Source organism: Pristis pectinata, chromosome 4 (assembly GCF_009764475.1).
Source record: "Pristis pectinata isolate sPriPec2 chromosome 4, sPriPec2.1.pri, whole genome shotgun sequence".
Taxonomy (NCBI): Eukaryota; Metazoa; Chordata; class Chondrichthyes; order Rhinopristiformes; family Pristidae; genus Pristis; species Pristis pectinata.
In genome coordinates, this window is record NC_067408.1 from 48581526 (window position 1) to 48725704 (window position 144179).

General features: G+C 41.0%; 1 protein-coding gene across 3 annotated transcripts; it reads left to right on the top strand.

Annotated features, from left to right (window-relative positions):
* Positions 1-3609: 3609 nt before the first annotated feature.
* LOC127569401 (protein FAM53A-like) lies at positions 3610-113090 on the top strand. 3 transcript variants are annotated; one of them, XM_052014012.1, is made up of 7 exons: positions 3610-3654; positions 4859-4957; positions 6256-6336; positions 7226-7384; positions 8200-8349; positions 10009-10120; positions 11195-12922. In XM_052014012.1, the coding sequence occupies exons 1-7, from the start codon at positions 3614-3616 to the stop codon at positions 11318-11320; spliced, it is 768 nt and encodes a 255-aa protein (XP_051869972.1). In that variant the 5' UTR covers positions 3610-3613; the 3' UTR covers positions 11321-12922. The 3 variants fall into 3 exon arrangements, with proteins under 3 accessions (XP_051869972.1, XP_051869970.1, XP_051869971.1); XM_052014011.1 differs by lacking the exons at positions 3610-3654; positions 4859-4957; positions 6256-6336; ... (2 more) ...; positions 10009-10120; positions 11195-12922 and adding exons at positions 26974-27000; positions 49611-49688; positions 58645-58898; ... (1 more) ...; positions 73312-74132; positions 111723-113090; XM_052014010.1 differs by lacking the exons at positions 3610-3654; positions 4859-4957; positions 6256-6336; ... (2 more) ...; positions 10009-10120; positions 11195-12922 and adding exons at positions 26908-27000; positions 58645-58898; positions 66113-66170; positions 73312-74132; positions 111723-113090.
* Positions 113091-144179: the final 31089 nt, after the last annotated feature.

Here is a 144179-nt window from a genome sequence, read left to right on the forward strand (position 1 = left end):
TGGGTCTGGGTCTGGTCTGTTGAATAGGTAAAGTGCTGGGATGCTGTTCTGGGAATGAGATCATGGTACTTCATTCGGGCAGAGCAAAGTCAACATTACTCTGAACTTGGCCGTGTAATACCTGACCTGGGAGCAGGATTGCCAACTTCATTTGGCATGTTCAGAATTCAGAACAGTAGGTTATTTACTCTATCAACCCAGCATTCAATGAAATCAACACAATCTTGTGTGTGAAAATGCTGGAGAAACTCAACAGGTCAGGCAGCATCTATAGAGGGAAATAAACAGGCGACATTTTGGGTCGCGACCCTTCATCAGGACTGGAAAGGAGGAAGGCAGAAACCAAACTAAAAGGGTGGTGGAGGGGGAAGAGCACAGGCTGGCAGGTGATAGGTGAGTCTAGGTGAGAGGGGGAAGGAATTGGGTGGGGAAGGGGGATTGAAAGGGAACGATGTGAGAAGCTGAGAGGTGAGAGGTGGAAGAGGCAAAGGGCTGAAGAAGAAGGAATCCGATAGGAGATGACAGTAGACATGGAATAAAGGGAGGAGGTGGGGGACCAGAAGGAGTGATGGCCAGGTCATGAGGGCAGGGGAGGGGTGAGGGGGCCACAGGAATAAGGGAAAATAAAGGGGGGATAAAAAGGGAAAACGGAGGGGAGGAGTTACCAGAAGTTAGAGAAATCGATGTTGAGGCCATCAGGTTGGAGACTACCAAGACAGAATATGAGGTGTTGCTCCTCCAACCTGCACCTGGCCTCAAAGTGGCAGTACAGGAGGCCATGGATAGACAGTTCAGTCTGAAGTGCTGGCCACCAGGAGATCTTAGCTGTTGTAGCGGACGGAGCGAAGATGATTGACAAAGTGGCCACTCAATCTGTGTTGGGTCTCACTGACGTAGAGAAGGCCACACCAGGAACACTGCATGCAATAAATGACACCCTTGGATTCACAGGTGAAGCGCTGCCTCACCTGGAAGGACTCTCTAGGGCCCTGAATGATGGTGAGGGAGGAGGTGTAGGGGCAGGCGTAACACTTTGCGCGGTTGCAGGGATAAGTGCCTGGAGGGTCATCTGTGGACAAGGGAGTCACGGAGAGAGCGATCCCTGCGGAAAGTGGAGAGGAGGGGAGGGGAAGATGTGCCTGGTGGGTGGATCCGTTGGAGATGGCGGAAGTTGCGGAGAATGATATGTTGGATGCGGAGGCTCGTTGGTAGTAAGTGAGGACGAGGGGAACCCTGTCCCTGTTACGTCGGAGTGGGGTATAGGATGAGGGCAGACGTGCGGAAAATGGAGGAGATGCAGATGAGGCTGCATTTATGGTGGTGGAAGGGAAACCCCATTTCCTGAAAAAAGAGGACATCTCGGATGTCCTGGAGTGGAAAACCTCATTATGGGAACAGATGCGGCGGAGGTGGTGGAACTGGGAGAAGGGATGCATCCTTGCAAGTGACTGGGTGGGAAAGAGGTGTAGTCAAGGTAACTATGGGAGTCAGTGGGTTTGTAAAAGATGTCTGTGGTTAATCGTCTCCGGAGATGGAGACAGAGATATCAAGAAAGACGAGCGAAGTGTCAGAGACAGACCAGTGAATCTGAGGGCAGGGTAGAAGTTGGAGGCAAAGTTGATGAAATTGACAAGCTCAGCATGGGTGCAAGAAGCAGCCCCAATGCAGTTGCCAATGTAGTGGAGAATGAGTTGGGGAACGTAACTGGTGTAGGCTTGAATATGGGCTGTTCCACGTAGCCAACAAAAAGACAGGCATAGCTGGGGCCCATGTGAGAGCCCATGGCTACACCTTTGGTTTTGAGAAAGTGGGAGGAGCAGAAAGAGAAGTTTTGAGGGTGAGTACCAGTTCTCCCAGGCAAAGTACACTGGCAGTGGAGGGGAACTGGTTGGGGTCTGTTGTCAAGAAAGAAGCAGAGAGCCTTAAGGCCTTCTGATGGCAGATGGACGTGTACAGGGACTTGATGTCCATGGTGAAAATGAGGCAGTCAGGACTGGGAACTGAAAGTTGTTGAACTGATGGAGAGCATGCGAAGTGTCACGGACATAGGTGGGAAGGGACTGAACCAAGGGGGACAAAATGGAGTCAAAATATGAGGACATGAGTTCTGTAGGGCAGGAGCAGGCAGAAACAATGGGCCTACCAGGGCAGTTAGGTTTGTGGATCTTGAGTAGGAGGTAGAAATGGACACTATGAGGTAGTGGAACTATGAGGTTGGTGGCTGTAGATGGGAGATCCCTGGAGGTGATGAGGTCAGTGATGGTGCAGGAGACAATGCCCTGATGCTTCTTGATGGGGTCCTGGTTGAGGGGTAAGTAAGAGGAGGTGTCTGAGAGCTGACGTCTGGCCATATGATTTAATGAGATCATATGATCTAACTCCACATACCTGCCTTTTTCATTTTCATAAGTTTGGTTGACAAAAAAACACATTGGGCTGGATTGTGTTGACCCAGTCTCCCCATCCAGGATCAATGCCCATCATCCAGTTACTTGGGTCAGATACAGAATGTCTAGCTCACTGGCCCTCTGCATACTGCTCTAAACCAGAGAGTTCATCAAGGTTTTCTCATTAGTTGTATACTTCAACTAAATCCCTATCAGATCATAGGAAAATAGACCAAATAAGAGAAAAGGTTAGCGACCCGCTACCTTACAAGTATACAATAACTGAGCTAGTGAAGCTTAGTATTGATTAGTTTCGCGTAATCCAGTACGAACTACAGTGTCTTGAGAAAATACAGGTATGTCTTAAAAGATCCACATCTATATCATGCCACAATCCTGAAAATAATTTGTATTATGTGGCATTTCTAAATTACTAAAACATAACAAGGTGCTTCGCAAGGACACAATCAGATAAAGGGGCTGACATAAATCAAAGAAGAAGAGAACGAGGTAGATCTTAAAGACTCTTAAAAGAAAGAGGAGAAGAAGATGATGTTTATGTAATTCCAGAGTTTAAGATGAAGTTTTGTGTTGAGATGAAGTTACAAGATCGCAATTAATATATTATGTATAAATGCCTTTGTTCTTAACAAATAATTCCTTGGAGGGATAAAACAAACCTAACTAGCTCTCAGTTTGGATGTGGTTTGGCAGTTAGGATTGCAGACTGAGGATATCCCAGCATGCATTAGTGTAGCTCAGATGTAACCTGCAGAATTTTTCCATGTAATATTCACAGATAATTTACAAACTTTCTTTAAAAACTGTAAAATAAATACAAAGTCAGAGTATAAATCACTGTTAGAGTTTTTAAATGTAAGTAAAGCATCCAAATTTCTTAAGTGTGGGGAAGGGTTAAACATCTAACGAGATATAATTGAATCTCAATATTGTACATTTTATAAGTTCACTTTAAAAGATCAGTCACCGAATTGATATGATCTTAGTGAGTAGGATACACTTAACATTTTAATATCTCATCAGATCTTTATGATAAATTTCAGTGAAGAGAAATAAAAATTCATGACCCTTAGCTTTTATTGTGAAGCAGTCCAATAGGTTGAATTGTGAGACAAAGCCCACCCCTTGGAGATGGTGTGGTATTTAAAGGCTGCAGCTGTCATTTAATAAAATAGTGAAGGAAATAGAGGGAAAGAAAAATAATAATGCAGTCTAACCTTTTTGGTCATGATCCACAAGCAGACAGGTTATGATGACTTAGAACTTAGTAGTTAGCAATATTTCTAATTTTTTAAAAAACTGTTTAATTAGCATTACCTCTTATTGATAAGCCACTTTGGAAGTGAAGTTATTAAGCTTATATTTGAAGATTGAGGACAAATGTAGAACAGGATAAGTCTATGAACAAAATAAACCTAGTTTTATTGGGAATGTTCTGTATGGAAAGTGACCAGCTTGATGTTTCTTGATAACTAACTACAGGAGTTAAGGGATAACTAATGAAACTTCACTTGTTTATTTATGTTTAAATGTCTCTGAGAGATTGAAATGGTGCAAATTGTGTTAATTCTGTTATTGAGTGTGGGCTGATTACTCTCTCCTCTTTGATATGTTATCCTAGTCCTACATCTTGTCCTATGTGTATCTTTGTTGCTGACAGTTCTAAAGTTGAGTTATGGGTTGACTGGAGCTATGCACACACACACACTTCAAAGTTCTTGTGTTTTTGGATAAATGCTGATCTGTAGGAACCTTGTAATTTTCTAGCAATACTACCACCCAATGGGTAGTTTTGATTCAATTGTTGCTTTGCTATTGAAATGTGCTTTAGAACTAGAAAAGATTAAGATTAGCTGGATTTTAATTTGATTTAACATTAATTAATTTCCAAAATCTAATTTTGTGACCACACTGAAGTGATTTGAAACCTCCACTTTGCCATTCATTATTTTACAGGTGGACAAATTTGGCATATTAATGTTGGCAAGAGAGACTTGTGAAACAAGCTGATGACTAAGTAGTTTCTTGCTGTGTTGCTTGTATTATGTGAAACCTACCTCAAATGCATTAAGTGGAATAGTGGTGTTCTGTTCTTTCATCTCCTTTGGGTATAGGTTCAATGGTTAGATTTCTTAAAAAAAAATGACCATTTCCTTGCTGGCTGTGAAACTTCCAGATGACATGAGTTCAAAGAATTGTTAGCCATTCCTGGTATATGACTCAACCATAAAACTTGACTGACTCTAGGTGAAATACTGGATAAGTTGGGGAAATAGCAGTGTTCAGTAGTGCCAATTATGAATAGTTTGCATTGTCATCTCATTTGTCTTCCACCAAGAATCTTCAGTTGTTGACCAAAAAGGAAGCTTCAGAATTTTTAATCCTTTTAACATTTAAGTTCACATCTATTCTTTACAATTTTACTCAATGTATAAAGTTTATCTTTGCAGCCTTCCTATTAGAAATGCCCACAATCCATGGCTGGACTTTGAAAGCATTGGTGCAGCAGCAATGCCAGATATTGCCCCTGTTGATTGGGCAGTGAAGAGGTATTAAAATAATACTATGTATCAATGTGCTTGAATTTTCAGTATATGATTGATTCTGGTAATTACCAGTGAAATCCAGGGATTTTTTGCTTAAAGATCAACACTGACAAATAGTTTTTTAAATTTCACTCCATGCTCACTATCACACCATAAGGCAGAGTGCACCACAGATATCAGCCAGCAGACATCCAGAATTTTAGGTTTTTGAATATAAAACAGTATTGTAGAAGACAAATGCTTTTCATTCCTCAATTTTCTTTTAGCTGGAACTTTCACCCTCTTTCTAGAGTAGTCTTGTAAATACTAGCTGTCATTGTGAAACTTTGGTTTGACTTCATTGGTGGGCTGTCTGACTGGAGAATGACAGTGCCGTCACCTAGCCTTTATTTAGCCTGTGCTCCTGTCAGCAAAAATTCCAGTGGATTTTTCTTTATTTCAAAGATGCTGTGGTCAATGGTTGTAATGATTTCTTCACTTTAGATTGGTAAAATGTATAGCCTAGGAGCTGAGATTTGGACTTTTTTTTAAACTAAGATGGTGACTCCCACCCCATCTTCTCTCACTAAGTATCAATCGTGCGGGGATGTGGTCTTTGTATATCTGATTACTCTTGGTGAGACTAACAGGTGAATGTTCACTTTAGGAATGTGACCTTCAGTGGTGCCAACATGAAGTCCTTTTGAGGGACTGCTCAGCAGTCACTACAGTATCTTTCACTCTAATTCCAGTCTGATCAAACAAAGTAAACTTTATTTTTATGGATGGTGATAGCTTAGCTTAACAGGTTATTTGTTTTGGAATAGGACTGCTTGGCCACAAAATGCCCACTGTTTGGCTACAAACATGATTGAGGCAAATCCAATGCATAACCTTTTTTGGGCTATCCTGAGCAGGCAATTACTTTTGGGCAGATCGATCTCATGAATAGGATTCCTTTTTATGAGCTCTTCTACTGTTTATCTTTTAAAACAAACTTAATGTGTTCTGATCTTACAGATAATTTGGGTGGGGGAAGAATCTGTGGCAGTGTTAGATAACTCCAATGGCTAATAGCAATTGAAAACTTGTTTTATTCATTCATCTGGCATGTAATAGCAACAGAACTACTTGGAGATCCTTGCCTTACCTGGATATCAATGACCACTAAGCTCCTTTCCTTTTTTCAAAAAAAAAGGGAGGGAGAATTAGAACCTGTAACTTTTTTGTGAAATGTTCCATTGTATATGTTCATAATTTATTCAATGAATTTGATCTATTGTCTGGTAGGGAATTAACTTGTGACTTCTGTTGTCCATTAGGCCAAATGCTTATACACCACAAACAGCCAGCATTGGAGTGGGTACGGAAACAGAACCCAAAGAATGGAGCTGGGAGAATAAGTTAGTATTCCTCAAACCAAAGCTGTTGCATTTATAGACATTCCTATAGTGTTTCTGAATTTTAAGCAGAGGGCATCAGTAAGGGAAGATGGATCATGTTTTACAGCAATTGACATCTTTAATTAAAGAGCATTGATGGAGTAGAATTGGTCTTCACCTAGCAATTGAACTTGGTTGGAGCCAATTTTTTAAAAATCCTCTGCTAGTGCTTTCATTTTTGTCCTTTTCATACCTGGTGCTTTCCCATAATTAACAGGACATTTTTGTCAAAATGACTTGACTTTATATGGCGATGCTCTTGCACCTGAGCTAAAACCTAGATTAAAATTCCTGGATACCTGGGGGGGGGGGGGTGGCTTCTCAGGTTATTTGGTAGAAGATGTATTGACCTCAGTTACCAAACTGAGAATGATTTAACTGTATTGTCTCCATAATGGGGAAGTGGTAAGGCTCCCTTTGGTCATGACATCTAGCTAGCATGGCTGACACACTACTTCAAACATGAACAAATGTTCACACCAAATTGGAGTGCTAGTACTTTAAAATTGTCCCTTGCTTCCTAATAAACTAATATAAGCTGCAAATACACTTTGGAGTTTCATATTGGTAAAAACCAGGGGCAGTATATCATCAGTTGTATGAAATAATTTAGCACAGAATACTTGAGGCACAATAACAATAGCATGATTTGATCTATAGTGTAATACCATCACTTGGGCAAAATAACATCCTGCTCTACCTTTTGCAGAACATGCATTTAGATCCCACACCAAAGCCTATTTTACTGGTGTCAACTAATGAGATGGTATCAGGCTGTACAAAACTGACAAACATTGCTTAAAATCTGAGCTCATTTGAAGTGGTTTCCTCCTCCACCCCAAATTTACAGCTCTTGGAGTTTTGCCTCTCAAGCCTGTGCTTCTTCAACTGAAGGATGTAAGCCAACAGAAACTGAAACTGATGAAACGGTGCTGAAGCGGCGACAGAAGCAGATAGATTATGGAAAAAACACTCCTGCCTATCCAAGATATCAGCAGGAAGTTCCAAAGCAAGTATTTTTTTAATAGTTTTTGGGCAAGGGAGATCCTGTTACATGATACGAACTCTACCATAATGAACATCTTGGAAATTGATTACTGAAACTGATATGGGAAGTACTGGTCAGGATGGTAATGAGCATGTGCTACCATTAATAGAATGTTGGTTCATCCAGATGCAATTCAATAGTCCCTTGAGCTGTTTGTTATCAAATGGGACTAGCTTAGATGGGCATCTTGGTTGGTCTGGATGAGCTGGGCCAAAGGGCCTGCTTTCACGCTGTATTACTGACTCCATCTACATAGAGTACATTGCTTTTGCAGCAGAAAAGAATTAAACTAGATTCCTCATGTTTGTCAACTTTGCTTAATCATGATCTAAATGGGTTAATTCACCATATGATTCTTTACACAATTTTGAAATCTTTATAACCCTAGTTCTGTCTGCAACTGAAGAGGACAACCTCTCCCACATGCCTAAGGAGCAACTATTTGCATTTAACTTGTAACAAATAATAGGGAAAATTGAATAATGTGTCTACCTAAATTACCAAACCAGCCTTGATATCTTCCCTCTCCCACAAACCACAAGCAGGATTCCTCAACTAATCTATAATGATGCCTCTTGCACATTGTCAGTTGCTCACAAAGCCTGAATGACAAGCCTCAAGGCACATCCATCTGGATACCATTGACACAGTCTGCTCAGGTATATGTTGTGGTCTTCAGTTGCAGTAAAGATGAGACAACATTGCAGATACACTTAAGTGCTGGATTTGCACTTGTAACAAACGGAGTTGCAAATGTTTTTCCTTTTTTTTGAAAGGAGACTAAGAGTGCCAGGAATACACCCACAGACTCCTAATAAGTACAAGAAGTACAGCCGCCGCTCCTGGGATAAGCAGATCAGGCTATGGAGGAAGGCACTTCATGCTTGGGACCCACCACTTGAGCAGGGGGACAGCCTGAAGTCAGTGTACGTAGAAAAAAAAATACTGTAGTTAAATGAGATGGCTGTTTGTTAATCTGTGGAGGTGATCAGAAGGGAGTAAACTAATTGGAATGAATGTCTTGGAATAATAGGTATTTTAACCACATTTAACTGGCTTCATTCCATAATCATCTACCATTAGCAAACAGACCTTCTGGAAGTAGGTGTGGGGTGGGATTGAGATCTAATTTTCTACTATCCTCTAAGCACTTCCTCAACATTTTGCTACTGAATGCCTAGATCTAAATTTTAAGGTGGTTCTTTTGTTCTGCACTCCATTTTAAGCAACCTTTTCTGTAAACTACTTTAAAGGCCAAAATTGCTACTTGGGTGACTCCTCCCACTGAATTGTGTTCCGGTAAAGCTATCAGGTGGGTGAGAACTGGGGGTTGCCAAACCTAACAAAATTTAGATTGGGTACATAATCAGAAATTCCTCTGAAATGAACGTTTGTCTCTGCTACCTATGGTTCTATCTGTGACCTTCGCTCCTTGATACTTTCCAATAAGCAAGAAAGCTATTTTATTCTCCTGGGTTCTGGGTGTCACTGGAAATTCCATTTATTGCCCATCCTTAGTTGCCATGAGATGGTGTTGAGATGCTGCCTTAAACTGCTGAGGTCCTTCTGGTGAAGGTTCCCACTTTTGAATCAATGATGTTGAACAGCCTGGGATTTATTTCCAAGTCAGGATGGTGCATGACTTGGATGGCAATGTGCAAGTGGTTTTCCTATGCATTTGCTACTCTTGTCCTTGGGGACAAGAGATTGCAGGTTTGGAAGATGCTGCTGGCATAGCCTAGGCAAGTAACTACAGTGCATTTTGCAGATGGTACATGCTACAGGCAGTGTGTGCCAGTGGTAAGTAATGTTAGGTTGTGACTAGGACACCAATCAAGAAAGCTCCATCCTAGATGTTGAGTTGCATTTAGCCAGCCTAGTGGAGAACATTCAATTATCTTGAATAGCCTCATAAGTGATGAAATGACTTTTGGATGTCAGGAAGTGTCACTTGGCACACGTTACCCAGCATCCAACCCGCTATTGTAGCCACAGTATTTACCATTCATTTGGTTCAATGCTGCCTTGATGTCAAGGGCAGTAACCATCTTCTGGAATTTCAAGCTTTGGTCCATGTTTGGACCAAAGTTTTAATGAGGCCTGAAGTAATGGTCTGAGGAAAAACTCTCAATGAATAGATTGAGTGAAGTGATGCTTGATAGTAGTGTCAATATCTTATTTGATTTGAAAGTATTGCCCAGTTGGTCTGATTAGCAGTGATAATTTTCTATTTTGGGTAGATATGATTGTTGTAACTGTTCTGGAATAGGCTGGCTGGAGGCACAGTCAATTCTGGAGATTGGACTTCTAACAGCTACATTAGCTCACTTTTAATTTCTCCTTATTGGTGAAATTCCCTTTTGTTCTACCTATCCCTCCCTCTGTCTGCTAATGAAAACTTGCTTTTGTCTTTCCCAGTTCTGACTAAGGATCAAGGAGCTGAAATATTAACTTTCAACAGATGCTACCTAACTTGCTGAGTGTTTCCAGCACTTTTTTTTTAACTGAAACTTGAAATTTGACCTCATTACTTATTTCAGTTTCTTATCAATTGGATTAAGCTCTGCCACAATTCATTATTTCAGACCTGGCATGGGTATATGGACTCCTCTTCATAGCACGAACACGGCCCAGAGACCATTTGAACAATGGTTTGGTCCCCTGTGCTACACGGGTATGACTACTTCTTCACCATCGGTAAGCTGTTCTGTGATCTTCTTTGCAGATCTGATCCAAGGTCTTGTATGCCTAATATAATAGTACCATTTATACAGTGCCCTTTATAAAGCATTCTGAAGTGCTTTTAGAGATCTTGTCCAAGACAAGGAAGTATTGGGATAAGTAAACAAAGTTGGTTTTATGAAGGACTTCAGAGAACCAGGAAACTAGAACAGTTTAGTGTGTGCCTCAACATAAGGTGTCAATGGGGGTCTAAAGGAGAAGAGTATACAGAGACCATATCTTGCTGGATGATAGAATATTATTCTAGTCTGCATCTTTCCTGTATTTAGTTTTGCCTTCCTTTTCCTCACACCACCAGGTTCAAGAACAGTTACTTCCCTTCAACCATTTGGTTCTTGAACCAAATAGAAAAACCCTAATCACCACTAACCAGTTTAGCAACACCGTGACCACTCTGATCATTTTGCACTAAAATGGATGTTTGTGTTTTTGTTCTAATTTTCTTGTGAATGCTGCTATGTGCCTGTGATGCTGCTGCAAGTAAGTTTTTCATTGCATGTATACATGTACCTGTGCATATGATGAACATGACTTTGACTTCAATGAGCTAGACTTTCTGGGTCAAGGAAAACTTGTTAGTTTGCCTACTTCTGTCAACTTTTTCCTCCAAGTTATCTTCCTTTATCTAGAAAATATGACTGGAGTGAGTGAAGACTAGCAGCTGGATAATGGAAACATTTGGGGTTAAGGAATGAATGGGGAGCAGTCCTGCTCCATTAGCTTGGAATGGCTGGAAGTTCCTATATGGGGGGAAAAAACTAAATACTTTGACTGGTGGAAACCAGTACAGTAAGAAATATTACTAAATTGGATGTGTGCTGATGTCTAGGCTCTGCTCCAGCCTTGAGCACTGGCTGACATACCCAGCACTCATTGCTATAATTGTCCATATTTTCTTTAATTTACCACTCAGATTCCTTTAACTATTTTTGCTGCATGTGCAGCCAAGTGACCAACTTGGTACTTCAGTATTGTAGTCTAATGTTACAAAAACCTTCCATACCATTCACAATGCATTGCATTTTACAGATGCCAGATGATCAAAGTTCCTATCAATCTTCTCCATTTGGCTTGTCCCAAAATGGAGACGAGGATCCCTTTGAACTGCTCAGGTATTTAAGGAAAGGCCGTGGGAATAACTGGACACAATGGTAAAAGTCATCCAACACTTTCCCGACAGAACGGACTTCAGTCCGGAATAAAGGAAGAGTTTGCTATATGCAAAGTGAGAGGATGAGATATGATTTGGTTTGTGAATTTTGTATCTGATTAACTTCATGAATTTTAAAAAAAAGAATTCAGCAGTTTCTCTTGGCTGTTGATCTACAGCTTAGATATTTTTTGTGGGTGAGGTAAAGGGGAGGAAAAGGAAGGAGAATAACCTTTGAGGTATTATACAGGGAAATGCCCAAGTGTTTGTTATAACCTTGCATCTTGATTCAGATGAAGTCTCCCCAGCCCTGCCCAAAAACATCTATGGGTAGTAGCCTTTTGGTTATGAACTTAACTGAAACCATATTCAATAAGGTTTTTAAACTGAAATTGCTGAATTTTTTTCAATTTATTTCTGCAAAATTCATTTTTCCCAGATGTCATTGTGATATCAAAGTTTAATATCTCTGATCCTCATGCACAATAGAAATTAAACACTTTCCCAGGTACTTCACTTTTGTTTAGTGAAGCAACTATGGTCAAGGCCAAACTCCTGGCTCTTTTCCTGTTGCTGAAAATTAGTCACTTCATGGTGTATGGAAGAAGAACAACTGACCCTTAACAGTTAATGAACAGCACTTTGTGCTTGTACCTCTTCATGTATGGAAAAATACAGAAGTAATAGCAGAACAGGAGGCTCTATTTTCTCCTGAACCCCTCCACTGACCCTACCTCCCTTCTCTTCTTCCCCCCCCCCCCATCTACTTAAATTGAATCCAATATCTGACCACCTTGCAACTAATGAGAGGCAGTTTTTCATGTAAAGTACTCCCAAGTTAATGTGAGGATCAAATTAACTTAAATTTGGGACTGAACTACCTCCTAGAGAAATTTTTGCATTAACTTCACATTGTTAACTGAAGTCTAGCCCCTTCTAACTATGTACTGTAAATTCTCAAATGCTGAAATTTTTTTAGTATCTTCCATAACTAATCATCAAGCTTAGGAATGTTCTGGAATTTGACCTCTTGTCACACTTGACTTGTTGGCCAGTACTTGGTCCCTGTGGCAATCACTGCACGTGTGATCACCATGTCTACATAATTTTTGATCACTTGTACTAAGTTTAACAAAACATTAACACAGTATCTTGCATGCCTATACAAATGATTTTCTTTTTCACCCAATGTGGTACTGTCAACCAATTCCTATTGGGCACCAGTTCCCTCAAACACTTGTCCATTTTTCCTTCATTGAAATGTTTGTGGTTTTCCTCACCTCCCACCTGCTTTTAGATAAGTCACTATAGTCAACAGGATCAAATCCTGCATTTGGCTATGGAGTTGAATCTGGGTGAACAAATAATCCTTCTAAAGCTGTTTTTATTGCCAATGAGTCTGTATGTAAGAAGCTTTGCATATTTATTGCCTCAATTCCTCATTCGTTGACATGGTGTACCAAGTGTACATTGTACCTTTTGTAGTCCTTCTATACCTGGGATCAGGATGAGCATGTCACTTCTGGAGCCTGTAAATGTTCTGTTTTAGATGACTTTTGATTCTCTGCTGTAAGGGCAAGTTTCTGTAACTTTAAACAGTAAAAATGATCAGAAGGTTCAAGTGTCCTTGGATCTACTTTGTATTTTTAAAAAATGCTTCTAATGCAAATACATGGGTGAGAAGCTGAGCTTAATTCATTCTATAGTTTCAACAGAGCACTATATGGTTGCAGTAAGACTTTACTCTTTTGAGCATGGATCATTGATCACTGAATGTTTAATGAATTAAAATGGCAGGTAACAATCTTTGAATCCAGCTTGTGAAGACTCCAAGGAAGCTAGCCATGACCATCTAGACTAAAAAATAAAACCATGGATAAGGATTGCAAAAGTGGAGTGGAATTGGATAATATTACGAATGTGCAATGACTAGTAAAGTTAAATTGTTATGGTCATTAATTGATAAGTGGACTGGTACTGAGAATACTGATTGAAAAGAATCTAATTATCTTTTCCACCCAAAATTTAAGGTGCAGGTTTTAACATGCATTGTGAAAGGCAAGTAGTTCAAAAGCAGGGAGCTAGAAAGGACATGCAAATAATGTTTCAGTTATCAGGACTTCAGCAGTATTTGATATAGGTCTTCCTGCATGTAATTACAGGGAAATGTGGCAGCCAAATTTGTATCTTGTAACTGCATACACCAGTAATCTGTGGGTGAGGTTGACTGAAGCAATGTGTGAATTTAATAAAACAGAAGATAAAACCATTGGTCTAGAAATTAACTTGGATTGCACAGGACCTATAACAGATTGTTAGGACAGCAAAATTCTTGAATAAGTAAAAACTAATTTAACTAGAGATTGGGGCTTCTCACAGTTAAATTATCAAATAGCAGCTAGACTGAAAATTGGAAGCAGTTTGGAATGTGGCAGGAGGGAGGGGAGAATTTGGGACTGGGAGGAAGTGTGAGAGCAGGCTCGCAGAGAACATAAACTGATTATAAAAGCTTCTATAAATGTGAAGAGGGAATAGTGAAGGTAAATGTAGATCTTCTGCAATCAGAAGTGGGGGGGAAATGAAGTGGCAGAACAATTAAACCCATACTGTTGCCTTCCCAAAGGAAAATGCCAACTTTCCAGAAATGGAAGGGAACTAGGGCTCCAAGTGGCAGGACATGCAGACATTCACTATTAGTAAAAGTGCTAGGGAAATTACTGGGGCTAAAGGCTAACAAATCCCTGGGGCCTGATAATCTACATCCTAAAGAACTAAGTATTTGGCCTTGGAAATGGTGAAAACATTGGTCACCTTCTTAAAACCTTTAGACTCCGGAGCAGTTTCCATGAAATAGTTACATATGCCACCCTCCACTATTTTTGAGGAAGGGTTGAAAATGGGGGAATTACAGACCTGTGAGCCTAATTAATTCCAGTCATGTGGAAAATACTAGAATCATAAAAGATGCAAGGACAGGACATATAGAAAGCATTAAAAGGGATTGGAAATTGGCATGAATTTATAAAGAATCTTTTTTAAGATCTTGGATGATAAGAGAACCAATGGATGTGATTTACTTGGACTTTCGTAAGGTTAAAGTACCACAGAAGAGGTCAAGTGCAAAATTCAGGACCTGAGATGTGCTGTTGATTTACCTGGACTATCAGTTGGTGTGTTCATCTCCAGAATATCCAACTGGTACTTAGTACATGGACCCAAATTTAATCTGCTAGTTAAACACCAGCTGTATCCTATTATCCTGACTCCGGATTTGCATTGTACCTTAAATCTGTCAGCTGGTGCTTCATGTCTATTATGTAGCCTGGAAGCTGAGTTTCCACCTTAATTCTTCCTGTTTCCACCCTACCAATATCTTTACCTTTTAAACTGGTCCAAAATCCAATCTTCATCTATTGTTCAGGACTTCTGGTCAATCTATTTAGGAACTCAACACAGCACAACTGATTCAGGGAATAGGAAACCTAGGATTCAAATTGTGGTGCAGCATGTGCAAGAACTACAATTGTTAATTAAAACTTTCCAATGGCATTAATTGAAGGATAATGAGGGGCTGGTGGTGATTACCAATTCATTAACTGTTGCAATAAGGACACTAACTTTTAAATGATTTGCAGGCTTCTTTGAGGTTGGAATCAAGACTTCAATTGGAAAATTTATGCTTGGGGTTCCTGGATAAGGGAATGGTCTAAGAGGTGAAATTTTTTTTGTCACAGTGAATTATAGTTCACAACCAGTTGATGATGATTACATTTATAAGTACCATAGAACCATACAGCACAAAACAGGCCCTTCAGCCCACCATGTTGTGCTGTCCATCAAACCACCCTCACACTACCTAACCCCTTCCTCCCGCATATCCCCTCCCATCCCACACTCCATATGCCTATCCAACAAGCTCTTGAACCTGTTCAATGTATTATCTGCCTCCACCACCACCCCAGGCAGTGCATTCCATGCACCAACCACTCTCTGGGTGAAAAACCTCCCCCTGACATCTCCCCTGAACCTCCCACCCATAACCTTAAAGCCATGCCCTCTCGTCATGAGCATTGGTGCCCTGGGAAGGAGGCGCTGACTGTCTACTCTCAGTATTTTATACACCTCTATCATGTCTCCTCTCATCCTCCTCCTTTCCAGTGAATAAAGCCCTAGCACCTTAAGCCTCTCCTCATATTCAATACTCTCTAATCCAGGCAGCATCCTGGTAAATCTCCTCTGCACCCTCTCCAGCACCTCCACGTCCTTCCTATAATGAGGCAACCAGAACTGAACACAGTACTCTAAGTGTGGCCTAACTAGAGTTTTGTAAAGCTGCATCATAACCTCGCGGCTCTTAAACTCAATCCTGCAATTTATGAAAGCCAACATCCCATTGGCCACCTTAACTGCTCTTTCCACCTGTGAGGCAACTTTCAATGAACTGTGAATATGAACCCCCAGATCCCTCTGCTCCTCCACATTGCCAAGTACCTTGCCATTCACCCAGTACTCTGCCCTGGAGTTTGTCCTTCCAAAGTGTACCACCTCACACTTCTCGGGATTGAACTCCATCTGCCACTTGTCAGCCCAGCTCTGCATCCTATCAATATCTCTCTGTAAGTTCCGACAGCCCTCCACACTATCCACAACACCACCTATCTTACTGTCGTCCGCAAACTTACTAACCCAGCCCTCCACCCCCTCATCTAAGTCATCTATAAATATCACAAAAAGTAGAGGTCCCAGAACCGATCCCTGCAGGACACCACTAGTCACTGCCTTCCAATCCGAGGGCACTCCTTCCACCACAACCGTCTGCTTTCTACAGGCAAGCCAATTCCTAATCCACACAGCTAAACTTCCTTGGATCCCTTGGCCTCTGACCTTCTGAAGAAGCCTACCATGAGAAACCTTATCAAATGCCTTACTAAAATCCATATAAACCACATCCACTGCACTACCCTCATCAATCTTCCTGGTCACCTCCTCAAAGAACTCTATCAGGCTTGTGAGGCAAGATCTTCCCTTCACAAAGCCATGCTGGCTGTCCCTAATCAGTCCATGATTCTCTAGGTGTTCATAAATCCTATCCCTTAGAATCCTTTCTAACAGCTTACCCACCACAGACGTGAGACTCACCGGTCTATAATTCCCTGGCCTATCCCTATTACCTTTTTTGGACAAGGGGACAACATTCGCTACCCTCCAATCCTCTGGCAACGTCCCCATGGACAACAAGGACTCAAAGATCCTTACCAGCGGTTCAACAATCTCCTCCCTAGCCTCTCGAAGCAGCCTGGGGAAAATCCCGTCGGGCCCCAGAGATTTATCTGTCTTAATATTATTTAACAACTTCAACACATCCTCTCTCTTGATATCTACAACCTCGAGAACATTACCCCTTCCAGCACTCCCTTCCGCATCATCAAGACCCCTCTCCCTGGTGAATACCAAAGAGAAGTACTCATTGAGAACTTCTCCCATTTCTGCCACCTCCAGGCAAATTCTCCCACCTTTGTCCTTAATCGGACCTACCTTTACCCTAGCCATCCTCCTACCCTTCACGTACTTGAAAAAGGCCTTGGGATTTTCCTTAACCCTACTAGCCAAAGCCTTTTCATGTCCCCTTCTAGCTCTCCTCAGCCCTTTCTTAAGTTCCTTCCTCGCTACCCTATATTCCTCATGGGCCCTGTCTGAACCTTGCTGCTTATACCTCACATATGCTACCTTCTTCTCCCTAACAAGTCGTTCCACCTCTCTCGTCACCCACGGTTCCTTCACCCTGCCATTCCTTCTCTGCATCACCGGGACATATTTATCCCTAACATCCTGCATAAGATCCCTGAACATCGACCACATCTCCATGGTACATTTTCCTTCAAAAAGGACATCCCAATTTACACTCCCAAGTTCTCTCCTTATAGCCTCGTAGTTCGCCCTTCCCCAATTGAAAAAACCTCTTGTCCTCTCTGCACCTGTCCCTGTCCATGACAATTTTAAAGGTTATGGAGCAATGGTCACTGTCCCCCAAATGCTCACCCACCAATAGATCCTTCACCTGTCCCGGTTCATTTCCTAAAACTAGATCTAACATGGCATTCCCTCTAGTCGGCCTGTCAACATACTGCGTCAGGAATCCCTCCTGGACACATTTAACAAATTCCGTCCCATCTAAACCTTTGGCACTAAGCAGGTTCCAGTCTATATTTGGGAAGTTGAAGTCTCCCATTATAACAACCCTGTTATTTTTGCTTCTCTCCAAACACTGCCTGCCAATCTGCTCCTCTATATCTCTACTGCTACTGGGGGGCCTATAGAATACTCCTAGTAGAGTAACTGCTCCTTTCTTGTTCCTTAATTCCACCCATACAGACTCTAGAGATGATCCTTCTATAACATCCATCTTTTCCACAGCCGTAACAGTGTCCCTGACAAGTATCGCCACCCCTTCTCCTCTTCTCCCCCCTTCCCTATCCCTCTTAAAACACCAAAAACCAGGAATATTCAATATCCACTCCTCTCCTGACATCAGCCACGTCTCAGTAATAGCCACGATATCATAGTCCCCCATACTTATCCAAGCCCTCAGTTCATCCCCCTTATTCCTGACACTTCTTGCATTTAAGTAAACACACTTCAGTCCATCTACCTTACTACTTTTATAGCCTGTATTCTGCTTCTCCTTCCCCAAATCCTCTCTACCTGTTTGATCTAACTTTTCCCCATTCCCTTCTTCCTCTGACCTACTCCTCCAGTTCCCTTCCCCCTCACAAACTAGTTTAAACCCTCCCGAACCACCCTAGCAAATCTCGCCACAAGGATATTGGGCCCCTTCTGGTTCGGGTGTAACCCGTCCTCTCTGTACAGGTCCCACCTTCCCGAGAAGAGATCCCAATGATCCAGAAATCTAAAACCCTCCCTCCTGCACCAGCTTCCCAGCCACGCAGGAGGGAGGGTTTTAGATTTCTGGATCTGGAGTACTGGAGATGATGCACAAATTAAAGTGAAGTTGTTTCACTATCTGAGGTGCCAAATTCTGAACATGGCTGAAGCATGGAGTATAATTTGAAACTATGTTATTGTGCCAAGGGAAATCTCCCAAGCTCTACTTTCAGATATCAAAGTTAGCAAGTGCCTAAAAATTACTGTGTTGCTACAACTGGATGTACTGGTATTTTATTCTATTGGGTGCAGTTACAGATGACATGAAGGCTCACTGCTAGATTCATGAGTGTCTTTTAAAATGAAGCTGTACTAGGGTGAACTCCCCTAGATCCAGCTGGGTTTATAGAGGTGCTTGAGTTTCTTTATTAAAGTGCTAATTATTGGTTTGATCAGTGCAATAAGCAATTCAGGGATGTAAGCATGGATTTAAGCTTCCTGTCAAGAACTTGCTTCTGCAAATCCTATGAATGCAAGGACTTGCATTTTACACAAACTTTTACCTCTACACTGAAGGAAATAACTTATTGCCATTCTGTTTTGAACTATTACTAATGTAATATTTCATTACAGAGCCTTGTTATTAGGGAAAAGCTACTGTTGAGAGGACTATGATCTTGGGACCATCACAGCCAATTTTATTATGAATTCCACACTTTCTAGAGATTTTTCATCACTTTGGTCTTGTTACAGATCCATCCCTCTGCAGCCCACTTGCCTTTTAACTTAAGGCTAACTGGGATTCCTCTTGACATTTTGGCTTGGATTTACTGCCACTGCAGAAGCATCAATTAAAACCTGTACACTATCCACCTTAGAACACCATGGGGTGCATTCACCCTCTCAGCCAGGAGATTTTATAATCATTAGACTATAAAATAAATCTAGTCATCAGGACATGTGATTGTACATTCTGTAATGAGTCTCATTGTTAAACAATATCTTTTTTGTCTCATTGCTTAGTTGCACCTTCTTGATTTTCAAAAATTAGTGTTTACAGTGCTTTAAATTCTACTCACTAGTAAAGGATGGTGGCAAATAGAATACTCTTCACAGGTGTTTGGTGTTTCCTTTTGCATGGTAAACCAAGGATAGGTGTAGCTCACATTGCACAGTAAACCATTCCATCCCTACATGACTTTTCAAATGAGTATGATTTTCATAAACATTAAATATTGTTGCATTCAGCATAACTCATCACTTGGATTTGGTTGGTGACATTATTCACATCTTAGCACACAAAGTCACAGCTCTGATCTGGGTATTGCCATCAAAATAAGCAAGTATTTTGCAAGATGCATCTAGCAGATACCTTTGCTTCATCCCAGCAACATCTTGCATTTGCCTTTTAACAACATGTTATGCTTTTGTATTGTTAGGTTTCTGCTGCTCTTGCCACAGTTACCTGCTAATGTGTTGTCCCTCCATTTCGTTTTTTAACCCTCTAAGTAAAAAAAAATTAGAATTTTTTTTCCCCTTTGAAACAATGTAGTTGATGTAAACTTCTTGGCAAACATTCATACCAAAACTTTGAAGTCATGGCCTCATTTAACAAAATATTCCAATCCATTCATATTTAAAAGGATCTATTTGACATTCATAGAAACATTGTGCATGTGGCACTACCAACTTTCAATTTAGATATTCAGCTGTGTACAAACAGCAATTCAAAATAAACATCTTGTCTACATCCAATTTGTATGGAAGTCAAAATCCCTGTTAACTATTGATTTGGAATTTTACTTTAGTCCTATAAAAGCCCATTTGGGGTAGCATTACTGGCCTTGACATTCTGGAAGGAGGAGGGAAAATATTCCATAATTCAAACTCCTGGTATTGGTTTATTATTGCCATATGTATTGAGATACTATGGAAAAATATTGTGTGCCATCCGGGCAGATCATTCCATATTTAAGTGCATTGAGGTAGTAAAAATAAAACAATTCCAAATAGAGTGTTGCAGCTACAGAGAAAGTACAGTGCAGCTAGCCAACTAAAGGGCAAGGGCCACATTAAGGTAGACTGAGAGATCAAGAATTCATCTTTAACATACAACGAGGTCAGTTCAAGAGTCTAATAACAGCAGGATAGAAGCTGTCCTTGAGTCTGGTGGTATGTGCTTTCAAACTTCTGTATCTTCTGCCCAAATGGAGAGGGAAGAATGACTGGGTGGGAGGGGTCCTTGATAATGTCAGTAACTTTCCTGAGGCAGTGGGAAGTGCAGACAGAGTCAATGGAGGGGAGGCTAGTTTGTGTGATGGACTGGGCTGCGTTCATGACTCTCTGCAATTTCTTGCGGTCTTGGGCAGAGCTGTTGCCATACCAAACTGTGTTGCACCTGGATAGGCTGCTTTTAATGGTGCATATGTAAAAATTGGTAAGAGTCATCGGGGATATGCCAAATTTCCTTAGCCTTCTGAGAAAATAGAGGCTTTGGTGTGCTTTCTTGGTCATAATGTCTACGTGTCTAGATGAGGACAAATTGTTGGTGATATTTATACCTGGGAACTTGAAGTCCTCAACCATCTCCACCACAGCACCATTGATACAGACGGGTGTGTACTCCATCCTGCTTCTTGAAGTCAATGACTAGGTCTAGGAATTTGGAGATGAGTTTGTTTGGAATTATGGTGTTGAAGACAGAGCTATTGTCAGTAAATAGAAATTTGACATATCTTTATTATCCAGACGAGTGTAGAGCCAGGGAAATGGCATCTGCCATGAACCTGTTTTGCTGGTAGGTGAGTTGCAATGGGTTGAGGTTGTCTGGGAGGCTGGAGTTGATGTGTACCATGGCCAGCGTCTCGAAGCACTTCATGGTGGTGGATATCATTAAGGCACATTACCTTGTTTTTCTTTGGCACCAGGATGATAATGGTCATCTTATTGTTTTGTAAACTACCTATCCTAGAATTTTAAAAGCTGGCTTTTTTTTGTATTCTTTTTGGAAGAACAAACCATGGATGGAGGAGAATCTGGGGAGACCGGAAGATTAAGGCAGTTAAATCAATTACAAAGTGAAGGGAAGCTTGGTTAGTCTGGAAGCTGTAATAAGAGCAATGGAGAATAATTAGAGATCTGAAGAAGGTTGGAGATTGAAGGTGGCAAGACCAGGGAAATATCTGCACAGACCAGAATTTAGCAGAGACCTAAATAGGTCAATAAGGGGCACTGGATGATCAAGACAATGTGAAATATCGTATAGGGAGCTAAATGTGGTACTAATCCAAAATTTGCTGGGAGGATAAGAAAACAGCTTTGAAATAAAATTCTGGAGATAACAAAAGCTCAGGAGAACTTTGATGACAGATGGGCTTGGGTAGGGGTGATGTTGCAGTGGAGAGGATTTTAGCATGTTCACAGACTGTAGCTTTAGATGAGCTGAACTAGGAGCTTATGGGGTCTGAAGATGATGGAAAACATCCTTGCAGTCAGGTGGACCAAGTTGAAGGGCCATCCAAGATCCTTAAACAGAGTGATCAGAATAAAGGGATATCTGGGTTAGGTGTCAACTTGTTAAATTATATATAATGTTCTTGAGCAATAGAAAGGATGGAGAGAAGGTTGGACCCAATGGGTTATCTTTGGAACCACAGCCAAATGTGTGGTAATATTTTGTCGACACTGGCACTCAAAACTATTCATTGTATTTATTTTTGTCAACTGTGTGTGGTTATGTAGCCTTCCTAACCTGTGACAAGATATTGCAGGCTTGAGTCTCCCTCCAGTTACCCAAGCACACTAATTAAGGTTGATCTGTGAGATTGCCACACTGTTGGTGTTTTTGGGAAGGCCCCTTTTCTTTTCTCAGGCAGGCACAAATGATCCCATAGCACCTTTTCAAAGAGATGGGGAGTTTCTCCTGGGTGACCTGTTCAATGTTTATCCCTCCACCAGTTTAATGACCAAATAATCTGAAGGGTTTTTGATTTCAATTCCATTTAACACATCTTAGAAAATGAAAAGGCCCATACCTCCATGCAGTACATTCTGGTCAATAATTAATGTTGTGATGAATGACATGAATGGGTGGTTACACAAGAAGGACCTGCAGATGCTGGAAACACACAAAGTGCTGAAGGAACTCAGTGGGTCTGGCAGCTTCGATGGAGGGAAATGGGCAGGTGTTTTAGGTCGAGACCCTTCATCAGGATTGGAAAGAAAGAAGGGAGAAGCCAGTATAAAAGGGTGGTGGTGGTTGGGGGGTGGCAGTTGGAGCAAGAGCTGGTGGGGGAGGGGGAGAGTGGGAAGGATGTAAGAGGACGGTGGACCATGGGATAAAGGGAAGGAGGGGAACCAGAGGGAGGAATGTGTGGGTGATGGGCAGATCGAGAGGACGGGGTAGAGGAAAGAGAAGGGGTGATGGGGCCAGAGGGATAAGGGAAAACAAAGGGGGAACAGAGGCAAATGGTTACAGGAAGTTAGAGAAATCAATGTTCATGCTGTCACATTGGAGACTACCAAGGTGGAATGTGAGGTCCTGTTCCTCTAATCTGCAAATGGGTAGTTCTTGTGTTGTGAATTTTCTTGGATTCTGATACCTGTGCCAAGCGACAGCTATTTCCAACAAAAGAATTCAATGACCTGTCTTTGCCATACACTGACATTGTCAACTGTGGCGATGGCAGCAGGTCAGGGGCTGGGTATCCTACAGAGAGTGGGTAACCATCTGAATCTATCCCTAATTCAAAATGGTGCAAATTAGGAGTGTAGTTGCATGCACCTGGATGTGTGCTTCTCCAACAACATTCAGGTACATTTTGGATTGGAACCACAACCACCATCCTAAAATTTCACTCCTTTCAACAGGGCATTGAGGCTGCAGTGTATATTCTCAAAGAACAGCAGTTGTTAGCCAAGCCAATATTGACCATACTTCCTGACATGTAACCTCTACTATGAAGCAGGACAGGAGCAACAGGCACCTGGAAATGCCACCACAGAGTAGTTCCTTCTTTTTATTGTTGGGGATGTTGGTATCACTGGTGAAACCAGCAGTTATTGCGTTCCTAATTTCCCTTCAGAAGGTGGTGATGAGCTGCCTCCTTGAACCACTGCTATCTCAGTGAAGTTATTCTTACAACATAATTGGGGGTGTAATTCCAGGATTTGGTTCCAGTGACAATGAAGGAATGGTGATTATATTTCCAATTCAGGACTGTGTAGAAATTAGAGGAAATTCCTTCCATGCACTTGAAACCCTCGTCCTCTTTGGTGATAGAGTCACGGGTTTGGGAGTGCTGTTGTAGGCACTTAGGCATGTAGCTTCAGTTAATTTTGTAGATCATGCATGCTACACCCACAGGACACAAATGGTGGAAGGAATGAAAGTTTATGATGGTGGACAGGGTGCCAATCAATTGGGCTGTTTTGTCCTAGATAGTGTTGAGCTTGTGAATTGTTGGAGATGCAGTGATCCAGGCAGTGGAGAATATTCCATCACACTTGTGATATATGACTTGTAAAGATTTTGGGGTATCGCTTTCTGCAGGGTTCCTAGCCTTCTCTTGTGGTTGATGCAGTTGAGCTTCCGGTCAACTTCTGGTTGAGCTTCTGGATGGTGAAAGTGCCTTTAAAGATCAAGAGTAGTTGGTTAGATTCTCCCTTGTTGGAGGTGATCATTGCTTGGCATTTTTGTGGCTTATGAGCCCATGCCAGAAAGTTGTTTAGGTCATGATACATGCAGGTATGGACTGCTTCATTTTGTGAGGAGTTGTGAAGGCAATTGAACACTGTACAATAATCAGTGAACATCTCTGCTTCTGTCATATCTTTGACTTGGGAGAACCTTCAGAATTGTTACGGTTGTTCAAGAGGACTGCTCAACACAATCTTAAGGGCAATTGGGGATTTTGTAATAAATCCAGGTCTTCCAGTCATGTCAAAATTCCATAAATAGCAAAATGACTTATTTAGTTCAATTGTGGGAAACAGTGTACAAAATGGCTGCTGTTTCTTGTATTACATATGTGATTTACAATCTGAGGAAATACATTGGTAGCGTAGAGCACTTTGGAACCTGGTTAAAGGTATGTGAAATGTGCTATGCAAATGCCTTTTTCCTGGCACTGTACAATGTAAGGATCAAGTGGGCTCAGGATTTAGCTTCAATGTAGCTTCCTGAACACTTGGAATCACCTGCTTTAGGGTCTAAGTTTAGCTGTAGAGAGTGACAACTTGTGCGAGGTACTAGCAAGCTGGTGCATCCATACTTCCTTAGCCATATGCCTTTTAGGAAAGAAATTAGTACAAAGGTCATTAAATTCTAAATCACTAATCTGATTCCTGCTCACATTGCGTGAGTCACATACCAACTGAAACATTAGCTGTCTCAAGACCTGGATGTTTTCTTAAACAAAAATGGCATTCTTGATTTAATCCCAGTGATAAACGTCATTACAGGTATTGTTCTGCCTTTTTGTACCTGAAAAGATTTGGAAGTGGCTGTGAACAGGAAACTTTTGAAAATGAGCTCACGGCCTTGATGGGCTATTACAGGAAATCCCTGTTCTATGAAGGATATACCATTATATTTATAACTAAAGTGAACTTTTTATCTCAAAATTAAATCATCAACTTCAGGCTTAACTCCCAGGTTTTATTAAATGAGGGTACACCACCATTTTTTCAGATCCTTTATGTGACTTTTTGTAACTGGGGTCATTTTATTTACCTTGAGACTGGTGTCTGAATGTATGTACAAGCAAACTGTGATTTGGTTGGTGACAGGAACAGGCCCTGTAATAATTGCCTTATTTGGAGTGGGTGCCTAACAATCAGACTGCTAATGGACACACAAAAATGGCAGTCAGAACTACAGTTGATAACAAATATAAAAACTTCCTGAGTGGGAATTATTTCTTTAAAGAAGGTTGAGAATCTATCATTCTCTACATAAAGTGTTGTAATTTAAAGGGATATTTATACTTGAATCCAGTGCCTTTTTGTACAGCAGCAGCCATGCATTGCTACTTCCCTTTCTCCTATTTCCCTCCCCCACCCTGTCTTAAAACCAAGTGCTGAGAAATTTCATGTCACGTTGGTCATGTCATTGAGACTGAGTTTTGTTTTTCAAGCTCTGCAACCTTACTCTAGCTGACACTTGGACAGAAACATTTTGAACCAGACATTAATCAATTATCTAAATTCTTGTGATGCTTCCTTTATTGAAACTGAATAGTTGGAACTGCATTTTAATATAAGTTTCAGCCAACGCAGAACAATGGTACTGAATGTTTAAAGTGGCAATGGCCTGGTACCATGTGACCAGCCAGCTGTTTTGCTCTGTGATTTAAGCTCCTTTTTTGTGCCAATGGAACAGAAACTAGCATATTTATTTTTTAAGAAAACACTTACATTAAATTGTTTTCCTGTCCTTTCAAAGACTTTCTGTTTAGATTTCTCCTGAAGGGGAACAAAAGAATCACGTGCTACATAATATATTCTGTTCGATCACAGAAAAGGAAAATAACTCAAAGGAACACGAGGTGATTGATTTCCAAACTGGAGAAATCCAAGCACATACAGCTAGCTCTGTGATCTATTTGCAAACTAAATTACGATCATTCAGATAGGTCAATTAGAAGCTGGGGTTGTTTTATTTTCCTTGTACAATGTATTTGTGCAATTTGTCCCTTGCATTCGCTGGGTTCACATGAAATTAATATTCAACCAGAGGAAATATGGTCAAAGTTTAAATAAAACTTCCACGTGCTGCTAGGTGGAAAACTACCCCTTTGAAATAAAGCAAAACATTTAAGTTGCCCTGCTAGAGATGTTAAAAGCTCCTCGTTGGCATTGCAATAAGGAGATGAAAAGAGCCCCGTTGACAGAGCGCAAACAGGAGGACAGGGTTTGCAGCTCCCGCAGAGCGGAAGCGGCGGCGTGAGATCATCCGGGCAGGACTACAACTCCCGGCAAACTCCGCGCCGGCTCGCCCAAGCAACGGGCAATCGGTGAGGGGGGTTGTCATTTGTTCTTCTTCCCCTTTCCGCCGCTCACGCCTTCGAAAAGTACTTGAGAATTATTCAGTGGGATCCTCTATCATAATTTAGAGGAGATGCACCATTCCTTTGGTACCAGTATGGTTTATTGGAGTTATCAATCTATTTACTTAATTCCATCCTCCCTCCGGTTCTGCGCTGCACTGGCTCGGTCCGCGAGGCTTTCATCGCTCCCTCATGGGCTGAGCCATTCACGCACCAGGGGGAACTCCAAAACCTAATCCCACAACCATCTCCACTAAGAAGAGCCACAATCTTAAAAATATTTATTTAAGATATTAATTCCTAAACTTAATTTTGAGAATGTGAATTAAGAGTGGGAAAGGGCTATCCTGCTAACGGTGGTCACCTCAGCTAAAGCTGACCCCCCTTTTTCCCATCGCTCCTTTCCCCGCCCATTTCCCCAGCTCGCGGCCATTCGGGTTTCTGGAAACCGGCAGGACGAGGGGGGGTTGTCCTCCTGCCTATGTCCGGGAACAGAAATAATTCACTGAGCTCTCATCCCATTTCCACAAGGGCACTGTTATTTAGAATATATAGAGAGATCAGAGAGTGCAAGCGCAGAGTGAAGCCGGTAGGCTTGGACTAAGTGGTGAGCGAAGGCGCCAGTCACCCCCACAGGCTACAGGGCCGTGGCAGTGCCCAGTGGTTATATAAGGCGCCGAGTGGTCCCCGTTGCTCAGTTGCCTGGAGTGCGTTACTAAGGAGACGGCGGCAGGAGGAAGACACTGATGGTGGCGGTGGGTGCATCCGCTTGTCAGCTGCGGGGAGCCCCTTAGCAACCGTGACATAAGTTCTTGGGCTTAGGGCTGGCTGGTTTGGGAGGGTGGGGGAGGCCTGCCGCACCACAGACTGCTACAGCAATGCTTTGCTGGGTAACTTTTCAGTGTGTTTGCCTACGTGCTGTCCATCAGAACGTGAGGGCGACGAGTTTGCTTTAGTTGCTCAGGGAAAGCGCTGCTACCACAGCGGGACCTAGCATGATCCCCTCCCGGCTCCCCAGGCACGCTGGAGCGGGGGGGAGGGGGGGGGGGGAAGGAGGGTGCACGGTGCGGCCGGACAGTGAGGGGATATCTCAGGGCCACTTGTTGCAAGTTTCCCCTTCTTCACCCACGCCTCAGCAGCCCAGCCGGAACTCTTGATAGCTCGCACTAACTGCAGTGTGACCAATGGCCCCAGCAGACCCACCTTTGCCAACCCCAGTCAGAGGGAAAGGGAAAATATATTTATTCCTTGAGCTCCTTTTTTTATTTGCTCCTGCCAAAATTAGCCGGTTGTTATTCTGAAATCGTGCAGGAGCGAATTGGATTTTGCAACAGAATTTCAAATGGGGAAGGGTGGCCTTTTAACGTCCAAATATAGTTCTAGGACAGGAAGATTGTGCAGGCCTCTTCCAATTCTCCCCATCAAAAGCCACTAGGAGGTGCACAAGATGTGTCTGGATCACCCCTTTTCATTTATTCTTGATCCCTCCCCCTCAGAGCCTCACTCCCACTCACTTTATCATGTTACCAGACAGTTGCTTCTCTTCTTCCCCCCCCCCCACCTTTGCCCCCACTTCAGTCCACTGCCTGTTCCTCCCCCCTCTTGTGCCCCCTGGTCATTGCACCCCCTCTGTTGACTCTCCCTCCCCCTCTATTGACCCCCTGCCTCCCCCTTTCTGTTGCCCCCCTCGATTGACCCCTCCACTCCGTTGGCCTCCCCTCCTCCGTTGGCCTCCTCTCACTTCTGTTGACCCTTTGCCTCCTCCCTCCCCCCCATTGCCTCCCGCACTCTCTGTTGCCCCACCTGCTCTCCCAGCCTCTGCCCTTTTCAGTCACATGTTTGCCGTAATGCAAATTATGTATTTTGCACTACTGGAAGTTGTATTCATATAAATCACCACTTCACTTCTGGGCTCTGCATCCTGACTTCAATTTGAGTATTGCTTAACTTTTCTCTTCATTCTAACACTTATTTATTGTAGGATATTTCCCTTCATATTTAAACCTATTTCTTCAGTGCCACTTGTGTTGCCCACCTAGCTAACCTTGTGTCTGGAAACCTTTACTGATAGTGGAGATACTTTCTTCGAACTAATTAGTCATGTAGTTGAGGATCCTATGCAGGTTTGGGGTGGTTGGTAAAAAAAACAATTTGTCAGATAAAATAGTGGCGTGATTTGGAGTTTAAAATTTAATGTGCTTTTGATTGGCAGGAAATGAATGTGTTGTACTTCTAGTCTCACTTTGCTCAAACTGCTTAGGTACAAGGAATAAATAGTTTGGGAGTTTTATTTGCACTGTTTGTTGAAGTCTCCATTTGGTTCCCTTTTTTCTTGCCTTTCCTCAAAGTCATGCCTTTTTCTAGGATGCAGTTCAACAAGATATTGATCCTCCCTTAACTTTCCCTTTTATTGACATGACTCTTAGCAGATATTCCTGCGAGGGAGGGGTATGAGAAGGATACATCTGGGTTTGTTGGTTAGATTTTTTTTAATTGATTTTGAAAGATGAGGCCTTTGATGTCCTAATTGATGAGAAGATGATGGGAAGCTAGCTGCTTTAGCTGCTGCTGCCTGATTAAGGTGCTTCCATGGTGCTGTTGAGTAGGGAGTTCAAGGATTTGGACCTAACGGTGCTTAAAGAATGATGTTACACTTCCAAATCTGGATAGTGTATGACTTGGAGAGAACATGTAAGGGGTGGTGGTCCTATGTACCTGCTGCCATTGTTCTTCCTGGTGGTAGTGGATCATGACTTGTGATATGTACTTACTTGTACAGCAGAAGATGACTAGGTGATTTAGTCTGAAACACTATTTTAATGTGCCTGCAATTTGGTAATTTGTGACATACCAGGATAGAAACTGGAAACTTTATCTGAATCATGTCTCCATGGAATGCCATGCTGACCTGTAGAGTCCTGGCTTCCTTTGATCAAGATCTCAACAACTTTCATTCATTGAAGACTAAATAAAAATGAAAAAGGGAACAAGTCCAGAAGAAAACTGAAGTGCCTTTATATTTGGAGGGGAAGTAATCTTTCTTAATGAATACTTACTGCTACTTTATAACTTGTTCATGTACACTAGTGAAAGTAAAAATTCAAAGATCACTTTTTATGATGTGTTTTTAATATATTAATGTACTTTGATCATTTCATTCCACTAAAGGGTAAAGTGCAATAGTTCAACTACCTTCATATTCTTGATAGTCAGCGGGGATGGCTGGTGGGGGAAGGCACTGGAAATTTGTTAATGGAAGCTCCAATGAAAATTGCCTCTAAGGCATTGCTATGAATGGGAATTTCTGGTGCAGAGAGATTTTGCTAAATGATGCAGGCTCTCTTGTAATCAACCCACTGGTATTTTGACCCGGCAATGTTTCCCTTTACCGCCCAAATTCCTCCTTCAGAAATGATGGACTGCTCTTAATTTGTGTCCTTGGGCTGGTGCTACGTACAACAGCAAGGTCCTCCTTGTGAATGTATGGGAACTTGTTTGCAAACTGCAGGCTTATTGAGTATTTGCCTGACATGGCCTCTTTTGCACAGTCAGAATGTTTAACCAGGATATTTCTGTCAGAATCCCAGAGTATGTCATGTCTCCCAGGCAGGACAGACCCACTGTATATTGCAGCATAGCCAAGAATGGCTGTGGGATTCCTGAACATTTTCTCTGGCATAAGGTCAAACCTGGGCAAGGAAACCTGCTGCTTGCCTTCTGTTTGAGCCGATGAATTAATATTTTACAATATTGAAGATAACTTGGAAGGAGCACTGAATATAGCATTGGCACAGGGTGAGAGACTTCAAAGCCTTCCACAGAGTGCTTTGGTAATGCTACCATGGAGCTGGGCAACTCATGAATGAAACAAATTCAAAAGCAAAATACTACGGATGCTAGAAATCTGTAATTACAGGAACTAGATAACTGCCAATCTGAATACGCAGCAGGTGGTGAGAGAAGAAATGAACAATAAATCTACCACCTTGTTATCATCAATCTACCTTTTACAGATGCATCGTCCATGATATTAATGGGAGGAGTATACACCATGCTGTTGAGTTGTAGAGACAGTCCAATTGTTACACCAAGGACAGTGTCCATTGTGTTTGGCAGTACCACTGTCCTAAAATGGGATAGATTTGGAACTGGGTAACCATGAGGTGCAATGTCCCATAGCAACAGCAGAACTGCATTCCATGAAAATTTGTTAACTTAATGACGTGCTCTAAGAAGTCAAAAGAAACCAATTGTGGTTCAATAAGAAGTCCAGAAAAGCATGGTAGGATCAAGCAACAGGCATATTAAAAATGAGGTCCCTTCTGGGCAAAGCTACAACACAAGATTAAATGCATGTAGAGAGGAAGAACAGAGCTCAGCAATGCCACACAATGAACCAGAGCAAGAAAATTAAAAAGATAACTGCATATGCTAGAAATCTGAAATAGAAAATGCTGGAAACACTCAGCAGGTCAGGCAGCATCTATGAAAAAAGAAACGCTTTGAAAGAGAAATGAGAAACAGAAACTGCAGAACCGATGAAGGGTCCTGCACTGGAAATATTATCAGTTTCACTTTCCACAGATGCAGCCAGACCTGCCAAATGTTTCCAGCATTTTCTGTTTCTGTATCTGGTCAAAGCTCGCCATTCCTGTCTCATCAACTCCTGAATGGTGGGCTATAATTAAGTGCCTAATAAGATCCAAGAACATCCCCATTCTCAATGAATGCATGCTCAGCATCTGAGTGATAAAGATGAGGCTGAAGCATCTGAAATTGTCTTGAGCATGAAGTGCCAAGTGGATGATTACATTACTGCAAAGAAGGAGGCCATTTTGCCCATTGGGTCCATGACGACTTACAGCAGAACCATCCCATCAGTCCCATTCCCCTCCCTATTTCCCTGTAGTCCTCCAGTGTTCTCCCTCACATGTCCATCTATTTGCCTTTGACTCTTTTGCCATTTATCACACTCGGGTAGACTGTAGTCAATTCACTGAGCAGCACATTTTTGGGGTATGGGAGAAAAGCACAGAACCCATCTGAAACCCACATGACCGCAGGTAGATCGTGGGCAAACTCCACAGACGTGACATTCAAGGTCAGGATCGAACCCAGATTCCTGGGATTCTGAGGAGCAGTGCTAACTGTTGAACCACTGTGGCACCATACAGATGCCCTGAGATTCTTGACCTCAGGGCTGAGGTCCTTGCTATTTATAAAATCCAGGTGCCAGCCAATTTGGCTCATTTCATGTAATATCAAGAAACTTCTGAAAACACTGGATATAGCAATCGGTAATGAATTGGACAATATCTGAGCTGAAGACTTGCACTCAGAATTAGCCACACCTTTGACCAAGCTCTTCTAATTCAGACACAACACTGGAATCAACCTGACAATGTGGACAATTGGGCTGAAGCCATTAAAATCAGGACAAATCCATTCTGGCTATTACCACTCCAGTCTACACTCAGACAGCACAATGAAGGAAGGTGTCATTAACAGTGCTATTAAGTGGCACTTGCTCACCAATAGACTGCTCACTATTCAGTTAGAGTTTCGATGGGATATTTCTGCTGGAGACTTCGCTGCAGCCGAGGGAATCTCACGTCCATTCTTTCTACCCTTGTCTAATCTCTTCTCACTTAAAAACCCAACAATTCTGATGCACTCCTCCACAGATGTCCTCTTTCCTTGCACCCCTCTCACTTGGCCTAGTTCAGATAAAAGATCATCATCCTGAATCCTTAATTCTTTTTCTGTGTCGACAAATGCTGCCTGACCCGCTGAGTATACAAAGCATAGTTTTATTTCAGACTTCCAATATCATTATTTCAGACTTCCCCAGGGTTGAAATGTCTAGTACCAGAGGGCATGCATTTAAGGTGATAGGGGGTAAGTTCAAAGGAGATGTGCGGGGCAAGTTTTTTTTACACCGAGTGGTGGGTGCCTGGAATGCGCTGCCTGGTCTGGTGGTGGAGGCAAATATGACAGGGGTGTTCAAGAAGCTCTTAGACAGGGACATGAATGTGAGGGAAATGGTAGGATATGGACATTGTGTAGGCAGAAGGGATTATTTAGTTGGGCATTTTATTACTAATGTAATTGGTTTGGCACAACATTGTGGGCTGAAGGGCCTGTTCCTGTGCTGTACTGTTCTATCTGCAGTTTGTAACTTTTTGAGCAGTGAAGTTTGTAGTTCAACGAAAAGACTGTAGTGGTTCAATATGGTAGCTTGCCAATGGCACCTTCAATCTGTGGCGGGAAAAAATACTTCTTAAAGCAGTGCATTGTAGGTGATGGTATCAAGAATGAATACAAGCTTTAATGTGGATTTTCAGACTGAAATTTATACTGTCCAACAGGAAAAGAAGCTACTTTTGTTTTGAAGATATAATTTACTTGAGTCAACATACATGTATCTGGTGCTTCATTGTGTTAAGAATGACCATTACCTGATTTTTTTTAAAGCAGTATTTCCTTCCCCTTTAGGTTTTCCCCCCAAAATCCTTGAATTTTATGTATTTGGTTCTTCAAGACTCGACCCAAATGAGGGATTTACCAAAGGCTGTAATCTGGGGAAATTTAAACTCTTAGCTCAGTCTGGGGAATTCCTCATTGTGCTCAGCTGCTGACTATAGTGTAAGACTCCATGACTCTAAGCCAGTTGCTTCATTTGAAGGTTGATGAGGTGGTCATAATAGTTATTTTGTTTAGGCTCAATGCATCCTGGTCATTTGATATGTTGACTATTTCGTTAAAGAAATAATCACTGGAAAAGTTATAAGTTAAGTGAGTAGTCACCTTTAGTTGATTAGATGTTGTTTGGAGTACACATAAATGGGAGAATGGTGTTTTGAGCCAGGGGTGGGGTGGGGAGTGGTAGAAGGTTCTGGTATAAACAAAATATTAATGGATTGAAACATGAGCTCCTCCTGTTATAGTCATTAAATCCATCAATATTGCTCTTCACACTTCACATTTAAATTACTAAATGTTGGAAAGAGAAAGGCAAAGACCGGCCAATGTTTTGAGTGGGACTCTTCATCAGAACTAGCATTTTCTATTTCTTCATTGCCAACGTTAATAATTACCCTGTTGTATCTTGAAAAATTGCATTACACTAATTGGGGTTTAAAGATATCTAAAACTTTTATAACCACACACTGCTGGAACCCTGGAGCCTTGTAGGTGTAGCCTTGGTTGTGTTATGACTGAGAATCTGTATTGGTTGATATATTACTGTAAACTTCAACACAATCCCTAAACCCGAGGTTGTTACAAGATTCCACAGAACCATTGGTGATAGATACTGAAGTGCAAGTACTGGCATAACAAGCCAACTCTATAATTGTGAAATACAGCTGTGATGTTTTCAAGATTTTTAATCTTTTCTCCCGGAGTAACTTCAGTTGCAATTGAGCCAACTAATTTCCATGGGAATTGTATTTCTTCCAGCGCTGTCCTAATGACTGTACGAGACAAGCTTGTGAGTGCACAACTTGAGTGTTAGAACTTTTTCACACAGCCTTTGCACTCTGGCAATCAATCTAGATGACTGAAGCACAAAGCTTGGACTTCAGGGCAGGAATGATGTAGGCATAGACTATCCAGTGTGATAGATTAGCAGTAATTACTGTCGTACTGTTGACTGTTGGACCTTGCTTTGTGCTTAACAGGGCTGTGCATGTAGGAGATTGTTGACAGATTTCCTTTTAAGATCGCTTGTTTTATGATCTTTTACTGTACTTGGCAACATGGTCATTGTATGAAGTGCGTACAGTAATCAGTGTTTGTGCAATTTCGACCACAACCCTTGCAATACTTTTAATTTAAAATCTGTTTATTTGTAATATTTGTCTTTTCACCATATTCCCCTTATCTACTGCCCAAGTAAATATTCCCCCGAATCTAAAACTTAACCCTTAAATAGTGTGTATGTTTGTAATTGTTTTTGGGTAAGGATGAAAATGTTGCAATGCTAAAAATTGCCAGTGATGTCCAGAGGCTGTGTATGGTGAATGGCTTAATTATCCAAATTGGATTAGCAGTTGTACTTTTTCTTTTAGCCACATTTCTTTCTCATACACCATCCTTCCCCTCCACCCCCAAACCCATAATCCTAGCTGCACCCATGGAGTCAGGGAACAAAATGCATGGCAAGGTATGATCCATGCAGGAATCAACACATTTTCTATCTTTTTCATGGCATTTGGAAGCAACCTGAGTTGTGTATGTTTAAGGGAATCTCTTGATTAGGTCTGGCAAATCTCAGTGATGTGCTGCAGCTATTGACCTAACTTGATTTGCCGACGGCAAGATAATTGCTTTGTTTCTGACTCCAGGATTTTCTGGCCATTTATCCACGTGTCTAGTCTGCTTTGTAGATGGGAAATTACAGCTTTTTAATGGTCATTTTCCTTTCACTTGTAAAATGCTAAAAATAAGTTGTGCACTTTTAACTTTCAATGTAGAGGGAAGGTGATGAAAAGAAAAATGTCACAATAAACAGATGTTAAAATAAAAATATTGGAAGAATTGTGGCTAAAATTATACAGACTCTTTGGTTATATTATCGGTGCACCTCAGTTGCTGATACAAAAGGATGCTTTATATATTTTTTGGCTTTCCTGTCTATTAACTCCTAGTTCTTTGCATGTTAGCTGGCATGGGGGAATATTTGGTGCCTTGGATAGGAATTCAGTGTGTTAAAAATCATTTAGACCGTAGAATTGGTCCAGCACAGAAGACCATTCAATTCATTGTCTTGCAATGGCTGTCAACAAGACTAATCTAGTCTGTCTCTTCAAAAACAAAACAAAACTGCAGAATCTGGAAATCTGAAATAAGAAAACAGAAAATGGTGGAAATACTCAGCAGATTGGGGAGCATCTTGGGGAGAGAAAAAGTGAATAATTTTGTTTTGGATTATCTTTTCAATAAGATAATTATTGGATTATCAGATCTGGCCTTTTCTGACACAAACAGGAAAGGCTGCTGATCTGAAATGATTGAATTCAGTGTTGAGTTCTGAAGGCTGCAGTGTACTTGGGTAGAAGATGAAGTGCTGTTTCTTGAGCTTACATTAGACTTTGCTGGAATAATATAGGAGACTAAAGACAGAGAGGTCAGTATGGGAGTCTGTCTTTTTCCCACATGCCCTGCAGTTTTTTCTCCCTCCAAGTGTCTATCCTGTTTGCTTTGGAAAGCTCAGACTGAATCTGCTTCCACCATCCTTTAAGGCAATGAGTGAAGATTATGGCCACTCGCCGCATGGAAAAAACATTTTCCTTGAGTCACCTCTGATTCTTCTGCCAATTGCTTAAAATCTGTCTTATGTTCCTTGGCCCATTCTGCCTGAGTATAGTTTCTCTTCATTCATTCTGTCTAGATCTTAATGATTCTGAGTGCTTCTACAAAATTACCTCTCACCCTTCTCTGCTCAAAGAACAATTCTGTAATAAAAACAGAAAATACTGAGAATACTCAGCAGATAGGTGGCATCTGTGGGAAGAGAAACAAAGTCAACATTTCAGGTCAGAGACCCTTAATCTGAGTATTTCCAACATTTTCTGTTTTTGTTTTAGATTTCCAGCATCTGCAGGTTTGCTTTTGATTTTCGTGAGCAATTCTATCTTCAGTTTATCCATGTAAGTGAAGTCCCTTATCCTTGGGATATTTCTACTAAATCTCTCGAGGCTTTTAGAACATTCCTATGGTGCAATGTATAAAGATTCATCAACCCTCCTTGCTGTTGTACCATGCACTGTTTTCGACGTGCACAACCAATGATCCCGTATGCTTTTTTTTTCATTTTCTTCAACTGGAGTTCTTTTGTTCTCAAAAATGTGTATATGTATGCACCTCTGTCTTTGCACTCCCTTTAGAACACTGTCAATCTCTTTTATTTTTTGGACTTCAGTTTTGCTGTCAGGTTATTATATAAGATCATAGTTTCCGCCTGTATGTGAAGGAGGGAAGGAGGTGGGCAGACTGTTGCCAGTTTTCTTTTGGAAATAATCCTGGAACAAGTTTAGACTGTGAAACAGCTTCAACTTGAAGCAGCTGTACCACCTCGAAATGCTTCTTGTGTTCTTAAGCCATTCATCCCATCACGTGGTGACGTTGAAATAAGCACATTGTAGCATCACGCAGTTGCTCAAACTCTATGCTTTAAGTTGCATTTCTTTTGCCTGTCAATATTCTTCAACATGGCAGGATAGGAACAAAGAGGATTTTGTGCATGTAAAACATTCCCGTCAAGTTTCAAGTATCTGCCCCTCTGACAGTAGTTAACCTTTGGATTAATCCTTTTCTTGTGCTGTTTTGTCTTCAGAAATCTTTTTCAAAAACCCATAATCTTACCTGGCCTGGACTGGGGTCCTTCATGTACACCAAGCTACCTTAATTCATGTTAATGTTCTAGTTCTTCCTTTGAGGCCTCTGGTAGGTGGTTCTTCATTTTGCAAGGCTTTCAATCTGGCCTGAAGTAATTGATTAGTAGGGGCCAAACCACTTCAGCGGCCAGTCCTTCTGCGATTGTAACTGAGTCTCGACGAGATTTATGAGGACAGTGGAGTTTTGGCTGGGGTGCGCCTCAAGGGAGATTAGTTTTGATTGGGAATAAACACGCAGTGACCAATAGTTGTAAGCTTGTGTGGGTTGGTGGAAATTTTCCTTTCCAAAATATTCATAAATTCGCTATCAGTACAAATTATTAGAAACAGTTTTTTTGTTTATTTTGTAGCTTAACCGTGAGTTCTATTCTACAAAGAGCAATGGTTTCTTGAAGAATTTAAATGCAACTGTGCCCAGATTAGCCCATTGAGATTTTTTTTTGTTGACTTTACCTGGTTACTAATGTGGCCAATGTAAATGTTAAGACTGTCAGATTCCAATTTATATATTTGAGTTTTGGTGTCCATCACACTAGTCCAGTTGTTTAGTCTTAACAAAATATTAAAAAGAGAGACATATATTACCTTCCCTGCCCCCCCCCAACCTCATTTCGTTTTCAAGTTTTTGAGATATCATGAATATTAGCAGAGCAATTGAAGGCCCAGAGAAAACAAGTTTTATATTCTCTTGCACTGCTCACAGGCTGTGTGGAACACAGTTCTGATACTTAGCTGCTAAATTGACTTATCCTCTTCAGATCTTTGCTTAGGCTCTCTCTTTGCCCTTGGGACTTGTTTTGACCACTTTTGCAGAGGGAGAGTCTATGCAGTGACCTGAAAAGGAGAGGTCGGGTTAGCAGCTTAAACATTACAATTCTGATCCACACTGTCTTTGAGTAATGCTGTAGAATCTGTTGGCATGAATATAAAACTATTAAGTGTTCCACTGTGGAAAAAGCTGTATTTTTTTTAAATTCCTAAAAACAATTGGTGCTACCCAAGTTCTTTTTATGCTTCTAAGTAGTCTGAGAAAGTTTACTCAGTGCAGATTTGGCTGCAGTCCATTCAGTGAAACCACCACTAGTGAGGTTTGCATTTTCAAACTAAGGTCATTCAGTTAAGTGGTAACCAAGGATGGAAAAAGTAGGATCTTTTCATATCAAAGTTTCTAAATGGTCATAGGACATATTTTGTGTACTGATTTTTGTATTTTGTATAACATATTTTGTACTGACCTCCTCCCTGGTTTTAGTCTAAGTTGTTTCATCCCATTTTTCTGCTTTTGTTTATATTACACATTTGGACCAAATCTCCATGTGCTAAGTTGTCCTGGGGCACAATTCCCAAAATATAGTGTCACCTTGTCCAAGGACACTTGTAGTCAAAACCTAACTGTTTAAATATTGGTTTGTTTTGTGATTGTTATTACTAATTAAATTATTATTAACTCTAATTAAGTTCCACAGCTGCCCATGGTAGGCTTAGAATTCTAGCCTCTGGATTGTAGTCTGATCATTTAATTGCTGAACCATCATTGTGCCCCTCTTTCCCACTACCTTGCAGTCCTTTCCTATCTGACCCCACATGTGACAGACAATCTCATCTCTGACCAGCAATTGAAGTTTGTGCCTTCTGGCCAGCATATGATGTGGGGTATGCTGTAGAGTCAGGCACCACCAATGAAATGTCTACTGTTCCAAAATGGAAAGGAATGCCTCAGCAATTCTAGCAAAAACATTGGACCTAGAGAAGATAAAAATGTACGCCATCTTATCAGAGAAGGCCCTGTCAGCCTGTCTTGAGTGTTCAGCAGGAATGAGAAAATCTAAGGGTTGACATCCACAGCACAGCCCTGTGAGTTTGTGACAGGCAGCAAGACTGGACAGGTGACTGGTTTGAGGCTCAAGTCACCTGATCACTTTTGTTAGTGCAAAGCACATCACCTAGAACAACAAGTTAACCCAATCTAGAAAACACCACTACTGCTGAGAACAGTTAGGAACACACTGAAACAGACAGCAAAATGCTGTTCCAACAGCTTATTGGCTGCAGCTATATGAAGTTATCCAAATATCAGCAGATACAGGCAACATCAGAGGCATCTAGAAATGGGGGTAAAAAGGTATTTGGCCCAACAATGAACAAAACAGTTCTCCCCTTCCCACACCAGCCACAGGGGAACCCCACAGAGTACCAGCAATTAGAGCTCAGCAAAACCATTGATGGCCCAGCAAATAGGCCATTTCCTGGGAAGGATAGAATCCAATGTGATGCCATCAAACATCTTTGCTAGAACACTTTGTGAGGCATCTTTACATGTGATGGAAGGAAAATGCAATTCCACAAGGTATGAAGGACACAATTATGGTTACATTTTTAAAAGTACAAAGTTGACAGGAGTGACTGCAATAACTACTGCAGCATGTCCCCTCCTAAGTATCACTGGAAAACCTTTTGCTTGTGCTGTCTTTGTAGCCAGCACCTCCTTTGGAGAGAGCATTTGAGTTGCAGTGTAGCTTCTGAGCAGAACGGTAAACCATTGATGTTTTCTCCTTGAGGTTGTTGCAGGAGAAAAGAAAGCAATGGAGAAAGTCATTATGCGTTGCCTTCATAAATCTTGTTAAGACCTTTGAACTTGCACATAAAAAGAAATTGTGCCCATTGCTGGAAGAGATCAATGTCCTCCAAAGCTCCTCAACATGACCAAGTCTTTCCATGTAGATATGAATGGTACCATTCAATATGATGGCTCAGCCTTTGACCCATTTAAATATATACAACAGAGTCAAACAAAGTTGATCCTCCAACCCTATTTAGGATCTTTCTTGACCTCCTCCTTGAGAATGCCTTTGGGACAGTTACAGAACAAATCTATCCTCACACGGGGTCAAATGGAAAAATATTCAACCCCAGGACTTTGACCCAAAACAAAATGCATGCAGTCCTTATCAGAGATTTGCTCTTTTCCCTTCATATAATAGTGACATGTTTTCCATGTGTTTTGGGTTTTGGCCTCGCTGTTTTCCTGGCAAAGAGCAGTGTGATGGCATCAGATGTTGCTGAACCCCTCCTTCTATTGATAATATCAGCTATGTTTTGGAAGTAGTCACCAGATTTAAAGACTTTGGTTCACCATTATCAATAACATTTTTTTTGATTCAGCTGTCAACTTGCACATTGGGAAGGCTGCCACGTCTCACAGATGAGGTGTGATTAAACAACAGACTGAGCACACAAAAACTGGTGTGTTCAAAGACCTTGACAGCAGCACTCTATGGTTCTGAGCCCTGTACTCTAGTCTCTTGATTGGAGTACAAATGACTTCCGTATGCACTTTAGCATACCCTGACCATATTTTGGAAGAATAGAATTACATTCTGATGTCCTGGATCCTGCACAGATCTCTAGCATGTACAGGCTACTCAAACAATGACTGTTTAATGGTTCAGTCATGTTCACCAAATGAGCAATGGATGAGCTCCCACAGACTTTTTTTCCTCTATTAGAAAATTAGCCTCAGGAAAGGATCAATTGGATGTCTGCACCTGTACTGGATATTAAATGGGACAACCAGGAGGCCACTGCTCAGGATCGATGTCAGTGGAACCATAAACTCTGCAAAGGCCTTCAAAAATAAAGCAAAAGTGAAAAATAAAGTAAAGCAAACTCTAGTCGCAGGGGAGATAAAAGCCTGTAAAAGGAACATATAGTGCATGGACACTGTTAATACCACAAAGGTCGCCATTTGCAGGTGAGACTGTGCAAACATAGAGGCTGCTCTTCAGCAAATGTGAGAGCACTATCTTGGGCACAAGTCTATAGTGTCTTGAGCCTGAAGAATCCTATGATGATGATTCAGGCAGTGTATTTACCGATTGTAACTTGGAAAGGCTCTGATAGCAAACGTGATTTTTAAACAGTACTTTGCAACTTGAAGACTTATCCCTATTATACTGGTCCTTTTTCCTTCGTGTGGCCGAAGTGGGAAAAATATTTTTGCCTAGCATAAATTAAGGTTGGTAATCCTGGGGATTGGAACAATTCTCTTTCACCCTTCTTCCCTACCCAGCTCTCTACATATATTCTAGTAATGGTTTGAGTTTTCAATTTCCTAAAATGGCTCCACTGCCACATATAGGTTGGAATTATTTGGCAGGTAAGGAGGGTAAAGTTCTTTTCGATCTGCTGCTATGTGTGAGGTGTGTCCATGGATAACACTGCCTTGTAATCTTAAGAACCATGATAATTTAATATTGTACTCTGATTTCACTATCGTAACTCCTTTAGTTGGTTCATCTGGTCTCTGGTACTGCAAATAAAATACTTGCTGAGTTGTAGGTGCTTTCCACTTTCCATTTACCCTGAAGAATTATCTTTGACTTGTTCTGTTTTTGTGCAAATATACATTAATCCTAAAATTTTACTGTTATCATCTGCAAATTGCCTTTTTGATAAACTGCATAACCATCATGCATATGGCAAGAACATTATTGCTTTTCAGTACATAGTAGACTGCTGATGACATTCACATTGATTATAGTGCAATAACATAGAATATTTTACAATATATGCAGATCTGCAAAGTTTAAATTGTAGTTGTGAAGTTAGTTTCATTTTTGATTTTTTTCTGTTGATATCTTAGAAATACAAGATGCCACAAAATGGAAACTGGCTGTTTGGCTCATTCTGTTTATAATAGTTCTGTGCTCCCTTTGGTTTTACGTGGAATTAATTTCCTAAGGCTTTGCATGTGAGGGCTTTAATATTATGTAATGTTGCGGTTAAGACAGAGTTTAGAAGGTAACAGATAATTATTAGTGAGCAGTCACAATTCGTATCTAAACTGACTTGTATACAAATTTATTATAGCTATATGAAACAGAGATTTAGGAAGCAACAAAACGTTGGTCAGTGTGTAGGTTTTGTGGGTCAACTCACAGAACTGATACTGAAAACACCTCCATTACTGATTGGAGGGAATAGTAGTGTAATTGGTTTAGGAGTTTGGATTATAAAAGTGGATATAAGAATTTATAATGAGGAAAATGGTGCAAGTGTGCCAAAAGTAATCATAAAAATATTTTGTAAATAAAATGCACATAAATATAACTTTGCAATCCAGGTTATATACTCCCTATTGTTACCAATATTGTACTTGATTGACAATGAAATGCACACATATTGAAATGATGATTGAAATTGCAGCAAAAATCTATGTCCTTATGCTTGTTTGAACATGAATCAAACTTACCTCCTCTAGAGTATTTTCCTATTTAAGTGTTCCGCTGCATTTAAACAATTATCATACAATAATTTCAATTGTGATTTTAAAATAGGAATTAATGTTAAATGCTGGTTCTACTTTTCAAGCAGACTTTTTCACCTGTTAGATGAAGGCAATGTTGGGATTGGGTAGTGTGAAGGATCTGTTGAAATCTAGGTGGTTCCCATATTAATGGGTAAACAGTGTAGGTGATCTACTTTGGTTGTGCAGTTTGTGTACACTATTGTTAATTTATCAGAGACCTGTACTGGGTTGCCCTCTTAAGCCAGGATGTGTAATATATGGCTATCTAACAAGGAACAACATTTTTGATTTTGAAAACTTCAGTATATTGACATAATTTATTGGAGCTTTGTGAAGAAAGGAATAAGGAAAAAAAGAACATTCTGAATTATAGTTGTCGCTTTGTTACTTTAATGACTAGTTTAAGAAACATTGGAGGACATGTGGTGCAGATCTCCAGGTGGCTTCCTGGGTGATCCAGGGCTGGAAGAATTCTTGTTTGGATATTGAGGCAGCAGCAATGTTTATGATATCGGGGTTTTGTCATGACAATGGCTATGCAACCATTACCATGCAAGCTCATTTATGGTTGCCCTCATTAATGTTTCTACAACACCAAAAATTCCACATCATGAGCATCTTCATGAACTAGGCTAGATCAAAAGTAGGATTAACAGTCCTTGCATCTTTTGACAAACAGTTAACAATTTAATTAAGAAGGAAGTTAAGTGGGCCTGGCCCCCATACATCTGAATGTGAATGACTTTTATTTGAATGTCGTGAACCATATTCATCTGATTGACATTTTTGTATCTGCTGGTTTCCTTTAAAGTCCTACATTGTGATGTTGTTTTGCCCTCAGAACCATGTTGTCTATTAAAGCAAACAACTACTTCTGGAGGCTTTTATTTACACTTGTAATACCTCCCCATTATTTCTAGATCAAGTAGAAATACTTTTCAATTAAAATGAATCTACTTAATGTAGATTAACTACATAATGTAGATCTATTTAATGATTCTCTTGGACTTCCAGTAGAATTCGGAGGCTTCCTCGGACATTAACATAATGCTTCATCAACATGTGCTTCCATTTTACCTTCAAAGAATGACTATATTTTTCCTATCCCCATTTTCCTTTTGTCTTTGCAGGACAATGATGCAAATATTATATCATCACCTTCAGTCATGTAGTTGGGCATAACTGAAAGATCATCTTGGAGTTGGGGAAGATTATGAACATCTGTCTGAATTTGAAATGGTAGTCCATCTAGGTTTTGACAGAGTAACGTGTTCATTGTGTCTTTGGCTTCCTTTTTTGGAGGAGAGGAAGGGGAAGAGTGCTGTCGCTGGAGTCAGCTCTGGGTTTCACCACTTTAAAATCTCTTGCTACAGTTGTAGTGATGGTGAAATGTACTTCTGTGTAATATAGTAGGCTTTGACCTTCCTTTGTGAAGGATACCCCCTTTTGACATTGACATACTCTGGGGAGCCCTTGTCCTAGTTTCTATGGGACCAAAGAAAAGTAACATTACAGAAAATACACAAATATTCCATAAGTCATCAAATAAGGATTCTTTTAAAAATCAGAAATGGATGGCCAGACTGACCAAACTCTGGAAGAGTCATGGTTTTTCCCTTTGTGAAACTCCACAGTACACCAGAGTGGCTTTTTGATCATTTTGTGATCCTTTACTGAAGCAATGATCAGCTGTTTTGCTACTAACTCAAAAGCTTGTTTCTTTTGTGAAGTTGTATTGATTTAAATATAAATTCATTCACATTAATATTCTTCCAATATATCTTTAAATATCTCAAATCTTTATTTCTACCAAGCTTAATCTATGTTTTTTAGCCTCATTACTAATTTATTTTGAACTATTCACCAAATCCTTATTGAAAATTTTCAGGAAAGTCACCTTCCTAACCAGGTGGATAGTTTGATCTATTGTAAGTTGATGGCACCAAATGGCATCCATTTCCCTCAAATCATTAATTACACATTCACCATGGCCATTATATGTTGTAAAGGCCAGAATGGTACTTATCAAGATTGGTCTTAGTTTAAACCATTCTGTCACAATATTAGTTGATAATTCCTTTGTCTTCTTTATGATTGACGGCTCTTATGAACTGACTGAAGGAATCTTCCACATTACCTAAGGTGACTATTTTTTAAAAAAAAAGTACACACATTTCTTCAAACAGTAACTGCCTGAAAGGCTATTGTACAGGCCACAATCAACTTCTTCAGCTGTGGCATATGATAACTGTTCAAGTAGCTTTGCGTGATGGTTACCTGGAAGACCCTAGAGTGTGTGCCTGTCAACTATTTCAAACATTCGACATTGAGCCTCGAGCTTTGGAGTATTTCTCATTTACATCTGTGTATTTTGTTCAATAAGTCATATGAAGGTACAATTTAAGAGCACGAGTAGGCTATTTGGACCTATGAACCTCTTCTGCTATTTAATGATATCGTGGCTGATCTAATTGTAACCTCGATTCCACATTCCCTTCTACCCTGGTAACTCTTCACCTCCTTGCTTATCATGTATTTGTCTACCTCACCCTTAAAAAAAAATCAGAGACTCTGCTTCCATAGCCCTTTCAAAATAAAGACCATTCTAAAGACTTGCAATCCTCTGAGAGAGAAAATTTCACCATCTCAATCTTAAATGGGTCTCCCTTATTTTTGATCATAAAATATAGAGCAGTACAGCACAGGAACAGACCCTTCAGCCTCTGATGTCCCTGCCAACCATGATGCCAATTTAAACTAATCCCATCTGCCTGTGCGTGATCTATATCCCTCCAGTTGCTGCCTGTTCATGTGCCTGTCTAAATGCCTCTTAAATGTTGCTATTGTATTTGCTTCTACCATCTCCTCTGCCAGTGTGTTCCAGTCATCTACCACTCCCTGTGCAAACAAAACTTGCCTTGTAAATCTCCTTGAAACTTTTCTCCTCTCACCTTAGAGCTCTGGCCTCTAGTATTTGACATTCCCACCCTGGCAAAAAGACTCTGACTACCTACCCTACATCTATGGCTTTCATAATTTTATATACCTGTCAGGTCGCCCCTCAGCCTCCGACGCTCCAGAGAAAACAAACCAATTTTTTCTAACCTTATAGCTAATACTCTGTAATCCAGGTAATGTCCTGGTGAACCTCTATTGCACCCTCTCCAAAGCCTCTTCATCTTTCCTGTATGCAGCGACCAGAACTGCACACAATATTCCAAATGTGCCCTAACCAAAGTTTTATACTGCTATAGCATGACTTGCAACTTTTAGACTCAATGTGCATACTTGTGTTAGAACATGTTCAGAGGCTGAGTTCCAAGCCATCATTGAAGCTTTTACCAAAGAATACAAAAGGATCAACACCTGCAAGACAAAGTTCTCTACTGACCTGCTGCACCACACTGGCCACTTAAAATAAAGATTCATGGTAAGACCCTGGAAAATGTGGACCACCTTCCATACCTTGGGAGCCACCTCTTGGCAAAATCAGGTATCAGTGATGAAAGTCGTCATCGCCTTTGGTCATTTGAGGTAAAGGATATGTGAAGATCAAGACTTCAGACATGGCACAAAACTTATTGTATACCTATGATTTATGCTCTCCAAAATACTCCTGAGACCTGGACTATCTACAGCAGACATCATGAAGCACTGGAATAGTACCACCAATGTTGTCTCTGCAAAATCCTTCAAATTCACTGGATTGACAAGCAAACAGTTTCCTCTACCAAGCCAACACCTCTGTATTAAGACTGCAATTCCATTTACTTAGCTACATTGGGCAGGCTAACTCATTTGCATGCCCAACACCAGACTCTCAAAACAACCACTCTATCCCGAGCCCTGTCATGGGAAGAGGTTACGGGGTCGACAGAGGAAAATATTCCCAAATGTGCTCCGAGCCTTCTTTTAAGAAATGCAACATCCCCACCAGCTCCTAGAAATCACTGGTCCATGACTATTCAAAAGTGAAGGAGCATTTGGGCTGGTATTGGGAATCTTAAATTTCCATCAGTGGTGAAAATTATAGTATGGACAAATGGATCTGGTAATGGGTTACTTAGTCACTGACAGCTTTACCATGCAATGTACACAATAAATATAAAGGAAGAGTAGTAGCATTTGGCTACATTAGCAATTAAAATGTAGTTTTTTTTATTTTGTATGGCATCATGCTCTTAGATTAAAAAAAGGCTAATGGACTGAATAGCCACATCAAAATAAAGTGGTTCCAGTATGGAGGATGTTTTTAAGACAGGCATGGTATACCAGATGTGTTACAGCTGTAGTATGTGGGAGATGATGCAAACCATTGGGATCCATGGCAACCACATCTGCAGAAAATGTCTGCAGCTTGGGGAACTTTAGGTCAGATTTGATGAGGTGGGGTCCAGTATTCTGCAGAAGGAATATGAGCAGCCAGGGTCCAAATTAAAAAGCAGAATCTTAAAGGTGATCATTATCTTTGTTGGCAGTCCCTCTGTCGCAGATGGCTTGCTGCTATTCCAATTCAGAGGAGCAGAAGATGCCTGTGCACAAGTTCTTTTAACAGCAGATAGCCATTGCATATCAGCAACCATGAACCAGATCAAAAAAAAATCTTTGGCATTCTGGGCCCAATAGCAGGGAAGTCCAAGACTATTACAGAACTTGCTACAAAGGTTTGGCCAAAATGTCTACGTTGACACTTGCTCTGGCAGTGCACACAGGCACATGGATACAGACATGATTTTGCTCTCATGCCCTTCCCTCTGCCTCTCCCACACTGCTCTCTCCCTCTTTCAGATTCTCTCCCTTCATCACACTACCCCATATCCCCTTCCCTGAACTGCCTCTCTCAGAAGGGAAATATGGCAATTGTTGAGGTAGAATAGGACGTTAAATAAAGATCAGGATTAATGATCTCTGAGTTATTACCCAAGCCATGTGCAAATGAGCATTGGGTAAATAAGAAAATTCAATGTGTGGCTCAAAGACTTACGTGGGAGAAATGGGTTTCAATTCATGAGACTCTGCCGCCATTACTGGGAAAGAAAGGAGCCTCTATTCCATTGGACTTTACTTGAATTGGGATGAATCTAATATCCTAGGAAATCAAATTACTAGGATTATAGATAAGACTTTTAAATAATGAATATGAGTGGAAAGGGTTGAGGTGAGGGAAAATTTAGAAAGTTAAAGAAAATGGGTAATGAAAGCTAGAGTTTGTCAGGAAGCGGCGGTGCACATAAATGCAGAGCTCCAATTGGAGTTGGAAGAGGGAAAAATGGTGAAAAGACAAGATTGAAGGTTCTTATCTGAATGCATGCAGCATTCACAACAAGGTAAGTGAGTTAATAGTTCAAAAAGAAAGAATTGGTATTATCCAATTATCATTGCAGGGTGGTGGTTGCAAACTGAGTGAAGTTGGGAATAAATATTGCACGATACATTTTATGACAGAGTTCAAAGTGGAAGTATTAAACAAATTTATTGTGCATGATTTTGGGGGTCATATACTCATGTGGCTTGAGGATTGTTAAATATAGATAAGACATAGATAAATGGATCATTTCTGGATGGGATGACTTTGACTAGTGGGGTTATGCAAGGATCTGTTTTGGAGGCCCTGTTATTCACAGTTTAGATCAATGTTTTGGATGAGGGGATCAGGTGCAATATATGCAAGTCTGCTGATGCTGGATGGCAATGTAGGCAGTGAAGAGAATGCAGAAAGACTTCAATGGAACACAGATACGTCAAGTGAATGGGGAAAAGGCATGGCAGATGGAATATGGAGACATGAGAATGCAGATGGAGTATAAAGTGGGAAAACTGAGGCTATCCAATTTGAAGGTAAAATAGAGAGGGATATTTTTAAATGGTGTAAAATTGGTGTATGGAAGGATGTGGGTGTCCTTGTACATAAATCACTAGAAGTTAAGATGCAGGTACAGCAAGCAATTAGGAAGGCAAACAGTATGTTGGCCTTTATTGCAAGAGAATTTGAGTACAAGAGTAGAGAGGTCTTGATTCAATTACATAGGGGCATTGTGAGTCCGAAGCTTAAATATTGTGCACAAGTCTGGTACCTCAATTCGAAGGATATACCTACAATAGGGGGAGTACAGTGAAGGTTCACTAGATTTATTACTGGGATGGCAGATTTGTAGTAGGGGAGACTAATCAGCCTGGTTTTATACTGTTTTGAGTTTAAAAGAATGTTTCAAATCATTGAAACACAGAAAAATTTTAGAGGGATACACAGAGTAGATGTAGAGAGGATGTTTCCTCTGGCTTGGGGTCTAGGTTCCAGTGTCATGGTCTTGGAAATAAGGTGTTGACCAATCAGAGCAGATGTGAGAAGGATTTTTTTTCACCCAAGGATAGCATAATTTTTTAGGTACAATGTGAACCAACAGATATGGGGTAGGTGCAAGAAATAGAAGCTAAATTGAAAGACCAATCATGATCTAGTTGAATAGCAGAGAAGTCACAAGGAGCTGAATTACCTACTCGTTCTGTATCTATCATAGGAGAATGTTTTGCTCAAATTGGCTGGCAAAGCGACAATTCAAAACACACCATAATCTTGCACTCTCCTTTGTGGGAAACCGTTTGTGACTCGCTTTTAAAAAAAAATTGTGCTAAAGCTGGATTGCTCATAAGCATCACCTCTTGAAATTGTTTCATTTTAATACAGCAGGGTTTTAATTAGAAGCACGAGATAAAAGGATTTATGCTGAGCTTTCATAAAATACTGATTGGACCTCAACTAGAATGTTGCATCCAGTTCTGGATGTCGCACTTTTGGACAGGTGTGAAAGCTCCACAGAGTGCAGGAAAGGTTTACTAGAACGGTTTGAGGGAAGAAGTGTTTCTATTGCATGCATGGATTAGAGAATCTGGTGTTGTTCTTGGAACAGAAGCTTGATGGAGTTGGATAAAATCTTTACTGATTTAGAAAGGGGATAAGTAGAAAGAAACTCTTCCCTTTTGAGGACATAAATTTAAAGTGTTTGGTTAAAAGATTCAGGAGTGCTGTAAAGATTTTTTTTGCACAGTGAGTGGTTATGATCTGGAGTACACTGGCAGAAACTGGTTGATGCAAAGAAAATTAGATCTGTGTATGAGAGTTAGGGGAAGGAATGGATAAATGGGACTGAACAGATCACTCTACAAAGAACTGGGATGACTTGGCTTCTTGAATTGCATCTTTCTACACTTTTGTTAGTTTGTCAAATCCCCTTTGTGCCAACTGTTCACTTTTTCCTTTCTTTTTGAATCTGTGTCCTCTTCTATTTGTCACTCAGTTTATTACTATTCTTAATCATCAATCTTAATGTTTGACTACATTTCTGCTGGGCTTTCTCCTTTTATAGAGTATGGTGAGATTTCTAAAAGATTTCGGGGAAACTTTGCTGTCATGTTTGGTAACCTTTGGTGTACAATCTAAGTCAAGGCTGATTGTTATTTCTGTTATCACATCAAAATTCCCTTAAACCAATTGTCTTCTTTTAGTACCTTGTTTTGAACTGTCAATGGATCTTGTTGCACTGACAACAATGAGGTTTCAAAAATAATATTTATTTAATTTTAATTATAACATTAATATGAGCAAATTTTCTTTTTGCAATTTCATGCCGAAGTGCTTTTTCATTGTTTACTTTTTCAGAATGGGAAGATTATGCTCAGTTTCTGAGCTTGGTACATACAGTTCTGATTTTCTGGCTTCAATCCAGGTGTCTACAATGTGAGTTTAACTTCTCTTTGGGGAAAAGTATGAGCACCTTGGAGAGAAAAAGCCTGAGCTGGGTGAGAGCTTTTATTCAATGATGGTATGTGGGCATTCTGAAATTGCTCCTTCCTAATTGCTCTAGAAGGTGGTGGTGGTGTGCAGGTGCCTTCAGCTGCCAGACCACATAGTGAAGGAGTACTTGGAGTGCTGTTGCAAGTTCCTGGATTTTGACTTCACATCTATGATGAAACAATTATATATTTTCTTTTCAATATTTTTATTAAATCCATGAAAAAAATACAGAGTACATGCATCAAAAAAGAGAGTAAAAATACTACTACTGAATACATTGTGTTAAATCATACTTAGGATCACAATACTCTTAATAATCACATGTAATAGTTAATAAAGGAAAAATTGGAATATTTTATGAAACAATATCTACTCCCACTACCAAAAACCGAAGCTGTTTGATTAAAAAAAAGGGAAAACCCCTGAAATGTAACAATGTCAGCCAATGTCTGTATTTTAGTCACCAAATCAAAGATTTTGAAAATAATTCAAAAAAGGTCCCCACAGGGTTTGAAAGTCTAAGTTAGATTCAAAAACTGAATAACGAATCTTCTCTAGATTCAGTTATGACATAACATCCTGTAACCATTGAGCATGAGTAGGCAAAGTAACTTCCTTCCATTTAAGCAATACAGCTCTCCTGGCTATAAGAGAAATAAAAGCCAGATTGTGTAAATCAGAATCCTTCAAAGTTGTATCTTTTTCTCCAACGATCTCAAATAATGCAGTCAAAGGATTAAGTTTAAAAGTTATTTTGAAAAGTACAGAAAAAGTTTGAAAGACCTCTGTCCAATATTTTTTTAAGACTCTGACACATCCAGAACATGTGAATTAAAGAAGCCTCTCTGTTATTGCATTTGTCACAGAAAGAAGATATATCGCAATAAAAATGGGGTAGTTTATCTTTAGACAAGTTAGCTCTATGGACCACTTTAAATTGAAGGAGAGAATGACGGGCGCATAATGACGAAGTATTAACCAATTTAAAAATTTCATTCCAAGTTTCCTCAGAAATTGACATCTGCAAATCTTGTTCCCAAGTGTTTTTAATTTTACCTACTGGCACCTTACTCATTCCTAGTAACCTGTCATAAATATTAGATATTGAGCCATAGTGAAAAGGTTTCAAATTAAAGATTACATCTAATAAATTTTTATCAGGACTCATAGGAAAAGAATGTAATTGAGATCGATGAAAATCTCTAATTTGTAAATATCGGAAAAATTGAACTTTAAGTAAAATATACTTGGTAGACAATTGTTCAAATGAAGAAAGGTTTCCTCCAACAAACAGATCCTGAAAACAAGTAATACCTAATTTGTCCCACTCTTTAAAAACTACAACAGTCATAGAAGGTTTAAAAAAATAATTAGAGAAAATGGGACTGGATATATTTTCAAGTTGGTATGATGCATAATTCCGGAGCGGAATTTTAAGGTATGGCGTCCCCTGTACTTTCTAACCTTCAGTGGTAGACAAACTTTCAAAGAAGCCTTTGTGAGTTGCTAAAATGCAGTTTGCAGATAGTACATGCTGTGGCTTCGGTGCATTAGTAGTGAGGGAAGTGAATGGATATGGTTTCAATGGTGCCATCTTTGGGCTTACTCTCACCCAGAGAAGTAGCATGTGTTTAATCATATTCCTGAATTCTTGAGGCCATTTGTGCAATCATTTGGAAGCTATGACCTCAAGAGCCATGGAATTGGTGTAAAGAAAGAATACAAGAAAGTAGGAGCAGGTGGAGGCTACCTGGCCCCTCAAACCTGCCCCACCATTCAATGTCATAGATTATTTCTACCCCAGAGTTCAACTCATCTTCTCTGTCAGTTCCATATAGCAAACAAAAAGTTTCTGATGAATGGCTTCTCTTATGACCTTTATGGTTGTATATTCATGATGAATGTTGTTGAATGAGAAGAGGAAGGTGGCTTTCCTTTCTGTTAGTGATGGTTATTACCTGGTATCAGTAATGCATGTCACCTGCCACCTATCATCCCAGAGCTAAACATTTTCTACATCCTGCTGCATTGTCTGATGAGGTGCAAATAGAATAGAACATTGTTCTGACCATGTGATGGAAATCTCTGTTAAGTAAAAAGATTTGCCCTAGGGCACTGTCCTGATAACCTCGGTGATGTCAAGGGTTTGAAATAATTATTTTTTATTAACCAGTCCAGTCTTCCTTTCTACGAGGTATAAATCCAATCAGTAGAGTTTCCTTCTGCTTGACTTCAATTTTACAAAGCCCCCTTCATGCCACTTTGGATCAAGTTCCATCTTGAAATTCAGAGATTTGCTTGATATCATTTCTTTTATCTATATTTTGACCAAGACCATGAATAATGCCTGGTTCTGGTGCAATGCAAGCTGCAGGTTATTATAAATGCACCTTCAACCTCTTAGTTGTTAAGGTTGGTAAATGGATGCTTGTGATTTGTCATGAAGGCCCACACTGGGAGCCATGTTGTCAGGACTCCAGCTCAGTCCATTGGTGCTGCTGCAGAACCATTTTTGGTGATGAACATTAAAGTCCTTCCCAAAGTACCTACTTTGCCTTTGCTAACCTCTATTGTTTCCTGGCCATCTTCAGCATGGAGGAGCACTGTCTTATCAGCTGTGAGAGGGCAGTAGGTAGTTATGAGCTAGACGTTTCCTTGCCTATGATTGATCTGTAGTTTCAAGATGTCCAAACCCCATATTGTGGACTGCTGGGGCTGCTCCCTCCTGACTGTTTATGACAGTCCTGTAATGATCAATCTGTCCTGCAAGTAAGAGAATTTAACTGGGAAGTCGGTTGCTTTCTATGATTTATATGATTTTTGTGAATATTATCTCTGTTTGGTATAACTAATCTTTTGGTACAGTTTCTCAGATGTTATTGGAGAGCAACTTTTCAGGGCCGAATGTAACTTTGTCATATCCAGTGCCTAAGTCAATAACGTATTGACTTTCCAGTTGTCTTATTTTTTCTGAGGTGGTTTTGATACAACAGTGTAGACTATTTCAGAGGGCAATAAAGTTGATTATATTGTTTCGGAGCAGGAGTCACATAGGCCAGCCTGTGTAAGGATGGTTGATTTCCTTAAGTATTTTAGTGATCCAGGTGGGCTTTTAATGATAGTTCAGTAGTCTCATAGACATGCTTATTCTAGTTTTTTTAAAAACTGGGTTTAATTAATTAACTAGATTTAAATTCACCAGTTATCACCAAGTACATGAATTTGTGTTCTTTGATCATTAATCTAAAATTATCGACTAATTGTCCAGTAGAATAACCAAATCACTAACATTATCCCTTCGAATCATGTTTGGAAATTTCTGCTTGGATTTCTGGGGCTTAAATTTGATATTGGTCCAGACTTGATCATGAAGGTTTATGCTTTTGGGGATTACATTTTTTAAAAAAGGCATCAATGCATATTTTTTTCCTTTTCTAACCAGTACAGAAGATTTACTTATCAGTTTGATTGGTAAATAATTGTTAAATTGGTTTTGTTATTGTCACATGTAGCAAGGTACAGTGAAAAACCTGTCTTGCATACCATTCATACAGATTAATTCATTACAACAGTGCATTGAGGTAGTACAAGGTAAAACAATGACAATGCAGAATAAAGTGTCACAGTTAACAGAGAAACTGCAGTGCAGGCAGATAATAAGGTGCAAGGACATAACGAGGTAGATTGTGAGGTCAAGAGTCCATTTTATTGTATTAGGGAACTGTTCAATAGTCTTATAAAAGTGGGATAGAAGCTGTCCTTGAGCCTGGTGGTATGTGCTTTCAGGCTTTTGTATCTTCTGCCCAATGGGAGAAGGGAGAAGAATGTCCAGGGTGGGTGGGGTCTTTGATTATGCTGGCTGTTTTACCAAGGCAGTGAGAAGTGTAACAGTCCGTGGAGCAGATGCTGGTTTCCATGGTGTGCTGGGTTGTGTCCACAGCTCTCTGCAGTTTCTTGCGGTCACAGGCAGAGCAGTTGTCATACCAAGACATGACGCATCCAGATAGGATGCTATCTATGGTGCATTGATAAAAGGATCCAGTTGCAAAGGGAAGTGTTGAGCCCCAGGTCTCGGAATTTGGAGATGAGTTTGTTTGGAATTATGGTTTTGAAGGCAGAGCTGTAGTCAACAAACAATAGTCTAACATAGGTGTCTTTACTGTCCAGGTGCTCCAGAGATGAGTGTAGGGCCAGGGAGATGGTGTCCACTGTAGACCTGTTTTGGCAAATTGCAGTGGGTCGAGGTTGGATGGGAGGCTGGAGTTAATGTGTGCCATGACCAGCCTCTCGAAGCACTTCATGATGGTGGATGTCAGAGCCACCAGGAGATAGTCATTAAGGCACGTTACCTTTTTTATCTCTTGGGTATCAGGATGATAGTGGTCTTCTTATTAGCAGGTGGGAACCTCAGAATGAAGCAGGGTGTCTGCAACAGTGACTGTGGGTTCAGGTGCATTGGAGGCTGTCAGGGTGGGTGGTTACATTCCAATCCCCTCCTGTTAAAAACGTGCATTGAATGCGTTAAGCTCATCGGGAAGGGATGCGCTGTACAGCCCAACTCCATTTTGTAGCCCATTATAACCGACGGCTGGTCTGGGACTTTATTTTGGACTGGTATCATCTCTTGGCATCCCTTGTAGCTTTATGGAGTTCATATCTCGATTTGAACGCCGCAGTCCTTGACTTCTGGAAAGGGGTGAATCTCCTGGTTCATCCATGGTTTCCAGTTTGAGAACACCTGGATTGTCCTCCTTGGTACAAAGACCTCAATACACTTGCTGATAAAGTCCATGACGGTGGTGACATGCACATCTAGGCTGGCTGCTAAGTCTTTGAACATGGACCAGTCTACTGACTCAAAGCAGTCGCATAGAAGCTCATCTATTTCCTCCGACCAGCACTGAAAGCACTGAACGATTAGAATGGAAGATTTGAACTTGAAGGGAGTTTGGATGATGGAAGTGGGATAGACATTGGCTTTTCTGATGAGGGGCCTGGTCTGTAATTCAAATTTATCTGTCTGGCATGAAAATCTGCTAGCTGTAAAAGTTCTGATGCTTGAGCAGTCTTAATCTGAGATGGTGATGGGCAAGGGCCGAATGTGTAAAACCTGTCACTGGCAATCTGTCCAAAGCCATTGGAAGTGAAATGGAGCAAAGCCATTGGTATGAAAAATGGAATAATTTCACACTTGATGAGTTGAGAGAATGGAGGAAATATTTAATTCTGTAGTTAATTATCCTACCTGAGTCAAAAATTTGCACTTAAAATGTCTGTCAGTGTCCCTTCAATCTCTTTGAAGGTCTGTGGTTAGTGCAAGCTCATCTGTATTCTGAACGCAAATTTCCTCAAAGAGACAGAGGCATGTCACTTGTAGAGATGTTGAAGAGTCAGGGCAAGAACACTTCCTTATTGAAGGGTGGGGTCCTTGGCCTTCGCACTTTGTCCCACTCTGTCAATTCCCCAGAAATATCCACAAAGAAAGTAGCCTGGTGCACGACAGAAGGCAGGGGACAGTTATGGTATCCAGCTGTGTTCCCAAACCTTTCTCTGTGTTATGGAAAGATCAACAAATGCAGCTGTGGTCTTATGGTTGTGCTCACAGTTGACCTCACTCGTGCTGAAGGCAATTACCTTGTGTGGTATAAAGCCAGTTTGTTCTTCAATGCCATCGTGTTCAGACTGATGCTTTAATGAATGAGCTGCTTCAGTTGTTTTAGTTGTGCACAGCAACAACATATTGCCAGGTAGCTTCCAACGTTGCTGTCTCTTTTCTCTAGTTTTGATTGAGCAATAACCATTGCTTCATGATAAGTTTGAGGAATTTGGCTATTCTCTATCACATAAGCTCAGAAGCCACTTTTAAGCCATTGGCCTGCAATGGTAGAGGAGGCTTAGAGAGATTCCATTTTTCCCTACACTGATTCCTGTTTCTGTTGCAGTCAGACCAGTCCAAAGTTCCATTTAGAGAAGCTATCCCAAGAGTTTGGAGGATTCCAGACATCTAGCCATTGACTCTGGCATTTGTTACTTTGAAAGGGATTGAAAGCATACTGATGTCAGACCTGTCAACAATAGAAAAATATTTCTATTAAGTGGAGGCTACAGCCAAATAGAACTGAGTCCATCATCTCAGTGCTTCACCTCAATAACCACAAAGACTCGCCTCAATGTTTCTTTTTGGGGCAAATAAGTCCAATGCTAATCCATCTGGGTGTGACACATGGCTGCACTTAGACCTTTTTGTATTTATCTAGAAAAACTGTTGCAAAGATCAGGAGTCAGCTGAACCTTGTCCAAAAGCTCACCAGAACAAATTGGGTTGCCAGCATGGGAGTACTCTGCACCTTGCCAATGGCTGAGCGCTGTGCAGTTGTCTGGCCTGTTAGAACTTGTCCCAGATGTGTGGATAGTCAACTGAATTTCACCATGTGTGCTATCAGATGAACTCTGAACTCCACACCAGTTGGAAAGTTATTGGTGCTATCCAGTGTTGCTCTCCCAGCTGATCATTATGATATACCTGCAGAGAGATTGACAACACAAAGCTCCGCATCCGTAGAGATTTAATGAATCCCCAGCTCACTACCTATACTCCCAGAAACCTTTATTGGCATGCTCAAGTCCTTGTAGGGTATGGTGCTGCAGAAATTTGGCCAAAAGCTTTAATTCCCCCTCCTGAATAAACATCTCCAAGCCCAACAATAAAGCCTCCTGGTTTTGACCACTACGTAAAATGTAGAGGGCTGCAAAGTAAATTTGCACAGCACATCTCTGCTGTGATCACTTGATGCACAAATGGTATATAAGGAGTTATACGGAATGTGACTGTGACAATCTTATCAAACTACACCACATAACTACACTCTGCCAACTATATAAATGTAACTATGGTGTTACAGAGATGCAATTCTTTTCCTCGAGCAATAAACGTGTACAGTTATAGTTGCTTTGTCAGCTGTGCGAAATTAAAGGACTTAGTCGAGTTCTCGCAGAAGCTGAGCAGTAGGGCACTTTGCTTAATTGTGACTTTTTGAACACTGAAATCAGACCTGCTGCACCCTGCTCCTTTATGAGCTTTGTTTTTGAGCAAAGTCAAGAAATAGAATCTGAAGTAGGAATTTGCAGTTGAATTATCTGCTCCTTTTAAAGATAATTCTTGCTAATGTGTACAAGTAATTTGATTCCAAACATGTTATAAGAATCTAAGGAAGCAAAAAATAATGTATATATTGCCTATTTGAATTAAAAATGGCTGAACATTTTAACTTGGCTGTACAACAGCCACTTTTTGTGATTTGAATTAGCTTCTATATTGGTTTTGTAAGGCATCCAATATTTGTAGAAGAACAATTGTGGGTTTCAAGCCAACCTATGTTGCAGCCTTTGAATGTTCTGGGATTATATTTGAGCTGGAACTTGCTTTTGGAAAACAAAAGTGCTGCTGTAGCTGTATATTAATTGAAAAACTGAGCATTTAGTTAGCTTCATGTGTTGTGATTCAGGCTCAATAACTCTATCCTCGAAAGCAGAAACAAATTTAGTTTGGAAAGTCCAGGGGAGCTCATTCAGCTGGGGCACACCATGCATTGATTGTGCTTCCTGCACTACTATCTTATTTGCAAAAGACATTGAGAGTTGAATAGTCACATGCAGTCCATGCTAGAAGCTTGTTCCTTGAAGGACATCAGTGAACCAGTTGATTTTTACAGGAATTCAACAGTTAGTGATTTCCTGCATCTAATGTTGTCTTCTTTCCGGACTTATTATGGGTAGATCACGCCTGACTAATTTGATATATTTTGAAAAGGCAACAAAGAGGGTTAATGATGGCAGGGGTTTTGATCTAGTCTGCATGACTTTCAGCAAGGCTTTGAATAGTTGCCTTCATCACATATTTTCCATGATTCCTTGGTGCTAGCAAATGACCAGATTTCATAACTTGCTATTATGTGATTTCAACTGTGGTAATGTAAACTCTACACTATTTATCCATTGAACTCCATTGGTGGTGTGATTTATTGGGTAGGTTTCTAGGCTGCTTTGAAGACCTCTTCTCAGTTTTTAGTAATGGAACAATGCCAAGATCACTGCATCTCCTTCATGTTGTTGTTATTGGTTCCATGGTAACAGTTTCACCTGAATAAAAAAGATTTAGTCCAAGAGATACTTTAGTGTGTAATCTAGACCAGCAGTGGTACTTTGGTTAAGTGGGACTGGTTAAGACATTAGTCCTCTAAAAAGGACATCATTGCTCCCATGACACTTTTATTTTTTTTTAAAAAAAGGCAGAAAAACTTTCCTGATGTCTTGGCCGGCGTTTGTCTCAGCACATGCTACTGAAACATTATCTGGTGAGACTGAGAGAGTTAATATTTCAGGTCAATGACATTTTATCAGTTGCTGTCTATATTTAAGATTGCCAGCATCTCCTGTGTTTAGCTTTTGTATCCGGTCACATGCCATTTCCATATGTTTTGTCACATCTCTGCCTTGGATATTTATAACTTGGTACAATTTATTCACATCTTCTCTGCTGTCAGCATGAGAATGAATGTTATAATACTTAGTTATTCACGTTTTCTTGCGTTACATCAGTGACAACTGTGATGTCCAGTGTAAATTTTTCTTCCTATAGCTGATGCCTTTGGAATGAATGGCCCTTAACGTATCATTGAATATATAGTATTTGAAGATAAATGTGCCCCTCTAAATCAGGGTTGTTGAAAAATTAATAATATCTAGTAATTTTTTAAAAAATAAAAACAACTTTCAATGTTCCTGACATCAAGAGGCTTCAAAAGGACTGCTGCATTTGTCTGTCACTGATCATTAGGTATTGATGTAGTTGAGGTTTAGAAACTCATGTGAATATTTTTTTCCCTCCCTTCCTTTGTAGGCAAATAAAAGAATGGACTAAGAATGTACAGGTGCTTTGCATCACATCTAAGATGACCACCTCCCTGTAAACTCTGCATCCCTGGAACGAGAAACATGGTAGAGTGAAAGCAAGGCGTTGCAGAGGGAAGAGCTCAGTCGCTTTCACGGCACGTGAGGAAAGGCAGGAAGGTTACCATGGTAACTGTCATCACGGAACAGCTACAGAAACAGAGTTTGGATGACCTGGCTTGTAAGGTCTTCAATATTAACCTGGTAAGAGGACAGTCTGCAACAGTTGCAGTCTTGTGTCTTGCCATGCATAGAGTATAGTATGGTCTGTCTGTGTGTGATTATTTTTCCACTACTGCTTCTTTATCTTGGCTTCAGACATGCAATACATTGAGAATTTTGTAAACACAGCTTCTGTGTGGTAGGAAAGCAGTGACCCAGGCCACAACCCAGCCAGTTGGTACTGGTGGCATCCATGGAGTTGCTTGCCTATCCAACTTTAAAATGGAAAGTGTACATCTTTGAATCTCTTTAAATATATTTTTTGAGTTGGATGTGTGCATTGGAGTTCTCTAGACAGATCTCTCACTCCAGAAAGACCCATTTAGAAGACTTTGCACCATTCTACAGTCAAGTAAGGAACTTCAAATTCAGTTCATATTTGGTAACTTGCATTGTGGCTGCACTATGTTTCCCAGAGAGCGAATGAAGCTTGATCTGTCAGGTTGGAAATGAGGGCGAAAGTGGATTTATCTCCTTTTGCACAACTTATTTTATTTTCCATTTCTCTCCTTCTTCATGATATCCTGTTTTTGAATCCTTTAATATTCACACACTTGTATATGTTGAGCATGGTTTTCGACATAGCTTGCGTCCTTGCATGGGTCATGAGCACTGACCATTTTCCTTTTAGTAATCTTCACTTTTAAACTGGTGAAGTTGGAGAACTCGAAGTATTTTAATGTGAACCACTTATTTTGATAACTTGTTCACTGCTCTGTAAAGCTGGCATGCAGTCGACTGTGTCTAGCAGTGGTTTTGCAATTTCCTCTGTGGGATATTTTTTGCATGCCCACTGTAAATGTCGATGCCCAAGAATAATGAAACACTCCTGTGGACTCCTGCCCTAACTTCTGTAAGGCAGTGTCAGCTATTAAAAAGGATTGAGTGCCATGGTTGTGGTTTAAGTTCCTTTACAGCGATACAGGTTGTGTTAGGAAGTCAATAATTAAAGAACTGCATAAATCTGGTTTCTTTGGATCCTTAACAGCCTCTCTTTAAAGATTGCCTTGTTTGATCTTTCCTTCCTTTCCTGCATTAATAAGCTTTTAGTGATAGCAACTACTCAGCTTCTTACTGAGGCTGGACTTCTTATCCGCAGAGCATGACCTGTTGGTAAAATACTTTCACCAAGGGATAGACTTGGCTTGGACTGCAAAACCCAGTCTGGTGTGATGATTTATTATCCATGTGGTAAATTCATGTCTGCTTAAAGACTCAAGTTTTACATGTTTTTGCTGTTCGTTTCTTTTGTGAAGATGATATAGTAGAGTGTTATAATTTTATATCATGCATTCAGCATTTTGTAAGTGTAAATCCTAATATGGATTAAGTAAAGATTTGTGGTTCCTTTTGAACTGTTATAGTGTGATCTTTTCCTAATACTATTCAATTAAGGAAAGTTATCTAGTTTGTATCTGCACCAATTCGTATTGATACCAGCCTAGTCATCTATTTGTGAGCAAAACCACTGTTTTACTCTCAATTGCTAAGTCAGATTTACTGTACAAAATAGTACTAAATCAGTTTTGCTGCTCAATTTGCAATTCACATGAACTGACTTTGTTCATTACTGAGAAACAAATGGCTGGTCTTCATGTAAGGGGGGCAAGAATCACCTATATTGATGTTGTACATGGTGAGTGAAGTGTTGCCTTTAAGGCAGATAATTGTTAAGAGTTTTTGATACTGACTGTGGAATTGTCAGACTTTCTATCTAAAAATGGAAGATCATGAGTTTATTAAACACTTGGAATAGGAGACTTGTATCCTGTCCCTGGCCTGTATCATAGTCTGGGTTATACAATCCTTATTATCTCATTCTGCAAAGGTTACCTTTGAAATATCAAAAACTTGTTCATGTTGTAGTGATGTTATTCGATCATGTACTTGATTAGTTGGCCAAAAATGGATGCTGTAATGAAATAATAAATGTCCATCTAGTAATGCTTTCACTGGAGAGCAGTCCACATGATTAAAAAGGATGCACAGCAGAGAAATAGCCCTTTCTGAACCAATCAGTCCTTGCTGGTGCTGGTAATTCACTTGAGCCTCCTTCCCGTCACCTCTCAAACCATTAGTGTAAACCTATATTCCCTTCTTTCTCATACATATACTTGTCCAGCATCTTAAATCTAATTATGCTGTTTGTTCCAACCTTGTGGTAGTGACTGCCACATTCTCACCACTCTGGGTAAAGAATTTTCTTCTGAATTCCCCATGGGATTTTTGATGACAGGCTTGTATTAGTTGTCAGACACAAACACTGGCCTCTAGTTATACTGTATCCCACAAGTGAAAATATTCTCTCCATATCTTTTCTATCTAGACCTTTCCTTTTAAAAAGCTCTGTTAATTCGCTATTCCTCAGCTGCCTTTTCTCAAACGTATGTTTATCCTTTACTAAGGATAGTGGGCGGCACAGTGGTGTAGCGGTTAGCGTAACGCTATTACAGCGCCAGTGATCGGGGTTCAATTCCCACCGCTGTCTGTAAGGAGTATGTTCGTTCTCCCCATGACTGCGTGGGTTTCCTCTGGGTGCTCTGGTTTCCTCCCACCTTCCAAAGATGTACAGGTTAGTAGGTTAACATGGGTGTAATTGGGTGGCTTGGGCTCCTTGGGCCGGAAGGGCATGTTACCATGCTGTAAAAATAAGTTCTAAGGTAAAGTTTTAATATGTATATTGCATTGTTGAGGTTTAGATTCTAAAAATTAGTGCACCGCTGAAACAGTGAGGGCGAGAGGAAGAAAGTCATATTTTTAATCAAAGGGGAGAGACATGCATGTGACATGTATGAAGGGAGAAATGGAGAAAGAACATTTTACAGTTTTTCCTCGGTGAGAAGAAAATACTTGTGTTTAGGATTCCAATTAAGTTTAACCCACATTTTTGGACATTAGCTTTGGGATTAATTATTGGTGTTAGATGAACAATTAAAATCATACAGAGGTACAGCATGGAGCAGCCTTTTGGCCCAATGCAGTACCTGCAATCAACCAACCACTTACACTAGTCCTACATTAATCCCATCTTCTATGGTCCCCACATTGTCATCAACTCCCCCCAGATTCTGCCACCCACCTACATACTTGGACAATTTGCAGTGATCAGTTAACCTACCAATCTGCAAGTCTTTGGGTTGTGGGAGGAAACTGGAGCACCTGGCAGAAGCCCATGTGGTCACAGGGGAACAAGCAATTTCCACACAGACAGCACCCAAAGTCGGATTGAACTGGGTCTCTGGTGCTGCGAGGCAGTGGTTCTACCAGCTGTATCACACTGCTGCCCATTATTACGTTTGTTTTTCGTGCATAAGAACATAAGAAGTAGGAGCAGGCATAGGCCATCTGGTCCATCAAGCCTGCTCCACCATTCAATAAGACCATGGATGAACTGGCCGTGGACTCAGATCCACCTACCTGCCTTTTCCCCATAACCCTTAATTCCTCTACAATGCAAAAATCTAACCGTATCTTAAATATATTTAATGAGGTAGCCTCTACTGCTTCCCTGAGCAGAGAATTCCACAGATTCACTACTCTCTGGGAAAAGCAGTTGCTCCTCATCTCCATCCTAAATGTTTTCCCTCGAATCTTGAGGTTGTGTCCTCTAGTTCTAGTCTCACCTACCAGTGGAAACAACCTTCCTGCCTCTATCTTATCCCTTTCATAATTTTATATGTTTCTATAAGATCTCTTCTCATTCTTCTGAGTTCCAGCGAGTATAGTCCCAGGCAACTCAATCTCTCCTTATAGGCTAACCCCCTCATCTCAGGAATCAACCTGGTGAACCTCTTCTGCACAGCCTCTAAAGCCAGTATACTCTCCTCAAGTAAGGAGACCAGAACTGCACGCAGTACTCCAGGTGTGGCCTCACCAGTACCCTCTACAGTTGCAGCATAATCTCCCTGCTCTTAAATTCATTGAAGGCCAACGTTCCATTTTCCTTCTTGATAACCTTTTGCTATTCATGCGCAAACACTCCCAAGTCCCTCTGCACAACAGCATGCTGCAGTCTTTTACCATTTTAAAAAAAAATCTGATTTTCTATTTTTCCTTCCAAAGTGGATGACCTCGCATTTACCAACATTGTACTCCATCTGCCAGACCCTTGCCCACTCACTTAACCTATCTCTATCTCTCTGCAGACTCTCTGCATCCTCTGCACAATTTGCTTTTCTACTCAATTTAGTGTCATCAGCAAACTTGGATACGCTACACTTGGTCCCCTCTTCCAAATCGTTAATGTATATCATGGACAGTTGTAGGCCCAGCACCGACCCCTGCGGCACCCCATTCACCACTGATTACCAACCAAAGACACCCATTTATCCCAACTCTCTGCCTTCTATTGGTTAACCAATTCTTTATCCATGCTAATACATTACCCCCAACTCCATGCATCCTTATCTCATCGAAAGTCTTTTATGTGGCACTTTATCGAACGCCTTCTGGAAATCCAAGTATACAACATCCACCTGTTCCCCTCTATCCACTGCGCTCATTATATCCTCAACTCCAGTAAGTTTGTCAAACAGGACTTGTCATTCCTGAATCCATGCTGTGTCTGCCTGATGGAACCACTTCTATTCAGATGTCTCGCTATTTCTTCCTTAATGATAGCTTCAAGCATTTTCCCGACTACAGACGTTAAGCTAACTGGCCTATAGATACCAGCCTTTTGCCTACATCCTTTTTCTGAACAGTGGTGTGGCATTTGCTGTCTTCCAATCTGCCGGGACCTGCCCAGAGTCCAGAGAATTTTGGTAAATTATCACAAATGGCTCTACTATAACTTCCGCCATTTCTTTCAGTACCCTGGGATGCTTCCCATCAGGACCAGGGGTCTTGTCTACCTTTAGGCCCACTAGTTTGCTTATCACTACCTCTTTAGTGACAGCGATTGCATAGAGGTCCTCACCTCCCATCGCATCCACAACATCTCTCTTTGGCATGTTATGTGTGTCCTCCACTGTGAAGACTGACACAAAATAGTCATTCAAAGCCTTGGCCATTTACACATTACCCAATATTACTTCCCCCTTCTCATCTTCCAAGGGACCTATGTTCATTTTAGCCCCCCTTTACTGCTTTATATAATTATAAAAACTTGTACTATTTGTTTTTATATTTTGTGCTAGTTTACTTTCATAATCTATCTTCCCTTTCCTTATTGCTTGCTTAGTGGTTCTTTGTTGCTTTTTGAAGTTTTCACAATCTTCCAATTTCCCACTTCTCTTGGCGACTTTGTATGGATGAGCTGTTGGCTTGATACCTTCTTTCATTTCCTTAGTTATCCAAGGCTGGCTCTCCCCACCCTTACTGTCCTTGGTTTTAATTGGAATGTACTTTTGTTGAGCACCACAAAAAATCTCTTTGAAAGTCTTCCACTGTTCCTCAATGTCCCACCATATAACCTGTGTTTCCAGTCCATGCTAGCCAACTCCTCCCTCATCCTGTTGTAGTCTCCCTTGTTTAGGCATAATACACTGGTTTTAGATCGAACTATTGCACCTTCCATTTGTATGAGAAATTCAATCATACTATGATTACTTTTTCCAAGAGGATCCCTAACTACAAGATCGTTAATTTTACCTGTCTCATTGCACAGGACCAGATCTAAGATAGCATCTTTCCTTGTAGGTTCACTAACATGCTGTTCAAGAAAGCTATCACGGGTGCATTCTACGAAGTCCTCCTCAAGACTTCCTCGACCAAGTTGATTCGCCCAATCTGTGTGGAAGTTAAAGTCCCCCATGACAAATGCCATTCCATTCTTACATGCATCAAATATTTCTTGGTTTATTGCCTGTGCCACTGTAATGTTATTATTTGGTGGCCTATTGACAACTCCCACCAGTGATTTTTTTTTTTCCCCTTTATGGTTCCTCATCTCTACCCAGATGGACTCAACATTCTGCTTCTTAGATCTTATATTGTCTCTCACTATCGCCCTAATCTCATTCTTTAATTAAGAGCTCTACCCCACCCTCTTGCCTTCCTGCCTATCCTTCTGTATTACCTGATACTCTTGGATATTTAATTCCCACTCATCTCCACCCTGCAACCACATTTCTGTAGTGGCCACTAAATCATAAGTTCAAATTAGTAGTTCCTTATCATTAGTAGAGCTTGTCAATCATTAATAATTCAAATGAAAGGAATATTCAGCTTAATTGGTTTTAGCTCATTTGTCCTATCCATTTTAGCACTTTTAAAATGTTGCTTTTTTTCCCTCTTCCCTTTTCCTCTCACTGATTTAGCTGTACACCTAAAGTTTTCAGATTCTGAACAACTTTGATTTCATCCTTTTCCCTGTTTTGGTCAAAGCTGATTTGAGAGAGATTAGCTAGCATTCTAGCTCTTGTGCCACTCTATGTGGGAAATGGATGTCTTTCTTATGATTAGTATTCTGTGATACCTCTTGCCCTGTTACAATTGATTCTTGGTGCAAATAGCACTTCTCTAGTTTTCTCAGCAACTCAACTTCCTTTTAGATGCCGGAATAGATTTCTCACTTTTGCATTTCTATGCCAATTCAGTGACCAACTGTTAGTAGAGCTTGTAAGTGTAAGTAAAACCTAATTAGAGACTAGCACAATAAAACATACTAATAGTACCGGTTCTTCATGGGATCAGTCATTCACTGATTAGGTGACCCTCTGTGTTTGGGGGTCGGGGAGAGAAACACACATCATGAGGTAATTGAGGATCAGTGATATTAATAAATTGTTGATCGAAAGTTTTTGCTTTTCATTCTTCACATGTAGTTTTCTCTTCCCTCCCTGCCTCCCTCTCTCCAGTTACGCAGAACATCGGTTCAACTTGTTTTCATTATTCACATACTATGCACCCTCTGTTCATAATAATCTACCCATAAATTCACAAACATATGGTGTTATATTTTTGTTTGAAGCATGTGATTACTTTACCCTCAAACTTTGATACTTTTCTTGCCTTTGCATATATTTGGAGTAGAAGACCATATCAAAATACACTGCAGTGTCATGGGATTTCTTATGTGCTTCCTCAGCATCTGGATTCTTCTAGCTATCCTTCTTAGGAGGAGCATCGCCTGTTATTTGAAGATTAGCTTGTAGATGAGCTGTTACTTCCTGGTCATAAACTTTTTTTTGGTTCTTTATGCAATTCTTGGATCAGATATTGAGACCTATATCCTTTCACCTTTGCTCTTTCAGCCCCTGCCAGAGAATACGAACAAGGGTGGCTGCTGGAATCCCTACCGATTCATACCAGGTAAGTGCATTTACTTGACCCTCTGCAGTTATACCTAGCCTGTAATTGTAGAATCAAGAGTTGATCATGGGAGCAATATATATATGGCCCCTCCAATAGACATTAAGGAGACGGTTTGTAGATACGTTTATAAGATGTGTTTAAAGTGTTCTTGCAAAAGTAGTCAAATTTGATTTCTTGCACATTCCCATGTGGATATATACGAGGTTGTTCAATAATTCCCTTCAGCTCTGGAGCAGGCCTATTACCTGAAGAAAGATGTTTAATCCAGGAGGTAACAGCAGCTCACTGTGTTGCAGTTGTAACAGTGATTGCAATCGGGTGTAATTCTTTTACATTTACTAAAGCGTCTTTGCTTTGTCTCGCTGTGTATTATTTCATTTTCAAAATCTAGGTGAAGGGCTGCACAGCAGCATCTTTGTTGGAAGTGCTGGAAAAATTGAATAGGGAAATAGATTAGACAATACCACGTCTCAATCTTAAAAGCCTAGGAAGTGTAAGAAAAAGGAAGACGGAGAAGCATGGAGTTCTCATTAACTCAGAACTGTAGAAAGAATTATAGTAACACAAGCTAGGCCATGAATGCAGAGAATGAGCTTTTTCTTCACAGATGTACATCATTGCCTTTCTTTAGCTAGCACCAAGATGGCATACATCCATGCTCCTGCAATTTGTGGTCTCTGCTTTAAAGCTTTTTGCGCGGAATTCTTTCTGCAGATGCGTAATAATTGACGGGATTAGTGGGAGGGTGCTGAATTTCTTTTATCTAAATGTTGAGTTATGCTTCCAATTTATAATGCAAAAAATATAATGGGAGGATGACACAATAAAGACACCAGTTCAAAAACAGAAAATGTTGAGAATACTCAGCATGTCAGGCTGCATCTATGGGAAGAGAAATGGTACAATAAAGACCATTCATTTCTCTTCCCAGCAGAGTATTTCCATCATTTCCTGTTTTTGTTTTGTATTTCCAGCATCTGCAGTTTTTTTTGAAATACACCAGTTCATTTGCTCCTCTTGAAACTTGCAGCTGATGTACATGTTGCTCCCTTGCAGACAAGGAAGGACTGATGGAAAAGGATTTGATGCCTCTTTTGTAGCACAGTCTGATCTCTTTAGAGACCTCCTTCAAATTAAATCTGAGTGTTTTTTAAATATTATTGGATAATGCTTCCAGTTTGAAGCAGCTGTTCCTGTGCTATTTGTTTCTCCTCAGCTTTCCCATATGCCAAGAAATATAGACACTAATAGTTAATTGAGCCCAACAAGTAGGTTTTAGTTTTTTTAAATACATAGAATAAAAGTAGATTTTCTTAAATCTCGCATTCTTGGGGACTGGATGGCACACTGGATTAAACAGTGACCTGTGAGCTCTGTAACTTCAGTCTTTGCTTGATTGAAGTTGGAATGAAAATCTTTTATTTGTCAAACTGTAGGGCCCAGTGGATCAATCCAGTTTTTAGTAACCGTAGACTCCTAGGGAATTCTTAAAGCTGTCCCTTATCAGAGCTGAAAGGATAATTTTTGGGGCAAGATGGGAAATAACATAGTGCATCAGGAAGTGGTGCTTGAGTTTTGGGTCTGGGTTTCCCCATGCTTGAACTGAACTGGAAACGGCTAATGAGGAGACTACTGGTAAGAAGTGCTGAAAAGCATTACCAAGAGTTCAATTAATGTGAATACAAAATTTAGTGCTTGAGTTGCGTGAGGACAAGCAACTATTAATAGTTCCCAGCTAGGGAGTACAATGAATTTTGCTTGCACATTTAGAGAAATTGTTGGTGGTTATGCTGTATGTTTGTCAGAAACTTGACTTGAACCCATGTTAATGATTCCATGTTCAGCTATTTTGAGTTGGTACTAGGTGAAGGTGAATGGAGTTATGAACTTGGGATAGTGTACTTTGCACACCAAAGTCCCAAACAGTAGTATGCTTCTAGTTGATTAAGTGGTAGAAAAATTCTGCTAGTTTTAGCTCATCAGACTTCAGCTGCACCTGGACAGCTAGTCAAACTTGAACAATATTTCTGAATGTGGTTTGGGTCCTTCATTCTTGATTCTTGTCAATCTTCACCTGCTTTCTAGCTGTATCTGTGTTCATATATGTGAACGTTTATTTCTCATTAGGCAAATAAAAGGTGCAAATTAGTAGCTTGATTTAGAAAATATTAAGAATGGTTTCCATACTTATCCAACAGCTGGGAAATACACCTCCGTGACCCAGTCCCCTCAAGTACAAGCATAGTTTACTGAATACTGATTCTTTTCCAAGTATACTGATTTAAGTATATCTGTACATCATTATTCCCAGTACAATCTGATTCAGATTAGTTTATTGTCATGTACACCAGGGTGCAATGAAATTCTTTGCTCGCGTGAAGCTTACAGAGTAAATAGTATATATGCAAGTAATAAATACGACAATGTCAATGCAGCAACGGGTGCAAAACAGAATGTGCAAAGTATAGTGGTGCAAACTGAGGTATTGCAAACAGAATGTTAAAGTGACAATAACGGAAGAGGTAGAATTAAGGGTTTGAGAATGTGGCAGCACCACTGGGAAGAGGATGCAGAAAAGGTGATTGGTTCAGAAGTCTGATAGCAGTGGGCAAGAAGCTGTTCTTGAGTCTGGGCTTTCAAGCTCCTGTATCTTCTCCTAGAAGGTAGAAGAGAGAGAAGGGAATGGCCAGGGTTATTTGCTAACTCAATGAACAAAATAAAGCAAAGCTGGAGCTTTCCTGGTTTCTCTGCCTCATTCTTCAGCAATATCACCATCTGAGCCATTTTGAGAACACGGTAGTTTTATTAACTGTAGAGTTTCTTGACTTGAATGTGAGAAAGTAAACAAGATATTTTTCACCATACGTCATCTTTAAACTTAAGTGCTCATTTACTGTAACATTCTTTCCTCATCATTCACAATATAGAGGATGCTAAGCATACTTTGTAAGTTCCAACTTTTCATTGCCTGATCCAAGTTTATCTGATCAACCTATGTTATACTGACTTGTGTGTAATGAAGGTGTGGCACTAATATGATTTCCTGTACCTGGTGCAGCGGTGACTTTAGATGATTGGAGACACTGATGTTTAAAGTTAAGTAAAGTAAAGTTCTAAGCTGATGAGGGATTGGAAAAGTGAAGAATTGCCCCAGTGTCTGTCTAAATTCCTGAGGAATTCTATTTGGAGAAAGTTAATAGGATAATAGAGTAGTAATGGTGTAGATTGGTAAAAAGGTTGGCATGGATGTGGTGGGTCGAAGGGCCCATTTCTGTGCCCTACAACTCTGACGCTAAAAATATAACTGAATCATGTGAAAACCAGTAAGATCAGATCAAGTTCTATCTCGAGAAACACAAGTAACGTGGAGGAAGTGAAAGCCCTTATTTTGTGAGAACTTTTGTATTTGCAAGTGTATACACCAAATACATGCAACTAAAGGTTATGGTTAATGGTCCTGGTGGTAGAGCCCAAAATTTAACAGTAGATAAGCTGAAACTGTTGTTGTTGAGACAGTTAAAATTGTAAAATGTGGTCTTGGTTGTGTCATTTCTCTTTCTTCAAGCTCTTGATTCCCTCAAATAATTAGATGGTGTTGTGATATCCAGATTTTAATATCAAGTGAGTGCAATTTTAGTGATGCCTGATACGAGTTTTGCCCCTCCCAGAATATGGAATCACATTGTTTTTTGTTAGGCAAAAGTAATGGCAATTCAACAAGAACTGGGTGTGTGCAGGTGGGGAGGGTTAGGGGTGTTTGACGTGAAGGATGTGATGTTATCAATAGGTTCTGTAGCATTAAGTATCCTTGTGGTGGTATACAGATGCAACACCTGATAACTTGAGAGAATGGTGAAGATAAACCCCTTCAGGGGATAGCTGGTGGTTAATAAGGACTTTTGCTTTGAAGGATTTGGAAAATGAAAGTCACAAGTACTCGGGGAGAGGAAGGATTACAATATACTTTGCCTCAAATTGAACTTGGTATTTGCTGCATATACAAATATCAGGGTCAAAACTTAAGATGATTTCATGTTTGCTTTCTTGTGCCAAATAGAGTTATAAACCTAGAAATGGGCCCTGCAGCTCACTCAGGGCATATTGACCATCAAGCACCCAGTTACACAATTCTTCCCCACATCCCTGTCAACTTCCCCCAGATTCTACCACTCTGCTACACACTAGGGGAAATTTACAGTGGCCAGTTAACCTAGCAACCTGCATGTCTTTGGGGTGTGAGGGGGAAAAAAAGAGCACCCGGAGGAAATCCATATGGTCACAGGGAACGCATGCAATCTCCACACAGACAGCACCAGACGTCAAGATTGAACCTGGGTTGCTTGAGCCGTGAGGCAGCAGCTCTACTAGCTCCATCACTGTGCCATACCCCTCTGTCATACACAGTTGAACTGAACAATTAGGACACTTAATGGGTTCCTGCTATCCTGCAAAAAGTATAAAGAGGGTGGCAAAACCCATCCGTTTTTGGCCATATGTGACTAAACACCACATTAACCAGAAAGAAAACATGAAATTATTTACAGCTTCCTAACCACAGGATATCTCTAAGCAATTTACAGCCAAAGAACTGCTTTTAATATAGAAAATATGCAATCAACTTGCACACACTAAGATCCCACAAACAACTGTGATGACTAGATAATCTGGTTTAGTTCTGTTGTTGTCAAAACTAAAGCCAGGCTTTTCAAATATTTCTACACGTAACCTTTTACAAATTTGGAACATTCTTCCACAAACTGGAAGATGTTAGGTCAATTGTTAAATTTTAATTCTGAGATCAATAGTTCAGCAATTCACTGAACATCCAACAGTGGTATTTCCAAACATACAAACCTGTACCAGTTGGAGGAGTGAGGGCAGTAGCCTCATGAGTTCACCACCATTGGTATAGTGCTCAACTTGCACAGCTTCCTAATTTGGAAATGGATCACCATTCCATTTTTGTTGAGTGAAAATCTTGGAACTTGGTACCTAAAATCATTTTGGGACAAAGTTCACTCATTTCTCAAGGGCAATGAGGAATGGTTACCAAATGCTGACATTGTGTATGAGGCTCACATCCTGCAAAGGCAGCATACTAAGATTCCAAAAAAATGAATAAACAGAGGGGTTGAAGAGGATAAACTCTTTACTGGGATATGGGAATAAATTCCCACACTACTGCTACCTCTGCCACAGTGTGCTTAACATCCTGAATCATCAGAACACATGGATAAGCCTCAATTAAGATCTTATTCATAAAAATCCCTGACAATAAATTCATGATTATTGCAATAAAGCATCTCCCAGGATTATGTGCCCCAGTTCTAAAAGGATTATGTATAAGCAACAGTTAAGCTAGGTTGATGCTTGATTTTTGGTCCATGTTATTTGTCTAAATACCTAAATTTTGTAATGCAATAGTATTTGAATTTTATCGACTGGTTGCTAGAAAACATAAAAGCCATGGGTGTGGCAATGACTCAATAAAATGATACTGAATTCTACCATTCATGGAAACATAAGATGCCATTGGAAGCTTTGAAACTTGATAAAATGAAGGCTTTGTCATTGCATCACACCAGTTCCAACCTTAAATGTACTTACTTGGCATTGGAACACTTCCAAATTGGGTGTGGCAAAATTAGTTGACATTTATTGACCAATTCATCACTGGGTAATTGTCGTCACTGGGGCTTTGAGGATTAGCAATGTGCAGACAACCATGTCTCGTTTACAAAAAAACTGCTCCAGCTTTCCTCCCTGAAACTAGCTGCCAACTTACTGGGGTGTAGTTTCACAAGCAGCCTGCAATCTCTCTTCCTCACCCAAGTGATTAGTCTTCCTTTCTGAGATTATACGAGGAAAGTTGGCAGCTTTTTTAACCTGTATGATTCTATCCTTGTCAAATGTCTACAAGCAGCCAATTTCTAATTAGATTCTCTAGATGTCCATCAAAAGAAGAATTCTAGCTTTTGACGTTAAGTCAGATACCTGATACTAATTGCAGTACCTCTCCAACAACCAGAAATGTGTGATGAGCACAGACTATGTACTGACTGTTGGTTCTTCTATTCTCCATGGTTTAGCACCACACTGAAACATGCTTTTATTTTCTCATCAGCCATCAGAGAAGTCACACAAACTTAATGCAAAGTTGAAGAAATGCCAATGAGTGCAAAAGCTTCCATATTTATAGCATCTTTAACACATCGCAGCTATAGTGCCATGTATTTGAATTTTGAAATGAAAAGTAATGCTGAGTAATAGAAGATGATATTGGGGCAGATGGGAGGGGGAAAGCTGTTTGATGCAAGCTTTTTTCTATCCAAGAAAATATTCAGGAATAGTTTGGAGTGAAAGCTAAAGCAGAAGTATCATTAGAAAGTGTTCTTGAGAAGAAGTGTTAAAATGGAAAGTACTCCCTTTTGTGAGTGACCTGGCTATCATCTGAGGTTCCTGTATAAGTGACACAGCATAGAATGTAGAAAGAAGATATTGTGTCACATGACCTGTGGTTTTAGTTTATTTCATAATGTTACCTTTTTTGGTATGTATAGACAAGCAACTGATTTTCTAATTTTGTTGTCCTTGTGTCATAAATATACAATTGAACTTGAATTGTTGAAGTTGTATAGGAGACCATAAAAATATTTTTGTAATGCAATGAATCTTCCATTTTAATGTGCCATTGGTAGCTTTATTCCCTAATTATTATGTTGTTGATGGATAGGGTGGGGGTGGGTGGTGAGGTGTGGAGGGGAACTTAAAGGGAAAGAAAAATGTTGTTTAAACCACTTCTACCTTGGTTATACCTGGCAAGTCAAACATGCTTCCAAGTTCTTTTCCCCATCCACATAGCTGATCTTAGCTGGGACAGTACTTGAAATGGCATAATTACTTTGAGCTGGGAAAGACCTAACCGTCCAACGCTTTTGCTCTGAATTGGTAAGCAATTGGCTCATGCATTTGCAACTGCAAGAAATATGGATGTTGGGTGAGGAAACAATTAAGTATGGTTATTATTAAGTGATGCTAGGCCCATGGAATCATCATTTCTGGTGTAGGATACAATGCTGAAATCATGTGATGCTTTCATGAAAGAATTGCATTACTAAATGTTTTCTTCATTTTACAGGGGAAAGGAACTGGAATGTTTTAGACTCCTCAAACACTGAATTACCAGTGGATATGGGTTTTCCTTCATTCGCAAGCTACAGCCTAAGCAGTTTCGACTCCTCCAGTCAGAATAAATCATTGTGCACAAGACAAGCAACAAACACGTGGATGGGACACGTGACGAGCACATCAGTGGGGAATCTAAGTGACTTGCAGTTCTCTGAGAGTTTTGCCTCACTGCCAGATCCACCAACCAAAAGACACTGTCGGTCGCTGTCTGTGCCAGAAGACCTATCACGCTGCAGGTCTCTCTGGAAGCCAGCTGGATCCAAGGTGTGGACTCCTGTCAAACGGCGATGCAACAGTGGTGGAAATGGAGGCGCACAGCTGTGTAACTCAACTCAACGCCCCACCAGCCTTGGTCTCCAGCAGCTATCCAACTCCGGTCTCCCCTCCAACACCAGCAGTTTCACATTTTCAAGTCTCACAGCATCTCCTGAATCTCCGTTGCCATGGATGCTGTCACCCAATAATCATTCCACAGATATCAGTGAGAGAACTTTTTTGGGCGTGCAGTGCATTTTGCCTGAGCAATGCACGTTCATTCCTCAAAGGCGTTTCTCACTGTCACCGGTACACATTCGAGAGGCAGCACGATGTCTGCTTTCAGCCAAAAGCACACCCTCCTCCACTCCAGAAATGAACCGACGACAGCAGGGCTTGTTGCGGAGCCACTCTCAGCCCTGTGACTTAAATGAACGCAAGTGTGGTATAAAACGAAGGCATGATGATGACGTCCGGTGGACAAGACCTGCTTTGGACTTCTTCAAGATGAACCAGGTATGTGCTAGTTGCAGGGAACCAATCCACACACTAATCTGTAATGAAAATGAAAGCCATATAAATTCAACCCACTGTTTAGGGTATGTGTTCAGATCTGGAAGGGCTAGATTTAAAACCTCACCACTTTTGTATCTCTCCACTTAAACTCCACCATTGCATGCTGACATAATATGTTTCTATTAGTGGCATAGCTAAAACTTAGCACTCCAACTACACCAGCCCACTCAGTATCTTCTGATCTATGATGATCATGTTATTTTATACATAATGAGAGAAATTCATCTGATAAACAGTATTGCACAGATGGAAACTGCATTAATGTGGCATTAACGAATTTTGCACATGTTTCTGAGAGAGATAAAAGTGAACTTTGTGAACATTAATTTGTTTTTCTGGCAACCAGTTCACCCAAATGACATCAGTTGTAGTGTAATGCCAAAATTTAGTTTTTGGTGAGTTAATCAACCATATTGGCATGAATCATGATTAACACTATTCTCACACAGAGAAACAACTTTTAATTAATGCTGAGTGCTCGAGCATGGCTCATCTCTCCTGCAGTGGTAGGCAGAGGGCTGCACAACCATCTGCCAAACAAACCTCAAGTAGACTGGTCCAAACTGGGATCCCAGTCTCCTCACCTCCAGGTGGTTTCACCAGGTTTCTCCTCAAAAGTAACTGGCCAGAAATGCCAGAAGAAATCCAGCAAAAAGGCTCAGATTCGAAATGAGGAGCAAGGCATTTGTCAAGATGTGACTGGATGCTATCAAGAAGGAGATGTCTGCTCTTTTTGAATGCCAGCACTTTTAGGACCCAGTACTGCAGCCAAGTGTCCCTTGCTCTGGTGAGTGTAGAAGTCAGATTTATCAAAGTGGAAGGTTCCCCACTTTGCTAGTAGGGCTATTATTTTGCAGTGTAGCAATGAACAGCAAAATGTCATATGTGACATATTTCAGTAGAGACAGCCAGCAAGGATCCTGAGAGATGACCCTGACTAACCAGGGGAATGGTGCAGAAACTTATGTTTGTTTGCTACTTGAGATTTATCTAGCAAACAACACAAGCCTGCATAGCTGTCAAAGTCAGGATCAGCTTTGCCTCACAATCTTTGCAGGCCATCCCTGCTGTGTTATGCCACATGTAACACTTTGACGTTTGCTGTTGCACTACAAAAGTCAAGAATAGTTCTACCAGCAAAGTGGGAAACTTTGCAAAAGTCACACTGACCTGCAATAAATTCAGATGTGGAGGAGTCATTGAGCTATGGTGCAGAGCTCTCAGCATTCGTAAAGGGCACGTGCCTTCCACACTCCTCATTATAACATTCATTATACTACTTCCTTGCCAGCACTCCCCAGTGGCTCAAGAGTGCTAATTGTATAGTAAAACTCTGACAATCTGGCACACTTGGGACTTTGGTGGTGCTGGACTGGCAGATTTTCCATATTATTGAATGTTATTTCTATTAATACCCCAATACAGTTTTAATTCAGTTTTTAGATACTACACAGTTTAATAATAAACTTTCCAGTGAGAGGGACAAGGTTTAAAAGGAACCTGAGGGGCAACTTCTTTATGCAGAGGGTGGTGTGCATATGGAACGAGCTGCCAGAGGAAATAGTTAAGGCAGGTACAATAGTGACATTTAAAAGACGTGCGGATAAGTATATGGATAGCAAAGGTTTAGAGGGATACGGGCCAAACGTGAGCAAATGGGACTAGGTTGGGTGGGCACCTTGGTCAGCATGGATGAGTTGGGCCAAAGAGCCTGTTTCTGTGCTGTATTTCTCCATCAGTGTGGGAACAGGGGCCCCAGTGAGTGGGATAGGAACTGGGCCCTGGTGTATGGGAAGGGAATAACATCACCTGAAGAGTGAGATGCCCAACCATTGGGATTTCCAGATAGTGGATTATCAGAGTTTTACTTCTTGGTGGTGTGATCCTTTAAGGGCCACTTCCTGAGGTCAGAGTTGCGAGGAAAAAGTGCAGTTTTTATTTTTGAGACAGTTAGGATGATTACCGGAAAATTGGCACAGATAAAACTGTAGACCAGTGTGTTCTGTGCCATAAAGCTGACAGCTTCTGTTAACTGCCTTCAAAAGATGCTTCCTGTGCATCTGAATTAACAGTGTAAGGGATGTAAAATATGTTCAACATCCCACTCCATCATCCTTTCTGATAATAGTTTTTAAAATGGCTGCTGTTAATTTTAAGCCCTATTTCTGGGTAAGGTGGCAGAAAGCCGAATCTATCAGAATCTCATGAGAGACTGCTCACAAAGTTGATTAAAAACAGAAGGTGCTAGAATAACTTGTTGAGCATACTTGTAGAACTTTTATGCTAATTATCAAATCTTCCATGGCCTCCTCTACATTGGTGAGACCAAATGCAGACTAGGTGACCATTTCGCAGAACACCTGCACTCTGTCTGTAACCACGATCTGCATCTCCCGGTTGCCAGTCACTTAACTTCCCCTCCCACACTATCACAGATATGTCAGTCCTCAGCCTCCTCCACTGCCAGGAGAATTCCAAACACAAACTGGAGGAACAGCACCTCATTTTCCATGTTGGAACCTTGCAGCCTAACAGCATGAACATTGAATTCTCCCACTTTAAGTAATCCCCACACCCCTTCCTCACAGCCCTGCCCCCCAACCATGCCTCTTTTCTTCCCTTTCCTAGCCTATCTCTTTTCCTACTCACTTTTTTCTCCTTACCTTCGACCCATCCCTGGGAGGATCTGCTCTCCCCTCCTCCCTCGCACCTGCCTATCACCATCTCTTGCCTGTATCTACCTATCACCTCCTTGTGCCCACCCGCCTCCCCTCTTTTGTCCACCTATCACTGCTCTGCTTTTCCCTCCTATATATTGGGCTACCCCTTTTCCTATCTTCAGTCCCGAAGAAGGGTCCTGACCCGAAACGTTGACCACCTGCTTTTCTCCACGGATGCTGCCTGGCCTGCTGAGTTCCTCCAGCATTATAGTGTCTTTCATCTAAATTCCAGCATCTGCAGTCCTTTGTTTTTCTAATCTTCCGTTGTATTTCTCACCGATAATTTAGAACCTGGAGTTCCAGTTCTTCCATTCAGTCTTCTTGATAACCTTGTCATTTCACCCTCTTCATCTCTTGCTTATTTTTCATATTGTATGAACTTACTGCTCCCTACTTTGCCCTTTTCCACTGTGCACAAGAAATGCTGAGTGGATGTTGAAACGTCTGTGATTAAAATATGGTTCAAATACCTGGAAGCTTTTGACAAAAGTTGCACAAACTTAGAACTATATTTATCTTAAGTAATGCTGGAGATAAATGTAGAATTTGCTCAGGGAAGAACCAGTGGATTTAGGATAAAGGAGTAACGTTAAAATGGGAGATGTATTGAGTCTAATTTCTCAAGGATCATTGATGGAGTACCTACAGATGATCATCATCATCAAAGTCCAAGGAATCTCTTTCTACCCATTGCTCAGAAAATGAACTGAAATGTGTTGAAAATCCCAGAATTGGAAGCTTATTAAGGTATTGACTCGCACTTAGAACTGAGACCAATAACTTTAGATTGTAATATGTTACACAATCTCAGGCGTTGGTCCTTTATAGGTAATCTGTTACTTTTATGCATGCTACAGGGAAACATATTGTCACTAATGTGATGCTCAGTGTGGTTTTGTTTGCGGGAAGACTTGTTGCTATATAGAATTACACTGGATCAATACAAAACGTACTAAGCAGAAAATAAATTCCTCCATTCATGTTTGCAGTGAAGGCACTGCATTCCTTTCAGCCAACTCTAACAGCATGCCTGAACATGTGGCATGCAATTGTATCATTAGAGAGTAGAACAAATTGAAATGCTCAGAATTTATAAATCTATAATTGCTGTTTGAAATTTCTCTTTAGAAAGATAATCCTTTGCAAACCATATTTAAGTTGCCTTGACATTTTCAAAGACTGGAGCTTCTGCAAGGGTTTTTGACATCCTTCATTGGTTATTGGTGCTATTACAATTTATTTTCTTTTTTTTATATACAAAGGCTTTTGCAAAAGTTTTTTTAAAATAAAGCACACAATTCCCCCTTAGTAACTTGATTCTGTTGTATTGTGATAGATGTTCTGTTCTTGGTATTTGGTTTTGTCTCACTTGGGAAAATCTTTGTTCTTCCCCAAGTCCATGTTTATGTGGCATAAACTGTTTGCCAGAAATCTTCAAACTCATGAAGTCAAGACCATGCTCTCTGACACCCTGCTTATAACAACAAGTGTTGTACATGTCATCCTCCAACAACGTTGTCCATAGCCCTATTGTAGTTCAGCTATTTAATGGATTAACACTCAATAAAAGCTTAGAACCTTTTAAACAATACTCAACGTGTCCTGACTTGGACTATTACCATTCATATGTAATGGCAAATAGTTTAGATAAAATGTTGCCATGGACATTGACTCATAACTACTTATTTGCATAGCCTCTTCCTGGTTTAATGTGGCTTGTGCTGTTCTGTACTTTAGAGTGAATTTAGGCTATTCCCATAGAAGAATCCTAGAGTTGTTGCAGTTTTAGTTCCATTTATTAAAAAGAGCCTGTATCATGGGAGGGCAAAAAGCAGCACGTGCTTGAGAACAGCATCACTGTCCAAGTTCTCTTCTGGGTTAAGTACCAAAGTGAATTGGACACAGATCATTGCTGATCTAAAATCCTGAAGCGCCCTATCTATGAAGTCTCCTTTACCACATGGACTGCATCAATTCCAGTGGAAGACCCACCACCACTGTCATGAGGGTCATTAGTGATGGACACTTAGTGCTGGCTTTGTCAGTGGTCCAGAAGAAAAAGTTAATCAAATGAAGACTGCTTAAGGTCCCCAATCTTTATATCAATCACACAAACGTTTTAGATCTTATCAAATAGGAAGTGCTACAGATGTAAATTTTGCAGATGGAGATGTATATTAGCCTGTTTCAATAATATTAGTCTTGAATTTAGCACATTGGGTGTATGAATCAGAGCTTTATGGGCGCTTAGCCTTTTAACTTCTCTAATTTAAGTTAATTAGTTTGGCAGATCTACAGGCTGAGTCCAGTGTAGAGATACGTTGCTACCCTTGAAGAAGGTGGGGAGAACCAGCATACCTTAGCTCCTTTGTCCATTCTGACACGTGGACTGTGCTTGCACGTATGTCTGATCATAGTGCAGTGATCTTGTGTGAGTGAGGCTTGGTGCTGTCCTGCCTACAGATGGATATACATGGTAAGCACTACCAATAGAAATCGACCATAGAAGGGAGAAGCATTTGGATGTTTTTAAAGAAAATATCTACAAGATCTATGCTGTTCCAAATATTTGTTTTCAAAAATATTGAGAAGATTTATTGAGTCTTTGAATATTTTTGTAACCTCTTTTTAACCTAATTTTGTACGTGGTTCTTTGCATGCTATTTTCACCCACCCTTCTTTTGATAATGCCAAATGTATTTAAGAGTTACAAACAGGAAGTCAAATGTCTCTCTGCTTCGTGCACCCACTTCCCTTAATTAGAAGTGAACCTTTTCTACTTTTTTTTTCCATGATCATGTGTTTTGTGCTAGGCCTGATGCTTGGGGACAGCTGAGCTAAAAAAGCATTCCTGAATTCTCATGTTAAACAAATCAACTTTACAGGGGCATTCACAAACCATTCACAAGCCTGTGCGTTATTCTAGAGACCACTTGAGTACTTGCCTGCTCACTTTGGCCTCTGGTGGTATATTCTGGACCTTTTTATTGAGAAGAAAATTTTGAACTTTGTCATGCTGAAAGGACCTTAGAACCCTGTATTTGCAGTCATACCTGATAGGTTATGATTTTTATACAGATACCTTTGAACTAAATACGGCCTGCTTAAAAGCTTGTCATTTGAAGATAATTTAACAATTTTAAAACAGAATTCTTTCCTATTTCCCTCTTGCCATGTCCCTATCCTTCTAAAGAGAACATAGGGATTCTAGTGCATAAGCATTGCAGTAGATTGAGGGGAGTGGTTTTATTTGAAGTATTAAAAACATCTCTTGGAATTTAAAAAGAAATCAAGTACCTCCTTGAAAAGTAGTTGGTTAAATGTGTTCAGTTTCAGATTGGTGTAACGGTTAATAGTTGAGGTGAAGAAACTGTTGAATTATACAGGACTATAAGATGTTCATCAAAAAGGGCAATTGTTTTCTTTGTGTGGGGTGTCTAGAACCAGGGGAGTCATAGTGTCAGAAAAAGGGATTGGCCATTTGGAACTGAGATGAAAAGAAATCTTATAATTCAGAATATATTGAATCATTGGGATCCTGTACCCAGAAGACTGTGGAGGTTCAGTCATTTGAATATAGTCAAGATTAGGATCGATAAGTTTTTAGATATTAAGGAAATTAGGGATATTTGTTTTGTCCAGGAAAATGGGACTGAGGTCAAAGATCAGCTTTGATCTTATTGAATGGCAAAGCAGGCCTTACGGACCAAATGGTCTTTCCTGCTTCTATTTCTCATGTTAGGTCTCAATCATGGCATGCTTGCCAAGCCAAATTCCCTCTTGAAAAAACAAAAAGGTGATAGTACAGCAGTGAAACAAAATGCTAAAACACATTCTTCTTCATTTTTCCATTTTCACAAACTGTAGGAATGTAGCCACCTACTGAACAACAAAGGTATTATTGTCCAAAAAACAAACTCCAGTTGCTGGCAGCATCAGTGGAGAAAGAAACAGAGTTGACATTTAGGGTCAATGAGCTTTCATCAGAGCTGGTCATTCACCTGAAACTAACTCTGTTTCCCTTTCCATCTTGCTGCCTGACCTGATCAGTATACCCAGCAAATTATTATTGGGTCTGTCCTAACTGGACAGAATTTAAGTTTATTTCAGTCTGAACCTGATACAAATAAACTTAAAAAAACTGTAAGCAAACAGACCATAAACTTGTTGGGACCTGGGAGGTGGTTGGGAGTAGGCAACATTTACTGATCCAAAGAATGAAGACTCCATAAGGTAGATCATTTGTTTTCCTATCATGGGAATGCCTGGGAGGTGATTTGCTTCATTGAAATGCTTTTATAGTATTTGGATTAGTAAGCAATTTGTGATCAAGACTGGCGTTATTTAACTTTGAAGAAACTAGATTCCATCATAATTGTTGTGGTTCTATTTTACTCCCCGAGAATGTAAAGTTCTGATTTTGTGGTGATGAATATAAAAAAAAGGTATGATGCAAATTATTCCAAGGTTTATTAACAAAATTTGGAAACCAGCCTGAGTCTCAGTGGGGATTGCTTGTGGGTTGTGCTGTGTCTAGAAGGCAGACTCTTCATTACCTTTCCTGTTCTGAGTAATTTACCCCTAAACCACAAGCTCCCAGATTCTCCAGTGTACAGAAATTTTACGTGTCCTTTCACAAACACCAAGTTTTTTTTTAATTCAAAGCTTTGCAAGCTAGGTTCCTTTGGTGCAGTACTTGAATTTGGCATCCTGGTTCTTTTGAGTGATAATTTCCCAAGCATTTCTGATCTTGGTTCTGTCAGCAGGAAGGGTTGCAAATCAGCTCAAGAATCTGATGAATGCCATGCATCCCTTGACCTTGTGTGTTTGTTGGCTTTGTCCCTTTGGCTGTGTGCACATCCCAATGGAAAGGGGGAAGTTTTTGGTTAACCTTTGGACAGTGCGCCAGGTAACAAATGCTATTGTCATAATTTCATTCTTTCCTGAAGAATCCTCTGTTGCTGAGATGCTCTTTCATACAGCACTCTTACACTCCCTGGAATGAAATATTACTTTGAGTTCCAGCTCATACAATTCAATTAAATGAATTTTGGTTTTATTTTATTACTACTTAGTTGCTTCAAATTGCTTAGAGGATTCACTCAAAGGAATAAACATTAAAAATTGGGGAAGCTGATTCCTCAATAGCACAATGATTAGCAAGGCCTTTATCAGCCAGGAAGGTTCCAATTGCACTTCTGGTTTCTGCTGAATTAGCTGATGATCATCTATTTAAATGATAGAAGTGTCACAGTTAACTCATGATGAAGAAAAGTGAAATCTTTCAGGGTCTCCAGAGGAGAAATGTCACTGGCTGAACTCTCCTTTATACTGCAATAACTTAAAACCAAGTTAGAAGTGTCATATCTTTTTGAGAGATGTTTTCAGTGGTACTGTAATGGACACAGACCAAACACAATATAATATTGTGTCAGTGTGGAATAATTTCTCTGATCTTTTTGAGGTCAGTTGCTAGTTATAAGTAAATCAAGCATTGCTTTTGTAGTTCCTTTAACTTCAAGAGACTCACAAGTAGCAGCTATTCTCTGGCACTTCTCATGTTTGAAACTGGGGAACGGAGTTGACAACGAGTAGTTGCTATAAATTTCCTCTTTTTCCTAGCCTTTGTCTTCCACAGCACTTAGTTTTATTCCTTGGACAGGTGGCAAAATTTCTCTTGTCTGTAGCCTGGCCAAAGGTGCTGATTGCAGCTGATGTGTTGGTATGTGTACTGTAGCAAGATGGGAAAGTATATTTTGTCCGTCAGAATCTCCCTTTGACTTATGGTTAACCCCCTGCTCCTGACAAGACAAATCTAAATAAGAGTATCAAGGTTAGGATTACTTACCAGACCATGTGCCTTTAGGCTGTAGCTGCTGTAGTAGGGCAAATATGGGATTATCAACGTGTTTATGGAGGTGTATTGTGGAGCTGATGATAATTTCTGGTGAATACAGTCGATGAATATAGCTATCAAAGGTTCATCAGTCTATCATGGTTTATTGCTTGAGTAAATCCACAACTTGTGATTAATCTGCAGATCCTACTACTTTATCTCATTTATGTGTTATCTAATGAATCAGTTTAATTGGCGCTCTTGTGGGGACTGCTGACGGTCTGTTGACAAACATTTTGTTTTTGCAACTTTATTCCATTGAATCTCCTCACTCACAAAGTTTCCAGACTGGCATAACTTCAATTAGGAGCCATCAATTTGCATGCATTGGTTACTTTTTGATTGAAAATCTTAACCAACACCTCAAGTACCACACCCTCAGTTGGCATGCTGTCTGGCTGGGCTTGCTTAGTGCTGACAGCTCAATATGTGGGAAGAAATTAACAGGCTGGCAAAAGAGATGATTCAAGAATGTGCTCAAAGCCTCCTTGAAGAAATCAGCATCCTCACTGTCTCCTAGGAATCTCTAGCCCATGAAAGCTCAAAGTAGAGAAGGAGCATTTGGGACAGTGTTGAAAAGCTCCAGACCATGCATCAGGAGCACATGGTGGCTGAGTGTAAATGGAGGAAGGAACGGATCACTCCACAAACTACCCACCCACCTGTCCCATCAGCCACCCTCCTGCCCCATCCGTGGTAGGGTCTGTGGTCCCACAATAACCCACCCACAGTCTACAGAACCCGGCTCAAGTATAATGATAACCTTCCTTATTTGAAAAAGTGGCTCTAAAATTAGTTTATCTCATTAGAAACCAGTTATCATTCCTGTTTCAGCACAAAGATGCACTTGAAGAGTGAGCAGCTTCGTTGTTTGAAAACTTCTCTGCTGATATTGGTTTTGTGCCAATTAATTGAACTGGTGGAAACAGGTTTCTAGACATCTTGTTTCAGTGGCAGCTGTGTTCAGTCTTTGGCTGCTCTTTCAGTTTGCCCAGGTCAATTTACAGCATGTACTCTGCATGCAGGATGAGTTATGTAGGCTTCTGATGAATTTAGTTTTCTGCCTTAGCGGTAATATGCTTCAAAAACCATGCAGCTAGCAAAGACGTACTGTTCACATTCTTCAGGAATATTTGGGCAGGGCAGCTGCTCTAGTCTGTAAACTGATGTTGGCACCATAATGAAATGTCATCATACCCCACAAGTGTGCAGAGAGAAAATAATCCCCGTTTATGAAAATATCCATGCAAGTAGCAGTTTAAGCAATTGGCTATTCTTCTTCAGCAGTCTTTGAGGATCAAGGAAAACTTGATTCCACTCCTGTTCTAAGGTAACTGATGGGACCAATACAATATCTGCGGACGCTTCCACAGAGGGCATAGGAATTCCCTGATGGGATGGGCATGTGGGTAGTTTGGTTTGAGGTAGTGCACTTGCTGTATTTACACTGGGCTTCTCTGTACTCCTGATGCATAGACCCAAGTTTTTGAGTGCCATCCCGAATGCTCCTCCTTCACTCTGAGTGGCCATGAGCCCAGGGATTCCAAGGAGCTGTCACATTGTTTTAGAGGAGAGTTTGATAGTAGCCTTGAACCTTTTTCTTTGCTGGTCTCTCCTTGTGACGGTGCTTGGAATGAGTTGTGTTTCAGGCGTCTGGTGTCGGACATGCAAACACTGTGGTTGCCCATTTAGAACTGAATGTAATTCAGGCTTCATTGCTGGGCATGTTGGCCTGGCTATTAGTGCAAATACCAATGACATTCTTGTTTACTGCCTCTGCTTATGTTGTCTGTTGTGCTATGGCTGCAGAACAAAGTGAGAGATGAATTGGAGATCAGTAACCTTTGGTCACAATCTTTAAATTTTATATCTCAAGTATAGCAGTAGGTTGTTTAACAATGCCAACTTATCCCAGCACTGTGAAATAAACTGTTTTCTCCCCTCTGATATACTGCACTGCATTGATTGTCTTCAATTTTCCAATTTCTTCACTCCACCAGGTAGAGGCCTAGATAGCAATGACCTCCTTGGAGCAGGCACCAAGACTTGTGTCTGTGTACTGGGAAGGTAGTTGACCTCCAAACACTTGACCTCTGTGCACTGACAATACTGCTAAAATCAAAAGTTCTCCCCTGGGCATCTGTTAGGGAAAGGCCCTCTAACGTCCTGCTCCATTAAGCAATATGTTGACACATTGCCCCAAACTAGATTTTTTAAAATTCACAACAGCTAGTTTGTCACCTAAATTCTTTTCATTCATGTCTCTCTCATTGATGGTGATGGAATATCATCTACTTGTTCACTTTCAAAAACCAGAACGTTGTTAAAAACTTGAGCAGATAAGTTTTAGCCTTTGATCAGCCCGGCTACTTTGAATTGCTTAACACAAAGGTCTTTGACAAGCACTTCTATTGTATTCAGCCAGTTATAAAGTTTCATTGAAATATTCTACGTGTGTCTGTCTCTTCTCTCCCTCGCCTTCCTGCTACCAAGACTCTTTATTTCCATAGTTATCATTTCAGCATTGAGCAGTTCCTTTGTAATATGGGACGCTAATTACAGATTTTTTTTATGCTGCTTTCTCTGGAAAAATAGCAGGCTAATTATCGTTCCCTCTTACTAAGAATGTTGCTTTTGTAAAGCTTGGAGTATCTGGAGTTTCTTGGAGACATCTGCTTGCAATGCTCAAGTTGAAAAGCCTTATGAATTCAGAAAGCCTGTTTTTGCACCATGTGTAATTAGAGTTTGAAAACTTGCCATCGAAGCATGGGACCAAGTGGTATTTCTACTGAATGAAAGATTCTTCCTAGTGAGCAGGTCCCGGGGTCTCATTCAGATGCTTTTATACTTTTTAGAAGCAATTAAGCTTGAAGTTGCTTACATTATTTTGTATTTTATATTTTCCATCTGGGCTTCATGCATCAATAGTGCCAATAGTACAGTGCACCATTTAATGTAGAATCAATAATGCATTTAAATCAGTGTTTATGAGGCCTTAAAGATTTCCAAGTTTCACATTTTTTTTTCTTTCTTCCTTGGCTGGGTTAAGACTAAGTGGAGGTCAGGGATGATATTGTTGGCATTCTCTATGATCACATTTTTAGCTTATGCCACTTGACCAATGCAGAAATTGTGCTGGGTAATGCCACTATGCGATAATGCTGTTTTACTCTGGAACTGCATGCTTTTCCTTTATTTAGAGGTTTGGGTTTTCTGTTTTGAACATTAGCACAAAGCAAGTGCTCAAATTTTCTAATAAAATTAAAAGTAACTTATTACTCATTGTAGTGATGAATGATTTGCAGTCAACGAATATGTGAAATTTGCGATCTCTTACACTTCCCTTAAATTGATGTGTTTTGATCTTTTCTAAAATGTCTATACTTGTTCTCTAGTACAGGCTGGAGTAAGGGGCTGGGAAAGTATTGACAATAATCCTACCTCTCCATGCTACGCACAATGATATTTTGGATGTGGTTTGCCCAGTGTTCCCTCCTGTTCTATGCGAGTTGGTGCTTCAACTGAGCTTCCTCCAACATTGGAATTACCACACAACCTTTTCTTAAACCCCGTGCACAAACCATTTCTATATCCAAACTTAATCGTAGAACTCCAGCACTCAAGCATGGGGGTTGGGGGGGGGGGGTGGAATCTGATTAGCCTGTTGTAGAGATTTTTATGAAAAGTATGATGTATAATTTGACATAATCATTTATAAAATATACACCTGTTAATTTGTGAAGATAAACCTCTGTATCTTAAATATTTTCTAAACATTTATCTGGTTATAAAAGCTATATGAATAGTGTTTCAAATGAAGCTACTTCCTTTATAGATGCATCATACAACATGTGTGGTGCAGATTATGTGCCATCCACCTTGACACTTGGGTCTTTATTCTTAGAGCTTCAGATCTAGACCAGTGATGGGTCATGGATTGAATTTCCTTTGAATCCACTGGTATGCTGAGCAATAAATGCTCAGGAAATGAACTGCTTTCAGTGTGTGGACTCTTTGCTGGAGGGGTGAAGTTGAAGGGGTTGCAGGGTGCCAGAATTTGAATTGAGTTTGAATCCTGTGGATTAACATCATTCCTCACTATGATAATGAACTTGTGTAGGTGTCTGTCTGAAAGAGTTCTCTACTTCGCTATAATGGGAATTTATGTCGATTTACTCAACAATACAGATTTTGTAAAGAGACTTTCTCTCCCTCCAACTCATCTAGCCCACCCCCCCACCCCCGTACCTCTACCTGAAAGTTTGCTAGCCATAGAATTTGATGTTAAGTGCAATTTAGTTGAGCTGAGAAGAGTTTTGCTACATACCTAAAGTGTGTGTGTGTGTGTGTGTGTGTGTGTGTGTGTGTGTGTGTGTGTGAAACCCTTGACCTTCTGAGTTGCAAAGAGCAGCCTTCCCCTTGTGAGATCCATGGGAGCAATGACCTAGTCCTAGCCTGCTGTCAGATTGCATTCAACGGGTTCAAAGAGCTCATCAAAGCTCAGACACTGTTGGTTTGAAGTGCAAATTCCTTTTACGCTATATTCAGCCTAACAGCCATGTTGATGTAACTGGGTCTCACTGATTGAATGCTAACTGTGCCTGTCAATTATTTGACAAGAGTACCAAAACATTATAGTCCTATTTCAGTCTGTTACACAGTCAAGTCATTTACTTGCTGCTTTCTTTCTTGAGCCAGTGATGGGGGATGATGGTGAGGAGGGGTATGATGCAGCAGGACTTCAGGAAGAATGCAATATCTAACTTGCTGTTTTCATGCCTTTTTACTTATTCACTCATTCCCTTGTTTCTTTTTATCTTTCTCACCCCTGCTCCTGCTCTCATACTTTTGCCTTTTAATTGGAACTGTACATTGCTTTGTAGGAACTGTTGGGGTTTAACCATCACCCTTGTTAAGAATAGAACAGATGCTAACCATTCTCTTTCTGTCTTCTGGAAAAGCTGGTGCGAATTAATAACATTTTGAATTGATCTCCACGAATACAGAGACTGTGACAGACTAACAGAATTGTAGTTTGAAGAAAGAAAACTTGAATTTATATAGCCCCTTTCATAAGCAGGTTTTAGACTACATAAATTAAGCTGTTTTGTTCTGCTCCTAACCTGCCCCATAGTTACTTCACAGCCAGTTATGTAAATTATTTTGAAATGTAGACACTGTTGTAATGTAGGTTACAAAGCAATACATTTTGTATGCAGCAATCTCCCAAAAGCAGCAAGGAACTAAATGATTAGACCATCTAATTTAGGTGTTGGTTGAGGGATAGATTTTAATCAGGCCACATAACAACTTGTCAGTTTTTCCAAAGGTATCTTGGCAACTTTTACATCTATCTGAGAAGGCAGATGGGACCTTGGTTTAACATGCTATCTGAAAGACTGCAGTTCTAACAGGTGCAATGCTGAAGGAGTGCTGCACTAAACTGGCAACCTAGATCATGACACTGCAAGTGCCTTGAAGGAATAAGTAGGTCTTACATTCTTTACTGGTGACACTGATGTACTTGTGCCCATCAAATTTTAATATTATCAAGAAATTAAACAATAGTGAGAGTTTCTGCGAAAATACTTAGATTAAAATCTTTGATGCATTTGCAGCCCTCATGGAAATGGTGGAACATGTTATCGAGAGATCTAGCACACTTTAGGCATACGACAACCATTGTAGTTTAGCTACATTTTTGTAGTTTTTGGAAAAAAAACTGAGTTAGTCCAGTTCAGTTATGAGCCAGCCAGAGGTGTATAATGCATGAGTTACTGAGACTTAATTCTCTCTGTAGGCCATGTGGCACCCTGCTGAAATCTTTTGATGTTATACTTTTTGCAATGGCAGTCATTTTGATGTAGTCCTTGCCAAACTACTATGAAGATAAGAAAGAAATTGGCATAGTGCCTTACAGGTGGTAAAATGATACACTTCAACTCTTATCCTACATTCTATACCATCTCCTAAATAAGGTCATCAGTACCACCTTAGAGAGCATACTAATGTTGCTTAGACATTGTAATCCACTTTTTTGGATGGTTATTTTGCCTCTTTTGTATTAGAGGGATATGTTTTGCATCTAAAAGTCTGTTGCCTAGCTTTATGGGCTTTTGCTATTTGGTCCATTCCTGAACTCTTGATGATATCAGTTAGAGAGTGCCGTAGGTTGACACCTATAGTTCACTGCACACGCTAAATCAGCCACGCTGTTGTAATCACTTTTAGGTGATTCTGTTTTCCCATGTAAAAAGACCCCTTTGAAATTGAAGGATAATATTTCCACATCCCACAGCTGCTCCCACCTTAAAAATGATGTCTGCAGCCATCGATTATTCTTAGGCACCACCTACCTTGCATCTTGATCATTCTTCAAACAGTAATTGTGTGAAGTATTATGAAGGGAAGGGCATATATGTGGGTGGGGGGAGGTGGATGCAAGCAGGTTGTGGGTCTTCCGACTTGTTGTATATGTACTTCACTGGACTCTCGTGGACAGTGATCCGCAATGAACCCCTGTCCTTTTTATCTTTGGCCCAAGGGTTTAAAAGCTACTTGTACTTCCCACTTTGGCCCTCACTGAGACCTATACTAAGTTAGTAGACGAAATGAGCCTTTGATTGTGTCATGTGGTTTTATTCATTATTTTAACTCCTGGGTTTGCCATCTTGTGTTTATTGTTGGTCCATTCTGTTATTATTAGTAGTTAACTTTTAATAACTGGCAACTGAGTACTTGGGGACTAGAGGATGCCACATACTACTAGAGTTAATATATCATAAAGCTATTTTTATTCCAATGTGGCCTTCATAGAATGTATACCTTATTTTAATGATTGATATTCTCTTGTGTCAAATGTTGTCTCAATATCTGTCATTAAAAGTCTATTACTGTACTTGGTAGGCTTGTGGAGAACAATTGTAGCAACAGTTCAGAGAGTCTCGGCACCTCAGTGGGCAAGCCTGTAATCTTGAGGTCTGGGACATTGAGTGATATACAGTTCTGCCAAATGGCTATAAAATGTCCTTAAGTAATATCAGAATTAATGCCTGAACAGGTTCCATATTGTGTTGTGGGATTGTTCTGTACAGCTTCTCATAATTATCAATACGTCTATTTGTTGTGTTCCCACTTAACCATTTGCATTTGTACTATGAAACCACGTAATTTAGAGGATCCAATGGAAGGCATGTAAATTCTATTGAGCACTGTGTCTCTTGAAGTGAACCATGAAAAAGCATTGCTGGTGACCAGCCTCTGTCACCTGTCTCCTCTGGATCTGTCTGATTCTGCTTCTGACTCTAATGAGATGCGGTTTGTTTCCAACTGCCCAACAAATCACACTTCTTTTCCCCCTTTTTGAAAGACTTACTAAAGTGATTCTATGTTTGAATTTGAGAGAGTGGAACCTGATCTCCAGTTTCCTGACTTAACTGTATTTGGATCATTGGCCCAATCGTAGGTCAGGCATTTCGAGCAATACTGACCTAACTCCTGCTGAGCCTAAATAAGTCACTGTTTCTTTCAAGCTGTGTAGGTAGGATGTGGTTTGGATCTTAATCCATTTCAAACCAGCCTATTTCCAAAGTTCTTTTAATGTTTCCAAGTTTCACACAAACTCCTGATATACTTGCCAAATTTCAGAAATTTGTTCATGTTTGTTTTTAATTGGCAAAAAAGGCCGATGAGATGGAAATACATGCCAAAAGTGAGAGACACTCTACCTTCACATTAATGGCATTGTCAATGAGCCCTCTGTGTGTGTAACGCTTGTGGAAGAGAGCTCTGAAAGCCACAGGACAATAGTAGTCAATAGGAATTTGAAATGTTTTAATGCTTTTTAATTTAATTTGCCCTTGACTGCTTAGTCAGACTCCAACATGAATTGAAATGACTTGATGTGTGTTACAATATTGTCTGATTTTTCAATTGTACTGTATATGTCACTAGACCGCACTTTGTTTTAAATTGAAATATATTACTAAGTTGAGAAGGGAGTGTGGGAGGTTTGGCTTTATAGGGGATGAAGAATCATGAAATAAGTATTAAAAACTAGGCAAAATTGACTAGACAGATTGAGTCTGGAATTCAGATGTGCTAAACAGCACCCTGTTAACTTGTGTCTAATTTTTCTGCTTCAAGCACAGAATTTAAATGTGAAATCCCAATCTGAGCATAAAAGGCGTCCCAATTATATGGTTATTAACCCTTTCACATTAAAGGCCCCTGCCTTCTGCCAGACTTCACCTGGAGACAGCTGAACATTTTCAGAAGCATGGTTTTGTTCAGTATTTGTGTCGCGTTTCAGTGCAAGTTGAATTGCTGAATGTATAGGCAATGGGACAAAGATCTGCTAATTGGCACTTTTTAAATCTGCACTTGATGGTAATCCTTAAAAGACACAACTGCTTTAACAAGAACTGTATTATGAGAATAAGGTTCAGCTGTTTCTGTGCCCAGACTTGAGCTTTCATTTTTTTTTGTGGGGAGAGATGAGAGGAAGAAGGGGTCAGCAAAATATCATCACATTTTCAGGCCTGCCTTTAATATCTTTGTCTTTTCTTATTATCTCTGGCCTTTTGTTTAACACGCTCGCTCTCTCTTTCTTCCCCTTCCCATCCACCTCACTTTTCCTCTTTCTTTATCTGCATCGTTTGTTCTCTATTTGTGAGTGCCAGTGGTGTTTATTGCCAGTTCCATGTTGTCCTGGAAGGATGTGGTAGAGCTTTCATGAAACACTGTAGTCTGTCTAATAAAGGAACTTCGACAATGAGAGGGAGATATAGGATTTCTTGTTTCAAAGATGAATTTGTATATTTTGTAGTTCCTTCTAGATGCAATTTCATAAACACTATAATGTCAATAGTTGGCAAATGATGCTTTTTCTAGAGCAGAAGGGTTTTCTTCTTAAACTAGCAGCTTAGGCAAATTCTCATGGCATCACAGAGCGGCTCTGCAGCTGCCCGTGGAACATTTAAAAGAAACCGTGATGACAGTCTCTACTTTACCTTACCATGGAGCATATTGTACTGCGGACCACTGCAATTCCTTACTGTGTGACAAGCACAGAGATTCAAGAGAGGCAAATAAAGTTAAAACCATGTGGTGTGGATGTTGAGGCTGGATGGAAAACAAAAGACTATGGAAAATAGTTGTTTGAATAGAGGGTGCATGAGGTAGACTTTCTAACTGAACATTATTCAGATGGTGTTTTTTATGGCTGTGCATCTACTGATGCAGCTCTTCTGCCTTGATGCTGCTTTTAAAGGAAGGAAAAAAAAACAGCGGTTTGGATGTAGCTGAACACCTGGCACAATAGTCTCCTGACAACTTAAGTACTCGGTTGGGCATAAAGGAAAGGGATGGCGACAAAGAGAAGTAGCTTAAAACGCTACTCTAAATCTTAGTGTGGAGCTCCTTGAATTCATGTCTCAAAGCAGCACAGTTCTTTGCAACCCTGCCGCCCGCCACCCCTGTCTCCTCGCATGTTTTTTCTTTTTCTGTGACATGATTTGTTCTTAGCCAAACACTGAAATTTTTAGGGCATCATTTAAATATATTAGAAGGAAGCAAATTGGTTAATAATCTGTAGCACCACAAAACCTGCAGGTAAGGTGCAAGAGATGCTGAAAGGGCAAGGCAGCATTGTACGCACGTCAACTCATTTTCCTTGTTGGTAGTGTCTAAGCAATTTGAATATATGTTCTAATTCTCATACAGCAAGGGTTTGCTTTTAAAGGTCAAGGTAATGCACAGACATGAATACATCTGCGTTAATTTGCCTTCTTGCTGGGGAAGGAAGGTCTCTCTCTCTCTCTCTTCTAGCAGCTGTTGAACCTGTTATCTGTTTGTGGTTGTGACTGCTGCCTAATTCTTTTTGATGACTTGCACATGTTAGCATGAACTGAATTTGGGGATGTGGAAGGGATAGAAAGAAATGTGTGGTGGCAGTTCAGCCTTTGAGCTCTGAGACGGATTTCTGAGCATGTGGCCCACTCAGACTGTGCTCAACTTTGCCACAAACATCAAGCCTGTGACCAGTGAGATCTCTGCTGTTCGCGGTGCTGCTGGAGTTCAGTTGCTGCAGCTGACAGCACTTGGGTGTTGTTTCATTGCACCCAAAGGTAGACAACCCTGTGCCTTGCTTGCCTTTACCTTTCTGTTCTTGTCCTTTCTCATCTATACCAGAAGCCCACCCAATTTTCACTTTGATATATGTGTCCAGCTGGGTTTGACAACCTTTTCTGTTACCTAATTTTGTAATGGATGATTTGTCATTTTTCACAGAGAGATGGAAAAACCACCTGCACATGAGATATTTATCTTGTAACTGATGGATGACCTGTGTCAGCACTTGAGAAGTTTTCCACAATTTCTTGTGACTGTGCCTTATCCATTTCATGTCAGATTTTGTTACTGTCAAACTATTGCAAGGAAAAGAGAAATGAAGAAAATTGCACCTGTGACCAAACATCTCAAAATATTTGATTCATCACAAGTTGCTTTAAATTGTGTTAACTAGTACCTCATCATACCAAATAAACACTTTTTAACTTGATCTATTGGTTCGATTTGGAGCCGAATATGCATTTTTGGTGTTGGTTGAGAACCCCAGGAGAGCTATCAATTATATGCCACTAAAGCTAAAATTGACTGCTTGGACCATAGTTCAATACTGCAATCTAAGGATAGCACTTCCAACAAGGTGATATTCAAATCTTACTGGGATGCTAGAAACCATTTTGAACAATAAATTAAGTTCCACCACAAGACATACATGTGTCTCGTATATCTTTTTAATCAAGACAGTGACCTAATGTTTTTTTATCTAAAAAATAGGACAGGAGTGGGCTATAAGACCCCTCACATCTGTTTTGCTTTTAGTAAGAGCAGGGTTGATCTGAATTTTAACCTCAACATTTCCTTGCCTGTAGTCCAAAAATATTTATCTTGGCCTTGAATACCTCTAGATTTATCTGCTCCACCCCAGAGGGCTGTGGATGCAGAGAATTCCCAGTCTTCTCAATTCTCTGAGAGAAGACAGTCGTCCTCCCTTCACTGTTAAGTGTTCTTTATCCTGAAGCTATGCTCCCTTGTTCTAGACTTCCACATTTCATCAAAATTAAACAAATTTTAGAAGATGACACATCTCAATAATGTCAATCTTCTTTTGGAGCTGAGGATGGAGGCCATCAAGTCCAACGGACTTGAGTTAATTATTTTGCTTAGTACTTTTTCTTTAGTGATACTAAGTTCTCTTTTGCTTCTTGCTTACCTATTTTAGTAGGGTTCTCTTGCCTTCTACTATGAAGTTCGATACCAAATATTTATTTAAGATTTCTGTCATTTACTTATTTCCCATTATTAATTCCTCCCTTTCAGTTTCTAACAGTCTGATATCTACTTTCGTTTCTCTTCCTTATTTCGAATGCATCATTGAAATTTGGTGTGAGCAGTTGGGTAACAGTTACATATAGACTTCAGTAAGGATTCTCCTGAAGTGTGAGCTGTGACTGTACTAATGATACAATGTTTCCTGTTAAATCATACAACTCATCACTCTCCTATCCATTGATTAAATCCAAGCTGTTTAGTAAATTCATTTGGTTTCATGAGGCTTTGCTTCAGCATTGAATTTCCTGCACGTATTCTGCTTTTTGGTCAGATTCTCTGCAAGAGGCACAGAAACTACTTTTTGCTGTGCAGTACACTCACTAGGTGTGCAAGGTTGTCCAGTATAATAGTATGTACTAGATATACAAATAAAATCTTTAGTGTGCATATCTTATTGATCTAAATAGAAAGTTGATTGTTCAAAGAATCAGTGTTTGTATTTGCTAGTCTTAGCTCCAGGAAGAATTGCACTGGGATTTGTTATAAATTTTATCAGTTGTAATATTTAAGAATGACAAATGAGGTCAGAGTTGTAAATAACAGAGGTTAATGATTTTGGTGGGAAGAGAAAAATTTCTCCTGACATGTAGGACTCAGTGCCTAGTAGCAAAATATCGTGGGAAAGTGAATTCGGGGAATCAGGGTAAGAATTCCCTTAGATAAACAACATTTCTCATTGTAGAGTATTATGCATGTCAGGACATGCTGAGAAAATTCAATGAACATTGTAGTACTATTATCACAGCTTTATTATGACAGTGATGATTAAATGGATAGAATGTGTTGCACCAGTATAGTTTGTGAAGATAACTTCATCAATCCAGTCTGTTTTGCATTGTGATGTCCACGATTCAGAACATGTTCAGTAAATGTTTTTTACCCAATGGCTTCTGCTATTCTGTGAAAACAAAACACTACAGAATATATGTACAAAACTAATCTGTGTTTGGTATACAGAAATTCCTTCCAACCTCTTTTTTTCTCTTGAATAAATATTAATCTTGTTGAGAGAACATTTCTACCCTGTGCTTGCTGAAGAGCCTTCGTCAAAACTTATTGAGTAACAGATTAAGAGGAAGTCCAAATAGGATCCAGTGACAAACATTTAAATATTGTAATTAATCCTATAGTAAGTTGCATTAGCTAGTTAAGTACAAGTTACAACATTCTATGGTAGTGAAATGGTTGAAGGAATTTGAGGTGTAATTTTTTTTAAAAAAGCAAGCTGAGGTGAAGAAGAGATGACCAAAACTTGGTTAAGGCAGTGGGTTTAGAATAGAGGAAAATGGAGATGCAGAAGGCTTCGGGGAGTTGATAACAAGACTCCGAAAACACAGGAGCCAAGAGAAGGGGGAATGCTCAAAAAGTCATACAAAGAGAAGAACAAAGGGTTTGTGGATGCAGAGGATTAGGGCTGGATGGGGGTTACAGAAACAAGGTGGGATGCAGGTCAAAATGAAATTTAAATACGATAATGGCAATTTTAAATTTGAAGTTTTGGAAAAATGTAAACCTGTGTAGGACAGATGGGTGAGTTAGAGTGAGATAAGATGCATAAATAGTAGAGGTTTGGATGAGCTGAGTTATAGAAGGGGGAAGGTGAGAAAGAAAAAGGGTTGAGAGAGATTCTGTCTATTAATGGGAATTAGAGAAACAAAGGACTGCAGATGCTGGAATCTAGATGAAAAACATTATGATGCTGGAGGAACTCAGCAGGCCAGGCAGCATCCGTGGAGAAAAGCAGGTGGTCAACTTTTCGAGTCAGGACCCTTCTTCAGGACTGTAGATAGGAGGGAAAAGCAGAGCAGTGATAGGTGGACAAAAGAGGGGAGGCGAGGTGGGCACAAGTTGGTGATAGGTAGACGCAGGTAAGAGATGGTGATAGGCAGGTGCAGGTGAAGAGGGGAGAGCAGATCCACAGGGGGATGGGTCAAAGGTAAGGAGAGAAAAAAAGAGGGGGGGGAGTAGAAAAAAAGAGAGGCATGGTTGGGGTTGAATTACTTAAGGTGGTAGAATTCAATGTTCATGCCATTAGGCTGCAAGGTTCAAAGACGGAAAATGAGGTGCTGTTCCTCCACTTTGCACTTGGAATTCTCCTGGCAGTGGAGGAGGCCGAGGACTGACACATCAGTGATGGTGTGGGAGAGGGAGCTTAAGTGACTGACAACAGGGAGATACAGATCATTGTTATGGACAGAGTGCAGGTGTTCTGCAAAACTGTCACCTAGTATGTATTTGGTCTCACCAGTGTAGAGGAGGCTACACTTGGAGCACTGAATGCAGTCGATGATATTAAGGGAGGTGCAGGTGAAGCTCTGTCTCATCTGAAAGGACTGTTTGGATCCCTGGATGGAGGTGGTGGGTGGTGTAGGGGCAGGTGTTGCACCTATGGCGGGGGCAGTGGAAACTTCCGGGGTGTTGGGGGGGGTGGGGGTGGGGAGTGAACTAGGGAGTCGCAGAGAGAGTGGTCCCTGTGAAAGGCAGAAAGGGGTGGGGAGGAGAAGATATGCTTAGTAGTGGGGTCTCGCTGGAGATGGTGGAAGTGGCGGAGAATGACGTGTTGGATACATTGGTAGGATGAAATGTGAGGACAAGGGGGACCCTATCTCTGTTGGGACTGGGAGGGGTGGGGGTGAGAGCAGAGGTGCGTGAAATGGCAGAGATATGGATGTGAGTTCTCTCGACCACAGTTGGGGGAAAGCCACGGTTAGAAAAGAAGTTGAATATCTCGATGTCCTGGAACGGAAAGCTTCATTATGGGAGCAGATGTGGAAGAGGCAGAGAAATTGAGAAAAGCAGATCACGTCCTTGCAAGAGACAGAGTGGGAGGAGCTGTAATCGAGGTAGCTGTGGGCGTCAGTGGGTTTGTAGAAGATGTCAGTAGATAAGGAATCTCCTGAGATGGAGATGGAAAGATCGAGGAAGGAGAGAGAGGTGTCAGAGATAGTCCAAGTGAATTGGAGAGCAGGGTGAAAATTTATGGCGAAATATATGAAACTGTCGGGTTCTGCACAGGTACAAGAGGTGGTACCAGTGCAGTTGTCGATATAGCGGAGAAAGAGTTGAGGAATGGGGCTGGAGTAGGCTTGGAACAGAGACTGTTCAACATAGCCAACGAAGAGGCAAGCATAGCTGAGGCCCATACAAGTGCCCATAGCTATGCCCTTGGACTGTAGAAAGTGAGAGGAATCGAAAGTTGTTTAGGATGAGGACAAGTTCAGCCAGGCGGGGGAAAGTGGAAGGGGACTGGTTTTGTCTCTGGTCAAGAAAAAAGCAGAGGGTGGTGAGGCCGTCACAATGGGGAATGGAGGTATAAAGGGACTGGATGTCCATGGTGAAGATGAGGTTTTGTGTGCCAGAGAACTTAAAGCTATGGAAGAGTTGGAGAGCATGTGATGTGTCGCGGACATAGGTGGGAAGGGATTGGACCAGGGGGACAGTATAGTGTCCAGGTACAAGGATACGAGCTCCGTGGGGCAAGAGGAAAGAGGATATGAAAATTGCTGAACTTGAGAGAGACAAAAGAAATTGAGGGTTTCAATGGCAGATGAGTTGATTTCATAATTCTGCACAGGCGGAGGATTTTCCCCCTGAATAAATAGTATTGCAGATGGCAAGATGTGCATTCAGCTTGGACATCCCCGACAGAAGACACATCGGGCAGGGGTCATATATTCCACCAACATGATGGGAAGCAAAAACCAAGAGAATCAATGCAGCAGGGCATTGGCCAATGTTGTGGGGCATGACGTGTAGTGGATTAAAGTTGGCAGTCCAAGATGGTTTTTTTTTGTCTGTGGTTCTGACTGCTCTTTCCTTTTCTTGATGGATCTAATCCATTTGCCTTGACCTAAGCTGGAACAGCTACATTGGTCTGGACATTGTCCTTGGGTGAATGGCCTTGAGAAAAATTAAATTTTAAAAATATTTTAGTGGTAGTTCATTATATATATTTCTAAATACCCACTGAAATTGTGTCTGTATACATCTCAGACATGTGAAAATTCAAATTTTAGAGTCTTCCAATCTACTCTTTGGTCTCCATTTAAGGTGGAGTGTTATAATTCTGCAGGCACAACATCCTCTGCCAATCAACCCTTTCGCTTTTGTGTAACCATTCCTCACTTCACTTGTAAGTTAAGTATTGTTCTAGGTTGTGTCCCCCTTAACAGCTCTGGCACAGAGCAAAGTTTAAAATTGCATTTGATTGTTCAGTTCCAATTGGAAAACCACTTGCATATTCCTCTGGGCCCAAAGCACAGTTAGAGAGAAAAGTGTTCTCCAGATTAGCAGTTGCCAATTTCTCAAGTATCTAATGTGTTTTGGGGTCACTTCCAGTCTACCCAGTTTTCACCTACAGCTCCGGGCAATTTTTCTTCTGAACCTCCATTCACAAACTACATGTCTCTGAGCTTTTAGTTGAGTTCCAGTGGCATTTTTGTTACCTCTCCCATAAAGTGAGGCATGACAACGTTCTTAAAGGCAGGGAAATCTCAGCTTCTTTCCATCAAGTGAAAGGCTTTGTATAATAAAATTGTCGGTCCTGTAACTTTTTTTCCTTTCCTGTGAGGAAGTACCTGACTTCCACTTGGCAGTTAACCAACAGTTGTGCCTTTGAAACTAAAACCTTACAGCTTCGGGATCCAACCTCAATAAAGGCAGAGTTTTCAACAGGTGCTGGAGAACTTTTATTTCTTCCTTCCTTCTCCTTTAGTCTAGGGACTTTGGTGAAAAGCTAACTCTGTATTTCAGGAATTAATCCAGGGATTATTTCCACAGCATAAAGAAAGCCAGCACAAAGAGAATTTTTTCTTAATTAATTCTTCTCTGGGGTTGTGGATACCAAGTGAGTCTGCAGTGTATAATCAAAAACTGTCGGTATTATGAAGCTTTTCAAAATGCCAGTAATATATTCATTGATTATCTCCTGTGTAGTGCATTTTTTAATGCTATATCTGATCTTGACCCTGAAATGCAAAGGTATTCATATTATAGAGTCGTACAGTTGTACAGCATGGAAACAGGCCCTTTGGCCCACCACAACATAACTACCTATACTAATTCCATCTGTCTGCTTTAATTCCATATCCCTCTATGCCCTGTTCATGCAAATGCCTCTTAAATGTTGTAATTGTTCCTGCTTCCACCACTACCTCTGGCAGCTCATTCCAGATACCAACTACCCTTTGTGTGGAAAAACTTACCACTCAGATCTCCTTTAAACCTTCTCCCTCTCACCTTAAACCTGTGCCCTCTACTTTTAGACACCCCTACCATGGAAAACAGACATTGCCTACCTAGCCTATCTATAATGACATTGGCTATCTACCCTATCTATTAATGGCAACTCTACACAGTGCTGTTCAAATCACTGCAATGCCAACCACTGGAATGTTAAATCATCTTACAAAAAAAACTGAATAACAATGCCTCCTGATGTTACAGATATTTTCTGACGTATTAAAAGCACCAGGATGGAGATGTGACTGCTCAGCTGGACGTGGTTCTGATTCTGGAGAGACATGCCCTAATTTGGCAATAATGGATTCTAGTGTAACGGCCTGGCAGGATGTTTATAAATAGGGGAATTGGGGGAAGAGGACAGTGGATCTAATTCTGACCCTGACTGACCACTTCACCCACACTTTCTAACAAGTGGGCACTGCAAAGATTCATAGGGAAACCTTGCATAACTTTTCTCAGTTCTCCTCTGACCATAGAGGTTTTGAGGTTAAATGTGGCAGTCAAACTGCTGTCTTGACTGAGATCCATTAACTTATCTGACACCTGGTATAGAACCTGGAATGGCTTAGATCCAGCTGCTAGTAATAGAATATCTCCTCCACCTTTATAAAATAAATGTGAATGTTACTGGCAGTTGACTGTGTTCACTAATCTCCTGGTTACTAGTATACCTGTTATCTATTCAGCTCCTATTATATGGGTGCATAGAGTAGGAGATATGATAAGGTGTCTTTATTAGTCACATGTATATCGAAACACACAATGAAATACAACTTTTGTGTAGAGTGTTCTGGGGGCAGCCCACAAGTGTCACCACGCTTCCGGCACTAACATAGCATGCCCACAACTTCCTAACCGGTACGTCTTTGGAATGTGGGAGGAAACCGGAGCACCTGGAGGAAACCCACTCAGACACAGGGAGAACGTACAAACTCCTTACAGACAGTAGCTGGAATTGAACCGGGGTCGCTGTAAAGTAACATGTTTTTGTTATTATGAGTCTGCTGTAGGCTGGGATTAACTATTCTTATTAACCTAAAAAGTTACTCTTTTATTCAATATTTATTTGGTAGGAAGAAGACAATGAGATAAAGATGTTTGCTCTTTCTTTTTGAACCATCAGTGTAAGGGAGATAATTGTGTATTCATGTGCGACTGGCGGTGATGTCTAATCTGAGACCACAGCAGAGGTATGCTTGAACCTGGTCACTGGGGAGGGGGGGGGGGAATGATTGGGAAACAGATTTTGTTTTATCCTCTTAGTTTTATGGTGCTGGGCCTAATTGTGCTCCTCAGTTTGACTTTGAACAAACAGAGTTCAGCCTGAGACTTCCCAGTCACTTTACACAGAGATAACAATTTAACCTTGGGTCATCTGGACAAACTGAACAGCAATGTTAGGTACTGAAATACTAAATCCTAATCCAAATGCCAGAAAACCAACTGTATGCTGCCTAGTATATTTAGAGGTTGGATGAAGGAGGGCTAATTTTAACCAGTACCCATTGGTGTGATTTGCAGTTTCCCGCTGAAATGCTATTTTCCAGTTCCTGTCCTTTTCCAAGTACATGATGCCTTTAATATCCCACCCTTCCTGTTATGGGATGTAAATACAGAACACACAGTTGTTAGGCCAACTGCCAGGTATTCCATTGTGACTATATGTATTCTGAATGAGTGGGTGTCTGTTAGTTGTAATTCAATCTTGTTTTGGATTAACTCCTAAAATTCTCAAGCTGTCCCCAAGGGGGTTTATTTAAAGAGAGACTTTGATGTTTTTCATCTTATACTGGTTAGTGTTAGAAAATGCATAACCTTCTTGTGCTTTTAGCATGCAGTGCGTTCATCCCAAGCCAAATAGGCTGGATACACAATGCAGATTTAGTTATGTCCTAGTAAACATTCACAGATCAGATGCAGTGGAGGTTGCTGACCACTAAAACCATCGAGTACTCCCAGAACTGTGCAGAAACTCTCAGTAGTCCTGAGTGGGTTTAATGTGCCATTTAACCTGAGAAGTAAATTGGACTATAAAATCCATCAGTGAAACTTGGCCTGTGGCAGAGGAGGGATCCATGCCATTTAGCACCTGGGTGTTGTTCACTGCTGCAATCGTGGGAGGGCATGTTATAGAGAATCTAGTCAAACTGTGTATGTGTGTGGTGTGTAGTTCTTTGGTAAGGGCTACTGGATGTTTGGTTGTAATATATGGCAATCTTCTGCTGAATGCAGGACCACGTTGAATGTTTCATTGTTTGATGGGAGTGGGTTGTGGACGGAGGAAGGACATCAGAGCTTAGTCACATGGTGTCATGACAACAACCTTTCCCTCAATGTCAGCAAAACAAAAGAGCTAGTCATTGACTTCAGGGAAGAGGGCAGTGTACGTGCACCTGTCTACATCAGTGGTGCTGAGGTCGAGAGGGTTGAGAGCTTCAAGTTCCTAGGAGTGAACATCACCAATAGCCTGTCCTGGTCTAACTGGGTAGATGCCACAGCCAAGAAAGCTCACCAGCGCCTCTACTTCCTCAGGAGGTTAAAGAAATTTGGCATGTTCCCTTTGACACTCACCAACTTTTATCGATGCACCATAGAAAGCATCCTATCTGGATGCATCACAGCTTGGTATGGCAACTGCTCTGCCCTGGACGGCAACAAACTGCAGAGAGTCGTGGACACAGCCCAGCACATCACAGAAACCAGCCTCCCCTCCATGGACTCAGTCTATACCTCTTGCTGCCTTGGTGAAGCAGCCAGCATAATCAAAGACCCCACCCACCCGGGTCATTCTCTGTTCTCCCTTCTCCCATCAGGCAGAAGATACAGGAGCCTGAGGGCACATACCACCAAGCTCAAGGACAACTTCCATCCCACTGTGATAAGACTATTGAAGGTTCCCTAGTACGATAAGATGGACTCTTGACCTCACAATCTACCTTGTTATGACCCTGCACCTTATTGTCTACCTGCAATGCACTTCCCTGTAGTTGTGACACTTTACTCTGTATTCTGTTATTGTTTTTACCCTCTACTACCTCAATGCAGTGTAATGAATTGATCTGTACGAACGGTATGCAAGACAAATTTTTCACTGTACCTCTGTACAAGTGACAATAATAAACCAATACCAATCTTTAATGTCTGATCATGTGAACAGATGAGTGACAATCCATGTGCCATGCATGCACTCTCAATGATGGATTCTGAAAAAAATTGGTTTTCCTTACTCCTCATCTCAATCTGCACTGATAGGAAACTGATCTAGAATTCTCTGTGTTTCTTGGCTGTTAGATGTAGTTGTTTTTGATGATACCATGTTGTCTAATGTATTCATTTATTATTGTCACGTGCATCGAGATGCAGTGAAAAGTTTTTGTTTTGCGTGCCATCCAGACAGATCATGCCATACGTAAGTACGTTGAGGTAGTAAAAAGAAAAACAGAATGCAGAATATAGTGTAATTGTTTTAAAGCCAGATTGTGGCAGATATGTTTAATTTATTCAAACAAGACTTCCTGAATTGGGAATAGGCCTGGAGATAAGACAGACAAGCTGTAAGAAGTCACAGTATATCTTCATGTGATTTTGTCTGGTCTTGGAAGAGAGGGTTTAAAATAGCTCTTTCTATTAGTCAAGGTCCTAATAATCTCCAAAGTGGTTGTGCTTGAGTTGTGTTTCATTGGAATGCTGCAGTCCCTTTGGTACTGAAATTCTCCTGCTATTTCTTGCTTTTCCATTTGTTAAAAGATTTTATCTAATCGTACTACTTATTGGCCTTGTCAGAAAACTCTTCTGATACCTGTCAAGTGTAACCTGTACTCTGTTTCTTTTTATTGAAAATGTCAAGGCAGTGACTGTTTTAAAACAAATAAGGGTGCCAGCGGCATTGTTAGGTTGATTGAAGTAGGGTGAAGTTCAGGTGCCACATGGGGTGGCAATATAGGTAGATTGACTTAAAAGGTCATCGACCTAGTCAGTACCAACAGAAAATGGAGAGGACTGAATCAGAATGCTGCTTCTGAATTGCAGAACTGGAACTCACTCATTGCCTTTTCTTACTACGAAGTTAGTGAGTGGAATTAAGTGCATTTGCACACCTTTACCAGAGACACAGGTGGATTGTGGGATTGCCATGTTTCACTGCTGCTCATCAGTAAACGTGACATCTGAGCTCACTGTGGTTAAGAAGGCCTTTTGTTACAAAAGTTATCCTCTCCTACCAACCACTTCCTCTTCCCACCAGCCTCGCTCCCCATACAGACAGTCCTCAGCAAAAGTGTACAGGGTTTTACACAGCTCGGGTCAGAATCTCAGCAGCAGAATGTTTTGTGCTGCTAGGTCTCATTCTTATTGTCTTGCACGGGGTTTGTACCACAGCAGAACTCTAGAGCAAAGCATCTGGTTACTGACTCCTGGTTGTTCATTACAGCAACTTTTGTGGTGTTGCTGCAGTTGGCTGCAGCTGCAGTCTATAGCCAGTACAATTCCAATCAAGTCTTCAGAGACACTACCGGTCCTTAATTTTAACTGTTCCCTCTGGGAAAAGTGCATTACTCATGCTGAGCTATGGATCTTTAATTGTGGACTAAAATTTTGCAGTGTTAGCCATTTTTCCTGGGTTAGTTTGGGTGCCGAGAGTTGTCTAAACACCCAACCTTGTGGTGGTTCAGAACTCGAGGCCGGTGCTGCCATCAGCTGGTGACCATGTGTGCAATTTCCAGGACTAACTCTCTGTCTTATTTTCGTCCCCCTCTCCGGTCTCTCTGCACACCCCCCCCCCCCACCCCCTTCCCTCTCCCCCCACCATCTCTCTCGGCCCCTCCTTCTTTCCTGTTACTCAGCTCTCTCTGCCTACCCCCCAGCCCCTGCCCCTTTGGTCTCTCTCTGGCCCTCCCCCTTCTCCTGATGGCCTTTGAGTGTACAAAGCAAACATACATAACAGCAATAATATTTGAAGATTCATTTTTTCTCCCCCTATTTTGAACCCATTGGAATTGTATCCTAGTGAAGAGTCAGTGGAGCTACTTATCTCCAGTCCTAACTATGTGCTCATGTTTCACACCTTGGATTGTGAGCAAGAAGTTATTGGAGCATATCTGAGCCCTACAATGTCCGCATCTGGTGCATACATTACCACCAGTGACCACCGGGTGACATTCAGGAGCAGTGATCCTTCCTTACTGCTGGAGTGCTGAGTTATACAGCACCTTCTGTGCCTGCTGGGTGGTCAGCTGAAGCAATCCCACCGCCTGCCAGGTGGGTGAATTTTTGCATCCTTCTGCCCATCAAGCAGAAGGGAACAAGACAGATTGGAGCTCAGCCCTCCAGCTCAGTGAATAACTTTGCTGAGCCACTAGATTAACTTGGTGACTCTTCAGTATTTGAGTGATGATTTAAAGAAGTACTAGTGTTGATTGTCATATCTCTTGGTCTGCTGCTGTAGTAGAGGTATTTATTTCAATTATTATTTGGCACTTCCACTAAACTAATGGAAATGGAACACTGTAAAGTATTTGAGGTGTATATTATTGGTTGTGCACAGTAACTGTTGTTTAAAGGCTGTCACCATTCTAAGGATTATGTTTTGTGCCAAGTTTTTCTCTGGGCCTTAACAATATCTTGTACAAGTTTCGGAGTGGGCTGATGGTAAAAGTACATTGCAGGGAAGGCAAAAAAACAGTGAATGTGAATAAAAGGTCAAGCCTACTGATTAGCAGAGGAAGACATTACAAAATAGCAGGGCAGTCCTAGAATGGTTCTATCAGAAACCTTACATAAAAACAGAAAATACTGGAAACGCTCAGTAGATCAGGCCACATCTGTGGGAAGAGAAACAGTGTTAATGTTTCCGGTCAACCAGAAAACCTGAAATGTCAACTTTGTTTCCTCCTCCCATAAATGTAGCCTGACCTGCTGATTATCTACAGCATCTTCTGCTTTTATTTTCGATTTCCAGCATCTGCAGGTTTTTTTTTTGATTTTTCACATATCAGAAACCTTGGTTACATCAAGTTGTGGGGCCCATTAATTTGTCCATCAAAAGAATGAAACTATATTTCAAGTGAATAACATTATTGAAATAAAACACAAACTTTGCACCCTTGATGGCCTTCAAAAGGGCAGTACATGACAGACTATCTAAATGTCAAGATTTGCTATGCCAGCTTATCAGGAGCAAGAACCTTCACTAAGCTGGATGTGTCCTGTGTTGATGCCCAGCTTAATGTTGATAAAGAAAGTCAACACTCCTCAACAATTAACACCCACACTATATTGTACTCGTGTATCATTTGGGATAAAATTGTCACCCAAAATAATGCACACAGCAATGGATAAGACCCTGCAAGGGATCCAGCATTGTTTGTGCAATCAGGATGACTTTCTAATTACAATGGTCACAAGAAATAATCTATTTATGTCTGAGAGTAGAATGGGCTGCATCCCATTTTTTAAAAAAATTATTCTTAGAATTGGAAAACCTTGAAATGTTATTGAGCTCCAGTCATTTCAAGGATTTAATCCAACACCGACTTCTACAAGACCTTGCCACGGTGGTGACCAGCTATTAAAGAAAGATGAGCCATGGGATTGAAGTAAAGATCAGCTAAAAGCTCATGATCTTTGTAAGAAAAAGATCATCTATGGGTCATTTTTCAGTGCATTACAGTTCCAGCTGAGGTGTTAAAACTTGTGATGCTTCCAGCTCTGGTATTGTGACAGTGTTTTGCCACAATGAGGACCATGGTCATGAAAAGTGTGTTGCTTTACACATTGTCCACCTGAAGTGAAAAAGAGTAGGTACAAATGGAGAAGAAGATATTGGAGATCATATCTGGAGTAACCAACTCTTGCTGTGAAGACCATTCACACTCAGCACTGGTCACAAGCCTCTGTTGACCATTCTAGGTTTGAAGTCTGTTATTCCCATGAAGTTGCCTGTGAGGATGCAGAGGTTGGCCATTGTCCTGTCTCAATATTTCTGTGAAATTGAGCACAGAGCATCCAAACTGAAGTTGCCTGTGAGGATGCAGAGGTTGGCCATTGTCCTGTCTCAATATTTCTGTGAAATTGAGCACAGAGCATCCAAACTAAGCACAGAAAAGTCAGTTTGCACATTAAAGGAGGCATTGAAAAAATGGATTATTGAACATAACCACGAAACATTGAGTTGCAGTATTTCCCTGAAGCCTCTCCAGCACTGGATTTACTCCTGATGAAAGGTCAATGAATAAAACACTCAACCCAGGTTGTAAAGGGAAAAGGTGCATGGGAATAAAACGGGAAGCATCATGACACAAGCCATAAGCAGAAGAGATTCACCCAGGTCGGAGATGAAAAATTGAGGAAATTGTATAACTATACAAGCCTAGGAACTGTGAAAATTGGAGAGAAAGTTACTGACATCTACATTGACCATTTAACCCCAGTGAACAGGATCCAAAGTGAATAGCAAAGAAGCTTATAAGATCAAAGGTGTTTCTCAAGTGTGAATTGTTGAAAATGATATCTCTGATGTAAGTAGAGGTGAGATGACATCCATTTCTAGATATAATAATACTCCAATAATATCTGGGATAATTTTAACCCCAGTAACACCAGCACTCTGTAGTGATAACAATGTGGAAACCAGTGACTTGTTAAACTTACAGATATGCTAAATCGGTTTGCTTTCCTTTGCTGTATTTTTAATATAAGGCTGTCACGCCTTGTATGGATTGTGTCATTTGACTAACTGCTGTCAGGTCTGCTACAGTCTGCAACAAGCCTTTGAATGAAGTGCTCATACTTTGTTTGAGCTCTGCATATCTTGTATGTTTTTTCCTTGGAATGGAGGAGAATGAGGGGTGACCTTACAGAAGCATTTAAAATTATGAGAGGCATAGATAAGGTCGATGGTAACAGTCTTTTCCCCAGGGTAGGGGAGTCCACAACTAGGGGGCATAGATTTAGGGTGAGAGAGGAAAGATTTAAAAAGGACTTGAGGGGCAATGTTTTCATGCAGAGGGTGGTGAGTAAATGGAATGAGCTGCCAGAGGAAGTGGTTGAGGCAGTTACAATAGTATCATTTAAGAAGCACTTGGACAGGTACATGGAAGGGTGGGGCTTGGTGGGATATGGGCTGATCGTGGGAAATCGGGACTAGGGTGGACAATGTGGTCAGCATGGACTGGTTGGGCCGAAGGGCCTGTATCAGTGCTATATCACTCTATGACTCTATGTATGAGTCTGTCCATTCTGTAATAGACATCATTGGAGAACCCAATGAGCATGTACTTCACAGTGTTGATCCACTAATGCAAGTCAAAAAATTTGTCATTTTGTATTTGTCAGTAGTGGTGATGGACGTGAGATTTATTTGGTTGTGTTTCCCAGTAATCCACTGGGAATGGTGGAGCACAGTCTAAAGGATAGGATACTTTTAGCATAATTTCTGTGAAGTATGAGCTTGGGTCAAGTTAAAAATCTGTGTATAATGGCTGGTGCTGAGCCCAAATTTAAAGGCAGGCTCCTTGGCAATCTATTTCCCTGTCAAGTACTTTAGATTCTCTGAAACAGTTAAAATGTTATCTTGTCTTACACAGAAGTTTGGGTTAAAGAAACATGTTCTCATAGTGCTGTAATAACTCAGTCAGATTAAAACAAGTCCACCCTTTACAGGGCCCTAACCCTGAAATATAGCATTGTGACATTGGGTCATTTTGTCAGGAATTGACTATCTAGAATCTGACGTGGTCGATTGCATGCTGCTCCCCAACTGTAGGCACTGGTCTGTCCTGGAATTTGGGTCCATGTGTTCACTGCTTCCAGCTCTCAAATAGCACAGTAACAATCAAAAATGGTGCCTTGATATCCCCTTCCTTGCAGCATTCCAGTGCTGCCCTGTCTAAGATCTGTACGCCAGCCATCTGGGAACTACTTTTAGCAACATTACAACCCTGTTACTCAAGTACTTTCCCCTGCCTACTCCCATTCCTTTTGTCAGCTAATCCGGTGGGTCAATGTTCCCTTGTTTACCCACACATTGGTTAGTATGTTTTATGGCATCCCAAATTTCTTGTATTTACAACATCTTCCTGGGGTGCTTTCGTGTATTTAGGTGAACTGGGTAAATCTGAAATGTTTCTCTATGTTAAAGAGCTATTTTAAATACAGCTGGTTGTTGGTGAACATTTGATAGGGGTGGAGACCTCAGCTGAACCAGTGTGTCTCAGCCGATATAAACAGCCTGTATGAAAAAGGCTACTTATTTATCAAATGGAGTTTCAAAGACTTTTAAAATTCACAGGCAGTCATTTTATAATAGCTACTCAAGATTGGTGTTACTCAAACATACTTTAATTGCAACCCCGTGGTAATGTTTTTGAGTTTCAATTCATGAAGGTTGCCAGAAAATAACTGGAGTGTTTGCATTTTCTTAATACATTGTATTGTCTATAGTTTTGAAAAAAAAACTTGGGCTAAAATTGAAACCTCCTTCAACAAAAGCTACAGAAAAGGAACAGTCTGAGTTCTGGAAGTGAAGCGAGGGCAGTTGAATTTTGCTCAACCCATGCAGTGATATTTGTACACAAATAGGGCTGCTTGTTCTGCCAGAATCCTCATGTCCAGCACATTTTAAACCTAAGCCGCATGCCCATGAACTAAATATTCCAAAGCACACAACAGCCTTTAAACAGCTGGCTTTGTTTCCCTAAGCCAATGGACCAGGATCAGCCTCCCACTGCAAAAATACAGGAAACTCCTTGAATCCTTTTGTCCATCAGCATTGAAACTCTGAGATGTTCCCACACTTAGTCTCGCAATGACTCCAGGTTTCAAAGCTGTTCTCTGCTCTCCCTGTTGGTAGTTTAATTGGAGTGTGCTGATAAATGGTTTCTTAGCAGCAGGGAAAGGACAGCCCAAAACAATCAAATGATTGGTGTTCTTTTTTTTTAAAAAAGGATTCAGGGGCTCCTCTTTATTGAGGGATGTGAAGAAGCTGGTTGTATAATTTATTGGAAATGCCACTTGCACTATGTCAGTGTCCTTGCTAATGAATGCAGATATATAACTTCCTTGCTTTTTATCTTACTGGAAAATTGATGGGGTTTTTCCCACTCGTCTAGTTCTCCTGATCCAGATGCGTTTGTTTTATTTGCAATAAAGTTCACTTAAACCCACTTTTGATGATTGCTGGTTTAAAGAAAAACTGCGAGGGGACAAAAGGGTTACCTCACTGAAGGATCCCGAGGGGAGGAGAAGGACCAGGCAAAATATGATCTTTGTGTAATTCCGCAGACATACTTGGGTGGGTCTGTGATCATTAATGCATTTTTGGGCCTAGCAAAGGGTTAGAGACCTGGAGATGGATGGTGTCACAGGGTTTATCATCTTTGGCAATTATCTGCAGACTCTGAAATACCCTTTGCTTTCTCATCACTTCCTAAATTTCCTCACTTATGGTAAAAAGTGGTATCCTCCTTTCCCTTTCACAAAAAAACCTGTCCATTTCATTTTCTTTGGAGGGGGGTGGGGGGTGGGGGGCAGATCCCTGCCCCCTACAAATGCTGTCCAGATTCCTGCACAGAGAAGCTGTACCCCACAGATCGATCAGGAAAGTCACTGAAGGAATGACTTGCACTCATATACTGCCTTGAATTCATATACTGCCTTGCATTAAACTCTGGCTCAAAGCACTTTATAACCAATTAAATAATTTGAAAATATAGTTACTGGTCCATTTCTTTGTCTTTGTTCAATTGGCTAATGGGTTGTTAAATATTTGCCATTCCACCATCATCCCCAACACATGGGGTGTGGGGAGGGTGAAGGTCAACACCCATACCCCATTTACATGAATCTCTGCATTTTAGGAATTATTTCATGTACACTGAACCACTGAGACATTCAATAAGGAGCTATATAAATGCAAGTTATTCTTAGGGGATGATAGCTAAAATAATTGGATTAGATTGCTGTGTTTTCACCCTGGTCAAATAGCTTGACAACAGTGGTTGTTGAGGTGGTTAATGATTTAAACATAATCCCATGCAGTTAACATAATATTCCTATCAAATTGTCTCCGTATGTGGAAAAGATTTAAAATAGCTTTTTATTTGGGGCGGGGGGGAATCCTCCTTTTCCCTCCTCCCTCCATCCCCAATCTCCTCAGGTTTGTCCTTGCTCCCATTATCACTGCCTGTTTCCTATCCCACCTTCAAAGGGCATCTGTCAGCCCTCACTGTTGTGTGAGAGTGTGCAGTGATTATTATTCTGTAGTACCACCTATTGGTAGGGATTGAACATTACGCCGGTATGTTATTGCCTCTCACCAGAGATTTCCACCTCTGAAGATATATTCTGATTCATCTCCATTCTAATCAGATAAAAAGAAGAGGACCAGCGTGATACCATCTTTTAACGGTTCAAACATCAAAATTTTCAGGTCGTGTTTAATTCTAAAGGGAAAGTTAGCTTTGTGTGTGATGTAGGGAGGTGGAAGAGAGGGGAGGATCTCTTCAACATAATGTGGAAGTGGATAGCTTCATCTACTTGTAATCTACATGTGTTTCATTTCCCCACTCATCCCCGTATAAGCACTGCACTTACAAGAATAAACCCCTCCTTTAGCACTGCTTATTTTACTGTTATAATAAAAGGGTTAGTATGGAATTAATGCATTGTACAGAATCCCAGCAGAGCCGACGTCTGACCGGAATTCTTTGTCCATTCTTTGTATAACTGCAAAGCAGTTTATTGATGTCATTCTGACAGTTTGTAGAGGTGTGAGAAGACACACAGGCCAGGAAGGTCATAAATTCAGTCTTTGGTCAATGGTGAGTTCACTAATTTCAATAGGGTACTCATAGTGAAGGTACTCATTCAGGAAATGAGAAGCAGTCAGTGTTCCTTCTGATAATTCAGTCATCCTCCAACTGCATGTGTTGATATTGAATGAAAACGCAGGTGGTTTAGCTGAGCTGACTGCAGTGTCTATGAAACACCCCAGTAGGAATTTCTCCATCCTTGGAAGTGACCAGTAGAAATCTTGGAGCAGAAGGTAGAAGTGGCCATGAAGAGAGAAGTCCAGAGTGAATGCTGGCTGTTGTCTGGGATATACTCTCTTTCTGCCACAATATTTATGATCATTGTGGGCTCTTTCCCATTCTTGTGAAGCAGATAAACTTTCAACTACTGTTTACATCAAATATTGACGCGGTGTACTGCATTGTTGCATAATTTGCAGGGGTTGATGTAATGATACCCTGTAAACGTACTCTTTTCTTGTTGCAGAGGAGAAACATGAGCAGTCCCGCTTGCCAAGAAATGGAGGAAAAGAAACCCCCAGAGGGCCAGTCACCCATCTCTATCTTGGACACTGCAGGCTTCAGGGCAGACTTGTCGCATAGCTGCCCAACGAGAAGCTGCCGGATTGAAACACTCAGTGAAAGTGAGGAAGAGGAGGATGCTAAGAATTGTGGTAGCACAGAGGCCTTCCCGTTCCATCGCACCTGTGAGGATTTAGATTTGGACATGATTGAGGAAAACTGAATGACTTAGTTAAAGTAATACAGGACCTTTGAACCCCACGAATTACGCCTTAAAATGCAAACCCATGAGTACAAAATACAAAGTTCACATAGACCGTATTCCCCACCAGATTCCATCATTACACTACTTGATTGGACAGTTCTTTGGTTGGGGGGGGGTGCGGGTGCGGAGGGGGGTGTCACATGGCTGAGACCTGTAACCTTCCTTACTCAGGTCAGCGAGGTTTAGGTCTTGGTGGAGAAGTTGTGCCATTCCTCTTGCTCACCTGCTGCCACCTGAGTCTCTTCAGATAATGAACTGTGTAGACTTCACCCCACTCCACATGCTAAAGCCTGCATACTTCCAGTGCATCTGCAATAAACTCTGTGGGACAGTTGGGGCGATAACCAAATGGTGCCTTCAGAAGCAAATGAGTCAGAGGAGGAATTGATGAGCAGAAGCAAAGGGCCCTTGAAGTTCATAAACAATATTCCAGTTTTAAAGGGTCCTGAGATTGACTCCTATTTTCAGCTTCACATTATTTCAATAAAGCTATGATTAATGGCTTAGTTAGATTCTCTCTCTTTTCCCTTTGTCTCTCTTTTACCCCCTATCCCACTGGCTTGGAGATAAAGCAAAATGTAAAGCAGTGCACTGTATTCAAAAGGTTGGGTGTTTTTGGACTTGGGACTAAGTGCTCCCTATTTATGAGGGAAGCTACAGTGGTGGGAGTTGTAATTTTCCTCAGTGTTCTTGGCTGAGGTAAAATCCAAGTTTGAAGTCGCTGTGTAATACAGCCTTGATTTTACAACTGGGCAAAGGATTGGGCGGATTGGTGGTGATGAAGAGAGAAGTGGAAGTCAGTCAAGTGAGGCCAATTTAGTTTACTGATGATTTGCAGAGTGGGTAGTGACTGTAAGGTGTCTGTTTTTGTTACTTTGTGTAGACTGTACTTGAAGAGACTCTATATTTTGTTGTACTTTAGCCCTTGCACCAAATTTATGAATTACGATCAAAGATTCACAATTTCCTGCCGATTTTCTGTGTCCTTTTGGGAAAAACTCCCAGCATTTCTAATAAATTTAATCAAAGATTGTGATAATATAACGACCACTGCTCTTTATTCATGACCTTAAATAAAAAAAAGAAACTTTTTGAATAGTTTGAGTGTGTGTGTTTTAAATTTGACTTGGGGATTGAACCTATTAAGCAGCCTTGTGGAAAACCAGCAAGGAAACTGGGCCATGTTCATTTCTGAGTTTGAGTCAGTCAGATAGTGGTAGGAACAATACAATTTGCCTCAGCGCCACTCATCGTGCACATTGGGATTGACCTGATTCCGTGATTGAAGCTGTTGGGTAAGGACCTGTCCAGCCTTGGAGATTGTACATTTTGCAGTCATTCCTTGCTGAGACTTGCACATAAGTATTAGCCAGGGCTGCATCCCCTCCCAGCCTTGAAGGGGAAAAGGGGAAAGCACCAAACCACCTACCATTCACCTCCCAGCTCACTCAGAGATTAATCTGGCCATGCTGGGCCTCATTTTAGCATTCCTTAAGTATTCTCCTGACACACTAATCGATAGGTGCAAGTGTTAACGAGGAGGCTGATCTACAGGAATTAAACAGTAAAACTTAAAGGATTTGTCTGATATTTACTCAATTTGCATTGGCCACCTGAAATCAGTACACTTAAAACACACTTTAGTTTGCTGAGATCTTTGTGGGAATGTAATAAAAGGGTCAACAGATTTAATGTAACCCTGTATCCAAGAGAAACCACACAAAAAAAAGCCTTTTAATAAGTGTCTTTGAAAATAACTTCCCAGCTGAAGCCACTTTGCAATAATTGGTTTGTTTACTAAAATCTGGAACAGTCTGAAAGTTGACTTTGGACATCATGGTTCCATTTGTATTTGATGTAATCTACAAAGCTAGGCAATGTATTAGATTCACACAGCACCTTCCCTCTCCCAATGATGTATGACTGTATTTGCGTTGTTGTGGAAATGAGGTGTCTTGTTGAAAAAGCTTTGACCCGAGTGTAGCTGAACAATTCGACACCTGTGGACACTTAAGCCAACCTTGAGTTAAGCTTGTTCACCAAATATTTATTTCAGGAGTCACTGGACAGTAGTACAACCTTCCCTGAGTGTGTACTGTAGGTAGAGTGTGGTTATTTCTCTCCTCTTCCTTCTAGGACTAGTTACAATTGTCCTAGTGCAGGGACATCTTTATATTTCTGAGAGCTGAGGCTAACCATTCAAATATAAATTTATGTCTCTGAGAGTCCTGATGGGTAAAGAGAAATGGAATATTTGGGTATTGTACAAGTTATTATTTAAGAGTGTGATTGGAATGACTTTGTGAGCTTGCAATTACTAAGTATATACTGCAAGAAGCAGACTTTATTCATTAATGGGATGTGGATAGCATTGGCAAGGACATCTAATGCCCATTGGAAGCTGGGGACAAACTGACTGTGGACCAGTGTAGTCCTTCTTGGTAGGACACTCCCACCCACAATGCTGTTGATTCCAACATTTTGCTGACAATGGTTGTAAGGCTACAGTAGTCTATATTTCCCTTTTCTTTTGCCTCCTTAAATAGTGGCTACATTTGCTACTTTTCTGAGAAATTACCAAAATCTTAAGAATTTTGGAAGATCATTAGTGAGGCTGCCACTAATTGGCACAACTAACTTGAGAAATTGTGCTAATTTTTCTAACATATTAGTCCTGTTAGCTAATGTAAAAAATAATATACTTAAAATAAATTTTAAAGATTTGCACATATCACTCCATCTTGTATCCTTGGAGCAAGTTTCTTTCCCGTCATTTTCCTTATCTAAAGCATTAATGGCACATTAACCTCTGTAGCCCCAATATATCTTTTTTAATGGTGGCAATTGTTATGAAAGGATTATTGAAAATGATTAACCTTACATGCTGTGGAACTTTGCTACATTAAAAAGGTTCTCCCTGGGTCCAAACTCCAACAGTCAGTTTAACCAAGGCCTCCCTGAATGCAAAATTCCACTCTAAAACCAGGCTGTCAATTAATCACCATTAACACAATTGCAAATTAGTCCATTAATTATTTAGCATGTTAATTTTGCACACTAAGAGCAAAAAGACTGAACTGCCTTTGGTCCAAAAATTGTTGCATGAATGAACACACTTGTCACACACCCTGGACCAGAGGTGGCTGTTTGTCTTGCACCTCCAAGCCCTCCACTTCTTCATCATGATGCCAAAGCACAGACTACACCCCCCCCCCCCCCCCACCCTCCCCAGCCAGCTCAAACCAAAACCGACACAACCATCCTCAGGTGCTCCAGTTTCCTCCCACATTCCAAAGACGTACGGGTTAGGAAGTTGTGGGCATGCTATGTTGGCGCCGGAAGCATGGCGACACTTGCGGGCTGCCCCCAGAACACTATGCAAAAAGATGTATTTCACTGTGTGTTTTGATGTCATCGTGGCTATCCCTCGAGGTCGAGGATGATGGTCTTCATTTTTGTTCCGTTGATTTACTTATGGGCTCTCAAGTGGCATGTGACTAATAAAGATATGATGTCAGACTTCAAGCACCACAGTCCCTACCTCAAGGCACCAGAATGATAGCCCAGCTGCTCTCCAAAGTGCAGTGACTGCATAGGCGGTGTTTTTCTCCAACACGTTACTACATAATCAGTGGAGAGGGAGAGAGAGAAGGTTGCAGTACCCGACTGATGGAAATTTCTATTACCCTCCCTCTCTGAAACAGACCAGTTCATTTCAGTGAGGCATGGTCATCTGTATGCAGAGTGATTGGAGACCAAAGAAAGGTCAAACCCAGAGTGGTTGCAGTCTGTCTTAGTTGGTTACTCACTCCCCTCCACAAGGTCTTCTCTCCTTGCATTGTTTCATCCATTAAAGTTCCATCATCTCGTTAATTACTATAACCTGGCTAGTAGACAGTAGTCAGACCAATAGTGAGGCAAAGGAAATTGTGAATGCACAAGAATCCAGAATTGGAGGAATGCCGAAGTCTGAGGAGGTTACACAGATGGGGCAAGCCCACAGAGCATTGGAACATGAGAATATTGAATTATATCTCAAATTGCTAAACTGCAGCATTTTTCATTGAATCAGTTACAATTAAACAGCAAAGTGGTTTTCTTGGACTGTACAAAAAGGTTGGCATTCTGCAATATTTTAAAAATGCAGTAAAATTGATTCATGGTTATTGTTTTAAATTGCTCAGTAGCCCTAATTACCAATGTAAAGGCTATCCATGCTGCAAACTCTTTTTGAAGCTGGGGTGCCAACTATCAGGTGCAGGGGATATGTCAAGTCTTAGTTTCCTGAATTTCTCCAATACTTTTTCTTTAAAATTAGTGACTTTAAGTTCCTACAGTCATTAGCCCCTTGGTTTACCTTCATTTATGTTACATTTTAGTGAAGATAAATGGAAAATATTTGTGTAATGCCTCAGCCATTTCTGTATTCCACATTCTAAAGTTTCCTTCCCTTTACCCAAACTACTGTCATTCAGATGGTCGTCTGTCTTTCAGTTTTTAGAACCAAAGTGGGTAACCTCACATTTAAACTACATCTGCAATGCACTTGCCCATTGGCATAAGTTGAATAAATTAAATTGGAGCCTCCTTGGAACTCGCATTTCCCCCACCCCACTTAGCTAATAAAGGAGTCCATCCTCACTCTGGCTTATTTTGGCTGGAGTGTGCACCATCAACTAATTGGTGACTTGTCAAAATTTCTTCAACAGCAACCTTACTGCAAGTGTAGTCAGGAGCATGGGGGTAGCACCCATTTGCAGATTCCCTTCCAACAAACATCAACCTGACTTGGAAAGATAATGCTTTTCTATTAGTCATTGCTGGATCTAAGTCTTGGAACTCCCTCTCCAACTTCTGCAGGGTTAACTTTTAATAGAAGCATTACAGTGAGTCAAAAGGCAGCTCACCACCACTAGTAGGATTGAGCAATATCTGCTAGTTTTGACAGGAAAGGTCACATCCTGTAAACTGAATTAAAGAAACTACTTTTAACCTTTATTCTCCACTTCTTGTTTTGTAGCCAGATTGGTAACCATTCTATGATCTAATTCATCTCCATATTTTGCCAAACTGTTTAAATTTGTAAGGCCGGCTGAACCTCATTTAGATTATATTTGTAACTCGATCCATTGAGATAATTTAAAATAGAAAGACTTCCATTTATAGAACATAGAACAGTACAGCACAGAAACAGGCCCTTTGGTCCACGATGTTGTGCTGAACTAATTAAAATAGTAATTAAATGCCTAAATAAACTAATCCGGTCTGCCTACACAATGTCCATATCCCTCCATTCTCTGCACATTCATGTGCCTTTCTATGAGACTCTTGAACGCTTCTATCGTATTTGCCTCCCACCACCACCCCTGGCAGCTAATTCCAGGCACCCACCACTCTCTGTGTAAGAACCTTGCCTCGCACATCTCCTTTGAACTTACCCCTTCTCACCTTAAATGCATGCCCTCTAGTATATGTTGTACTTATCACAACCTCAAGATATCCCAAATTACAGACAAATTATTTCCATTTTCTTCAGACCAATCTCGACCTCTGGCTCCATCTCAACTCAATTCAGTTAAAGAACTACTCAGAAGCTCCAGTTAGCTCAACAACCAAGGGTGACTGCACTTTTAGAAGTGTAGTCGCCCTTGCAATGCAGAATTCCCTAAGATTAGATTCCATTTTGTAACTCGCTCAAGCATTTGCTATTCCATGCATAAGCTAACCGAACATTCTAAGTAGATTCCACCCTGTAAGTCAGTTCAGGGTATTTGTTCAATAGTCATTTCCAATAGCTTCTGATTCTTAAACACATGGCACAGATACTTTTCAGCACAGGGTACACACTAATAGATTGCTGGATAATGATTAGTTGCAAGAGCACCGGCTTGTCTCTTTCCCCAGTCTTTGGCTGTTGAGCTTCCGCCTAGTTCTTTAGCTGAGTTGAGTTGAGCTGGAGCCAGAAGTCGAGATTGGTCTGAAAAAAATTGAGTCAATTTGTCTTTGTATGGATTACTATTCAGCCCTCTTTCTTTTTATTTGTGCCATGTGGTCCTTTTGGCATTAACCCTCACTTGCTTCCTACAGTGCTGGCTCTGCACTGCTGATGTAGGTCTTGCTGAATTTAAGTGAGTGCTAATAGGCCCCTATTCTGTGCAATATAATATCTTCTCCTGTGACAGCACAATTTGGTTGGCCTGGTTATGCAGGGTGTAAACCAGAAGTTCTTGATTGCTCCCCAAAATGCATCCCACCAACTGTCCCGGGAAACTGAACTGCAGCAGAATTCCTCCTCCAACCCACACCCCACTACCAGGAGCACATAATGTTGGAGCTCATGTTACAGCTGATGTTCTCATCACACTAAATCATCCAACTTATTGTGGCCCCAGCTGATGTGTTCGGATTAGAGCATTAATCTTTTGTTTATTTCCAGTAAGTGATGCAATAACAAAGGGTTAACTTTTCAGACAGCCCTTCATTCAATGTTCTCTGTATTTCAGGTTTGCAGGAACTTTTAAAAGATATTTCTACATTGTCACTGATTATAAGGTTGTCTGTTTGTCCTATGATACATTGACTTCCACAATGCAATAAGCTCTTCCTGTAACTGGGAGTTTCTCAGCTGCTTCTGCCCATCCCCTTTACATTGCAGATGTTCCAGCTACTTGTTCCCATTGCACTGAAGCCAGAATTATGACTGATATTATTACAGCTGGCTGTGGAGGTAGCATTCTCCCTTGAGTGCCATGTGCTTATATAATACTCTGAAACAACACAGGAAAGAGATATTTAAATCTATTTTGCCCTTCCCTTTCCCATTTTCTTTTTTTACAGTGAGGACTGCCCTAGAACAAAGGTTTAGTGTTTGAAGTGGCCTGTGTCTTTTAGCTTCAGTTTTCTGCATCTGAGTTCATTATTTACTCTCTCACTCTTGATGATACCACTATCTCACAAAGATCACCAGTGACTCAGTGAGTAACAGTACCTGATCTTGTCATGTTGGCTGTGGTTCAGTTGATTGCACTCAGGAGGTTTATAGGTTGAGTCCCATTTCATTGGCACTATCAAAGCTACACTTCTGTACTGAGCAACTGCTGTATTGCCTCTCTTCAGATGCCAGCTTAAACCAAGCTACTTTATGATCCATCACAAAGTTTAAATCCATTCACTCTATGATTGTAAAAAATGCCCTGGGCATAGTTCAGAGCAGTAATGTTCTGGCTAATATTTAGCTATGTCAGCTAAGCTCACTGGGTATCACTGTTGCATTTACCTAGATGTGTGTGGTTTCAGGACCTACAACAGAGACCATCACAAAAGTCTTGTTGATACCCCACTGTGGTGCTGTGGAGATATACAGTGCTACACTGTTGGGGGTGCCAGGTTTTGGGTAAGACCATAAACTAAGGTCAGCCATCTAAGGTAAACATAGCAGATCCACAGCCCTATTCGAAAAGAGCAGGTGAGATGCCAGGTGACTTGACCAATATTTGTTTCTTGGTTAATATCACTGTAACAGATTACCTGGTTATTCATGCATTGCAATTTATGGATACTTCACTCAAAATGACTGCTGTATTTCCTACATTACAACAGTGACTACGTGGGATGTGGAATATCCTGAAGTTGTGAAAGACTTTATATCAATGTAAGAACATTGAATGCAAGGCTTCTTACTCCTATGCTCAATCATCTTTGCAATAAAGGCCAAAATGCATTTGTCTTCTTAATTGGTTGATGTACCTTTATTGTAACTTTCTGAGGTTCATGTACAAAGAAACCAAATCTCTTTGAACCCCAACATTTAATTGTTGCCCCCACTAAAAAAACTTCCTTTTCCTCCCAGTAAGTGTCCACAATCGCCATCTGCTTGCTCTGTTACTAAATTCCTTTGTAACCACATTGCATTCTTCTTACAGCTTATTTTTCCACCTTTGTATCAGCAGTTACAATGGTTTCTTCATCTGCCATTAATGCAGCTTGTAAATAGTTGGATTCAGACACTGACCCTTGAAGCAACATACTAGTTACAGCCTGCCAAACTGAAAATGACTGTATTATTTCTGCTATCTGCTTTTTGTCCATTGACAGATTTTTCATCAAACACCCACTCCCATGAGCCCTATCTTGAATAACAACCCTTTGTGCAACACCTAATCAAATACCCTTTGAAAATCTAAATATGCGCTATCCATTGGTTTTCCTTATCTTCCTTCCTGCAAGACACTCTAATAAATTTGACAAACTCAGTTTTTCTCTCATGCAACCACATTGATTCAATCTAAACTGGTTATGTTTTTCTAAATGCCCTATTATGAAATCCATAATAATGAATTCATGAATTTTGTCATCAACGGATATCAGGCAAAGAGATCTATACATCCATATGCTACATTTCCCACCTTCCAATCCACTGGAACTGCTGAGGACTTTGCACATTCATGAACAATGCATCCACTGTCTCCACAACCAAGTATTTTAGAAATCTGGGATGCAGATTATCAAATCCAGGGGATTCCTTATAACAGATATCCATTGTGAAACTGAGGGTCAGAATACTGCAAGGTCAAATGGCTGCTTTTATCCCTAAGGTAAACTCTCCCAGTATTTCACAGTAATTAACACTGGAGTGTTGCCTAATGAATGGGCAGTGATGAGGTTGCCCGATGACTGTGGGTAGAGGCATTGATGCTAACAATTGATGTAATTTCCTATCAAGGCCATGTAATGCACTGAATTCATTCCAGACTTGGTTTCCTTAATTAGTTTTGCTCTTTGAACAAGCTTCAGCAGTATTGGCCTTGTTGTTAAGTACATCACTGGTAGGTGAATAATTTACGGTGAGGAGGAAACGTGAACTGTCATCCTAGAGCTCCTTCCAGCGTCGGGGAGGAGTAGGGTGGCTTACATTTGTGTGGAGTGGTGTGGGGCCAGCCCCCTTTTCACTAGCCTCACTGTGAAAAAGAGAGGCATACCAGACATCTCTGAAACTTCTTTTTGTCATGTTTTCCTCATCTCCTTTGAGGAAGCCAAACTAGGTGGTGGGATGTGGGGGGAGGTGCTTCTTGTGACTGCTGCATACAGCTCTGAAGAGGTGATGGGTATTGATTGACAGTGGCTTTCAAAAGGCAATTAGAAAGGATTTGACAAGGAAAAGGTATGTTCTGGGCTTTGGAGAAAAGGCAAGGGGTGAGATTAGTTGGGTAGGTCTATCAAAGAATCAGCACAGGCGCAATGGGCATGATCACTTTCTGTGGTGGATAACATTGGAACTTAGCAAATGGCAGTCAGTGTACTCCATTGCCTCAGCACTTCCAGCCTAACAAGTGGTGTAGAGAATCAATGCTGTTGACCGTTATCCAGCCACCTCTGCTGTGGATTTCAGGCAAGTAAAGGCGGAAGGTTGTGTTTGCCCAACTCCAAGTGAAAAATAGGCACTTGGGTAATTCACTTCTGCCAACTGAGAACAGATCACACCTTCAAAAGAAGAAGGTTATGGGAAGAAAACTGGAAGATAGGATAAGTAAAAAGGAAGAAAATATGAAAAGAAAATTTGAAAGAAGAAAATATGAAAAGAGAATAGTTAAAGAAAGAAACTATGCTGAAAAACATCAGCCTGGGCTTGTTGATGGTATTTTGATGTTTGAACTGATAGGAAATCTGGGAATTGCATGCAAATTTCAGTATAAAGAAAGGTCGCTCTAAACCAATAGTCTACACAATATAAGCCTTACGGCCACAGGTCATGAAAACTGTGCTCTGCCTGTGAACAATTCAGTAAAATAACTGAAAAGGAATTGGCTTCAAAATCCTGAACTGTGACTGATCTTTAACCCATCAGGAAATGCCTTGGTAACATGTGCCAGGAGAGAGACACACAGGCATGAACAGACAGGCAGCCAACCCCAGCCACATTGTCTGTGGGTCCTGGACCTTGTGTTCCGGACAGTTTGCTATTACATAAGTGATATATTTTGTGTGCTAATATTCTGGTATTTGAGATACATTTGTTATTTATGCTTGGTTGTAAGCATTGTAATGTATCTCATTGCTGAATGGCTGTAATGGATTGCTATACCTTTGATCCACCCAATTCTTTCAATTTATGCTGATGGCTTTCAATATATTCAGAAAAGTGGAACAACACATTGCACAGAATTGCCCTGTCTGTCACAGCAAGGCTTTCAAACTCTGTAGGCTTGGTTGTTGGTGCCCTCAGGTATCTGAAGCATGCACTGCTCAGAAATCATTGCTTTACATGAGATTAGAATCCTTTGAAGCTGAACCATTGCCAGCTCCCAGGAATGTACTTACTATTTTCTAATGCCAACTTGCAATAAATCATCTCCAGCATTAGAAGGTACAGGAAGTTTGATCGGAGCAGTTGTTAACAGCTAGTTTTGACAAGTTTAAAAGGGAACTTTTGACTTCCATTGAACAAACTGGCCAAAGAACATACAGTCATTTTTGAAGAGTTAAGCTGCCTTATTTCCATGTGTATTGTGGTTACAATGCTGCATTAATGGCTGGTTTTAAGTTTGCTTTAAATTTGTTTACCATTCCTTCTACGAATTGTTAAATAGTAGATATAGTTCACTTGCATTTGACTATTGTTAAATATACAGAAGTCTTGCATCTAATTCACACCCATCACATTCCAGGCATCGTACTTCAATGCCATCCTTTATTACAGATGTAAAGCAATCCTAAAAAAGAAATCTCAGGCATTTCATGCTGAGCTTTTATGACTTCCCACCTGAAATTTAAAAGTGGCATCAATCAGATGGATTAGGGTATACTTGAACTCTAGTTTTGAAGGGGCTTGGGCATTCAGCACTCAAAAATCCCAACCTTATCCCAAATACATGACCATTCATAACAATGTCATAGTTGAACTACTAATATAATCATTGCTTATGTGGAAATTAAGTCTCAAGCATTAAAAGCTCAAATCCTAACTGTGTAATTCTACTTAAGTAGTGTTAACAAGTTAAATATCCCTTGACCTGTACACCTAGCTCTGGTGTGAAAGCAAGAGTTTTATTTAAAAAATTCTTGGGATGTGAATGATGTCAAAAGGCATATAGTTATTGCGTATTCCTACTTATCCTGAGCAGATGGTGTTCGTAAGGCCTTTGACAAGGTCCCACATGGCAGACTGATTTGGAAGGTTAGATTGCATGGGATTCAGGGGGAGCTAGCAAGGTGGGTTCAGAATTGGCTCGATGTTAGGAAGCAGAAGGTGATGGTTGAAGGTCGATTCTCCGACTGGAGGCCTGTGACTAGTGGGGTGCTCCAGGGGTCAGTGTTGGGACCTCAGCTATTTATTATGTATGTAAATGATTTGGATATGAATGTACATGGCACAATTAGCAAGTTTGCTGATGATACTAAATCAGGAGGTCTTGTTGATAGTGAAGTAGGTTACAATGAACTGCAAAGAGGTCTTGATCAGTTAGGGAGATGAGCTGAGGAATGGCAAATGGATTTCAACTTAGATAAGTGTGAGGTGATGCACTTTGGACCTTCAAACTAGGGTAGGACTTATACAGTGAGTGGCAGGGCACTGGTAAGTGTTGTGGAACAGAAGGACCTGGGAGTACGAGTGCACAGTTTACTGAAAGCTGCCATGCAAGTAGACAGGGTGGTGAAGAAGGCATTTAGGATGCTGGCCTTCATCAGTCAGGGCATCAAGTTTAGGAGTAGGGACATTATGCTGCAGTTGGCGAGGCTGCACTTGGAGTATTGTGTACAGTTTGGTCACCCTCTTATAGGAAAGACATTGTCAAGCTGGAGAGGGTGCGGAAGAGATTTACAAGGATGCTACCTGGACTAGAGGTCCTGAGTTATAGGGAGAGGTTGGCCACGCTGGATCTTTATTCCTTGGAGCATAGGAGAATGGGGGGGGGGGATAACCTCATAGAAGTTTATAAAATCATGTGGGGTATGGATAAGGTGGATGGTCGTAGTCTTTTCCCCAGGGTTGGGGAGTCCAAAACTAGAGGGCACAGATAAGAGGGGAGAGATTTAAAAGAGACCTGAGAGGTAAGAGAATGAGCTGCCAGAGGAAGTGGTCATGGCAGGTACAATTGCAACATTTAAGAGGCATTTGGATAGGTACATGGAAGGGAGGGGCTTGGAGGGTTATGAGCTGAACGTGGGCAACTGGGACCAGCAGGGAGGATGCTGTGGTTGGCATGAACTAGTTGGGCCGAAGGGCCTGTTTCCATGGTGTATTACTCGATGACTCTATGGTGATATGTAATTTTGAACTTTAATTAATGGCATTCACAGTGTATGTTTTGTGTTTGATTAATGTAGTGTCCATGGATTCTATTGTGTTACTGTTTGTAGAGGCAAGTAGCAAGGATAAAACTACCGACAAAACATTCATTACTGAAGGCAGTCAACACTGAACCAACAGCAGTTTCTGCTACAATAATGTATCAAAAGTCATGTTACATGGATCCTCTATACTCATTTCATATGGAGGGAAGATGTTCCAATCTGTTCATATTTCTTGAGCTTGCCAACATTTCCAACATAGCTACTGCCTGCTGTTGTCACTGCCCGACCTACTGAACTCTGCTCCATATCAATGTTGATCACAGCACTGCTACTCCCTGAAACAGTGTCTGAAACAGTGACGTCTTAAAATCATCACAATGTAGTGTCCATAAGTTCTTCTGTGTTGCCGTTCTCTATGACAGGGAGTGAAGCAAGTTAACGCTTAACTTACAGCAGTGGCTGGTACAACAATGTATCTTAAATCATACCACATAATAAATGTTTATTATGGACATGAAATGTGAGCTGTTTCTCTTTCCACAGATGCTGTCTGACTTGCTCAATATTTCCAGCATTTTCTGTTTTTATTTACTGCAGCACCAGCTGTCTCAAGCTCGTCACTGTTTCTAACCTGTCAGCCGTTCAGTACTGTACGGAGTAGCACTTGATTAGTTTCACTGCAGCAGATATGAATATCTTAATATCTGCATTTTTCTACATTAGACAATCTGTAAGGCCCTACCTGAATTGTGGGATAAGAAGCTGAGTTGCAGGTAAGGCAGAAAAAATTACAAAAAAGTAATCACGTAGATGCCATGGCCAAGAGAGCTCACCAGTGCCTCTACTTCCTCAGGAGGCTAAAGAAATTTGGTTTGTCCCCTTTGACTCTCACCAACTTTTACCGATGCACCATAGAAAGCATCCTATCTGGATGTATCACGGCTTGGTACGGCAACTGCTCTGCCCAGGACCGCAAGAAACCGCAGAGAGTTGTGGACACAGCCCAGCGCATCACGGACACCAGCCTCCCCTCCTTGGACTCTGTCTTTACCTCTCGTTGCCTTGGCGAAGCAGCCAGCATAACCAAAGACCCCCCGCCCCCACCCAGGACATTCTCTCTTCTCTCCTCTTCCATCGGGTAGAAGATACAGGAGACTGAGGGCACGTAGCACCCACTGTGATAGGACTATTGAACGGTTCCCTTATACAATGAGATGGACTATGACTTCACAATCTACCTTGTTGTGACCTTGCACCTTATTGCACTGCACTTTCTCTGTAGCTGTGACACTTTACTCTGTACTGTTATTGTTTTTACCTGTACTACATCAATGCACCCTGTATTAACTCAATGTAACTGCACTGTGTAATGAATTGATCTGTACGATCGGTATGCAGGACAAGTTTTTCACCGTACCTTGGTACAAGTGACAATAATAAACCAATACCAATATTTAGTTCCATAAATTGTGAAATTTTCAGAATTCCATAAGCATATTTGTTTCTGTAAGGAAAAACAGCTTAAACTACGCAAACATTTAAATAACACCATTAACTCATGTCTATGAAGTGTTTTACCTCAACAACTTTTCTTTTAATACACCTCTCTCAGTGCTCTGCCGTTCATTACTCCAGTCCAGGGATGTGATTGGGTGGTTGACAGGGTGAAACAGATGCATCTGAGGTTGGGCAGTAACGAGGCCTGAGAGTGGTTAAAGTTGAGGCCATTTTCTCCAGGAACACCAAGATGGAGGCTGGAGATCCTGGAGGTGACTATTAGAGAGGGCTGAAATCTTGGAAGTGGGTGTGGGTCAGATCGATGCTGTTGAAGCCTGACGTTGCAGAATCCATCATTATTTATACAGGGCTTTAGAATTTGGTCTATTTCTTGGCAGTTTATCCCCTTCTCTGCTAAAGGTAATAATCCTTCTGCAGTGTGATCATAGAGTTGTACAGCACAGAAACAGGACCTTCAGCCCACCACAACCATGCCAACCTTTTTGCCCATCTACACTTATGGCATCATTTGCCTGCATTAGTTCCGTATCTATCTATGCCTCACCTATTCAAGTGCCTGCCTAAATGTCTCTTAAACAGAGTGATTGTATCTCATTGCACCACATCCTCTGGCAGCAAGTTCCAGATATCAACCACTCTCACTGTAAAAGATGTTTCCCTTTAAACCCCCTTTAAACCATTTTTCTCTGACCTTAAGCCTGTGTCTTCTTGTTTTTGATGGGAAAAAGATTCTGACTATCTACCCTATATGTGCCTCTCATAATTTTATTTACTTCTATCAGGTCACCCCTCAGCCTTCATTGCTCTAGGGAAAGCAAGCCTAGCCTATGCAATGTCTCCCCACAACTAAAGTCCTCCATCCAGGCAACATCCTGATGAATCTCTCTGAACTCTCTCCAGCGTCTTTCAAGCCCAGACATCCAGACTTAAGAACAGCTTCTTCCCCAATGCTATCAGACTTCTGATCCAATCATCCCTTTCACATCCCCTTCCTGGTGGTGCTGCCATGTTCTCAAACCCTTAATTCTACCTCTCTTATTGTTATTGTCAGTTTAACATTTCTTATTGCACTACCATCTTTGCATCATTCTGTTGCTTTGCACTCACCACTGTATAGAGGCGGCACGGTAGCATAGCGGCTAGCGCGATGCTATTACAGCGCCAGCGATCGAGTTTTGATTCCCGTCGCTGTCTGTAGGGAGTTTGTACGTTCTCCCGTGTCTGCGTGGGTTTCCTCCGGGTGCTCTGGTTTCCTCCCACATTGCAAAGACGTACAGGTAGGTTAATTTGGGTTTAAAATGGGCAGCGCAGACTCGTTGGGCCAGAAGGGCCTGTTACCATGCTGTAAGTAAAAGTTAAAATTTAAATTTAATGATGATGAGAGGCATTGATCGTGTAGATAGTAAGAGGCTTTTTCCCAGGGCTGAAATGGTTGCCACAAGAGGACACAGGTTTAAGGTGCTGGGGAGTAGATATAGAGGAGATATCAGGGGTAAGTTTTTTACTCAGAGAGTGTTGAGTGTGTGGAATGGGCTGCCGGCAATGGTGGTGGAGGTGGATACAATAGGGTCTTTCAAGAGACTTTTGGATAGGTACATGGAGCTGAGAAAAATAAAGGGCTATGGGTAAGCCCAGTAATTTCCAAGATAGGGACATGTTTGGCACAGCTTTGTGGGCCAAAGGGCCTGAATTGTGCTGTAGGTTTTCTATGTTTCTATGTATCTGTTGTATTTATTATTAGCATGTATACTGTTTACTCTGTGAGCTTCATGCAAACAAGGAATTTCATTGCACCCTGGTGTATATGACAATAAACTAATCTGATCCTAGCCAGAGAATCACCAGCAATGACTGTCCTTGACCACTTCTTATTTCTCAGCTATATGGCTGCCATTGGCAGCAGAATCCGAAAACGTGATCTCAGTTTCCATATATCTGCTGGTGACACCCAACAGTACATCAGCACCGCCTGTCTCAACCTCTTCACTTTCTCTGAACTGTCTGGTATCCAGTACTGGTGGAGTAGAGAAGATTATTCATAGCTATGGAAAGAGCACAGTTGATGGGCTGAGTGGCCTTTTCTTATTCTCTGCTTTCTTATGTTTGAAGGAGACATCTATAGTGTGCTTTGCCTGGGATCCTTAGCCTTACTTTCAGTGGCAGTAGCATGATTCAGCCTTAGTTTGGGATGGAGTAGACCATGGCAATATGTACAGGAAGTCTGCCGATGCCAGTATAATACTGGCCAGTGTTTGAATAGAACAGCGTCAGTTCTACCTGGCCGATATTTATCTCTCAAACAGCATCTAAAACACATTCTGTCCATTTATGTTAAAGTTGTTTCTCAGCGTGTAAAATAGCCTCAAGACTACAACAGCAGCTTAGCTCGAGGAGTACTTCATTGATTGTTAAAGTGCTTTGACATATTCTGTCAATAAGGACAGGTGATGTATTAAATGCTGGTTTGTCCTTTCTGAAATAAAGTAAGACCCAGGTTGTGTCCAAATAATAACTCAAAATCACCAGTTAGATCTGCTCCAGTTACCAGTGGATAAATGTGGCAACCTGGATCAGACAATGGCTTGTTCCTAGCTCCTCACCAACCCAATGGACCTGTAATATATATAACATAGCACGGATTCGTTCAGTAGCAGTAGGACTTGGACTAACTCTGGGTTCAGCAACTCGCTTGATAATATCCTGAGCCACCCAAGGAACTTTTATATGGGAAGCATATAGAAAAGAGCTCAGTAAAAGTAAGCGCACAGTCAGGTGGAGAATGGTATGAGTCACACAGAGTCCTGAAAGTGAAAAGAAAATTGAGTTAAAATGGATAGAAATTAAATGTTAAAGAATTGTTTAAGGAAACATGATCAAGGAAAGGAAGTCCAAGCCCAGTCTCTTCCTTTTGTTGTCATCACATTCTCCACCATTATCAATGCTCATTTCTCTTGACAAAGGAATTAATTACTCACTAGAATGTGAATGTGGTGACAACAGGATATTCGTTTGCAAAATGCTTTTGTAAAACTTCAAAAACTCCAAAAAACAGGAAAGTCCTTTATAAGAGAAACTGTAACCATAGAGATCAGGAAAGTCTCAGTTGGATCATGTTTATTTTAACAGTGATCTCGGTGGGAGCAACAATTGAAATGCTACAATCAGCCTCAGTACCTCAGTACCTCCAGGGTGGGAACAAAACAGACAGGATCACATTGCTGATTTCTCCAGCAATCTCTGTTGAATTATGTAGGTTAATGTTAGGTTGTATGGAATATTGTTGTGACAGGGGAGTTTGCCAATGGCCACTTCATCATCCTTGGAGGAAACATCAGACTCTTTGGAGTTTAGGGATTATACAGCTCAATGTTTTTATTGGTTGGGATTGCTGGAGGCTTCTGCCACAGGGTTTGGGAAACTCACTGACCTCTAAAAAAAAATTTCAGTTACTTGGCCATTGTTTACCAGTAAATACTGGTCGCAGTCAAAAGTTCCTTTTGGTCTTGGAAGTGTTTTATTTATTGTGCTGTTCTAGTTACAGATTCTTTTTTTTTGAACGATCATATTTTCTAAACTGAACAGGAGCATGCCAAACTAGCAACAATGGAAAATATAGGTTGCATGGTGTAGCAAAGCAAAGAATTATAGAAGCACAAATAGACTACAAATACAAAAGAAATGTTCACAGATGTGGCATCATGCTCTTGAAGCACATTCAGACATCATTGGTATTTTCCCAGAATGCACCATTCTCAAGGGCATATTGGGCACATATGAATGGTGTGAGGCGTGGGCATGCAGTGGGTGACGCATATGAGGACTCTAGACGGACAAGTTAGCTGCGCAGCCCTTCTTAGTTTGGAATGTTGCCCAGAATCTGTTCCCTGTCCCATTGCCTCACAATTCTGGAATTTTATTTGGGTGTTTGGTTATTCCATGAAGTCGGACACCAGCAGCTCACCAGCAGACCTGTTCACCCAGATTAAGAAATAAATTGGAGACAACAGGATAAAAAGATCCTGGAAGCACCAGATTGCAATCTTCCTCCCAACGTACAGGTCAATACCCAACCCCACTTATAGTTATTCTCCAGCTAAAATGCTAATGAACCATTGACTTAGGATGAGATCAGGCCTGATGCAACCTAACTTGGAGGGGAGAGTGGAGGAGAGGAAGCCAAGCCGGACACGACGAAGGAAGACAGTTCTGTGTAGGCGACGAGGTATGGGTACAGACTTCACGATCAGGTACAGGCACGTGGACAGGATCTGGGAGAAGTCATTGAAGTAAACAGAAACACGAACTATTTGGTAAATGTAGATGGGAAATTCTAGAAGATTCATGCAGATCCTTTGCTGGCCACATACAATTCAATGGAAGCAAGAGATGATGTGAGACTGAGTTGCATGATATGGTTCATCTGGGAACATTGTTTGCTTTGGGACAATGTATCACATTCAGAGATTGCCCCTGGAAAATGGGGGCATACAGTCACCCTAACAATATCATTCTACGATTTGGCTCCACTTTTTGCATCTTCTAGGATACATTTGTTTTTTTTTTAATTTCTCTTAGTTCTCTTGTTTTTGCACATTGTAAAATTTGACAGTATCTTCACTCATTTGAAGTGCTCTCCTCGTCACTCCATTGGGAATTGCACATGCCTGCAGGAAGTTTGGCCTTATAGCCTCAAGGCAGGTTCTGTAAGAAGCAGAAGTGTAGTTCCAGGTAGAGGAAGAGCCATGCAATACAACCTGAGTGACTCAACATCATGCAGACAAGTTGAGCCAGGGCTTTCAACTGCATGTGGAAGCATTGTACTTGAAATTGTTTCTCACTGAGACATGGATATACAGGAGATTCAACAGAAGACTGTAGCTGTGTGATATCATAGCATGAGCTGCAAACTTAGAAGACGTTCATAGACAATTGCTTACGATTTAAGATTATGCATTGCCCACCTGGTATGTTTGCAGTGTGTACCAGTTTTGCTAGATTGTGCCACCTTCCTCTGTATCTGTTCCCTCGGGAGTGGTGCCTTGTTAGGAATTGTGCACTTTTGTCCTGTGAGGAGGATGACAACATGTCAAACAGAAGCATAGTCCCTTCACCGACCACATGCAGCAAGATACCATACCAGCCTGTCACTCGCCTGTGGAATCTATTTTGTGTCTCCACATTGATCATTGTTGTGTTTAATTTCTACCTGTGACCCATTTTTACTCACTACCCTCCATAACCCACTTAAAGTCCTTCTTACTGAAGATGAAAATTACAGGTGCAGCTACATGGGGGTCTGGCTGTTCACTGCACTCTCAGCCTGCTTTGCTTAGGAGCCAAGACAGAGGGAGAGGATTCATCCTTGTGAGACAACCTCAGGTTTAATAACTTCTAATTTCTGCCACTCCATCCCTCCTCCACGACTGAACAACCTACTAACACCAAAACACAAAAAACTGCAGATGCTGAAAAACTGAAATAGATACAGAAAATGCTGGATTGTGGGTCAGAGAGAGGCAGTCAACATTTCAGGTCAATGACCTTTCAGTCATTCTGAGGATGGCAGAAGTTTACAGCATGACAGGAGGGCACTTAGCCTGCACTGCCCCTCCTGGGTAAAAAGAGAACTATTTGAGTTTTTTCACACAAACCAGATCTCAATCCCAGATCTTGATAGTGATGACACTTCAGGTGATTATCCAGGACCCAAGCTGTGGGATGCTGTCTCCACCATTCTTTGGTTTCTTACCCCCACCATCCTTTGGTGAAGATTTTTTTTATTTTAATGCCTCTCTAATCCTACCAATTACCGTAAATCTATGTCCCTCAGCAATGCCAAGGGAAACAAGTCCTCTCTGCTCATTGTATGCCTCTCATAATAATATCATACACTCCTCTCATTCTCCATTCCAAGAAAGCATCCCCAACCTATACAATCGTTCTTCATAACTACAGTACTCCAGCCCTGGCAACATTCTCATGAATCTGCTCTGTACTCTACCCCATACTATCACATCCTTTCTTTGATGTGGTGACCAGATCTGTGAGTACTAAGCTGTGACATAATGTGCCAATCTGTTTTAATATTCCTTGAATCACCTTATCTGCCTGTCCCACTACATTTAGGTATTTGTGGACATGCACTTCCAAGATCCCTCCATTCCTCTCCAATGTTTAGAATGCCACTATGTATTATGCATTTGCTTGTTTTGTTTGCTTTTTCCAAATGCTTTGCCTCACAACAGAATTTTATTTGCCACATTTGTTAATTTGACCAACTATTGGTATCTTCTTGCAGATTACTCTATTGTTCTGTACAATTAACATTCGAACATAGAACAGTACAGCTCAGTATGGGCCCTTCAGCCCATAATGTTGTGCCGACCTATTTAAACCTATTCCACAATCAATCTAACCCTTCCCTCCTACACAGCCCATAACCCTCCATTTTTCTTACATCCATGTGCCTATCTAAGAGTATTTTAAATTTCCCTATTGTATCAGCCTCTACCACCACCCCCAGCAGTGCATTCCAGGCACCCACCACTCTCTGTGTAAAAAACCTACCTCTGACATCTCTCCTAAACTTTCCTCCACTCACTTTAAACGGATGTCCTCTGGTATTGGCCATTGCTGTCCTGGAGAAAGGTGCTGACTGTCCACTCAATCTATGCCTCCTATCATCTTATACACCTCAATCAAGTCGCCTCTCATCCTGTGTCACTCCAAAGAGAAAAGCCTTAGCTCGCTCAACCTTTCCTCATAAGATATGTTTTCTAATCCAGGCAGCATCCTGGTAAATCTCCTCTGCACCTGCTTTAAAGCTTCCATATCCTTCCTATAATGAGGCAACCAGAACTGAACACAATACTCTAAATGTGGTCTAACCAGAGTCTTATAGAGCTCCAACATCACCTCGCAGCTCTTGAACTCAATCCCCCGACTAGTGAAGGTCAGCACACCATACACCTTCTTAACCATCCTATCAACTTGCATGGCAACTTTGAGGGATCTATGGACTTGGACCCCAAGATCCCTCTGTTCCTCCACACTGCTAAGAAACCTGCCATTAGCCTTGTACTCAGCCTTCAAGTTCGTTCTTCCGAAGTGTATCACTTCACACATTTCTGGATTGAACTCCATCTGCCGCTTCTCCACCCAACTCTGCATCCTGTCTATATCGTGTTGTAACCTACTACAACCTTCTACACTATCCACAACACCTCCAACCCTCACGTCATCTGCAAACTTACTAACCCAGCCCTCCAGTTCCTCACACAAGTCATTTATAAAAATCACAAAAAGCAGGGGTCCCAGAACAGATCCCTGCAGAACACCACTAGTCACCGACCTCCAGGCAGTATATACAGTACACCATCTGAAACAACCCTCTGCCGTCTGTGGGCAAGCCAATTCCGAATCCACGCAGCCAAGTCTCCATGGGTCCATGCCTCATGACTTTCTGGATGAGTTTACCATGGGGAACCTTGTCAAACACCTTACTAAAGTTCATAAGCACCACATCCACCACTCTACCTTCATCAATTTGTTTTGTCACCTCCTGGAAAAACTCAATTAGGCTCATGAGGCACGACCTGCCACTCACAAAGCCATGCCAACTGTCCTTACTAAGGCTATGCTTCTCCAAATGCTTGTAAATCCTGTCCCTAAGAATCCTCTCCAACAGTTTGCCCACCACTGACATAAGACTCACTGCTCTATAATTCCCAGAATTATTCCCATTACCTTTCTTGAACAACAGAACAACATTTGCCATCCTTCACTCCTCTGGTACCACTCCTGTGGCCAGGGAGGACGTAAAGATCATCATCAATTCCCCAGCAATCTCTTCCCTCGTTTCCTGTAGTAACCTGGGGAATATCCCGTCTGGCCCCGGGGGCTTATCTATCTGAATGTTTTTCAGAAGCTCCAACACTATCTCGTTCTTAACCTCAACATGCTCCAGCACATTAGCCTGTTCTATGCTGACTGCAGTTTCGTCAAAGTCCCTCTCCCTGGTGCACACTGAAGAAAAATATTCATTAAGGACCTCCACTACCTCCTCCCCCTCCAGGTACATGTTTCCCCCTTTATCCCTGATTGGTCCTACACTCACCCTAGACATCCTCCTGTTCTTCACATATGTATAGAACACCTTGGGGTTTTCCTTAATCCTACTCACCAAGGCTTTCTCATGTCCCCTTCTAGTTCTCCTAAGTCCCTCCTTAAGGTCCTTCCTGGCTACCTTATAATTCTCAAGAGCCCTGCCTGATTTTTGCTTCCTAAACCTTAAGTATACTTTTTTGTTCCTCTTGATTAAATGCTCCACCTCCCTTGTCAACCATAGTTCCTTCACCCTACCATCCTTCTACTGTCTCAGTGGGACAAATCTATCCAGAACTCCATGCAAGTGATCCCTAACCAACCTCCACATTTCTGCTGTGCATTTCCCTGTGAACATCTGTTCCCAATTTATGCTCCCAAGTTCCTGCCTAATACGATCGTAATTAGCAATTAAATACTTTCCCATATTGTTTGCTCCTACCCTTGTCCATGGCTATGCTAAAGGTCAGGGAGCTGTGGTCACTACCTCCGAAATGCTCGCCTACCAAGAGGTCATTACCTACTACCAGATCCAGCATGGCCTCTCCTCGAGTTATACTGTGTCAGGAATCCTTCCTGGACACACCTAACAAATTCTTCCCCATCTAAACCTTTTGCACTAAGGAGGTTCCAATCAATATTAGGGAAGTTGAAGTCACCCATGAAACAACCCTGTTAATTTTGCACCTTTCCAAACTCTGCCTATTTACCTGCTCCTCAGTGTCCTGGTGGATGTTGTGGTGCCTATAGAATACTCCCAATAGAGTGATTGCTCCCTTCTTGTTTCTGATTTCCACCTACACTGACTCAGTAGATGATCAGACGTCCTCCTTTTCTGCAGCTGTGATACTATCCCTGATTAGCAATGCCATTCCACACAGTCCTCCCCCCCCCCCCCACCCCCACCTCCTCTTTTACCTCCCTCCCTATCCCTTTTGAAACATCTAAACCAGTTGTTGTCAGTTTTGGTGCCATCAACAAGGTAAGGTACTGGATGACTGCCAAAGCTCAGGAAGCCACATCCAATCAATTCAGCAGATTCAGAACATGAAAGCAAGTGACTGAGGAAATAGGAGAAAATGGGAACATTGGAAAATTGTAGTTGTCACCGTAAATCCTACTTGCATGACTTGGCTAGAAAGTAAAGAGGAGAAGCCCTGGGTAGTCTTGCTTTCTGTTTGGTTTATTTGACATTTAAGGTTCTATAAACAAGGAAACCTGACCGCAAAATGAGCAACAAGAGGCATTTACTTAAACTTCCTACATTCCTTTAACACTGGCAGGTTCTTCCAAGTGTGAAATGTTTATAAAATTCCCTTTTGGAAGTTATTACAGAATCTACTACTGTCACCATTTCAGGAAGTGTATTCCAGATTGTAACTCATTCATTGTAAAGCTAATATACGAAGATCTGAGTAACAGCTACTGGTACAAGCAACGAGAGGGTGAACTGGCGCCTAAGGAACTATGGAAGTAGTCAACAGAGAGAAAAGAATGAATATTAGTGAGAAATAAATGAACTAACTTCTTTAAAGCATAATTCTTGGCATAAGTGGGCTTTAAAAGAAACAAAATAATGTAGATGCTGGACATCTTAGAAGCAGAAAATAAGTAATATATTTAGTAGATCAGACAGTATCTATGAAGAGGGGAAGACAAGATCAGCATTTCAGGTCAAAGTTATGTCAATTTTTCTTTTTAAGATACTGGAGAATAGCCAGTAAATTAAACTAAACTTGTACTTAATTAAGTTAAAGAATTTGCAGAGAGGATTTTGCATTTTTTTTTTCTGTGTGTCCATTCCCATACAGGTCAGATCCAGATCATACTCACAATTTAACAATACATACGTAGAGAGGAATTGGTCACATTTTTTTAATCTATTCATTTTTGGTGAACTGGACATTGTTGGCAAGGCCAGCAGTAACTTCCCATCCCTAACTCCCTTGAGAACCTGTTGATGAGCTGCCTTCTTGAAGTGCTGCACTCCTTCCAGTGAAGGTACCCCTACAATGCTGCTGGGGTGAGAAATTCCTGGATTTAGAAGAAGCAAAGAAGGAATGGAGATATATCTCCAAGTCAGGATGGTGTGTAACTTGGAGGGGAACCTGCAGGTTGTGGTATTTCCATATACCTGCCGCTCTTCTCCTTATTGGTGGCAGATGTCATGGATTTGGGAGGTGCTATCGGGTAGCCTAGGCAAGCAATTGCAAAGCATGTTGTAGATGATTCACACCACAGCTACATGGTACCATTTTTAAACCTGGTATTAGATAAGCCACAAATGTTATAAAACAGTTATCTAGTTCTGAGAAAAGATTATTGATTTTTCTGTGAGGTGGATTTTCCACAGAAATATGTCAGATTTGTAAGGATTGGTGCGGCTTCTGGCTTTGACTCACTGTGCTCTTCTGTTCTCTTTTGGGAATGTGTTTTGGTGGCGACAGGAAGTGGAGAAAATTATTGGAGGAAATGGCTTTGGCTGCTGTCTCAGAAATTGTGGTCAGCAATACCAGCTGCAACACCAAGCAACTTTTTATTATTTTAGATAACAGCTTTGCTTACCTCTGCAGTTGGGTGCTCTGCAGATGATTGGTCTGCAGTTACTCCCCTTCCAACTGGTCATTCCCTAATCAGGGATAGGCATTAAATGCTAGCACTCTTCATATCCCGTGAAAGAAAGAAAATTGAAAATTAAATTTGAGTTCTTGAATTGCAACCTCGCATTATTATTTTTACAATCTAACCATAATATAGTCATTCTACAGTTTATGACTTTAAAGATTTGGCTTTCACAAGGCAGATTGTCTTCTGCAGGCATACAGTGATGAAATGAGAACCTAGAGGAAAGACTCTGATCCACCTGGATCTTCACACTTCACCATCACAATTATATTATATCCTGTTAGAAATAGTTCATTGGCCAGCATTTAGCAGTATGGGGATCATAGATGAAGAAACTTGACTACAGGGCTGAATACTTTCAAGTCTGAAGTATATACGACATAACTGTTAAAACTTATGGTCCTTGTGGAAATCTGTTGCAGTGGATGATGCCATTACAAGGAGGAGGTGCTACAAGAAACCAGTACCGTGTAGCACACTCAGCCTGGACACAACCAGGAATAGAGGTCACAGTGAAAGAAACACAAGAGCTGAGATAGATGGGGGCAAGGTGACAACGTTGGCATGGACTGGTTGGGCCGAAGAGCCTGTATCCGTGCTGTCTTGCTCTATGACAAAACGTCACTTGGAAGGCCGACCAAGGTTAAGGGCCTTTCAGCACTCTGTCATTGCACAGAAAAATTCAACTATATCTATGGTGCTGGAATATTCTGTTTTGTAAACCCCTCAATTATAAACACACTGCCAGATATCTTCATTCCATACATAAGCAATCTGAATGCCCTAAATTAGATTGTAGGCTGGAATATAAGCCATGTACACATTACCCTACATGTGAATCATCTTGGTTTCTTTGATTAGATTCCAACCTGAAATTTATTGGTAATAATTTATTATTACATATATTGTTTGCTGATGTTAGACACATTTCTCAAGGTCGCTCAGAGAATACGTTCCAAGATATTTGCTTTTGATTGACTCAGGATCAGGTCCAGTTATTACATTCCATTGCACCTGATCCCTCTCACCAACACCATCCACTACCACCACCATCCCAACCCCCATCCCACCCTCAACCCCTTTAAAATCCATTAGTAAAACAAGCCGCCAACACTCAATGCCTACGTCAGGATAATTTAGTGATTAGAATGGCCCTGGAATCATATTGCCAAGAAGTGCCATGCACTGGAACCACATTTCAGCATGAGCCATTGACTTGGGGAAAACTGAGTTGAGGTATGAGGAGGAAGCGAAGTGAATGAGAACTGGAGGTTTTCTGAGTTGAAATCATGGCTCAGTGAATGAATGAAACTACTGTCAATTCTTTCCCTCCAAACTGGGACAAGAATGGCATAACTCCTTGAAAAATGAATAGGAAAGATTGAAATATTCAGAGAGGAGTATAAACCAAAGAGGTTTTCAGCAATGAGCTCACTGAGTGCTTCGTAGCAAATACTGATGAAATAATATGCATCTCCGGATGAAGATATCCCAGAACAACTATAGAGCAAGTGTCAAGTCACTAACAATAGATATCAAAAGCACTAAGAAAGGTTTTGCTAACAACCTTGTCCTCAATGTGACCCATACACATCTTATAAACTGTATGACAGCGAGTTGGCCCTGTGTACTACTGAACTCCAATTTTCGCATGCAAACCAGAGAAATAAAAAGAACTTTCTTTTTATCCAGGAGGGCTGTAACAGTGCAAATACAATTCTATTCAGAGTTGTGCTCTGTGGCGTGTTTAGCAAACAGTATGATACAATAGGTCAGGAAATTTGATTTTCAGTCAATTCAGGACAGCAGAAGAAAGAGTTGTTCAGTGGATAATGCTGCTTCTGATCTAAACATTGTGGGTGGAAAGAAATTTTGGCAGCACACTACAGTCTCATTTAACTCTCACGGCACTAGATTGGAACATAGGAACAGGAACATGCCATTTAGCTCTTCAAGTCTGTTCTGCCATTCAGTGACATTATAGGTGATCTCTGACCTAATGCCAGAAACACACCAACGTTCCATAAGCCTGGGTTAAAATCTATCAATATCATATTTAAAGTTAACATGGAATTTAGCATTAATTTGTGGAAGGAACTCCAAGAGCCTATCAACATTTACATTTGGGCATGTTTCGATGCTCTCAGGCCTGGCTCTAATTTTTAGACATGATGCATTGTGCTAGAAATTCATTCACACATCTCCAAACAAAAAGTGTTCTGTTGAAAACTGTGTTAACATAGAATGGAATAATTTAAGAAGTATATAAGAAATAGCAGCAGGAGTAGACCATTTGGGTTGCTGTACCTTCTTCTCCATTTATTTAGATTAAGGCACATGCTTCTGGTGTCTTCGTGCCCATTGGTAACGTTGTCTCCTCAGCATTTGGTGAGATTTCCCTGGTCATTAGAACTTTTCTTTCTGGTGTGAAATTCCTCCAAATGATGCCAACGGTAGTGTGACAGCCACAATTCATCTACAGCAAGATTTTCAGTCATAGAAAAATGACGGTCCTTGTTCACTGACAAGTCAACAAAATTTTAGTTGGAGAATTGTGTGCAGTTCTGGTCTCCATACTACAGAAAGGATGTAGAGGCTTTGGAGAAGGTGCAGAAGAGGTTCACCAAGATTTTGCCTGGATTGGAGAGTATTAGCTATCAGGAAGGGTTGGACAAACTTGGATTGTTTTCTTTGGAGCACTGGAGGTCATGAGGTGTCCTGATAGTAGTATATTAAATTATAAGAGGCATAGGTAGGGTAGATAGTCAGCCTTTTATCACAGGGTGGAAATGTCACCCTGGGAAAAAGGGGGTATAGGTTTAAGGTGAGAAAGGGTAAGTTTAAAGGAGATGTGTGAGGCAAGTTTTTTTTACACAGAGAGTGGTAGGTGCCTGGAACACGCTGTCAGAGGAGGTGGTAGAAGCAGATATGATCACAACATCTGAGGCATTTAGAAGGACACATGAACAGGCAGGGAATAAGGAATATGGACTATGTGCAGGCAGATAGAATTAATTAGATTGGTATCATGGTCGGCACAGATATGGTGGGCCAAAGGGCCCGTCATGTGCTGCATTGTTCTATGTTCTATGTCTATGTTCGATGAGTGTGATTGGCCCTTTAATGCTGCTTAAATGGCCAATCACACTCAACCTGAATTCACAGTCAGACTGCTGTAGGCAACTCTGCAGCCTCACAGCTTACTCTGCACACTGCCTGCACTGGAAACTGATCCACCCTTGCCTTCAAACACTGTCCTGCAACCAAAAATGGACTTACAATGGGGACTTGTCTTGGCCTGCCATTCTTCTTCATGGATGACATTGATGTGCATCAGAGGCTCCCAGGCCCCGAAGGCATTCAGAGGAACCACATCAAAGGAGACAAAGAAGGAATCATTTTCCCATGACCTTATCCACCAGGCTTCAAATGGAACCCTGCTCTTCGCCACACTTCTAAGAGGAGCAATGTCTACACAAGCTGTGCTTCTACAATGTAGTCCACACTAAGCTCATAAAATCTCACATTCACACCTATGCCCTGACTGCTCTCAGAGGCCAAGCCAAGGTAAGATAAGATTTCTTTATTAGTCACATGTACATCGAAACACATAGTGAAATGCATCTTCTTGCATAGAATGTTCTGGGCACAGCCCGCAAGTGTCGCCACCTTCTGGCGCCAAGAGAGCATGGCCACAACTTCCTAACCTGTACATCTTTGGAATGTGGGAGGAAACCAGAGCACCCAGAGAAAACCCACGCAGACACGGGGAGAACGTACAAACTCCTTACAGACAGCAGCCGGAATTGAACCCAGGTCGCTGGCGCTGTAAAGCGTTACGCTAACCGCTACACTACCGCACCACTACACTTAGCTTCCTCGCCTTGGGATCATTCCAGCCTACAGCTGCTGATGCATGCTACATATTGCCATTCACTACTCACAGCAGCATTAGGGAGGTCAGTGACACTCTCTACTCCAGAAGACGAGACTTTATTGACTTCTGCATCATTCAATAGCCAGCAGACCAGGCATGGGGATGTGCAGCTTCCCCAAAATGCAGGCACGCATAGACTTCAGTCATGTGGCCTTTGCAACATATTCTCAGCCCACAGCTAGACCTTAACAGGAATGGAGGACACTCTCTCAATATGCAGTTTGTAGGGGGATCATCAGTAGACCCTTCTAATGGTCAGTTCCAGCCAGGCTGGCAGCTTGCACAACTCATTCATTCCTAGGCAGAACACAGTTGTCTCTCACCTCCAGGCACCACTCTACCTATAACAGCACAATAACAAGCAGGCCACTGTCAGGAGCTTGGTGGAGCCATGTGTGAGGCTTGCATGTTCTCTCTGTGACCGCATGGGTTTCCTGCAGGTGGTCTGGTTTCCTCCCACATCCCAAAAATGCTTGTGTTGATAGGTTAATTGGGTGCTGTAAATTGTCCTTAGTGTGTGGGTGAGTGGTAGAATTTAGGGGGAATTGAAGGAATGTGGAGAGAATTAAATGGGATTAACATAGGATTAGTATAAATGGGTGGTTGATGGTTAGCATGAACTCAATGGGCTGAAGGGCCAGTTCTTGTGTTGTATGTCTTATTGACGCTATGTCTTTGACAGTGGGCTTGCTGGAAATGATACTTCCCAGCCTGCACCTGGCAGTGCTCTATATATCTAGCAGCCAGGTTTGTCCTGCCCTGCTGTTCACTGCACAATTTGTCCATCAGCTGAGCTCAGCTATTCCCTGCTGAGATGGAGCAAGGGGAGGAGCACAATGGCCACAAAGAATGGAGGCAAAGGGAGGAACAACTCAGTCCAAGCCCTCAGCAACATAAGCCAAGGAACCACTCAGTCCAAGCCCTCAGCAACATAAGCCCCATGCCTGGCTACATCAAAGAGAGCTCCTTTCTGGGCATGTGGTGAGGCAGTGCCTCAGAACATCCACCCATTGCCACACACTCATTTTCAAATTACTCACAGGGTCATTTAAGGAATAGACTTCAGTCAGGGTGTTACACTCAGTTACTGCCTTTGTTACATTATTGGCATGTTGAAACTATTAATGATTTCAAGATACTTTTAAAATGGATTTGTCCTGTCTCTGCAATAAACAGGCTGAGGCTCCCAATTCAGTTCTTCGTCTCAGCCAGATATTGCAACAAGGGCTTCCTCGGAACAAAATTTATTTATTTAATAAATCGAAATTGGCATCTTAGTGAAGCTTTGTACAAATGTAAATGATATTCTGTACTATCCCTGAGGTCAGGAGGGGTTAATTCAATGGAATACTAAGGCTACAGCTGCAAATGGTCATCATGTCACATGGTCAAAAAATAGGCTGAGCATTTCCTATTTGAAATTGCAGCCAAGATTATTTTGTATATTAATCAGTCCAACTACAGGCCTGAGAACATACTTTAACTGCCACAGTCAGGTCCCATGCTCCCACAAGGCCTGTATGAAAGAAACATGATATTGGAGCTATGTAAAGATGTGCTTCAAGCAGAGTGATGAACCTCTACCGTTCTGACATCTACCTCCCAACAATGATTTCTGAGTGACTGACGTTTCTCAGCCAGCCAGATCTGATGCATGGCTTGCCCTTCTGATGTTTGGCATCTTGCAGTGTACTGGCAAATTTGAGATCATCCTTACATTTCCAAAGCTATGTCAATCACTGGATACTGGTCCTGCCTATGAGACTGGACTTTTCATGGTATCCTTCTGTACCACTGTTGCATTTCTGAGGGAACACTACTTCTCATCAATCACCATTATAAGTCTTCGAATCCACTTTTTTTTTTTGCTAACATTTTATCATCGTGCTATATGGTACCCATAGCAGGCTGGTCCTGGGAGCCTTGAACACTCTCCGGTGCCAGACTCCAGGGTAGCTCATGTAGCCTTATGACAAGGCACCTTAGGTTGCCTCCATACATCAAGGATCAGTGTCTTCTCCTTAGAATGATCCCATGAAGCTTATTCGAAGAATGGACAACGATCACACAAGAATGAAAAATCCCGACATTCTGAGAAAAGACAGGAGTTTCAGAATTCCGAGAGTGGAAAATGGACTTTCTGGGCAGACAGCAGAGTGCATATCTACTGTTACCCAGTCAGCACAACTGTTGTCATAGCCTCTAGAAGCTTACCAATGATGGCAGGCAAATAGATGCTGAAACATAGTTGACTGCTCCTTAGTAACAGTGCTGATCTCCTGCAGAGCAACAAGCTGCTGACCCTGGGAACCAGCCTGGTGCTGGGTCAGGGTTAGCAGACCTGTGAAAGTCTGGGACACTGCCTCAGTAATGACAAGAACCTTCTTCCTCAGCTGCTGTGTTTGCTTAGTGCAGACACTGTCTGGCAAAGAAAAACAAATCACTTCTGAGGAAACACAAGGGAGACTTACATCCCATGTCTTACATCAACATGTATCTTTACATGCCTTCAATCCAACATAAGTTGGTTTAATTTTTTAATTCACTTTCAGAACAAGGGCATCATTGGCAAGGCTGGCATTCATTGCCTAACCCTAATTGCCCTTGAGAAAGTGGTGGTGCATCAATTTCTTGAACTGTTATAGTCCTCCCACAATACTGTTGGGTATTCTCTCTCCCTCCCACCTCTTTATACTGGCTACCTCTCCTTTACACTCTCAGTCCTGATGCAGGGTCTTGACTCAAAATACTGGCCATCCCTTTGCATTCACAGATGCTGCCTGACCCGCTGAGTTCCTCCAGCAGTTTTGTGTTTTGCTCACTTCTGAGAAAGTTAGGTATTCCTGGCTTTATACTGACTCACCAGTCAACATGGACATGGACTCCTCCACAGTCCTTGCCATCTCATGGAGCCAGTCTGACAGGCTGCACACTGACAGAAAGAATAAAGGTAAGCAATGCAGTTCTAAAGGCTGTGCAGGTATCGACAGACTTATGTGTGGACGTGCGTGAAAGTGGAAGGGTATGCTAGAAGAATGGTAAGCATATCATAGTGAGAATGACCTTGACATTTTGCTATTTGTTTTATGACTTCCAATTTGGTGTTAAATCATATGCGTCACCTATTAAGCATACCAAAAATTTCCATTTCTACGCATTGAAATCTATTGCAGACTGCAATTTTCAGAAGTGGAGATGTTTGTTGATAATTGCACAAAGTTCAATTCCATTTGTGACTCCTCAGCAAATGAAGAAGCCTATGCCTCCACGCAGTAAGATCTGGCAACATTCAGCATGGGCTGATAAATGGCAAATAACATTCATGACAGACAAGTGTCTGGAAATGACCATCTCCAGCAAGAGAGAGTCTCTTCACCTCATTCAATGATGTTACTCTCACTGAACACCCTATTATCAACATTCTGGAGAACATACTGACCAGAAGCTTCATTTGACCCACTGCACAAATGGCTGTGAGTGCAGGTCGGAGATCAAGTAACCTGTGGAGAGCAGCTCAACATCTGACAAAGCCTTTCCACCATCCACAAGACAAATTCAAGAGTGTGCTGGAATACTTGTTTGGAAGAGTGCAGCTCCATCTAACAATGAAGAAGCTTCATTGACTATCCTAATTATTAATTAGATCCACCACCAGTGCACTAAGACCGCAGTGTTTACTATCT

Coding starts and splice junctions, on each gene's coding strand:
- LOC127569401 (XM_052014010.1), top strand. CDS start 58,821: ATGGTAACTGTCATCACGGAACAGCTACAGAAACAGAGTTTGGATGAC. Junction 58,899..66,112: donor AGGTCTTCAATATTAACCTG/GTAAGAGGACAG, acceptor TTGCTCTTTCAG/CCCCTGCCAGAGAATACGAA. Junction 66,171..73,311: donor TCCCTACCGATTCATACCAG/GTAAGTGCATTT, acceptor TTCATTTTACAG/GGGAAAGGAACTGGAATGTT.